The following is a 144179-nucleotide window of genomic DNA, read 5'->3' as shown; positions in this document are numbered from 1 at the left end:
TTTGGAAAATGGGGATGCTTTAAGTACCTAGCACATAGAATTATTGTGAGGATCAATGCCTCACATATTTACATATTGATAAAATTATACTCATAGAACAGTACTGGAAGCAGATATAGTATTAGTTAAAATTTAGTGATTATTTACTGTAAATATTATTACTATTACAAACAACATAGTATAGACATTATTACCACTACTATAGTTATCTTAAAAATCTGAAATAAAAATTTTACATAATAGACTTATGTAATCTCTCCTGCTCTGTCCTGGCTCAGCCCTAGTGCAGGCTCTGCCCCTAGTCCTACCACATCCTGGCCCTGACCCTTCCCTGGTTTTACGACTGCCCTGGCCCTTCCCAACTTCAGGCCTTACCATGGCCCTACCCTGGTCCTGACCCTGGCCCTACCCCAGAGAAAGGGTATGGCAGAGCCAGGGAAGGGCCAGGGCAAATAAGGGACAGGACACATCCAAATCCAGGAAAGGGCCAGGGCCATGACAGAGCCAGGGCAAGTCCTTGGCAGGGCCAGGTTCCAGGTCAGGGCCAGGAAAGGGTCATGGCAGGGTCACTGTATGGCCAAGGTCCAGGCCAAAGCCAAGGCAGGAGCAGGGTAAAGCTTGCATAAGGGCAGGACCAGAGCCAGTGATATGGCAGGGCCAGGGACAGGGCCAGGGCTGTGCCAGGACAGAACAAGAGCAGAGCAGGGCAGGACCAGAGCCAGGCCATAGAGAGAGTAGGGCAAATGCCAAGGCAAGGCCAGGGTAATGCCAGGGCTGAGGCAAGGTCAGGGAAGGTCCAGGGCTGAGTCAAGGCTGCAACAAAGATGGGGCAAAGGCCAAGGCAGATCTAGGGCACAAGCAAGGCAGGCTAGGGCAGGGCAATGGCAAGATCAGGCCATGGCAGGGCCAGCCCAGGATAGAACAGGGCACAGGCAGGGCAGGGCCAAGGCCACAGTTGGGGCAGGACAAGGACCAGGACTGGGGTCCAGGCCAGGGCAAGGATATGGCCAGGGCAGAGGTAGGGCCAGAACCAGGGTCTGGGCAGGACCAAGGAGAATCCATTGCAGGGCCAGAGTTCAGATTGGGCCAGAGCAGGGCTGGGACAGGGCCAGGGCCAGGACCAGGAAAGGGCAATGTCAGGATAAGAGCCATGGCAGGACCAGCAATGGGGCTAGGGCCAGGACAGGGACAGGGACAGAGTCAGGGCTAGGGCCAGAATAGCATGCCAGGGTAGAGCCAGGCCACATTACGGCCAGGACAGGGTCAGGACAGGGCCATGGTGGGGCCAGGTTAAATCAGGGACAAGACACCTGCAAATCCACTTCAGGGCCAGGGTCAGGGCAGGGCCAGTTCAGGGCCAGGACCAAGACAGGGCCAGGGTCAGGGCTCCCAGGGTCATTGGCAGGGCAGGGCCATGGCAGGACCAGGGTCAGGAGCAGGGGTCAATGCCAGGCCAATGCCACAGATAGGACCAGGTCTGGGCTAGTGCCAGTGTGAGGGCCAAGGTGGGGTCAGGGCAGGGCCAAAGGGAGGGCAGGGAAAGGGCAGGGTGGAGCAGGCCCTGGGTAGCACAGGGTTAAGGTAGGGCATGACCAACAAGGGCAGGCCTATGGTTGGGGCCAGGGCAGGGCAAGGGCCAGAGCAGGGCCCGAGCCACAGCAGGGCAAAGACAGTGGCAGCTCCAGGGCAGAGCCAGGGTTAGGACCACAGACATGTCCAAGGCCAGTGCCAGGGCAAGGACAAGGGCAGGGCCAGGGCCAGGGTCATCTAAGAACCAGGGACAAAGCCAGGCCCAGAGCAGGGCCAGGACAGTTACCTGGCAGGGCTAGGGTCTGGGACAGGGCCATGGCTGGGCCAGGGCCACAACCAGGTCTGTGCTATGGCCAGGTCCAACACAGTGCCCAGGTAAGGCTAGGGAGAAGGCTAAGGCAGGGCCAGGGCAGGGTCAAAGACAGGCTAGGGCCAAGGCAGGACAAGGGCCGGCAAGGCAGGGCCAGGAAAGCATAGGGCCAAGGCAGGGAAGGGCCAGGCCAGTGCCAAGACCTGGGCAGGGCCAGGGAAGAGCCAGGGCCAGGGCCAGGGCCTGGGCAGGACCAGGTTTGGGGCTGGAGCAAAACAAGGGCAAGGACAGTGCAGGATCTTGGCACAGCCAGGCTCCTGGACAGTGTCAGGGCAGGGCCAAGGCAGGGTCATGGCCATGGTAAGACCAGCAACAGGGCGGGGGCTAGACCAGTGAGAGGACCAGAGTCAGGGCAAGGGCCAGAGCAGTGCAAGGCCAGGGTAGGGCCAGGTATTTCAGGGCCAGGGCCAGGAGAGAACCAGGGCAAGGTCTCAAGCAGGGAAGGGCCAGGGCCAGGACAGGTCCAGGGCAGGGCCATGACAGGGCCAGGGGCTGCGTTAGGGCAAGGGCAGGGCCAGAGCAAGGTAAGGGTGAGGGCCAAGGCCAGGGTAGGGACAGGGCAAGAAATATGGCATGACCAGGGGCAATGCTAAGGCCAAGGCTGGGCCAGGGATGAGCCAGGGCTGAGTCAGGGCAGAGCAGGGCAGGGCATGGTATGGCCAGTGCAGGACAGAACAAGAGCCAGTCCACAGAGAGATCAGGGCTGATGACAAGAAAGAGCCAAGCTAGTAACAAGGCTGAGGCAGTGTCAGAGAATGTCCGGGGAAGTGTCGGGGCCAGGGCCAGAACCGAGCCAGGGCACAGCCAAGGCAGGGTAGGGCAGGGAAATAGCATGGCCGGGTCAGTACTGGGACAGGGCAGAGCAGGGCAAGGCAATGGTAGAGGCAGGGCAGGGACAGGCCAATGCAGAGCCATGTTACGCCAGGGCCAGGACACCTCCAAGTCCACTTCAGGGCCAGGGCTATGGCAGTTCAAAGTCCAGGGCCATGGTCAGGGCCAGGTCTGTGCTAGGGCCAGCTCCAGAGCAGGGCCTAGTGAAGACTAGGGTGAGGGCCAAGGTAAGGCCAGGGCAGGGTCAAAGGCAGAGTAGAGACAGGGCAGGGTGATGACGCATCCAGAGCACAGCAGGGCAGGGTGATGGCAAGACCAGGGGCAGACCACTGCCAGCTCAGGGCCAGGGAAAGGCCAGTGCAGAGCCAGGAAAGGGTCATGGCCAGGAACAAGGCAGAGCAGGGCCAGGGCCATAGCAGAGTCAGGGCAGGTCCTTGACAGGACCAGGTTCCAGGCCAGGGCCAGGGCAGCAGCAGGGGCAGGGCCTGGATAAGGGCAGGGTGAGGGATATGGCAGGACCAGGGCTAAGGCCAGGGCCAGGCCATAGTGAGGGCAGGGCAAAAGTCGAGGCAGGGTCTGGGAAGGTCCAGGGAGTGGCTGGCACCAAGCAGGGCCAAGGCACAACCAGCTCAGGGTAAGGCAGGGCAATGGCACCACTGGGACATGACAGGGCAAGATCAGTGCCAGGAGAGAACAGAACAGGCAGGCCCATGGTGGGGCCAGGGCAGGGATGGGCCAAAGCAGGACCAGGACATGTCCAAGGCCAGGTCAGGGCCAGAACAGGAGTAGGACCATGACCACTGGCAGGGCCAGTGCCATGACATGACCAGGGTCAGGACAAGGGGCAAGGCCAGAGCCAAGGTCAGGCCAGTGCAGGTTCAGGGCAGGGACAGTGCCAGGGCAAGAACAGGGCAGGGACAGGGTAACACAGGGCCAAGACAGTGTCAGGATGGGACCAGAGCAGGACAGGGCCGAGACAGTCCAGGTAAGAGTAGGGAAAGTACAGGGCAAGGCAGGGCAAAGCCAGGCCCATTGCCAATGCATCAGCCCTCCCTACAAGGCTCCTACCACCTGGCCACTGCTGCAGCCCGTCCATCGCTGTAAGCCTGATCCCCAACCCTGGCTGCAGCCACCTGCCCTCCTAGCCCAGCCGCTCTCCTACCGCTCTGGCACACTGCAGTCTCCGTCGCTGCCACCCACCCGCAGCGAGGCGAGTCATGGTGTTGCAGGCACTAGGTGTCTCCTCCTCCTCCTGGCATGGAGTAGCTGGGCAGGCAAAGCCAGAAAAGCCTAGAGGAAGATGTGAGCGATGGAAGGGTTAGAGCCTCAACTTATCATGCCAGCCACTGGGTGGCAGGAGCCAGTTGCAGCAAAGGCACTCACACCCACCCTCCAAAGTCCAGCCTCTCCTTTTGGCCCAAGCTGGCCGGGAACTGGGGTCTGGGGTGGGTGCTGGAGACACCACAGCACCCAGCTCCCCACTCCACAGGAACCACTGGGCCCACCATGGCTGCACTCCTTGGGGAGCAGGAGAGGCAGAAAAATTCAGACCCAGCCAGCCCTCCGCACCCAAGTACCAATTCCTGTTCCGGACGCCTCCACACACAGGGCCCCATCCCCCGTGGAGTCCCCAGGGGTGCCTAGCAGCCTCTGAGGCACAGACCCAGAGTGCATAGGCCCGGGAACCACGGTGGGTGTGGGGGCTCTGCCATGCTTAGGATTCCCACGCAAACGCTGCGTGCCTGCCGCACTCCAGTATGACCAAGAGTGGGTCGCCCTCTGGAGTGTGGAGCCAGGGAGAGGAGAACCACTCCTTCCTTAGATGCCAACTCTGCTGACTGCCACCAGAAGTGCAGCCCCTGATAGCACTGAACTCGCCTGCCCTCCACTGCTAGTCCTGCCCTCAATAGCGCCCCCCACCTCCGTCCCCGAAGGCCGCCAGTAGTGTATACCCGATAGTGCCCTAACCTGTCCTCCTCCATGGGCATTGCAGCCCCAGAAAGTGCCCATAACCCACCCTCCCTGCCGTGGGCAGTGCAGCCCTGTACAGTGCTACCAACCAGTACCCATAATGAAGGCAATGACACCCCGGATAGCGCCCCAAACCCACCACACACTGAGAAAGGTACAGCCCTGGATAGCCCCTGTCCTACCACTCTGGTCATGCTGCAGTCTCTGTCACCGCCACCACCAACCACAGTGAGGCAAGCCAGTGGGCCACAGGCTCTAGCACCCAGCAGCCATGCATGGAGCAGCTCTCGCCAATGGCCGGCTCCTACCACTCTGACCACGCTGCTGTCTCCGTGGCCATCTTCTTTGACTACAAAGGAATAAAACTAGGTATCAATAAGAAGAGTAATTTTGGAACAATACAATCACATGGAAGTTAAACACTACCCTCCTGAATAAATGACTAGTAGGTCAATGAAGATACTAAGACAGAAATTCAAAAATTTCATGAATCAAAGTGTAATGAAAACACAGTATACCAAAACTTGTTACGCAGAAAGCAGTACAAAGGCAGAGATTTACAGCTATAAGTGCCTACCATCCAAACAAAAGAAAAACTTCAAAAAAACAATACATCTTAAAGAACTAGTAAAGTAAGAACAAACTAAACTGAAAATAAGCAAATAAATAAGATTGTAGTGGAAATAAAATTGAAAGAAAAAACACACAAGATTAAACGAAAAGTTGGTTTTCTGGAAAGCAAAACAAAATTGACAAACTTTTAACCAGGCTAAGAAAAAAGAGACAAGATTCAAATAAATAAAATCAACAGATAAAAAAAGGAGACATTACAACTAATACTTCAGAAATTCAAAGGATCATAACTGGCTATTATATGCCAATAAATTTGAAAGCCTAGTAGAAATTGGCAAATTCCTAGATGCATACAACCTACTTAGGTTGAACAATGAAAACATCCAAGACCAGAACAGATCCGTAGCAAGTAATGAGATTGAAGCCATCAGAAAAAGACTCCCAGTAAAGAAAAACCCAGGAACTGATGTCTTCACTGCTGATGGCTTCACACCAAACAATTTAAAGACCTAGTACAAATCCTCCTCAAACTATTTTGAAAAACAGGAGGGAATACTTCCAAACTTATTTTATGAGACCATTATTACTGTGATACCAAAGACAAAGGCATCAAAGAAGGAAACTACAGGCTAGTATCTCTAATATTGATGCAAAAATCCTCAACAAAATGCCAGTGAATCAAATTCAGTAATACATTCAAAAGATAATTCATCATGATCAAGTGTATCCCTGGGATGCAAGGGTCACTTAACATACAATGTGATACATCATATCAACCAAATAAATGACAAAAACAGTATGATCATGTCAACTGAAACTGAAAAAGCATTTGATGAAATTCAGCATCGCTTCATGCTATAAATCCTCAAAGAAACGGGTACAGAAGAAACATATCGCAACATAATAAAAACTACAGGAAAGACACCCACAGCTAGAATCATATGGAGTGAGTTCCAGACTGCAGTGAGCTGTGATCCCACCACTGCACTCCAGCCTGGGCAACAGGTGAAACCCTGTTTAAAAAAAAATACGTTAAAAGAGGTATGAGCCTCTTTTATAGGTGCAGTGACTCACATCTGTAATCCCAACACTTTCTGGGAGGCTGAGGTGAGAGGATCTCTTGAGGCCAGGAGTTCAAGATCAGCCTGGGCAACATAGCGAGACCCTTTATCTATAAAAAATTTTTAAATATTTGCCAGGTGTGGTGGCATGTGCCTGTAGTCTTAAACAATTATCATATGACCCAGATAGAGTATTCCTTAGGGATATACCCAAGGGAAATGAAAATATACATCCACAGTAAAATTTGTACACAAATGTTCACAGCAGCATTGTTCATAATAGCCAAAAATTGGAAAAAAAGCTCAAGTGCCTATCAACAGTGGAACTGATAAAATATAGTATATCTATTCAAAAGATTACTCTGCATTAAAAAAGAATTAAGTGCTGATATACACTACAGAATGTATAAACCTTGAAAACACTGTGCCAAGTGAAATAAGTCAATCACAAAAGACCATATGTAGTGAGATTTCATTCTGTGAAACCTCCAGAAGAGCTAAACTCAGAGACAGAAAGTAGGCTAGTTATTGCCAGGGACTAAGGGAAAAGGGAATAAGGATGACTGCTAATGGGTATGGGATTTCTTGTGGACTGATGAAAATGGTCTGAAAGTATCTAGATGCCTATCTTGTTTGTGCGATTCTGTGAACATATTATAAACCACAAAATTCTGCACTCCAGGGGTTGATTTCATGGTAGGTGAATTTGTCTAATTTATCTTTATCTCAATAACGCTTTTTAAAGACACTTTAAAAAGACATACCTGTATAAGCTACAAAAATAACACACTGAGAGACTAAAATGCTTAATTTTTCCATTTTTCTTCTTCAGCGCAATCTCAAGTCCAAAAGTCTTTCCTTCCTATATATGCATATTTTGTCCAGTGAAAAAAGAATCTCTATTAACTTTTTTATTAGAAATAAAAAAAAGCCAGGTGTGCTGGCTCACAACTGTGCTTCCAGCTACTCAGAAGGCTGAAGCAGAAGGATCACTTGAGGCCAAGACTGGGAGTTCAAGACCAGCTGAGGCAACATAGCTAGATCCTGTCTTTAAAAATATTTTTTAGGCCAGGTATGGTGGCTCACACCTGTAATCCCAGCACTTTGGGAGGCCAAGGAGGGCAGATCATTTGAGATCAGGAGTTCAAAACCAGCCTGGACAACAGGGTGAAACCACATCTCTACTAAAAATATAAAAATTAGCCAGGTGTGGTGGTGGGCACCTGTAGTTCCAGCTACTTGGGAGGCTAAGGCACGAGAATTGCTTGAACCGGCAGGGTGGAGGCTGCAGTAAGGCCAAGATCATGCCATTGTACTCCAGCCTGGGTGACAGAGCAAGAATCCGTCTCGGAAAAAAAAAAAAAAATTATATATATATATTTAAGTTAAAACCCTACTGAAATGAAATGAATAAAATATAATTCAACTTAATTAAAAAGTAGTTCCTGAAATACTAATTTTCAAACAATTCTATTTTAGCTTTGACTCTGAACAAAATATAAACCTCAATTTCAAAATATCACAAAGATTGGCTGGGGGCAGTGGCTCATGCCTGTAATTCCAGCACTTTGGGAGGACAAGGCAGGTGGATCACTAGAGGCCAGGATTTCCAGAGCAGCCTGGCCAACATAGGGAAACCCAGTCTTTACTAAAAAAAATACAACAAAAATTAGTCGGGTCTAGTAACCCCAGCTACTCAGGAGGCTGAGGCATTAGAATCGCTGGAATCTGGGCGGTGGAGGCTGCAGTGAGTGGAGATCATGCCACAGCACTCCAACCTGGGTGACAGATTGATACCCTGTCTCAAAAATATAAAAATAAGGCCAGGTGCCATGGCTCACGCCTGTAATCCCAGCACTTTGGGAGGCCAAGGTGGACAGATCACTTGAGGTCAAGGAGTTTGGGACCAGCCTGGGCAACACAGTGAAACCTCCTTTCTACTAAAAATACATAAATTAACTGGGTGTGGTGGCACACACTTGTAATGCCAGCTTCACCAGAGGCTGAGGCAGGGGAATTGCTTGAATTTGGGAGATGGAGGTTGTAGTGACCTGAGATTGTGCTACTGCACTCCAGCCTGGATGAGAGAGTGAGACTCCATCTCAAAAAAAAGAAAAAAAGGAAAACTTATATTTAAAGTTTAAAAAAATCACAAAGACTACAAATACTCAGGTTTAAGAAAATTCCCACCTTTCTTGAATTAATAGTAATTCATATTTGCTTTGTCAAAAATGTAGATATTTACCTGCCCCAACGGAATGAAATCCTAAAAGCATAGTGTTCTCAAATGATGAAGAGAAAGAAACATGCATATTTTAATTTCGAATTTTGATTCAGAAATAATTTAACCTAGCTGGAGTATACATAATCATTTATGTATTTATTTACTTATTTAAGAGACTGGGTTTCACTGTGTTATCCAGGCTGGAATGCAGTGGCACAACCTTGGCTCACTGCAACTTGTACTTCCTGAGCTCAAGCGATCCTCCCACCTCAGTCTCCAGAGTAGCTGGGACTGCAAATGCACGCTACCACACTCAGCTAATTTTTGCAGAGACGAGCCTCGCTATGTTTCCCACACTGGCCTCTAACTCCTTGGCTCACTACAGCCTCAAGCCCCTGGGCTCAAGCAATCTGCCTCCCAAAGTGCTGAGATTACAGGAGTGAGCCACCGCAACCGGCCTAGTGGAGAGTGTACACTAAGCGACATATACCCTGCTTTTGCCTAGAACATACTGAAAACGTGGCATTAAAAACAATCACAAAATTTGGGAGCTGAGAAAAATCATATACAGTAAAACAAATCTGACAGATATTAATTTCAAGAAGCTCCTGAAAATGTCTCAAGAACTCCTATGTTGCACTATCCCTAATAATTTAGACTTTCTACAGATATTTTCTGATCATCTACCGTGTGCCAGGCACCATGCCAGGTACCAAGATGCCATGGTAAGGTATACACAAAACCGGCTCCTGCTTGCAGGCAGCCTAGTCTCTAAAGCAGTGCTTGCCAAGCTTGACTGATCACAACTTGGGAGTTTAAGTTCCAAATCGGCTTCCCTGCTTTGGTGAGCCACAATCCGTGGCATTTTTATCAGGTGCTCCCAATGATTCCTACACTGTAACGGGTTTGGGAGGTAAGGGTGGGGGTAAGCTAGAGAGCCCAGAGCCATCCCGTCCAGCGGGAGCCCCACCTCTAAAGTCCATGTCTCTCAGCATCCTTCACCCTGACTAGTGGGCCAAACACAGCACGAAGCTGAGGTGGGTGCAATGCTTTGCAAAACAGTGCTCTGTGATGAGCCACTGACAGTCTTGCTCACCTCCGGGGACGAACAGCTCACTCCTCACAAACCCCACCCGGGAAAGGTAGCACCTGAGCCTCCCGGGCTGCACCAACACCTGTCTCCCCGCGGGTGCCGCCTACTGCTCCGGTGGACTCCAGTCCCCAGGTTCCGCCGCATGGGGACTGGGGGGAGAGGGGAGGTGCTGCGTGCATTAGGCGCCGACTGTATACCGAGCCCCCCTTCGGTGTGCGCAGGCCAACACCCATACACACCCTCACACACCCACACACACCCACACACACACCCACACACACTCCCATGGAAACTGAGGCAGGCAGGCAGCGGACCAGGTCCTGCCGCCTGACAGCTCGCAGCTGGGATAGAACCCGGACTGGGAGATGCCTTCCGCCTCACAGGTGCTCCTCAGCCGCTGAGGCCTGGCCCGGCTCCCACCACCGGAGTTTCACAAAGAAAGTCTCCCGGCCGGAGCCCCTCACGCACTCACCGGCGCTGACGCCGGTGGCGACTTGGGCTCCCTCCGCCTTCAGCTCCTTGCGGGGGTCAGCCCTTGGGTTGGCTCCGGCGCCGGCGGCGGCGACTACTCCATATCCACAGAGTCTGGGCCGCGTCCGCCTCGAGCTAACGGTCCCGCCAGCTAGGCGCACGCGCCAGTTCCGCCCGCCATGTTCCCGCCGTGCTGCGCGCCGCCGCGGCGACCCTCACTGCCCCACAACGGCGAGCGCCCTCCCATTCCCGCCCGCCCTGCCGCGCGCCCTCTGGAGCTGGCCGCTGTTCCCAGTGTCTCGCCCAACCCCGCCGGGCCTGTCGGACTTGGCGGGTGAGCGCGTGGTTCCCGGCTCTGCACCGCTGCCTGCCCCTCTGCAGACCACCCCGGACCCAACCCCTTGGCCACTTCCCCACACTGCCCCTTTCGCTTCCCCAGCGACGCGGGGCCTAGGACGAGGGTCTGGGCCAAGAGGAACTTCCCCGCAAGAAGTGCCGAGCTAAGGCCGCTACTAAGGGTGTGGGATCGCCACCGTGGAGGTGTGCAAGCACGTGCCTGCGCCCCAGAGACAGCCAGACTCAACAGGAAAAGCTGAGTTCAAGTCCCACATCTCCACTAATCCTTGCGTGTTAGGGTCAGGGCTCCGGGACTTGTTTCTCCTAAATCTTTTTTTTTTTTTTTTTTTGAGACAGTCTCGCTCTGTCACCCAAGCTGGAGTGCTGTGGCACAATCTCGGCTCACTGCAAGCTCCGCCTTCCGGGATCATGCCATTCTGCTGCCTCAGCCTCCTGAGCAGCTGAGACTACAGGCGCCCACCACCGCCTGCTAATTTTTGTATTTTTGGTAGAGGTGGGGTTTCACCGTGTTAGCCAGGATGGTCTCCATCTCCTGACCTCGTGATCTTCCTGCCTCAGCCTCCTAAAGTGCTGAGATTACAGGTGTGAGCCAGCGCGCTCAGCCTGTTTCTCCTAAATCTAAAGACTCAATACGATAATCAAGAGAATGCTTCAGCACCACACCTAGCACTTAGTAGGTAGTGATCAAGAGAGAGGACCTCTTAAGTGGTTTTAATGGTTAAGGACTACAGGTTCTCAAGGAAGGGAAATCTCAATTCAAGTCCCGCCTCCATCTCTCGGAAACTGAGAAACCTTGAACAAGTCACTCAGAGGAGCCAAATATCCTTGAATTCTGTGCAAAAGAGGAGTGTGGCAGTAGCACTGCACAGGGTTGACTGAGCTTTCAGTGAGATGATGACTATACGATCATGCCTCTCTTAATCACAGGATGGTTCTGAGAAATGCCTCTTTAGGTGATTGCAGCATTGTGCAAACAGCAAAGTGCATTTACACAAACCTGGTATAGCCTTGTATAGCCTACTAAACACCTAGGCTGTATGTCATAGCCTATTGCTCCTAGGCTACACACCTGTACAGCCTGATACTTTACTGAATATACCATAAGCAGTTGTAACACAATGTAAGTACTTGTGTACCTGAACATAGAGAAGGTACAGTAAGAATAGAGTATAAGAGATTTTAAAATGGTACTCCTGTATAGGGCACTTACCATGAAAGGAGCTTGCAGGACTGGAAGATGCTGTGGTGAGTCAGTGAGTGTGAAGGCATAGGACCTTACTGTACACTACTGTAGACTTTATAAACACCATATGCTTAGGCTACACCCAATTATTTTAAAGCTTTTCTTCAATAAATTAACTTTAGCTTACTGAAATGTATCTTAAAAAATTTTGCCAGTCGTGGTGTCTCACACCTGTAATCCCAGCATTTTGGGAGGCCGAGGCAGGCAGATCATTTGAGGTCAGGAGTTCGAGATCATCCTGGCCAAGGTGGTGAAACCCTCGTCTCTACTAAAAACACAAAACTTAGCCAGGCATGGTGGTGTGCACCTGTAATCCCAGCTACTCAGGAGACTGACGGAGGAGAATCTCTTGAACCCAGGAGGCAGAGGTTGCAGTGAGCCGAGACTGTGCCACTGCACTCCAGCCTGGGCAATTACATGCATGGAGCTGTCATCTCCTGTGATAACAATGCATTCTTCTTCCAGAACACTTCCCGAAGGACCTGCCTGAGGCTGCTTTATAGTTAACTATTTTTTAATGTAAGTAGAAGACATATATTCTAAAATTATTAAAAACACTAAATACACCAGGGCTGGGCACAGTGTCTCATGTGGATAATCCCAGCACTTCGGGAGGCTGAGGAGGGCAGATCATTTGAGGTCAGGAGTTTGAGACCAGCCTGGGCACTGTGGTGAAACCCCATCTCTGCTAAAAATACAAAGATTAGCTGGCTGTGGTGGTGGGTGCCAGTATTCCCTGTTACTCAGGAGGCTGAGGCAGAAGAATCTCTTCAACCTGTGAGACAGAAGTTGCAGTGAGCCAAGATTGTGCCACTGCACTCCAGCCTGTGCGACAGAGCAAGACTCTGTCTCAAAAAAATAAACCAGTAACATAGATGTTCATTATCAAGTATCGTGTATTGTATGTAATTGTACATGCTAGGCTTTTATAGAACTGGCAGCACAGATTTGTTTACACCAGCATCACCAGAAACACAGAAATGCATTACCCTAACATTACAATGGCTATGTCACTAAGCAATAGGAATTTTTCAGCTCCATAATCGTCTTATGGTCCACTGACTTACATGTGGTTTGTCATTGACTAAAATGTCATAATACAACACATGACTGCATATCCCAGGGCCCAATGCCTGGCACACACAAAGCTGAGTTTCACTGGTGTAATTCCCACCCTATCCATCCAAGACTCCTAAAAGTTTAATGAAAGGGGCTCTGCTCCCAAAACCCTGTGGTATAAGTAGCTGGGAGGAGTTCACCCAACTTGGGGCTGCAAGAACTCTTTCTTCTCACATCTTTGTTTTCCTTTCTCTCCACCAAACTTCTCTGAAAACCCTAAAGTTGGCAGAAAAATAGAGAATGTTTTCCCTACTAACAAAAATAATCTTCAAGAGTGTCTTGGAATTTGTAAATGGGTGCATTTACTAGTCAGTTTTTTATGGTTTTTTAATCTAATTTAATTTAATTTTTTTATTATTATTATACTTTAAGTTTTAGGGTAAATGTGCACATTGCGCAGGTTAGTTACATATGTATACATGCGCCATGCTGGTGCACTGCACCCACTAACTCGTCATGTAGCATTAGGTATATCTCCCAGTGCTATCCCTCCCCACTCCCCCCACCACACCACATTCCCTAGAGTGTGATGTTCCCCTTCCTGTGTCCATGTGATCTCATTGTTCGATTCCCACCTATGAGTGAGAATATGCAGTGTTAGGTTTTTTGTTCTTGCGATAGTTTACTGAGAATGATGATTTCCAATTTCATCCATGTCCCTACATAGCACGTGAACTCATCATTTTTTATGGCTGCATAGTATTCCATTTTCTCAATCCAGTCTATCATTGTTGGACATCTGGGTTGGTTCCAAGTCTTTGCTATTGTGAATAATGCTGCAATAAACATACATGTGCATGTGTTTTTATAGCAGCATAACTTACAGTCCTTTGGGTATATACCCAGTAATGGGATGGCTGGGTCAAATGGTATTTCTAGTTCTAGATCCCTGAGGAATCGCCACACTGTCTTCCACAATGGTTGAACTAGTTTACAGTCCCACCAACAGTGTAAAACTGTTCCTATTTCTCCACATCCTCTCCAGCACCTGTTGTTTCCTGACTTTTTCATGATTGCCATTCTAACTGGTGTGAGATGGTATCTCATTGTGGTTTTGATTTGCATTTCTCTGATGGCCAGTGATGATGAGCATTTTTTCATGTGTTTTTTGGCTGCATAAATGTCTTCTTTTGAGAAGTGTCTGTTCATGTCCTTCACCCACTTTTTGATGGGGCTGTTTGTTTTTTTCTTGTAAATTTGTTGGAGTTCATTGTAGATTCTGGATATTAGCCATTTGTCAGATGAGTAGGTTGCGAAAATTTTCTCCCATTTTGTAGGTTGCCTGTTCACTCTGATGGTAGTTTCTTTTGCTGTGCAGAAGCTCTTTAGTTTAATTAGATCCCATTTGTCAATTTTGTTTTTTGTTGCCATTGTTTTTGGTGTTTTAGACATGAAGTCCTTGCCCATGCCTATGTGCTGAATGGTAATGCCTAGGTTTTCTTCTAGGGTTTTTATGGTTTTAGGTCTAACATTTAAGTCTTTAATGCATCTTGAATTGATTTTTGTATAAGGTGTAAGGAAGGGATCCAGTTTCAGCTTTCTATATATGGCCAGTCAGTTTTCCCAGCACCATTTATTAAATAGGGAATCCTTTCCCCATTGCTTGTTTTTCTCAGGTTTGCCAAAGATCAGATAGTTGTAGATATGCGGTGTTATTTCTGAGGGCTCTGTTCTGTTCCATTGATCTATCTCTCTGCTTTGGTACCAGTGCCATGCTGTTTTGTTTACTGTAACCTTGTAATACAGTGTGAAGTCAGGTAGTGTGATGCCTCCAGCTTTGTTCTTTTGGCTTAGGATTGACTTGGCGATGCGGGCTCTTTTTTGGTTCCATATGAACTTTAAAGTAGCTTTTTTCCAGTTCTGTGAAGAAAGTCATTGGTAGCTTGATGGGGATGGCACTGAATCTATAAATTACCTTGGGCAGTATGGCCATTTTCACGATATTGATTCTTCCTACCCATGAGCATGGAATGTTCTTCCATTTGTTTGTATCCTCTTTTATTTCCTTGAGCAGTGGATTGTAGTTCTCCTTGAAGAGGTCCTTCACGTCCCTTGTAAGTTGGATTCCTAGGTATTTTATTCTCTTTGAAACCATTGTGAATGAGAATTCACTCATGATTTGGTTCTCTGTTTCTCTGTTGTTGGTGTATAAGAATGCTTGTGATTTTTGTACATTGATTTTGTATCCTGAGACTTTGCTGAAGTTGCTTATCAGTTTAAGGAGATTTTGGGCTGAGATGATGGGGTTTTCTGGATATATAATCATGTCGTTGGCAAACAGGGACAATTTGACTTCCTCTTTTCCTAATTGAATACCCTTTATTTCCTTCTCCTGCCTCATTGCCCTGGCCAGAACTTCCAACACTATGTAGAATAGGAGTGGTGAGAGAGGGCATCCCTGTCTTGTGCCAGTTTTCAAAGGGAATGCTTCCAGTTTTTGCCCATTCAGTATGATATTGGCTGTGGATTTGTCATAGATAGCTCTTATTATTTTGAAATACATCCCATCAATACCTAATTTATTGAGAGTTTTTAGCCTGAAGGCTTGTTGAATTCTGTCAAAGGCCTTTTCTGCATCTATTGAGATAATCATGTGGTTTTTGTCTTTGGTTCTGTTTATATGCTGGATTACATTTATTGATTTGCATATATTGAACCAGCCTTGCATCCCAGGGATGAAGTTCACTTAATCATGGTGCATAAGCTTTTTGATATGCTGCTGGATTTGGTTTGCGAGTATTTTATTGAGGATTTTTCATCAATGTTCATCAAGGATATGGTCTAAAATTCTCTGTTTTGGTTGTGTCTCTGTGCGGCTTTGGTATCAGAATGATGCTGGCCTAATAAAATGAGTTAGGGAGGTTTCCCTCTTTTTCTATTGATTGGAGTAGTTTCAGAAGGAATGGTACCAGTTCCTCCTTGTACCTCTGGTAGAATTTGCCTGTGAATCCATCTGGTCCTGGACTCTTTTTGGTTGGTAAACTATTGATTATTGCCACAATTTCAGATCCTGTTATTGGTGTATTCAGAGATTCAACTTCTTCCTGGTTTAGTCTTGGGAGAGTGTATGTGCTGAGGAATTTATCCATTTCTTCTAGATTTTCTAGTTTATTTGCGTAGAGGTCTTTGTAGTATTCTCTGATGGTAGTTTGTATTTCTGTGGGATCAGTGGTGATATCCCCTTTATCATTTTTTATTGCATCTATTTGACTCTTCTCTCTTTTTTTCTTCATTAGTCTTGCTAGCTCTCTATCTACTTTGTTGATCCTTTCAAAAAAACCAGCTCCTGGATTCATTAATTTTTTGAAGTTTTTTTGTGTCTCTATTTCCTTCAGTTCTACTCTGATTTTAGTTATTTCTTGCCTTCTGCTAGCTTTTGAATGTGTTTGCTCTTGCTTTTCTAGTTCTTTTAATTGTGATGTTAGGGTGTCAATTTTGGAAGTTTTTGTTTTTGTTTTTTTTGAGATGGAGTGTTGCTCTGTCACCTAGGCTGGAATGCAGTGGCACGATCTCGGCACACTACAACCTCCACCTCCCAGATGCGAACGATTCTCCTGTCTCAGCCTCCTGAGTAGCTGGGATTAAAGGTGCACACCACCACGCCCGGCTATTTTTTTTGTACTTTTTAGTAGAGACGGGATTTCACCATGTTGGTCAGGCTGATCTCAAACTCCTGATCTCGTGATCCACCTGCCTTGGCCTCCCAAATTACTGGGATTACAGACATGAGCCACTACACCCAGCCTTCTAGTTTGGTATTTTTCTTATTCAGGTAACAAGGAAAAAATAATAACTCCACCAAGAGTAAAACAGAAAAAAGGAACAAAACTGATAGCATGACTGAAAAGGCCTGGGGTGGTACCTCATTTCAGGCATAGCTGGATACAGGCACTTATAAAAGATAAGTCTCTCTAATATCTCAGTGCTTGCTTCCCTTTGATTACTTCATTCTCACGCGGTTCTTTTCACATAGTGGCCTGAGCAGCTCCTAACTCACATCTGCCCAAGAAAGCAGAGGCTGTTCCCCAATAGTTCCAGCCAAAGTCCCAGTTCTGATTTTCTCTGGACCCATTTGGGCCACATGCCCCTTCCTGAGCCAATCACCACATCCAGCCTGGCCAGACCTGGCTTTCATGAGGCCCCTTCAGGAAGCGGTTGGGGTCATTCCCTCCAGAAAGACATGGGGAAAACCAGAAAGTGGCAGGAGGGATGCTTCCTTCTGAAAAATAGGGATGCAATTACCTCAGGAGGTATCAGGTACAGGCCTGGCACAAACAAGAGCTATCCACGGCACCATCATGTAGGCATGCAGTAGGTCCACCGTGAAGCAACCTGGCTGCTCCGCAAAACGGAGTCACAGTTAATTCAGTAAATGAGAAATATCCCTCTACTTGGGTTCCCACCATTCACCGAGGCCTGGCACATCCCAAATTTGCTTGGTCAAAGGCAAGCAAATTACCTGCTTTTTATACTGCACAAAAAGCTGAAAAGATTATCTTACTTCTCTGGCTCAAGAACTTTCTATGACTCTCTCTGGCTACTTATGTGGCTCCCCCACCCTTAATGATAGAAGCCAACATTCATGAATCCCTTACCACATGCCAGTTACCTTATGGACCTGACTCCTCCAAACAGCATAGAAGAGGTTGGTACTCTTACCGCACCCATTTTATAAATATGGAAACAAAGGCTCAGCAATTTGAGGTAATTTACCCAGAGCCAAAGTTAGGAAGTGCAGAGTTCAGATTAGCACAATATTGTTCCCGCCATTGCCATCCCAGCTCCATTTGTTCATGTTTCAAAGTCCTACACCCACCTCTAGCTAGGGGTCAGTGGGAACAACTCCATGGCAGAAGATGCCTCTAGGAACCCCTTCAGCTTCTGCAGTGGTGGCACTGGGGAGTAGGTGCAAAAGATACTTAGCTTTACCATCCTCTCCCATATATATATATATATATATATATATTTTTTTTTTTTTTTGAGATGGATTCTCACTCTGTCACCCAGGCTGGAATGCAGTGGTGCGATCTCAGCTCATTGCAACCTCTGCCTCCTGGGTTCAAGCAATTCTCATGCCACAGCCTCTGGAGTAGCTGGGATTACAGGTACCCACCACCACACCTGACTAATTTTTGTATTTTAATAAAGATGGGGTTTCACTATGTTGGCCAGGCTAGTCTCAAACTCCAGACCTCAAGTGATCCACCCGCCTCAGCTTCCCAATCTGCTGGGATTGCTAAGCCACCATGCCTGGCCCCATCTCCCACAACTTAATGGGATAGGGAAAAGAATTCCTCCAAGATAAAATTAAAGTGACTTTAGGAAAGGAAGTAGGTGTTTGGTAGCCTTCAACCAGCAACTGATTTCTCCCATTGGTGAGTCAATTAGTTTTCTTTGGCTGCTGTAACAAATTACCACGAACTGATTGGCTTACATCAACACAGACTTAATATCTCATTGTTCTATATGTCAGAAGCCTCAAATAAGTTTCACTTGACTAAAGTCAAGTTGTAAAGGACTGATTGCTTCAGGAGCTTCTGAAGGGAAAACCCGTTTTCTTGCCTTTTTCTGCTTTTAGTGGTTACCTATATACCCTGAATTGTGGCCCTTTCCTCCATTTTTAAAGCACATCACTCCAATCTCTGCACAGTGCTATGGTTTGAATGTGTCCCCCAAAGTTCATGTGTTGGAAATTTAATCTCCAATGCAACAGTGTTGAGAGGTGGGACCTTTAAGAGATTAGGTCATGAAAGATCTGCCCTCATTAATAGAGTAATGATGTTATCTCAGCAGAGGGTTAATTATCATGGGGATGGGTTGTTAATAAAAGGATTGAGTTCAGCCCCCTTTCTCTCTTGATGTGATACCTTCCATCATGGGATGACACAGCAAGAAGACCCTCACCAGAAGCAGGCCCCTTGATCTTGACATTCCCAGCCTCCAGAACTGTAAGAAATAAACCTGTTCTTTATAAATTACCCAGTCTCAGATATTGCATAACAATACAAAAAAGACTAAGACACTCAGTCATCATCGCATTGCCATCTCCCCTGACTGATGAGTCCCTCTTAAAAGAGCACAGTAGGCTGGATGTGGTGGCTCACGCTTGTAATCCCATCACTTTGGGAAGTCAAGGTGGGCAGATCATGCGGTCAGGAGTTCAAGACTAGCCTGGCCAACATGGTGAAACCCCATCTCTACTGGAAAAAGAAAAATTAGTTGGGCATGTTGGTGAGCCCCTGTAATCCAGCTACTTGGAAGGCTGAGGCAAGAGAATCACTTGAACCTTGGGAGGTGGAGTTGCAGCGAGTCGAGATTGTGCCATTACACTCCAGCCTGGGCACCAAGAGCAAAAAACTCCATCTCAAAAAAAAAAAAAAAAAAAAGCACTGTGATGGGACACTGGGCCCACAGGCAACATAGGATAAGTTCCCATCTCAAGATGCTTAATCACATCTGCAAAGTCCCTTTTTTCATAGAACATAGTCACAGATTCCGGGGATTAAGTTGAGGACACTTTGGAGGGGCCATTATTCAGCCTGCCATGGAAGATATCATGAGAAGGAGTTAATACAAAATGCTCTGGGAACAGAGAAGGGTGGCCAGGCATGGTAGCTCATGCCTCTAATCCCAGTACCTTGGGAGGAAGGCGGTGGGATTGTCTGAGGTCAGGGGTTCAAGACCAATGTGACCAGCATGGTGAAACCCCATCTCTACTAAAAATATAAAAATGAGCTGGGCATGGTGGCAGGTGCCTGTAATCCTAGCTACTCAGGAGGCTGAGTCAGGAGACTTGCTTGAACCCAGGAGGCAGAGGTTGCAGTGAGCTGAGATTGCACCATTACACTGCAGCCTGGGTGACAAGCATGAGACTTCATCTCGATTAAAAAAAAAAAAAAAAGAAAAAGGAAAAAGAAACAGAGAAAATCTGGCTAACTCTCCACAGTGGGAAAAATGTCCCAGGAAACCACAGCCTCCACATTAAATATTCCAATGAGCTAAAACCTATCTGATTGGCAATCTCAGCCTTATTCATTTAAACATGCAAACCACATAAATTCCCAACAAACCGGCTACACCAGGCAAGCCAAGTCTCAGAATGCTTATATACCCTTTAATAGAAATTTCCAACCACCATCCCCATTTCCTAAGGAAATGGCTGTGTGCCCTTGAGCCTGCCTTGACTGAGTCGCCAGTGGCCTTTGAACCACGGCACTCAATTCATGGCATGGCCAGCGAGCTACAGAGTGTCCTAGCATCAACCAAGCAAAGTTATAAAAGCAGATTCAGTGGACAATAATGAACATTAGTTTTAGAGTCAAAAAGACCTGGGTTGGGTTCCAGCTCTGCCATTTACCAGCTGCACGACATCAGAAAAGTTACCTTCATCCTCCAACTTTGGTTTCCTCACCTGTGACATGACAGTGGCTAGAGGACCTCATTCATAGAATCACTGTGAGGACAAGAGCAGCCAAGGGTAAGTCTTTGCACAGGGCCTCCCCAGTCATTATTGGGTCAACAAGACATAGCCATGTCTTATATCCACTTCCAAAACCAAACAGCTCTCAAAGATGAGTCATTGTAGCTCATTTGGAAGAAAAGACTGATATGAATCAATATCCAAATACCTATAATATTTTTCTATCCCTCTTACTGTGAATATTTGCTGTGGAAATATTAACATGTTTGGTCTCCACTGGGGCAGGACTCCACATGTGTAGGACTCCACTGGGGTGCTACACATACACATAGTAGATATGCCTTACCACCTTCCTAAAATTGGGTAATTAAATTTCACAACTTATCTAGCCCAAAGGTTTCAGAGACTGTAGACCTGTATCTTTATGAGGGCAAGGATGAGAATATAACCTGGCCTGTTATTATGCACCAAGGGTCCTGCTGTTCTCATGAAGATGTCAGCAGCCAGTCAGCCAGTCTCTACAAACTCCACCCCCAACCTCGCTATGCTCCTTTCCCTGGAACTTTCCAAGGAGCCCTTAGAATTTGTATTCAGCTCTCACAGGCTGAGACCAGGGTGACATCCTGGGAAACCTGCCTGGTGATAACCAAGGTGTAGCTCCAGATGAAAGGCACACAACAACTTTAAATATAAAAAAGTCATTCAGGCTAGGCACAGTGGCTCACACGTGTAATCCCAGCACTTTAAGAGACCGAGGCAGGCAGATCACCTGAGGTCAGAAGTTCAAGACGAGGCTGGCCAACATGGCAAAACCCTGTCTGTACAAAAAAATATAAAAATTAGCTTGGCATGGTGGTGGATACCTGTAATCCCAGCTACTCGGGAGGCTGAGGCATGAGAATTGCTTGAATCTGGGAAGCAGAGTTTGCAGTGAGACAAGCTTGCACCACTACACTTCAGGCTGGGCAACAGGGTGAGATTCCATCTCAAATAAATAAATAATAAAGCCATTCAACCAAAGAACTGATTATCAAGCAGAAGAACAAAGCCCAGGTTCCATCAGGTTTTTAATTGTACATCAGTGACTGTGAAAAAGCAATTATTCCCATAATTAAAATACAAACTATAAAAAATTGACTCAAAGAAAAGAAAGATGACAGAGTGAAAGAAGGTACATTTCTTTCATTTTCAAACCACGGAGTTCACAACAGAGCAGCACACACAACCGGGCGCTTTGTGTTCTCAGCACCCTCGGCTTCCCCTTCACGAGGCTGCTTTTGAATAGTAGAAGGCTGAAAATAAAGGAAAATGGAGAAATGTTCAAAAGAAAATCACTGGCTTCTTTAAGACTGTCAAAGTTCCTCAATGTACTTCTGGTAAAGTGGAGGTATTTGATGTGAAATTCTAGTACCAAAAATTACTGGTTGTCATCATTGACAACTGAGTCTTCACCACAGCCCTCAACTCAGACATGCTTATCTAACAGATATTTCTCTCCCTATGGCCTCTGACCCCTGAATGATGTTTACTGAAAGCAAGTAGCATAACCAACATCCTCTTGATCATCCTCTTCTAAATATCAAGTTTAAAAGGACTACAATACCTCTCAGTTGAAGCCCTAAGACTTGGTCTTCTGCGGGAAGACAATCTTTGTGCCTTAGTTGTTTTCCCATATACAAAATTGGGAGGAAGGCTGGGTGTGGTGACTCACACCTGTAATACCAGCACTTTGGGAAGCCGAGGTGGGCAGGGCGCTTCAGGTCAAAAGTTCGAGCAAGCCTGACCAACATGGCAAAACCCCATCTCACCTAAAAATACAAAAATTAGCTGGGCACAGTGGCAGACACCTGTAGTCCCAGATACTCGGGAGACTGAGGCAGGAGAACTGCTTCAACCCAGGAGGCAGAGGTTGCAGTGAGCTGAGATTGCACCACTGCACTCTGGCCTGAGTGACAGACTAAGACTCTGTCTCAAGAAAAAGAAAAAAATCGGGGGTGGGGGGGGAGGAAACAGTGGGAAAAAGGACAGCTACCATTCAACAACAACAGCAACAAAAAAGCAGGACTGGAATTAACTTATACTCAAAAAGAACTTTAAAGAATAAAATTGTAATCAAGGAATCAACTACTGACCCAAATTCTAATTTTTCCAACAAACTTATATTTGAGCCTCTAATAGAGTATTTTGAAATTGCCTTGCATGTGACCTTTTGGATGACAATCCCTAGCTGTGCTTATCTGTCTATTATGTGTTAGACATTAAACATATCCTGCATTTTAAAATCTAAGGGTGCTGGAGTGAATCAAATTCAAACAGAGTTTCTACTATATTATAACTGAAATGATGTTAAGCAATTGCTACTCAGGAAAATCTTGAATTTCATCATCTTTGCTTATCAGCTCCTTAAGCCCAGACTCCATTTAGTGATCATCAGGAATACGAATACCTGGGCTAGAACCTGAGATAGAGCTGTGGATTCATTTTCCTCAGACAGAAGATCTTGAAACTTTCTCTTCATGTCTTCATCCTGTGAGGGAATTAAAAACTTAAGTAGCTGTGTCTGAAGTATAATAAAGTCCTGGAACGACAGGGGTAGCATGCCCCTGTGGAAAGAGGGAGGAAAAGATGTCTGTCCATGAATCATCCCCTTGATGAAGCTCCCACAGCGAAGGCATTATGTGTTGACCCCCTCTACCTTCCCAGAGGAGTCCAATTAGCAGTCAATGCTCCATCAATCCTGGCTGACTCACATCCACATGCCTAAAAGCTCTCAGTTGGTCAATCACAGCCTCCAGCAGTCAAGAGTTTCTGAATTTGCATCCCAGATCCTGAGAAAGGTGACAATCAGGGGGCCAGGGGCTCGGCTTGACTCCATGCAGATCCTAAAATCCTTCCAGGACCACTCTCCACCTGCTGCCCTTGCCATGAATGAAGCCAGTCACCCAGGCTGTCCTAACAACCAGCCCAGCACCCCAGGAAAATTCACCCAGCAGATGCCATAAAATTTTCAGAAGTACTTAAGCCCCCAATATCCCAGAGCTCAGGTCTAATGAGAAAGGGAGACAATAAACAGAACAAAGCATTACAGGTGTTTCATGCTGCAGGAGCGGGAGAAGAGGAGGGCACAGACAGTGTGTATACCAGTAGCTCCCACCTCTCTGGATGCTTACTTCTGCAGGGTTCAAGGATTTGCATTAGAAAACCCAGAGAGGTGGTCTGGTGCAGCTCTCCCCATCTTCAGCAAGGTGAAAGGAACATCTATAACTAGGAATGTGGCCTTTGAGTGTTGGCCAGAAGGCCAGCTCAGCCACTCACAGGTGGCATGTGCAGAATACAGACCCAGAGTTATCTGATTCCAATGCCTCATGTACTTTCCCACCCAACTCCAGCCCCTCCTCCAACTGAGCCAAGAATACCACTGTGGGGAAAGGGAGAGGATAGAGCAAAGTCCTCCACCATTTGGCAATTTGGTGGATATGGAAATTTTACAACACTAGGTTGGGCATGGTGGCTCATGCCTATAATCTCAACACTTTGGGAGGCCAAGGTGGGAGAATTGCTTGAGGCCAGGAATTTGAGACCAGCCTGGGCAATATAGTGGCACTTTGTCACTACAAAAAAATTTAAACATTAGGCCAGGCACGGAGGCTCACGCCGGTAATCCCAGCACTTTGGGAGGCCAAGGCAGGCAAATCACCTGATGTCAGAATTTTGAGATCAGCCTGGCTAACATGGTGAAACCCCTTCTCTACTAAAAATACAAAATTAGCCAGGTGTGGTAGTGCATGCCTGTAATCCCAGCTACTCAGGAGGCTGAGGAAGGAGAATCGCTTGAACTCAAGAGGTGGAGGTTGCAGTAAGCCAGGATCACACCACTGCACTCCAGCCTGGGCAAAAGAGTATGACTCTGTCTCCAAAAAAAAAAAAAATTAAATTACCCAGACATGGTTGCATGCACCTGTAGTCTCAGCTACTTGGGAGGCTGGGGCAGGAGGATCACTTGAGCCTGAAAGTCATGGTGCAGTGATCATGCCACTGCACTCCAGGCTAGGTGAGCGAGCAAGACCCTGAGGAAGGAAGGAAGGAAAGAAACAAGGAAGGAAAAAGGGAGGGGGGATGAAAGAGGGGAGAGGAAGAAATGGAGGAGAGGGGAGGGGGAGGGAAGGAGGAAGAAAGAAAGAAGGAAAGGAGGATCAGGCACAGTGGTTCACGCCTGTAATTCCAGCACTTTGGGAGGCGAAGGCAGGGCACATCACTTGAGGTCACTCTGTTTTGGGTTTCTCAGTGTAGCTCCCCATTGCCATTTGACAGCAGCAAGCTCATCTGGATTCCTCTCCACACCCTCTCACGGCCTTACTTAGGATCTCAATTATCTTGCAGTGTCACTCTCAAAAGTTCATCTCTTGGCAGCCCTTCAGTGAAGCCAAACAGAGTGGTCACAAGCCTAATCAGGCCTATATTTAAAACAAGTAATCAGGTCAGGCACAGTGGTTCATGCCTGGAATCCCAGCACTTTGGGAGGCCAAGGTGGGTGGATCACCTGATGTCAGGAGTTTGAGACTAGTCTGACCAACACAGAGAAACCCCATCTCTACTAAAAATACAAAAATGAGCTGGGCATGGTGGCAGGCACCTGTAATCCCAGCCACTTGGGAGGCTGATGCAGTAGAATCACTTGAACCCAGAGGTGGAGGTTGCAGTGAGTTGAGATCACACCATTGCACTCCATCCTGGTAGACAAAAGCGAGACTCCATCTCAAAGAAGGAAATAAATAAATAAACATTGATTTTCTTCATGATGTCTACAATTATTCCAAAATATTAAATTAGCCAGGAACAGTGGCTCGTGACTATTATCCAAGCACTTTGTGAGGCTGAGGCGGGAGGATCCCTTAAGGCCAGGAGGTCGAGGCTGCAGTGAGCTATAATTGCACCAGTGCACTCCAGTTTAGGCAATAGAAGAAGACCTTGTCTCGAACAATAAATAAAATAAAAATTAAATTATAATATCCCTTGAAAGCAAACAGAAGAAATCGTCTATTTCAGGCAGTAAATATGAGGCAGACAGTAGATGTAAGGGATGCTTCCAAAACTGGGCACTATGTTAATGACAAAACAGAGACAAGAATCCACATTCCCAACACTCAGCCCAGCACCAGACCCACAAAACCATTTGTTTTTTGCAAAAACACTGAATTTTCCCAAAATAAAACCCAAACTATCACTAACAGATGTTTTAGATGGTCAGTCTTCATCCTTGTCTTCATTCAATGCTCATTCCTCCTTTTACTGCAAAAACAAAAGGTGGCTAAAAGAGTATTCCAGGGAGATCCTGCAACAGAGTTGAACTTCACCTTCTCCTTGGTTGTTAATAAGTTTTCTTTGAGACGAAGTACAAGAAAAATGGGCTACCCTTGCTCATAAATTTCAGGCAGATGCAAAACCTGTTCTCAGGCTCAACAGGCCAGCTCTGTTTTTTTGCAAGAGATGAACACAGCTCCTGTACCTCTACATTTAGACCCGAGAGTTTCCCTATTAGCACACATGAAAAGAGCCAAAAGACATGTTTCTCTTTTTCATCAAAATTAAAATCCCCACATGCAAAGGCACTCTTTGTTTCCAAAGCCCTTTCCTCCAGGGTCCCGCTGTTTCAAATCTGTGTGGTCTATTAAATGCTAAATCATCTGACAGATTTCTTCTGGGGAGTCTGTAGTTTCCAGGGCAACATCCAAAACACATATATCTGTCTTTTTTTTTTTTTTAAGTTTTTGTTGTTCTCAACCTGAGCTGGCCTGAGCAAAACTGTTAGGTGTAAAGTATTAGAAAAGAGAATGGGGACAGTCTTCCTAGAGTCCCAGAAGTAGGGGGCTGAGGCTGGATTGTCCAAGGAGTTCCTGGACCAGTAATCCCCAGAGAAACAGCATTTAGCTCAAGTAACAGCCTCTAGTTCAAGCTACCAGTTCTGTCCCCCATCTCCACAGAAAACAGATTGATGCAGTGTGGCTTTATGTCCCTACCCAAATCTCATCTCAAATTGTAATCCCCAGGTGTTGAGAAAGGAACCTGTTGAGAGGTGATTGGCTCATGGGGGCAGTTTCCCCCAGGCTACTCTCGTGATAGTGAGTTCTCACGAGATCTGACAGTTTCATAAAAGGCTCTTCGCCCTTCACTTCCTTCACAAGCTCTCTCACCTGCTGCCATTAAGACATGCCTTCTTCCCCTTCCACCATGATTGTAAGTTTCCTGAGGCCTCCCCAGCCATGTGGAGCTGTGAGTCAATTAAACCTCCTTTCTTTATAAATTACCCAGTCTTGGGCAGTTCTTTATAGCAGTGTGAGAATAGACTGATACACAGACCAAAAGAAAATTAATAGAAAGGGACATGGCTGTGTTGAATGGAACTGCTCGTTACAGAAGACCAGACATCTGTCAGAAAACCTGTCCAATGGGGTAGCTAATTCCAAAACTAAAGATTAATCCAGCAAAGCCAAAACGTACTTCCAACTCTTGACAATTCCAAATGAGGTCAGCATTTAATAATGGCAGTCCCAACCCCTAGCAGGAGCACAGCAGTAACACAGATGAAAGGTGCAGGTGACGGCTTTCACTAAGGACACATTTACTCACCTGAATGAGCAAGCACTGGGATGCTTTATACCCAGTCACTTGGGCTTGAGAAATAGCTGGATTCTCCCCAGGGAGGCTACCCTCCTCCCCCTCCCCCACTTCCCTGATTTAAGGTTGAAGATGGCTGGAATGCACCCCACCTATGAAGAGCAGTGGACATGGCTGGGGGTAGAGCCAGAACAAGCCCTCAAAAGAACACAGGCCAGACTGGAGACTTGGGGCAGCCAAGTGGAACCAGAACAGGACATAAAGTGAGCTTGTACATCAAACAGCCATGAGTAACATCAAAAAGATTGTAGCCTGGCCAACATGGCAAAACCCCATCTCTACAAAAAATACAAAAAGTAGTTGGGCTTGGTAGCATGCACCTTTAATCCCAGCTACTTGGGAGGCTGAGGCAGGAGAATCACTTGAACCCAGGGGGCAGAGGTTGCAGTGAGCTGAGATCGTGCCACTGCACTCCAGCCAGGGTGAGAGAATGAGAACCTGTCTCAAAAAAGAAAAAAAAATACGGGTTGTAACCCATCCTCCAAGATACCCCCCATACATCTAAAACAATTAGATTAAACAGACTAAACATGTTTCTGTCCTCTGTTTCATGTCTTTCAGGCATCAGGGCTTCCCATGTATTTTATGCTTGCAGGCACTGTCCCACACCCACCTGAAGACACGGTGTCTTAAGGCTTCTTCTGTCATAAAACGTGCCTTTGGATCCACTACCAACAACTTCTTGACAAGGTCCAGTGCTAAAGCAACAATTGGGCAAATCACAGTGAAAAGGATAAATATATTACCAGTAATAGTATGCTAGAATTAACAGGTCACCATCCACAAAGAGCAGAGAGGGTCTGAGATCATCAGGGAGTCAGCAGACACGGCCCCCTAATCTTCATCACTCTCTGTATTCAGAGTACTGTGAGAAGAACAGGAATGATAATGACACTCCCTGTCTCCTGCTGCTGGGACATCATTCACAACCTCTTCGCTGCCTGTTCCCTCTCCTGTTGCTAGACTCAAGGTCAAACTAATTAAAGCTAAACTTCTACCCAATTCTAAGATACTTGGGATGAACAGCAAACTCTGCCTGACAGATGGATGTTTGAGAGTTACTCAGCCAGGGAGAGGCTCCCTGGAACTGAAGACTTGTCAGAAATAAAACTTGACTACTCCAGCTAGCAACAAATGCACGCTGGCCTGTATATTACAACATAATTATTCCTTAAATATTCTGACATTTAACACAATCACCTATGTTATGTTATTTGACATTCAAGACTTAGAATATTATATAGGCTAGTGAATATTATCCTTCATCTCTGGAGTATGAAAAGGAGCGTAACTGGTGAAATTGCTGGATTTTGTTATCTGACTAAGTGTATTAACCAAAACCAGTGAACGTTTCTGTCAGCATCGTATTCAAGATCTTTGCAGCTTTTGACGCCAATGATCACTCTCTTATTGAAACACTTGTCTTTTTTTTCTAATTCTGAGGCACCACTTACTGGTTTTCTTCTTCCCTCACTGCTTCTTCCTTTTTTGTCTTCCATATTCCATTCTTCTTTTCCTTACTTCTAAATATGAAATATCACTCAGGACTTAGACCTGGGCCTTTTCCTCTTTTCCTTTTATATAATTTGTCTATGTGGTCTCATCAATGTCCAAGATATCATATTTATGCATGCAACCTTCTAATTTAAACATTATCTGGCCAGGCACAGTAGTTCACACCAGTAATCCCAGCACTTTGGGGGCTGAGGCGGGCAGATCACCTGAGGTTGGGTGCTCAAACCAGCCTGGCCAACATGGTGAAACCTCATCTCTACTAAAAAATACAAAATTAACCAGACATCATGGCATGCACCTGTAGTCCCAGCTACTGAAGAGGCTGAGGCAGGAGAATCGCTTGAACCCAGGAGGCAGAGGTTGCAGTGAGCCAAGATTGTGCCACTGCACTCCAGCCTCAAAAAAAAAAAAAAATATATATATATATATACACACACACACATATATAAAATCATTATAGATATAGATGAAGCTTCCTGTGTACTATTTTCCAACCTCATTCCTCTCCTTTTCCTGGAGCAACCAGCTATGCAGATAAAAGCAGAAATTAATGTCAGTAGCAGCGTATTCATCATGTGTCTATGCCTTCATGACAAAGGAAGCTTAAAAACTTGTGTTCCTGGCTTCTGCATTGAGAAAGTAATATTAATAATGTTAGAAATTCTCCAAATATGGGGTGACTTATTAAAACCTGCTCAGGCCAGGTGGCATGATTGATGCCTGTAATCCCAACACTTCGGGGCACCAAGGTGGAAGAATCATTTGAAGCCAAGAGTTTGAGGCTAGCTTGGGAAACATAGTGAGACTTCATCTCTACAAAATAAAAATTTTTTAAATTAGCGAGGCATTGTGGTGTGTGCCTGCAGTCCCAGCTACTCAGGAGGCTAAGGCAGAGGGTCCCTAGAACCCAGGAGTTCAACGATGCTGTGAGATATATGATCATGCCTCTATTCCAACCCAGGCAACAGGGCAAGACCCTGTCTCTTTAAAAATAATAAAATAAAATAAAAGCTGCTTGGGCAAATTGTTAAACGTTTGCTTCTGTTCCTGAGATACCCAACTGTTCCAGAATTTTTTAAAGAATACATTACTAGATTTACTATTATTTTATTTTAGATGTTTGTATCTAAGCTTAGTTTGGCCTGCAATTTTCTTGGATTATAATGATCTTAAATATTTATATTGCATTTATGTTAGCCTCATAAAATGAATTGAAGGTGTTCCCTTTTTTTCCATTCTCTGAAATTCTTTTGATATGATAGTGCTTATTTATATGTTCTTTGAATGTTTGGTAGAACTTTCATATTAAAGTATCTCATACTAGTGGGTGTTTTCTATGAGAAAGTATTTACTGATTGAATTTTTAAAAATAGATACATGAATATTCAGGTGTCCTATTTCTTCTTGACTAAGTGTTTATAAGATGTAGTAGCCAACGAAGTTGTTCATTTCATTTATGTTTTTAGACTGTTGTCATATAGTCATTTATAGTATTCACTTTATTATTTTTTCACTCACATTTTATGTTACACTTCATTTTTTATTCCTAATATTGCTTATTTATACCTTCTCTTTTTAATTAATCAATGTTACCAGAAGAGTGCCTATTTCATTATTCTTTTCAAAGAATCAGCATTTGGTTTTCTGAATCTTGCCTATTGTTTCTTTGTTTTATAGTTTATTAATGTCTATTTCTACTTTTAGCCTTATTGCGTTTAATTTATTTTATTTAGGTTTACTCCAATTTTTTTTTTTTTTTGACAGAGTCTTGCTTTGTTGCCCAGGCTGCAATGCAGTGGCCCAATCTAGGCTCACTGCAACATCTGGCTCCCTGGCTTAAGCAATTCTTCTGCCTCAGCCTCCCGAGTAGCTGGGATTATAGGCACCCACTACCACACCCAGCTAATTTTTGTATTTTCAGTAGAGACACGAATTTCACCATATTGGCCAAGCTGGTCTTGAACTCCCAACCTCAGGTAATCTGCCCTCCTTGACCTCCCAAAGTGCTGGGATTACAGGCCTGAGCCACCATGCCCAATCTCTTTTTCTCTTTCTAAACTTCCTAAGGTGGACACTTAACTAATTTTCAACCTATTTTTCAATATAAACATTTAAAGATATAAATTACCCTTTCAGTACTGCCTCAGCTCTATCTCACAAGTTTTGTTATGTAGTATTTCACTTCCAAATACCTTCTGATTTTTGTTTTCATGTCTTCTTTGACTGAAAAATTATTTAAGTTACGCCTATAATTTGAGGATGAAAGAAATGTACATTTTTTCTCTTATAAATTGCATTTTGGTTAGAGAGTATAAGCCGCATATTATAATATTTGTTTATTTGTTGTGATTTCATTCATAGGCTAGCATAGGTTCGGTTCTCCTAAGACTTTATCAGGCTTCAAAGTATATATATTCTCTAATTTGAGCATACAGAAGTCTATATATTTCCTTTAAATTAAGCTTTTTTAATACAGTGGTTAAAATCTGAGATAATCTTACTACATTTTGATTATCATTGACTCAGAGGTTTAAGTTTCTTCAAGGTTGAGGATTTAGCCATTTTTCTTTGTAATTCTGCAATTTGTGCTTCATATATTTTATGATTGAATTCTTACATGCATACATGTCTTTACATAATGACTTTTATTCCTCAGAATGTTTTTGTCTTAAATTATAGTTTTTGATATGAAAATAGCTATATCAGCCATATATTGGTTAGTATTTGTTTTATTTATCATTTACTCATCTCATACCTTCAGAATTTTGTGTCTTCATGTTTTTAACTATTACGGGTTATACCTGGATTTTCACGTTTTTATCCAGTCTTCAAGTGTCTGTCTTTAACTAATTTAGATCATTTAAGTTTATTGTGGTTATGGATAAATTTATATTTACCTCTGCATTCATATTTTGTGCTTTCTGTTAACCATATTATTTCTCCAATTCTTTTCCCCAATGCATTCTATTAGATTGATCAAGATTTTTCCCCTCTATTTGTTTAAAAGTTGTATGTTCTAGTTCTATTCTATTCACGATTACCCTTGAAATGTAATATGTGTACTTGAATTAACAAGTAATTTAAAAAACTAATTGTAAAATTAAAATCACTAGTTTCATCTTGAAGGATGCATTAATTTTGATCACCCTCATTCATCCCCAACTTACTGTTTTCCAGTACTTTTCTTCCAATTTATATTTTATCAGCTTTTTTGAGGTATAATATACAGAGCACAAAATTTATTTATTTTAAATGCACATTTCAATGAGTTTTGACAAATTTATAGAGTTGTGCAACAATTACAAAAATTCAGTTTTTGAATACTTACATAATCTCAAAAAGTTTCCTCATGGTTATTTTCATTAAATCCTCACTCCCACCTACCCAAGTCCCAAGTAACAAATGATCTGCTTTCTTTATAGATTTGTCTTCCATGAAAAGTTACATAGATTGGCTGGGCACAGTGGCTCACGCCTGTAATCCTAGCATTTTAGGAGGCCAAGGCGAGCAGATCACCTAAGCCCAGGAGTTCAAGACTAACCTAGGCAACATGGTGAAACCCCATCTCTACTAAAAACACAAAAATTAGCTGGGCATGGTGGTGCACCTGATAGCTACTCGAAGGCTGAAGTGTGACGGATTACATTTATTGATTTGCGTATATTGAACCAGGCTTGTATTCCAGGGATGAAGCTGACTTGACAGTGGTGGATAAGCTTTGTGATGTGCTGCTGGATTCGGTTTTCCAGTATTTTATTGAGGATTTTTGCATTGATATTGATATTGGTCATCAGGGATATTGGTCTAAAATTCTTTTTTTGTTGTGTCTCTGCCAGGTTTTGATATCAGGATGATGCTGGCCACATAAAATGTGTTAGGGAAGATTCCCTCTTTTTCTATTCATTGGAATAGTTTCAGAAGGAATGGTACCAGCTCCTCTTTGTACCCCTGGTAGAATTCGGCTGTGAATCCATTTGGGCCTGGACTTTTTTTGGTTGGTAGGCTAATTAAATATTGCCTCAATTTCAGAGCCTGTTATTGGTCTATTCAGGGATTCAACTTCTTCCTGGTTTAGTCCTTGGATGGTGCATTTGTCCAGGAATTTATCAATTTCTTCTAGATTTTCTAGTTTATTTGTGGAGAGGGGTTTGTAGTATTCTCTGATGGTAGTTTGTATTTCCATGGGATCAGTGGTGAAATCCCCTTTATCACTTTTTATTGCATCTATTTGATTCTTCTCTCTTTTCTTCTTTATTAGTCTTGCTAGTGGTTTATCAATTTTGTTGATCTCTTCAAAAAACCAGTTTCTGGGTCCATTGATTCTTTGAAGGGTTTTTTGTTTCTCTATCTCCTTCCGTTTTGCTCTGATCTTAGTTATTTCTTGCCTTCTGCTAGATTTTGAATTTATGTGCTCTTGCTTCTCTAGTTCTTTTAATTGTGATGTTAGAGTGTTGTTTTTAGATCTTTTCTGTTTTCTCTTGTGGTTATTTAGTGCTATAAATTTCCCTCTACACACTGCTTTAAATGTGTCCCAGAGATTCTGATATGTTGTGTCTTTGTTCTCGTCGGTTTCAAAGAACATCTTTATTTCTGCCTTCATTTCGTTATTTACCCAATAGTCATTCAGGAGCAGGTTGTTCAGTTTCCGTGTATTTGTGTGGTTTTGAGTGAGTTTCTTAATCCTGAGTTCCAATTTGATGGCACTGTGGTCTGGGAGACAGTTTATTGTGATTTCTGTTCTTTTACATTTGCTGAGGAGTGCTTTACTTCTAACTATGTGGTCAATTTTGGAATAAGTGAGATGTGGTGCTGAGAAGAATGTACATTCTGTTGATTTGGGGTGGAGGCTTCTGTAGATGTCTATTAGGTCTGCTTGTTGCAGAGCTGAGTTCAAGTCCTGGAAATCCTTGTTAACCTTCTGTCTCATTGATCTGTCTAATATTGACAGTGGGGTGTTAAAGTCTCTCATTATTACTGTGTGGATGTCTAATTCTCTTTGTAGGTCTCTAAGGACTTGCTTTAAGAATCTGGGTTCTCCTGTATTGGGTGCATGTATAGTTAGGATAGTTAGATCTTCTTGTTGCATTGATCCCTTTACCATTATATAAAGGCCATCTTTGTCTCTTTGATCTTTGTTGGTTTAAAGTCTGTTTTATCAGAGACTAGGATTGCAACCCCTGCTATTTTTTGTTTTCCATTTTCTTGGTAGATCTTCTTCCATCCCTTTATTTTGAGCCTATGTGTGTCTCTGCAAGTTAGATGGGTATCCTGAATACAGCATACTGATGGGTCTTGACTCTTTATCTATTTTGCCAGACTGTGTCTTTTAATTGGGGCATTTAGCCCATTTACATTTAAGGTTAATATTGTTATGTGTGAATTTGATCCTGTCATTGTGATGTTAGCTGGTTATTTTGCTCATTAGTTGATTCAGTTTCTTCCTAGAATCGATGGTCTTTACAATTAGGCATGTTTTTGTGTGGCTGCTATTGGTTATTCCTTTCCAGGTTTAGTGCTTCCTTCAGGAGCTCTTGTAAGGCAGGTCTGGTGGTGACAAAATCTCTCAGCATTTGCTTGTCTATAAAGGAGTTTATTTCTCCTTCACATATGAAGCTTAGTTTGGCTGGATATGAAATTCTGAGTTGAAAATTCTTTCCTTTAAAATGTTGAATATTGGCCCCAACTCTCTTCTGGTTTGTAGGGTTTCTGCCAAGAGATCTGCTGTTAGTCTGATGTGCTTCCCTTTGTGGCTAACCCGACTTTTCTCTCTGGCTGCCCTTAACATTTTTCCTTTCATTTCAACCTTGGTGAGTCTGACAATTATGTGTCTTGGTGTTGCTCTTCTCGAGGAGTATCTTTGTGGTGTTTTCTGACCCTAACATCGCAATTAAAAGAACTAGAAAATCAAGAGCAAACACATTCAAAAGCTAGCAGAAGGCAAGAAATAACTAAGATCAGAGCAGAACTGAAGGAAATAGAGACACAAAAAACCCTTCAAAAAATCAATGAATCTAGGAGCTGGTTTTTTGAAAAGATCACAAAATTGATAAACTGCTAGCAAGACTAATAAAGAAGAAAAGAGAGAAGAATAAAATAGACGCAATAAAAAATGATAAAGGGGATATCACCACTGATGCCACAGAAATACAATCTACCATCAGAGAATACTACAAACACCTCTACACAAATAAACTAGAAAATCTACAAGAAATGGATAAATTCTTCGACACATACACCCTCCCAAGACTAAACCAGGAAGAAGTTGAATCTCTGAATACACCAATATCAGGCTCTGAAATTGTGGCAATAATCAAGAGTTTATCAACCAAAAACAGTCCAGTACCAGATGGATTCACAGCCGAATTCTACCAGAGGTACAAGGAGGAACTGGTACTATTCCTTCTGAAACTATTGCAATCAATAGAAAAAGAGGGAATCCTCCCTAACTCATCTTATGAGGCCAACATCATCCTGATAACAAAGCCTGGTGGAGACAGAAGCAAAAAAGAGAATTTTAGACCAATATCCTTGATGAACATTGATGCAAAAATCCTCAATAAAATACTGGCAAACTGAATCCAGCAGCACATCAAAAAGCTTATGCACCATGATCAAGTAGGCTTCATCCCTAGGATGCAAGGCTTGTTCAACATATGCAAATCAATAAATGTAATCCAGCATATAAACAGAACCAAAGACAAAAATCACATGATTATCTCAATAGATGCAGAAAAGCCCTTTGTCAAAATTCAACAACCCTTCATGATAAAAACTCTCGATAAATTAGGCATTGATGGGACATATCTCAAAATAGTAAGAGCTATCTATGACAAACCCACAGCCAATATCATACTGAATGGGCAAAAACTGGAAGCATTCCCTTTGAAAACTGGCACAAGAAAGGGATGCCCTCTCTCATCACTCCTATTCAACATAGTGTTGAAAGTTCTGGCCAGAGCAATTAGGCAGGAGAAGGAAATAAGGGTATTCGATTAGGAAAAGAGGAAGTCAAATTGTCCCTGTTTGCAGATGACATGATTGTATATCTAGAACACCCCATTGTCTCAGCCCAAAATCTCCTTAAGCTGATAAGCAACTTCAGCAAAGTCTCAGGATACAAAATCAATGTACAAAAATCACAAGCATTCTTGTACACCAATAACAGACCAACAGAGAGGCAAATCATGGGTGAACCCCTATTCACAATTGCTTCAAAGAGAATACAATACCTAGGAATCCAACTTACAAGGGATGTGAAAGACCTCTTCAAGGAGAGGTCACAAACCACTGCTCAATGAAATAAAAGAGGATACAAACAAATGGAAGAACAATCCATGCTCATGGGTTGGAAGAATAAATATTGGAAAAAAACTACTTTAAAGTTTCTATGGAACCAAAAAAGTTCCCTCATCGCCAAGTCAATCCTAAGCCAAAAGAACAAAGCTGGCAGCATCAGGCTACCAGACTTCAAACTATACTACAAGGCTACAGTAACCAAAACAGCATGGTACTGGTACAAAAAGAGAGATATAGATCAATGGAACAGAGCAGAGCCCTCAGAAATAGTGCTGCATATTTACAACTTTCTGATCTTTGACAAACCTTGTAAAAACAAGCAATGGGGAAAGGATTCCCTATTTAATAAATGGTGCTGGGAAAACTGGCTAGCCATATGTAGAAAGCTGAAACTGGATCCTGTCCTTACACCTTATACAAAAATTAACTCTAGATGGATTAAAGACTTACATGTTAGACCTAAAATCATAAAAACCCTAGAAGAAAACCTAGGCAATACCATTCAGGACATAGGCATGGGCAAGGATTTCATGTCAAAACCATTCTCCCCATCACTTTCAAGTACACCAATCAAACTTAGATTTGGTCTTTTCACATAGTCCCATATTTCTTGGAGGCTTTGTTCATTTCCTTTTACTCTTTTTCTCTAAACTTCACTTCTCACTTCATTTCATTCATTTGATCTTCCATCACTGATACCCTTTCTTCCACTTGATTGAATAGGCTACAGAAACTTGTGCATGTATCATGTAGTTCTCGTGCCATGGTTTTCAGCTCTGTCAGGTCATTTAAGGTCTTCTCTATGCTGTTTATTCTAGTTAGCCATTTATCTAATCTTTGTTCAAGGTTTTTAGCTTCCTTGCAATGGGTTCGAACATCCTCCTTTAGCTCAGAGAAGTTTGTTATTACTGACCTTCTAAAGTCTACTTCTGTCAACTCATCAAAGTCATTCTCCATCCAGCTTTGTTCCATTGCTGGTAAGGAGCTGCAATCCTTTGGAGGAGAAGCGGCGCTCTGGTTTTTTGAATTTTCAGCTTGTCTGCTTTGGTTTCCCCCCATCTTTGTGGTTTTATCTACCTTTGGTCTTTAATGATGGTGACCTGCAGATGTGGTTTTGGTGTGGATGTCCTTTTTGTTGATGCTGTTCCTTTCTGTTTGCTAGTTTTCCTTCTAACAATAAGGACCCTCAGCTGCAGGTCTGTTGGAGTTTGTTGGAGGTCCACTCCAGACCCTGTTTGCCTAAGTGTCACCAGTGGAGGCTGCAGAACAGTAAATATTGCTGCCTGATCCTTCTTCTGGAAGCTTCATCTCAGAGGGACACCTGGCTGTATGAGGTGTCAGTAAACCCCTACTGGCAGCTCTGTCCATTCTCAGAGTTCAAACTCCATGCTGGAGAACCACTGCTCTCTTCAGAGCTGTCGGACAGGGATGTTTAAGTCTGCAGAAGTTTCTGCTTCCTTTTATTGAGCTATACCCTGCCCCCAGAGGTAGAGTCTACAGAGGCTGCCAGGCCTCATTGAGCTGCAGTAAGCTCCACCCAGTTCAGGTTTCCCAGCTGCTTTGTTTACCTACTCAAGCCTCAGCAACGGTGGACGCCCCTCCCCCAGCCCAGGCTGCCACCTTGCAGTTCAATCTCGGACTGCTGCACTAGCAGTAAGCAAGGCTGTGTGGGCATGGGACCCACCGAGCCATGCATGGGATATAATCTCCTGGTGTGCCGTTTGCTAAGACCATTGGAAAAGCACAGTATTAGGGTTGGACTGTCCGGATTTTCCAGGTACCATCTGTCACGGCTTCCCTTGGCTAGGAAAGGGAAATCCCCCGACCACTTGTGCTGCTTCCCAGATCAGGCGACGCCCTGCCCTGCTTCAGCTCACCCTCTGTGGGCTGCACCCACTGTCTGACCCGTCTCAGTGCGATGAACCTGGTACCTTAGTTGGAAATACAGAAATCACCTGTCTTCTACCTCAATTATGCTGAGAGCTGCAGACAGGAGCTGTTCCTATTAGGCCATCTTGGAACGATCCTCTCTTTTCATTTATTTAAGAAATATTTGAAAAGCAAAGATTTCATCATTTTGGTGAAGTCCAATTTATCTGTTTTTCTTTTATGGAACACGTTTTTTATATTATATCTAAGAAAACTTTTCTTAGTCCAAGGTCATAAATATTTTCTCCTATATTTTTTTCATAGAAATTTTACAGTTTTAGCTCATACAATTAGGTCTATGATCGATTTCAGTTAATTTTCGTATATGACCTAAGGATCTAGGTTTAGTTTTTGTAAATGAATAACCAGTTCTTATAGAATCATTTGTTGAAAGAACGTCTTTTTCCTATTGAATTGTCTTTCCATCTTTGATGAAAATTAATTGACTATTTATGTGGTTGGATTCTGAACTCCACTTAGTTCCATTGATCTATCTATCTCTCTTAATGTGGAATCTACACTGTCTTGACTACTGTTGCTTTACACTGAATTTTAAAATAAGGCAGTATTAAGTACTCTAACTTCATTCTTACTTAGCAAGATTGTTTTGGCTATTCTAGGTATTTTTCTATTTCTGTATAATTTTAGAATCAGCTTGTCAATTTTTCCAATAATCTTTCTAGACTTTTGGCAGGAATTGCAGTTAATTTGTAGAACAATTGACATCTAACAATATTGAGTCATCTAATCCATTAATATGATATATCTCTCTATTTATTTAGGCATTTATCTGAGTGATTTTTTTTAGTTTTCAGTGCAAAGGTTTCACACTTATTTTGTTAAATTTATTCCTAATTATTATTGCTATAGTTTGAGTGTCTCTACCAAAACTCATGTTGGAATGCTTAAGAGGTGGGGCCTAATGGGAAGTGTTTGTGTCTTGGGAGCTCTTCCTTTGTGGACAGCTTGGTACTATTCTTACACTGGTGAGTGAGTTCTCACTCTCGTGAGATTAGTTCTCTCAGGAATGGATTAGTTACCATGAGAATGAGTTGCTATACCGTGAGGTCACACTTCATGCTTGGCCTCCTGGTACATGCCTACTCCCCTTTGACCTTCTTCTACCATGTTGTGACACAACACTAAAGCTTTCACCAGAGCCCAAGCAGATGCCAGTATCATTCTTTCCAGCCTGCAGAACTGCAAGCCAAATATATCTCTATATAAATTACTCAGTCTCCGGTATTCTGTTATAGAACACAAAACAGACTAAGACAGAAAATTGGTACTGAGAGTGGGATGTTGCTATTTAGATCATCAAAAATGCAGAAGCATCATTGGAAGTGGGTAATGGGCAGAAGTTGGAAAAGTTTGAAGGAGCAGACTAGAAAAAGACTGTATTGCCATAAACAGAGCATTAAGGATAATTTCAGTGAGGGCTCAAAAGACAACAAAAAGATTAGAGAAAGTTTAGAATTTCTTAGAGATTGGTTAAGTAGTCATTACCACAATGCTGATAAAAATATAGACAGCAAAGGCCATTCTAATGAGATCTCAAATAGAAATGAGGAACAAGGTATTAGGAACTGGAGACCAAGTCATCCTTGTTAGACCATAGCAAAAATTTGACTGTGTTGTTCCTAAGGCTTTGTGCCCTAAGGTTTTCTGGAAGGCCAAACTTAAGAGTGATGAAATTAAGAGTGAATTCTTCTACCTGGCAGAAGAAATTTCTAAGCAAAATATAGAGCAGCTATGTAGTTACTCCTTCTACATTCAGTGAAATGCAAAATGACAAGGGAAGCAAACACAAAAATTTGAAAATTAATAGCCTGGCCATGTGGAAGAGAATGAAAGAGCATTTTCAGGTGAGGAATCCAAGGGTGCAGCAGAACAACAAATACTAAAGAGATTAGCACTGAGAGAAGAAAGTCAGTTGACAATTATTGAGACAATTTTTTAAAGGCCCTGAAGACATTTCAGAAATTTTTGAGGTTGCCTCTCCAGAGGTCTAGGAGGACAGAATGGTTTTAAGAGACAGAACCCATGCATCACTGCCCTGTGCTGTTTTGAGATCCTGCTCCCCAAATTCTGGCACAGCCCTCAGCAGCCACCCCAGCCATGGCACAATCAAACTCAGGTGTGGCTCAGGCTGCCATTCCACAAGATACAAACCATAAACCTTGGTGGCACGCAGCCATGGATCAAGCAGCCTCAGATACAGCTCATGACAGCACTCTGGAGGGTGCAAGCGGTAAGCCTTGATGGCTTTTACAACCATGTTGTTCTTGTTTTGCAGATGCACAGAATACAAGAGAAGTGGAGGCATGGTGGCTGCCACCTAGATTTTAAGGAATGTACTGAAAAGACTGGGAGCTCAGGTGGAGACTTTTTGCAGGGCCAGAGCCACTGCAGTGTACCTCCCCTAGGGCAATGCTGAGCAGAAATGTAGGGTTGGAGCTGCCACAAAGAGTCTGTACCAGGGCAATGCCTAGTGAATCCATGAAGTGGACCACCACTGGGACTCCAGAACTATAGAGTGATTGCCACCATGCAACCTCAGCCTGGAAAGGCCACAGGTATCCAACTCCAACCAGTGAGAGTAGCCATGTGGCTATGCCCAACAAAGCAATGGAGGTGGGGCTGCCCAAGGCTTAAGGGATAAAAACTCCCCACTGTGCCCAGGAGGTAGCACATGGAGTGGAGAATTATTCTGGAGCTTTAAGATTTAGTGTCTGCCCTGCTGAGTTTTGAACTTGCTTGAGGTCTGTCACCTCTTTCTTCTTTTGGCCTATTTCTCCCTTTTGGAATGGAACTGTCTGCCATATGACTATTCCACCATTGTATCTTGGAAGTAAATAACTTGTTTTTCTTTTTTTTATTTTACAGGCTCATAGCTAGAAGGAACTTGCCTTGAGTCTTATATGAGACTTTGGATTGTTACTGGAATACATTAAGACTTTGGACTTTAACCTTTGAATTGTTACTGGAATACATTAAGACTTTGGGGACCATTGAGATTGAATAATTACATTTTGTAGTGTAAGAGGGACATGAGTTTGGGGTTCCAAGTGTGGAATGCCATGGTTTCCGTGTTTCTGTCAAAAATCATGTTGGAACCTTTAAGAGGTAGGACCTAATGGGAGATGCCTGGGTCATGGGGGCTCTGGCATTTTGAGCAGCTTGGTGCAGTCCTCATATAGTGAGTGAGTTCTTGCTCTCATGAAACTGGATTGCTTCCTGTGGGAATAGATTAGTTGCCCTGAGAATGGATTGTTATAAAGCAACCCATTGTACAAGGTTGTACCTTGTGTTTGGCCTCTTGACACATTCCCACTTCCTCTTTGGTCTTCTGCCATGTTGTGATGCACTGCTAAAGCCCTCACCAGAAGCTAAGCAGATACTGGTTCCATGCTTCTTTAACTTCCCGGTCTGGAGAAACATGAGCTAAATAAAACTCTTTATACAGTCTCAGGTGTTCTATTATAACAACATAAAACAAACTAAGACATTTGTTTTTGATGCTATTGTGATTGGAATTGTTTTCTTTATTTCATCTTTGTTTTGTTTGTTGCTACTATATATATAACCGATTTTTGTATATTGATCATATACTCTACAAACTTACTAAGCCCCCCTCTTAGTTCTAGTAAGTCTGGGAGGGGGTGTGGTATGTGGGTGTGTGTGTGGGTGTGTTCCTTAGGATTTTCTGCATAAAGGCTAACAATAAAAGGAGTTGTCTTTTTTTCCATACCTTTTTTCCTTGACTATTGCACAAATGAAGATCTATGGTGCATTGTTAAATAGAAGTGGTAAACACAGATGTCTTTGCATGTTTCCTAATCTAGAGGGAAGCACATTCTTACCATTAAGTATGTTGGCTATAGGTTTCTGGTAGATGTCTTGATCATTTGAAGAAGTTCCCTTCTATTCATAAGTTGATGAGATTTTTTAAAATATATGCCTGTTGAATTCTGTCAAATGCTTTTCTGCATCTATTGAGGTGATCATATGATTTTGTCCTTTATGCTGTTAATACAGTTTATTACATTGATTTTTGGATGTTAGGTCAACCTCACATTCTTGAGATAAACTTCATTTGATTGTGGTATAAAATCCTTTTCATATGTTGCTCAATTACATTTGCTAATATTTGGTTAAGAATTTTTATGTCTAGGTTCACAAGGGATATTTGTATATAGCTGTGTTTTCTTGTAATGTCTTTGTCTTGTTTTGATATCAGGGTAATGTTGATATCAAATGAAATAAAGTTAGTCGGGAAGTTTCCTTCATCCTCTATTTGCTGAATAAAGTTTTTGTAACATTGGTAATATTTCCTCCCTTAATAGTTTGATAGAATTCACCAGTGAAGTATATTTTTTTCTCTATGGGAAGATTTGAAATTACTGACGCAACTTCTTTACTTGATATTGGTATTTTTTTTTCTTTTGCCTTGAGTCAGTTTTGGTAATTTGTGTCTTTCTAGGAATTGTTCTATTTTATCTAAGTTGTCAATTTTTTTGCCTTAAAGTTATTATGCTATTTTCTTTACATCCTTTTAAGGGTAGGGTCTGTGGTGATATTTCTCTTTGTTTCTTGATTTGGGGAATTAGTGCCTTCTTTCTTTTTTCTTGGTAAATTTAACTAAATATTATTTATCTTCTTGACTTTCTGAAATAAGCCATTTTGGGTTTCTTTGGTTGTTTTTAATGTTATCCTGTTCTGTATTTATCGTTTTCCACTGTGAAATTTTTATTTCATGCATCCTACTTACTTTCAGCTTGGTTTACTCCTCTTTTTCTAGAGTCTTAAGATGGAAGTTTTAATTATCAATTTTAGATTATTTTTTCTTTCTGTTTTTAAAGCTATACATTTTCCTCTATACACTGCTGTAATTGTATCCTGTAAATATTGCTATGTTATTGTTTTTTTGTATTTTAAGTTTATAATATTTTATTTATAAAAATAGGCTGGGGGAAAATGATTTATACCACTGCATTCTTTCCTGGGGGAGAACTATTTTGGGCCATCTTTGAAATTTTTTTTCATCTTCACAATTTTCAGAGTCACATTTGAATTCTTTCAGAATGATATTTGTCAACAAAAAAGTTCAACTGAAAAGGAGGAGGGAAACTGCGGAAGCATGAAGAAAGGGAGTGAAAGAAGGAGGAGTGGGCATACAACAGTCAACACATAAAGAAATGTCTTTTACTGAAATGACTCTGCCCTGTGCCTCATGCACTAGGTGATGCAAGCATGCTGCTCAGACATCAACACCAAATGTCATTTAGATATGGTAGTCTTCTCTGGGTTCTGAAGGACACTTGTTCCCCAACATGACACTATTAAATGATGCTTTCAAGGCAGACACTAAGACATTACTCCAAAGAGAAGGCTCTGGTGGCAGATGCTGGGGCCATATTCTTTATAGTCCTTCTTGGTGTGACAGACCTGAAATAACCCCAGAGTTGAGGCTAGCATTAAGCTTCCAAACCACAAGGCATAGTGCTGCATGTGATGGATTACCACCCGAACCTCTGTAAGCTTAGGTTTGATTCTCCTGCCACTGAGCTCCTTACTGAGTTTTAATCTGGCATGTACCACTCTTCAAATCTCTCTGTAGTTGAGATTCAAATCCCTGAATATGGTTAAACCCCTTGAAAGAACAACATTCTTATACAGTGGACAACGCACATCAATGGGACAGTTTTGCATTCATCAACAACATTCAAGATGGATTCCATAAAGTCTGGGTTGGCAAACTGGGTAAAAAAATATTTCAGGTTGTAGGAATCTTTTGTAACCAACATCTATTATGAACTTCTCCTGGTTGATCACATTGATACCTGTTTACTGTTTGATCCACTTCCAGGGATCCACATCATACTTAGCAAATTCCTTGACTATATCAGGGCAAATGTAACAGTATTTCTCCTTAATGGCTTTTGTGGTCTCCAGTGACTGCTCAAGAGGGATTCCTACCTCCCTCTCCCTTAGCAGTTGTTTAATGAAATACATAGTATCACCTACAATCAGGATGTGATTGATGCAGCTAACAATTATATGACCTTCTTCAACTGGGAGAATAAGGGTGACTTCATCTCCTTTGTCAATGACTATACTCATTAACATATATTCACCCACTTGTTGAGATGTCCAAGATAATTCCAAGGCTAGTACCTACTGAACTGCAATGTAGAATCCTGGTATATTCAATAATTCAAACATAATTTCTGAAAAAATATTCTGTATTTTCTAGTGTATTCAGTGGAAGTTCTGTCATTAAAAAATAATGGTCCTCAGATTCTGCTCAAAGATATTAAAAAACTACTTGCTCTATGAATCTTTCCATAATATCCCAGTCTTCAGTGATTCCATGTCATATTGACCACTTTGTAGCATACATAGATTTATCAATGGCTTCATCCTGCATGAAAAAGTCAAGCTCATCAACTCCCCTCAACATTCTCCCTTGGGCTTTGTCAACTGCCTTTGCTGACTCTCTGATAGAAATGCATGAAAGAATAGTAAACTGTGGCTCAGTGTTGCCTGCATAGCCAAGCTTGGAATATCTACTGAGGTGATCACAGAGCTGAGACCAAGAGCAGTGGGTGCAGCTCAATCTCCAGGTGTGGGCTGGATGTCAGGGGCTGAGAGCAAGGCAATGGAGGAGCCAGGGTGGGCACTGAGTTGCTCTTACCTGATGCCACAATCTGCCACACAGGAAGGCAGGAACCCCGCCATGCTTGGAATACACAACACTTAGCCCCACTGGCCACCCTGGAGCACACAGCCACCATCCACTTGGCAACCCACTCACCCCATATATCCTGTCTCCTGTGTGTTTCCACTTTTATTCATTTTAAGATATATTGTAGATGGGTGCAGCAAACCACATGGCACGTGTATACTTATGTAACAAACCTGCACGTTCTGCACATGTATCCCAGAACTTAAAGTACAATAAATTTTAAAAAGGAATATTTTAAAGGATCAACCTACCATTTGACAGTCATGGAAATAGTGAATGGGAATTAAAGGGAAAAAAATAAGTAAGCAAAGGAAGGGAGGAGGAAAGGGAAAAAGAAAGGAAAGAAAAGGAAAAGGGAAATACAAGAAAAGGAGACAAATAAATAAACAAATAAGTGACTGAAAGTCTGAGAGTTGGCAAATACTATTCAGACAACACTGACAAAATAGGCCTCTTCCTAAAAATAGCAGAATGCACAAAGTACAGGAGCAGCCTGTCTGTCCTTAGAGGCTGGGGAGGTTTAGGAAAAGAGGCTGGGGAGATTTGAGACAGGTCTGACGTATGTTGTCAGTTTTTGCTTGGTGGAAAAAGTAATCATGGGTGATTCCGAAAAAGGAAGCTACTTACATAATAATTGTTTTGTACCTTTTTTTAGTCTTCTATTACTTTCATAAAATTATCTTTGCATCATAAGTTATTAACACTTTCAGGACTCCTTGTATGCAAAATTCTTTGAATTGCATTTCTTAATTTGTGATCGCACTGGTAATTTATCTAGCACAATGAACTGAATGTGTGTCTTTATGTTTAAAGGGAAAAATAAAATTCAAAATAGAATATTTGATATAATTTATGATTAGATAATAGAGAAATATCAATTTTAATATATTTTTTAGAAAGTAAATCTTAGGCCAGTCACCATGGCTCATGCCTGTAATCCCAGCACTTTGGGAGGCTGAGGCGGGTGGATCACCTGAGGTCAGGAGTTCAAGACTAGCCTGACCAACATGGAGAAACCCTGTCTCTACCAAAAATACCAAATTAGCCAGCACTAACAATTCATGAGAAATGTGCCCCCATGATCCATTCACCTCCCAGCAGGACCTATCTCCAACTTTGGGGATTACAATTCAACAAGAGATTTGAGCAGGGACACATATCCAAACTATATCAATAGAGTTTCATTGTGTTGCTCGGGCTAGTCTCAAACTCCTAGCCTCAAGCAATACTTCTATCTCAGCCTGCCAAGTACCTTTGTGGATTATAATAATCAATCTTCTTCACTTTTTACAATCTACTTTCGTTTAATAATATTTACTTAATTTCAGTGTTATACAGCAACTTTGATCCAATGTATCTCTTATATGCTATGAACTCAGCAGTATTGTTATAATTATTGCCTATAATAATCAGATGCTTTTTTAAAAAAAGAGATGAAATCAGAATACACACACACACACACACACACACACACACACACACATACAATCTTTTATACTTACAAATTTATTTACCATTTCCCGTGCCGTTTATTCCTTATAGGTTCTAGTTGCCATCTGGTGTCATATCCTTTTATCTTAAAAGCATTTTCTTTAGTGTTTCTTTAGCAAGGATAACTTCTTTTATTTTTATTTATATGGAAATGTCTTTATTTCAGCTTCATTTTTGAAGGATCATTAACTGGATACAGAATTCTTAATTGACAGTTATTTTTCCCTCCAATTTTGAAATGTCGCTTCATAAGGCCTCCATTTTTTTCAGATAAAAATGCCAGTATTGATAACATTATTGTTCCCCTGTATGTGATAAGTCGTCTCTTGCTACTTTCATGATTTTCTTATTATCCTTGGTTTTCACCAATTTGACAAGGAAGGCTCTAGGTGTGAATCTCTTTGTGTTTATCCTACTTGAGATTTGTTGGACTTCTTATATGTGAAGATTAATGTTTTTCGTAGCATTTTTGAAGTTTTCAGACATTATGTTTTCAAATATTTTTCTGCCCTCTTATCTCTCTCTTCTTCTGGAATTCCCTTTATGCGTATGTTAGTGCTCCTGATGGTATCCCATAATTTTCTGAGGATCTGTTTATTATTCTTCATTATTTTTTCTTTTTGTTCTTCAGATTGATTAACCTCTATTGGTCTACCTTCAATTTCACTGATACTTTCTTTCACAAGGTCAAATATGCTATTGAACCTCGCTGGTGATTTTTTCACTTTAACTGTTGTACTTTTAAATTCTAGATTCTATTTTGAAAGGTATTCTGTCTCCTTATTCATATTCTCTATTAGACAGCACATTATCATATTTTTAATTTGAACATATTTATAATATATACTTTGAAAACTTTCTTTCTAAATCCAGTATCTGAATTGAGACAGTTTCTATTCACTGCTTTTTTTCCAGAGTATGAGCCATATTTTCCTGTTTCCTTACATGTCTGATAATTTTTAATTTAAAACTAAACACTTTATTTACACATTATAGCAAATCTGGATTTGGTTTTTATTTGTTATTGTCTTTGTTGTTGTTCTGTTTTGGTAATTGGACTATACTTGTGCTGTGTAATCCTTCTGCCCAGTGGTTTTCAGCATTGATGTCTTTTATATTGTGTTATTGTTTTTATTGTTGTTTTAGCCTGTCTTTCTAGGGATTTCCTTTGTGTCTGTTGCATAGCTTGATTTTGGAGAGACATTATATTAAAGCTAGTAAGGCTTCCACTCTCTGCCAAATAATCTGTGGGTGGGTGGGTGAATACATTGAAAGTTGCAATTAATACTCAAGTCTTACTTCATTTTTACTTTTTGTCATACTCTCTTGAGTCTTTCCTGCACTTCCATACTTTTCCAATTGGCCATATGTGTGGAGAACTTTTCTCAAACTTTCTATGATTCTCTCCTTTCCAGGATTTCTCTCTCTCTCTCTTTTTTTTTTTTTTTTTTAGTAATACTCAGGTTTTTAATTTATTATAGTGAATGGATAGAAAGCAAAATTAGCAAAGGGAAAAAGTTGTATGTGGTAAAGTCTGGAGGATACCAGGCACAAGCTTCCTGGAATCATCTCCTGTGGGGTTACAAGGGTGTGTTTCTCTTTCCCAGCATGAAATTTTGACAGCGCATGTGCAATGTCATCTACCAGGACCAGAGTCTCATTAGAGACTCAGTACTCAGGATTTTATGGAGGTTATTCTCCTTCACATGTACCAGAATTCCAGACTCCCAGAGGAAAAGCAGCTGTTCAGAGTAAACCACGTTGTTTGTATAAACAGTTTAGGCACAGTGAGCCACTCTTCTCAATGAGAGAATTGGAACTTGGAACTGGAAAACTCTAGCCTTGCATGTGGGTCTTTCTTTTCTTTTCTTTCTTTCTTTCTTTCTTTCTTTCTTTCTTTCTTTCTTTCTTTCTTTCTTTCCTTCCTTCTTTCTTTCTTTCTTTCTTCTTTCTCTCTTTCTCTCTCTCTCTTTATTTCTTTCTTTCTCTTTCTTTCTTTATTTATTTCTCTCTGTCTTTCCTTCTCTTTCTTTCTTTCTTTTTTAATTTTACTTTGACTTCCAGGATACATGTGCAGAACATTCAGGCTTGTTACACAGGTATACATGTGCCATGGTGGTTTGCTGCACCTATTGACCCTCAGGATCTCTCATTTAAATTTTTATCTTGTCTTCCACTTCCCCAATTGAAACTGCAACCTCAGACTAGCAAATCTGCAATTCTCTCTGTTCATTCCCAAACCACTCTGCTATATTTAACTGGCAAAACCATTGATTTCTTCCCTCTACTCCATACCAAATACACTCCTGTCCCCAGCCCTAACAGGAAAGCTGCTGGGTTTTACATTCAGCTTCAAACTTGTAAAACTACAGTTTTTCCCAACTGAGCTTGGGGGTGAGAAGATAGATGGGAGTGTATTAGTCCGTTTTCATTCTGCTGATAAAGACATACCCAAGACTGGGAAGAAAAACAGGTTTAATTGGACTTATAGTTCCAGGTGGCTGAGAAGACCTCAGAATCATGGTGGGAGGTGAAAGGCACTTCTTACATGGTGGCGGCAAGAGAAAATGAGGAAGATGCAAAAGCGGAAACCCCTGATAAAGCCATCAGATCTTGTGAGACTTATCCACTACCACGAGAACAGTATGGGGGGAAGCCACCCCCATAATTCAATTATCTCCCACCAGGCTCCTCCCACAACACATAGGAATTATGGGAGTGCAATTCAAGATGAGATTTGGATGGGGACACAAAGCCAAACCATATCAGGGAGCAACCCCAGTCAGGAAGGGCTCAGATTTTACCAATCCTACCCAAAACCCTAACACTTTTTTCAAGAATAAATGCTTCTTAAATTTGATAACTGCCTTTGATGAGTTTTTGGGGTCCTGAAATGATTGTTTTTGGTATTTCTGCAATTTCTGGGGGAAGTTTTGGTGGGGAAATAAATTGCCAACCCTTTCATGTCACCTCCCAACCTTATTTTTATATCCTCTGATTAACAAATTTCATTAGTAATGTGTTACACAACAAATACTTGTTTAGACTAAACTACATTTTACCAATTTCTTTGCACATTGTTCCAACTTTTTTGGTTCTATGTCATGCTTCTAAAGCATATCTTTCAGTAGATTTTTCCCTGGTAAAAAATGGCATATGTTCTTAACTGTGTTTGTTTGACAATATCTTTCATTTGTCTTTTGTTCGAGTGACAGGTAACTGGCTACAGAATTCAACATTGAATGTTTTACTTACTTTGAAGACTTTATTTAACTATCTTCCATCTTCTATGGTTGCTGATAAGAATTGAGAATCTGCTCTATTGTTTATTCAATTATGATTAATCTCTCTTTCTCTGTCTAGATTATTTAAGATTTTATTTTTGCCTTTGGTAGTCTATAGTTTCTCAATATTTTATCTAAGTATCTATTTTTACTTAATCCTGATTAGAACTCATTTGACTTCCTGTGTCCAAATCAAGGAAAACCCTAATCAATTCTGTAAAATTTGAAGCCAGTTTTCTTCTCAAATATTATATCTTCTTAATTCTTTCAATTATGTTTCTGAAACTACCATTAGTTGTGTTTTAGATCTTTTCCATAATCTAAATCTCTCATTTTCCACCTCGTTTTTTTGTGTGTGCTATGCTCTTAAATAATTTCCTCATATCTACTACTTTGCTGTGTTCTCTCTTCAGCTTTGTCTAGATTGCTATTTGGGTACTTGGTGGGTTTTTTTTTCAGTTGAGTACATTTTAAAGTTTTTTCTAGTTGTTCTATTTAATTATTTTACAATAGTTTCAAGTAATTTCTTCTTCTCATGTCTCCAATTTTTAAAAATTGTCTCTAGTCCCTTTGAAAATACATATTTTATAGTGTCTATCTAGTGGTTCTATTAGCAAAGGTTTTTAGACATCTATTCCCATTCTTTGTTGTATCTGTTAACTTTTGCTCATGGGATATTTCTTCTTATTTTAAGTTCAGATTCACTTGGCTTTACCTTTTAGTCTTTATGCAGTCTGGGATCAGGAGTGTCTATTAGAGATTTTTTGAATTAGCCTCTACTAAGTGTTCTAGGGATACTTCTATGCAGGGACAATTTTATGGTAGGTTTAGAACTTTGGGAGCCCTAACCTGTGCATGTAATGTAATTTGAGCCCTACACATAAGTTGGATGAGGCTAGTTTTACATATAAATTCTCAAGAAAGACTGCCACACAGAGACCAGCTAAGACAAACTGCATTGTCTTCTCAATTTGTCAGTAGGATGACATTTTCTGGTCCGTGTTTTTTATTATTTTTTTGTTTTTTGTTTTGTTTTGTTTTGTTTTCTTGAGATGGAGTTTTGCTTTTGTTACCCAGGCTGGAGTGAAGTGGTGCCATCTCAGCTCACTGCAATGTCTGCCCCTGGGTTCAAGCAATTCTCCTACCTCAGCCTCCCAAGTAGCTGGGATTACAGGCATGCACCATGAGACCAGGCTAATTGTCTGTATTTTTAATAGAGATGGCGTTTCACCGTGTTGGTCAGGCTCATCTTGAACTCCTGACCTCAGGTGATCCACCCACCTCGGCCTCCCAAAGTGCTGGGATTACAGGCGCGAGCCACCATGCCCAGCCTGGTCCATTATTTTAGTGAGAGTTTAGCTCTCCAAGGCTTCCAGTTTTGCAACATGACAATAATCAGAGGGGAGGAGGAAAGAAACTTTGTTCTAACTTTCTGCCTGGAGTGAGTCAAAATCCTCCTTTTCTACCCTGGCAAATTCTATACAGTCAGAAAGGGGTCATAGCTAAAAAATTCATGTAAGCTGTTTTAAGAATATTAAAAGCATTAGCAATTATGATTCATAGAAAATAAAGGTAGCCATTTAATTAGCAAATGGAAATTTACCATGTTATTTTCTCTCCTTTACAGAAACCTATGGATTCCTCAGTGAGTAGCACCTAGTTGCCAGAAACAAGATGTCTAGTAACTTATACCTACTCATCTTAATCTCCCTCTACCTCCTACGCATAATCTAAGATACTTTATATTTATTCCCACAAAATCTAGGTTCATTTCTTCCAGCCAATACGTCCTATAATACATTTATGCCAAATATCAGTTGAATTATCCTTTCAATAAAAATATTTAGCAGGTTCCTGTTAAAAGATTTGGCACCTTGACACTGTGATCTTCAATAAGGTTGTGAATTCTTATCACAGCCAATCATCCTCTTATTTTCCATCCTGATAAAAAAGCTATTTTAAAATATAAAATGAAGTAAATCTCATCATATTGCCATGATGTTTTTAACTATCATATATTATAAGTTAGCATTTTCAAGAGTTCACATATAGGTTTTATTTATTTATTTATTTATTTATTTATTTATTATTGAGAGTGAGTCTCACTCTGTCACCCAGGCTGGAGTGCAGTGGCACAATCTTGGCTCACTGCAACCTCCACCTCCTGGGTTCAAGCAATTCTCCTGACTCAGCCTCCCATGTAGCTGGGATTACAGACACGCACCACCACGCCTGGCTAATTTTTGCGTTTTTAGTAGAGATGGGATTTCACTGTGTTGGTCAGGCTGGTCTCAAACTCCTGACCTCATGTGATCCAGCCCGCCTCAGCCTCCCAAAGTGCTGGGATTAAGGCGTGAGCCACTGCACCTGGCCCACATATAGTTTTTAAATATTTTTAAAGTGAAAACACTTTGTTTAAAACCTACTTCATAAATTGACAGGTTATTTGGAGTATATGTTAAGCAGGTATCTCTTTCACCAAACTAGTAAGCAATGTTGATCTATACCCTGTATCATTTTATAGAACTGGCTATTAGTATATATGATGAAAGAGAATTGATCGTTTGTTTGTATACATCTATGTGTATGTAGATATATAGCTGTACACTTTTTTGTATTTCAGGAGTTGCACTGTTTGTGATATGGTGTATGACCTTAGCAATCTTAGGCTCTGAAGCTCTCCCTGGTGGAAATTTATTTGGATTGTTAATTATTTTTTATAGTGCCATTATTGGGGGAAAAATTTTACAACTCATTAGAATACCTTTAGTGCCTCCACTTCCACATCTTCTTGGTAAGTATATAATTAGCTCTCTTTTCTTTATTATTGACTATATGCAAATTTTGAACATTTTCTTGTTGAATTAGTTATAATTCAGAAATATTTCAATATAGTATGTTTTATATAGTTTCTTCATATGTGTATTTACTGTATGTGTGTGTGTATGTGTACAGCTCCTTTATAGGGGCATTTATTTCTCTCTCTGTCTACATATATACACACACAAGTTTTATCCAAAATTTATTTTAAAAATAAATTTAATATCCTTAGTACATTATTCCTGTTGCTTTATTGTTTAATAGAATCTTTAAAAAGTTTAGATTCACGGAGTACATGTGCAGGTTTGGTACATGTATATATTGCATAATGGTGAGATTTCGGCTCTAATGAACCCATCACCAAACAGTGAATACTATACCCAATAGGTAATTTTTCAACCTTAACCCTCCAACCCTCTCTCCTTTTGGACTCCCCATTGTCTATTATTTCCATCTTTATGTCCATATGTACGCATTGTTTAGCTCCCACATATAAGTGAGAACATGTGGTATTTGAGTTTTCTGTTTCTGAGTTATTTCACTTAGGATAATGGTGTTCAGCTCTATCCATGTTGCTACAAAGAACATGATGCCATTCTTTTTTATGACTGCATAGTATTCCATGGTGTATATGTACCACATTTTCTTTATTTAGTCATTTAAGTTGATTCCATGTCTTTTTATTGTGAATAGTGCTGCAATGAACATATGTGTGTGTATGTCTTTATGGAAGAATGATTCACATGTTGAACCATCCTTGTATTTCTGGAGTAAAACCCACTTAACTATATTATCTATTTGATGTACTATAGAATTCATTTTGCTAGTTGAGAATTTTTGCATCTATATTCATCAGGGATATTGACCAGTAGTGTGTGTGTGTGTGTGTGTGTGTGTGTGTGTGTGTGTATGGCTTTGCCTGATTTGGGTATAATAGTAATACTAGATTCATAGAATGTGTTAGGGAGGGAGTCCCTCCTTGATTTTTTTGGATTAAGTTTCAGTCCCCTTTGACCCTGAACTAGTATTCTAGTGGATTGTACAATGACCCTGAACTTGTGGATTGTACAATGAATAAATGAATTAATATAAATTATTGTAAAATAAAATTTTATTAAGTATAAGATAACCATACAAATGCAAGACAATAAACAATGTGATATGAAAACTCTCAGCCAGCCTACCATATTTGTGTTTGTTTTTGAACTGCATAGTGGGAGGAGGTGCTACTTACAATTTTCACTTTGTAAACATTTATTCTTTGATTTTAACCATCACTGTTATAACCACCATCACTCGTGGATTCACCAAAACATAAGCAAATAATTATCTTATTTGTTTTTATAAAACTTTGTAAAATGTATGTAGAGCTCACATTTATTTCATTGTTTAATACTAGAAGTGTTTTGGATCTTTATTTAGAAGTTTGATGATGTTTTGTGACCAGAAATATGCTGTAGGAAATTGACTCTTGTTTATATCATTTAGCCTATGCTAAAATTGGTTTTGTTATATACCAATTCACTCTAAGTTGCCATTTCCAATCACCTATCGACGATGTTAAGTGAGACCTTACTGTATTCAAATATATCTAAATATTCAGTACAGTGGGCCAGGCCTTGTGGCTCATGCCCATAATCCCAGCACTTTGGGAAGCCAAGGCAGGAGGATCACCTGACCCCAGGAGTTCAAAACCAGCCTGGGCAACATAGCAGACCTTGTCTTTACAAAATATTAAAAATTTTTAGGGTCTCAGCTACTCAGGAGGCTAAGGCAAGAGGATCACTTGAGCTCAGGAGATTAAGCCTACAGTGAGCCATGTTTGCATTACTGCACTCACCTTGAGCAACAGAATGAGACCCTGTCCCCAAAAATAAATATATATTCAGTACAATGTCATTACAGATAATCTCTACATCTTATCTCTGCTGTCCCGTCTGTATCAACAGTTTTCTTGCAGCGCCTTCTAAGTATTTATTGAATCATTTTCCTCCTCTCCAAACTTTCTCTTTTGCTCTAGCTTAGGATATTTGTTTCCAACTTTTGCGTGGACTGTGGCAGAGCCTTCAATTTGGTCTCTGTCTCCAGTTTTATCCCTAACTAATTCACCAAGACCCTCATATAAAAATCACAAGACTCATTATGTTACTTCCTGCCTAAAACCTTCCCATGGTGCCTTACTTTGCCAAAGTGGGGGGAGACCTTTCTATGATCTGGCCCACCAAGCTCATTCTCCTCCCTCCTTTCCTTGCCCTGTATGTTCCAGCAACACTAAATTACTTGTTGAACCCCATTTTGGTGTATTGTTTCTTATCACCATTCCTTTATTCATGCTGCCTTCTCTACTTGCTTGTAACGTGCCCTTTACCAAAATAATGAGAGACATAGTGCATTAGAAAATAAAGTAAACATTTCTGTTTTCTTTCTCAGAAAAATGAACTGTCATGTATGTTTATTTTCTTTCTTTTAAGGGATGTTAGTGGCTGGTTTTACAATTAGGAATGTTCCATTTATCAGTGAACATGTCCATGTTCCTAACGCATGGTCTTCAATTTTAAGAAGCATTGCCCTTAACATTATTCTAATACGAGCTGGGCTTGGAATCGATCCACAGGTAGATTTACAATTACAAATCGAGTAAGGTTATTTCAAATATTAGAGGATGGTGAGAAAGAAAAAGAAGCAAAAATTTTATTTACCTGTTCCAAGTGGAGTCTGTAAACAAACCTAAGATAAAGAAAAAACGGCCGGGCATAATGTCTCCTGCCTGTAATCTACAAAAATTAGCTGGGCATGGTGGCATTTACCTGGTAATCCCAGCTACTCGGGAGGCTGAGGCAAGAGAATCACTTGAACCTGAGTGACAGAGGTTGCAGTGAGCTGAGATAGTGCCACTGCAGTCCAGCCTGGGGGACAGAGTGAGACTCCATCTCAAAAAACAAAACAAAACAAACAAACAAAGGTTTTATAAGAAAAACCTTATACAATTATTTTTCTTTTTTTAGGGTGATTAAGGATTTCAGTAATGTTTTATGACGTTTTCTCTACAGGATTATGTTGCTGATTATCTTTGCATTATTGTAAAATCTAATCTTTTAAAGCATTTCTTAAAATATTACATTCTAGGGATCATAAATCCCATCTATAAGAAGATGACTATTCATGAATATGACAGCCACTCAAATAAATGTGGCAAATGTGGTTGAATAGAAATAGCTCAAGAGCATAAATAATTATAGCCAATGAGATTATATTCTCCAGTAGCAAGTATGAACCAAGGAGAAAATTGAAAAGTTCTCCCTTTTAAAGTGAATTATGCAGTTTTTAAGTTATTTTCTTTGGCATGTTAGTATTGCATTTATACTTATTAAGTTAATCAAAAAGTTCATATCAAAAAGTTAATGGGAAAACACTAATAGGACACTATTATTATACTATGTATTAGGAAAGTTCAGGAAGGTAGCATTAGCTATTTAATCACAGTAAAATTGATCTTTTAATAATTAAAATACAATAATATTTTATAAAAGATGAAATTGTTTATAATACAACCTATGATGACATATAAAATATAATAGAGTTCAAAGTCCAGTGGGACAATCTGTTGAAATGAGATTTTGTTTAGTGAAAGTTTCTGATGAAAAAAGACTTTATATTCCAACATTTGTTAAAATAATTTTCTTTTTGGCCATTGTAAATGTATCAAATGTGACTGTTTTCTGTTTCAGGCTTTGAGGCATTTGAAGGTGGTTTGTTTCAGAATGGCATTAGGTCCATGCATTGTGGAGGCAAGTGCAGCTGCTGTTTTTTCCCACTTCATTATGAAATTTCCCTGGCAATGGGCAATTCTAATAGGATAATTTCTATCTCATTTTTTCTTACGGAAATATTCAATTAAGGATGCTTGGTTAAAACTGTTAAAATATTCAGAATATTGTATAGAAAAGTTCTACTAAAATTCATTTCACAGTGTTAAAATCCTTGGAAAGCAGTTGATTAAAAGCAGAGCATGTCCCAAATTGCACGAAATTGTTTTAACAAACATTCATAGCCCCTAAATGTTTATCATCAAGAAAATTCAAGTGATCAATTTATTCCTTTTCATCTGTATTATAACATATCTGAATGTTTTAATCTATCTAATGGCCTCTTCCTCATAGCTATATGTAAATACAGTTGCACATTTCATATATATGTATGTGTATTTATATATATATTTGAGAAACATTTTATATAGACATAGGTGTATAAATATAAACTCTCTCATTTTGAAGAAAGCAAGCAAACAAAAACTCTTGCCGTATATCCAATGCCCCATCCATCTTTATCTACCATCCATTTGTCTTATGTTTGAATTCCTCAAAATAAGTCTATAACTACTGTCTCTAGATCCTAACTCCTTTTCATTTCTTAATTCATCAACTTTTGTCTCTGCTTATCCATTCCAATGACACTCATAGCAAAGTTCATCCATTACACAGTTACTACAAAATCCAGTGAATTTTTAAATTAATATTTGTGATAAAATACTCAAATGCACTTCTATTTTAAAAATTAAAACTTTATAAATAAAGAAGGAATGACCTTAAACTATGCCTTCAAATCGTAATGCCCATAACTCTACCCAAAGTGACAACTCTTAGGAGTTTTTTTCTTCTCCAATTTTTATTTTGGCTCAAGGGGTACATGAGCAGGCTTGTTATATGGATAAATTGCATGTCACAGGGGTTTGGTAAGGAGATTATTTTGTCACCCAGGTTGTAAGTATAATACCCAATAGGTAGTTTTTCTATTCTCCCCCTCCTTCCACCCTCCACTCTCAAATTCACCTAGTGATGATTGTTCCCTTCTTTCTGTCCATGTGCACTCAGTGTTTAGCTCCCACTTATAAGTGAGAATATGGGATATTTGGTTTCCTGTTCCTGCGTTAATTCACTTTGTGTATTATTCTGTGGTGTATATGTGCCACATTTTCTTTATCCAGTTCACCATTGATGGGCGTTTAGGTTGATGTCATGTCTTTTATATTTTTTTCATTAGTTTTTAAGGAACAGATGGTGTTTGTTTACATGGAAAATATTTTTAGTGGTAATTTCTGAGATTTTGGTGCACCCGTCACCAGAGCAGTGTACAGTGCACCCAAGGTGTACTCTTTTATCCCTCACCCTCCTCCTACTCTTCCCCCTAAGTCCCCAAAGTCCATTGTATCATTCTTATGCTTTTGCATCCTCATAGCATAACTCCCACTTATAAGTCAGAACATAGAATGTTTGATTTTCTCATTCCTGAATTACTTCACTTAGAATAATGGTGTCCGACTCTTTCCAGGCTGCTCTGAATGCCATTATTTCATTCCTTTTTATAGCTGAGTAGTATTCCCTCTATGGTCTGTGTGTGTATATATATACACACATACACATATATATATACATATATACACATAGATGTGTGTATGTACACACACACACACACATATATATATATATATATCGTATTTTCTCTATGCGTTCATTGATTGATGGGCATTTGAGCTAGTTCCATATCTTTCACAATTGCAAATTGTGCTGCAGTAAACGTGTGTGCAAGTGTTTTTTTCATATAATGACTTCTTTTCCTCTGGGTAAATACCCAGTAGTGGGATTGCTAGATCAAATGGTAGATCTACTTTTAATTATTTAAGAAATCTTCATACTCTTTTCCATAGTGGTTGTACTAGTTTACATTCCCCCCAGCAGTGTAAAAGTGTTCCCTTTTTACCACACCCATGGCAACATTTATTTTTTTAATTTTTTGATGATGGCTATACTTGGAGGAGTGAGATGGTATCACATTGTGGTTTCTTTGCATTTCCCTGATAATTAGTGATATTGAGGATTTTTTCATGTTTCTTGGCCATTTATATCTTCTTTTGGGAAGTGTCTATTCATGTCCTTAGCACACTTTTTGATAGGATAATTTGGTTTTTTCTTGCTGATTTGTTTGCGTTCCTTATGGATTCTGGATATTATTACTTTGTTGGATGCATAGTTTGTAAAGATTTTCTCCCACTCTATAGGTTGTCTTTTTACTCTGCTGATTATTTCTTTTTCTGTGTAGAAGCTTCTTAGTTGAATTAAGTCCCATCTATTTATCTTTGTTTTTGTTGCCTTTGCTTTTGGGTTCTTGGTCATGAAGTCTTTGCCTAAGCAAATGTCTAGAAGGGTATTTCCAATGTTACCTTCTAGAATTTTTATGGTTTTAGGTGTTAGATTTAAGTCTTTGATCCATCTTGAGTTGATTTTTGTATAAGGTGAGAGATGAGGATGCAGTTTCATTCTTCTACATATGGCTTGCCAATTATCCTAGCACCATTTGTTGAATATGGTGTCCTTTCCCAACTTTATGTTTTTGTTTCCTTTGTTAAAGATCAGTTGGCTTAAGTATTTGGCTTTATTTCTCGTTTCTCTATTCGGTTCCATTAGTCTATGTGCCCATTTTTATACCAGTATTATGCTGCTTTGATGACTATAGACTTATAGTATAGCTTGAAGTCAAGCAATGTGATGCATCCACATTTGTTCTTTTTGCTTAGTCTTGCTTTCGTTATGCGGGCTATTTTTGGGTTCCACATTAATTTTAGGATTGCTTTTTCTAGTTCGGGGAAGAATGATGATGTAGATTGCTTTTGGCAGTATGGTCATTTTCACAATATTGATTCTACCTATCCATGAGCATGTAATGTGTTTCTACTTGTTTGTGTCATCTATGATTTCTTTCTGCAGTGTTTTGTAGTTTTCACTGTAGAGATCTTTCACCTCCTTCGTTAGGTATATTCCTAAGTTGGTTTGCTTGGGGTTTTTTCTTTGGTATTGTTTGTTTGTTTGGTTTGGTTTTTTTGTAGCTGTTGTAAAAGGGGTTGAGATCTTGATTTAATTCTCAGCTCAGTCACCCTCGGTGTATACCAGTGCTACTGATTTGTGTACATTTATGTTGTATCTTGAAACGTTACTGAATTCATTTATCAGATCTAGGAGCTTTTTGGATGAGTCTTTAGGGTTTTCTCATTATATGATCATATCATCAGGAACAGCAACAGTTTGACTTCCTCTTTACTGATTTAAATGCCCTTTATTTCTTTCTCTTGTCTGATTGCTCTGGCTAGGACTTCCAGTACTATGTTGAATAGAAGTGGTGAAAGTGGGCATCCTTGTCTTGTTCCAGTTCTCGGGGGAATGCTTTCAACTTTTCCCCATTCAGTATAATGTTGGCTGTGGGTTTTACTTTCTTTCTCTTTCCGTATTTTTTTTTTTTGAGATGGAGTCTTGCTCTGTTGCCCAGTCTAGAGTGCAATTGCCCAATCTCAGCTCACTGCAACCTCTGCCTCCCAGGTTCAAGCAATTCTCATGCCTCAGCCTTCCAAAGACCTGGGAGTATCTCCCCAAGCTCTCCAGCATCTATTACTTTTTGACTTTTTAATAATAGCCATTCTGCCTCCTGTGAGGTTGTATCTCACTGCACTTTTGTTTTGCATTTCTCTAATGATTAGTGATGTTGAATATTTTTCCATGTACTTGTTGACTACGTGTTTGTCTTCTTTTGAGAAGTGTCTTTTCCTGTCCTTTGCCCATTTAATGGGGTTGTTAGATTTTTGCTTGTTGATTTTTCTAATTTCTTTTTGCATTCTGGATATTAGACATTTGTCTAATGCATGGTTTGCAAATATTTTCTCCCATTCCATAGGTTGTTTGTTGATTATTTCTTTTGCTGTGCAGAAGCCCTTTAGTTTAATTAGGTCGCATTTGTGAATTTTCGTTTTTGTTGCAATTGCTTTTGACATCTTTGTCATAAAGTGTTTTCCAGAATTGAAGTTTCCTAGGATATGTCCAGAATGGCCTGTATGCAGAATGGTATTTCTTAGGCTATCTTCCAGGGTTTTTATAGTTTTGGGTTTTACATTTAAGTCTTTAATCTACCTTGAGTTGATTTTTGCTTGTTTTTGTCAAGTTTGTTGAAGAGTAGATGGCTATAGGTGAGCAGCTTTATTTCTGCATTCTGTAACCTGTTCCACTGGTCTATGTCTGTTTTTGAGTTCCTTATAGATTCTGGATATTAGTACTTTGCTGGATGCATAGTTTGTAAAGATTTTCTCCCACTTCAAGTAAAAAGTTGTCTTTTTACTCTGCTGATTACTTCTTTTGCTGAGCATAACCATGCTGTTTTGCTTACTGTAGCATTGTAGTACAGTTTGAAGTCAGGTAGTGTGACGCTTTCGACTTTGTTCTTTTTGCTTAGGATTGCTTTGGTAATTTGGGCTTTTTTTTTTCTTTTTTTTTTTTTGGCTCCAAATGAATTTTAGAATACTTTTTTTTAATCCTGTGAAAAATGTCATTGGTGGTATGATAGGAATAGCATTGACTCTGTAAATAGCCTTAGACAGTATGGCCATTTTAACAATATTGCTTCTTCCTATCTGTGATCATGGAATGTTTTCCTTTTGTTTCTGTTGTCTCTGATTCTTTGAGCACTTGTTTGTAATTTTCATTTTAGAGATTTTTCACCTCCCTGCTTAGCTGTATTCCAAGGTATTTTGTAGTTTTTTTGTGGCTACTGGGAATGGGATTGCATTCTTTATTTGGCTGTCAGCTTGGATGATGTTAATGCATAGAAATGCTACAGATTTTTGTACATTGATTTTTGTATCCTGAAGCTTTGTTGAAGTCATTTGTCAGATCTGGGAGCTCTCGAGAGGCTACTATGGGGTTTTCTTGGTATAAAAGTGTTTCACCTATGAAGAGGCATAGTCTGACTTCCATTCTTCCTATTTGGATGTCTGTGTTTATTTCTCTTGCCTAATTGCACTGGCTAGGACATCCAGCACTATGTTGAATAGGAGTAGTGAGAGTGGGCATCCTTGTCTTGTTCCAGTTCTCAAAGGGAATATTCCAGCTTTTCCCATTCAGTATGAAGTTGGCTGTGGGTTTGTCATAAATGGCTCCAATTATTTTGAGGTATGCTCCTTCAGTAACTCATTTGTTGAGGGTTTATATCATGAAAGGATGTTTTTATTTTTAGTTCTATTTTATGATGAATCACATTTATTGGTTTGTATATCTTGAACCAAACTTGCATCCCAGGGATAAAGCTTACTTGATCATAGTGGACTAGCTTTTTGATATGCTGCTGGATTCAGTTGGCTTGTATTTTGTTGAGGATATTTGCATCTATGATCATCAGTGATGACTGTCCTGAAATTTTCTTTTTTGTTGTGTCTCTACCAGGTTTTCATATCTGAATGATGCTGACCTCATAAAATGAGTTAGGGAGGGATCCTTCCTCCTCCTTTTTTTGGAATAATTTCAGTAGCATTTGGTACCAGCTCTTCTTTATACTTCCAGTAGAATTTGTCTGTGAATCTGTTGGGTCCTGGGCTTGCTTTTTTTTTTTTTTTTTTTGGCTCAGAGACTTTTTATTACTCATTCAGTTTCAAAACTCATTTTTGGTTTGTTCAGGATTTCAATTTCTTCCTAGTTCAATCTTGGGAGGTTGTATGTTTCTAGAAATTTACCCATTTGTTGTAGGTGTTCTACATTGTTTGCATAAACATGTTCATCATAGTCTCTGACAGTTTTTTGTATTTCTGTGTGGTTGGCGGTAATGTCCACTTTACCATTTCTGATTGTGTTTTTTGTATCTTCTCTTTTTTTTTCCTTATTTGTCTAGCTAGTGACCTATCAAATTTCTTTATTCTTTCGAAGAACCAGCTTTTAGTTCATTTATCTTTTGTATGGCTTTTCATGACTCAATTTCATTCCATTCTGCTCTGATTTTGGTTATTTATTTTCTTCTGCTAGCTTTGGGTTGGATTCCTCTTGTTTTTCTATTTCCTTTAGGTATGATATTAGGTTGTTAATTTAAGATCCTTCTAATTTTTCAATATGGGCATTTAGCACGATAAACTTTTCCCTTAACACTGCTTTGCCTGTGTCTTAGAGAGCCTTGAATGTTATATCTTTGTTTTAGTTTCAAAGAATTTATTGGTTTCTGCCTTAATTTCATTGTTTACCCAAAAGTCATTCAGGCACAGTTTGTTTAATTTCCATGCAATTGTATGGTTTTGAGAGTTCTTCTTAGCATTGACTTCTATTTTTGTTACACTGAGCGGTCCAAGAGTGTGGTTGGCATGATTTCAGGGGTTTCTTTTAATTTATTGGAAATAATTTTAGACTGATAGTGTGATCAATTTTACAATATATGCCATGTACAGATGAGAGGAAGATATATTCTGTTGTTGTTGGGTGGAGTATTCTGTAGAAGGCTGTTAGGTCCATTTAGCCAAGTGTTGACTTCTAGTCCTGAATATCTTTGTTCATTTTCTGTCTCTATGATCTGTCAAGTACTGTCAGTGAGATGTTGAAGTCTCCCACTATTATTCTGTGGTTATCTAAGTCTCTCTATAGGTCTCTATGAACTTGTTTTACAAATGTGAATGTTCCAGTTTTGAGCACATTTATCTTTCAGACTGTTAAGTCTTCTTGTTGAATTGAACCCTTTATCATTACGTAGTGCCCTTCTTTGTCTTTTTGATTGTTGTTGGTTTAAAGTCTATTTTGTCTGAATTAGAATAACAATGCTTACCCTTTTTTGTTTTGCATTTGCTTGGTAGATTTTTTTCCATCATTTTACTTCAAGCCAATGGGTATTGTTGCATATGAGCTGGGTCTCTTGACAACAGATACTGTTGGGCTTTGCTTCTTTATCCAGCTTGCCATTCTGTGAGTTTTAAGCGTGGCATTTATACTGTTTACATTCACAGTTAATATTGGTATTTATAGCTTTGATCCTGCCATTATGTTGTTAGCTGGTTATTATGCAGATTTGATTGTGTAGTTACTTTACAACGTCAATGGTCTATGTACTTAAATGTATTTTTGTGGTGGCCATTAACAGTCTTTCACTTCCACGCTTAACACTCCCTTAAGGACCTCTTGTAAGGCATGTCTGGTGGTAACAGATTCCGTTAGCATTTGTTTGTGTGAAAAGGATCTTACTTCTCCTTCACATATGAAGTTTAGTTTGGCTGGATATTAAGTTCTTGGTTGAATTTTTATTTTATTTATTTATTTATTTATTTTTTTTTTTTTGCGACAGAGTCTTTCTCTGACCCCAGGCTGGAGTGCAGTGGTGCTATCTCGGCTCACTGCAACCTCCACCTCCTGGGTTAAGTGATTCTCTTGTCTCAGCCTCCTGAGCAGCTGGGACTACAGACACGCACCACCATGCCCAGCTAACTTTTGTATTTTTATTAGAGATGAGGTTTCACCATGTTGGCCAGGATGGTCTTGATCTCTTGAACTTGTGTTCCGCCCCCCTCAGCTTCCCAAAGTGCTGGGATTACAGGCATGAGCCACCACACCCAGCCAAGTATTTTTTTTTTATTTTAAGAATGCTGAAGGCCGGGCATGGTGGCTCACACCTGTAATCCCAGCACTTTGAGAGGCCGAGGTGGTCAGATCATGAGGTCAGTAATTTGAGACCCTGGTCAATATGGTGAAATCCTTTCTCTACTAAAATTACAAAAAATTGCCGGGTGTTGTGGTGCGCACTTGTAGTCCCAGCTACTTGGGAGGCTGAGGGAGAAGAATTGCCGGAACCCGGGAAATGGAGGTTACAGTGAGCCGAGATAGCAACAGTGCACTCCAGCCTGGGCAACAGAGTGAGATTCTGTCTCAAAAAAAAAAAAAAAAAAAAAGAATGCTGAATATAGGTCCCCAATTTCTTTTGGATTGTAGAGTATCTTATAGTTCCACTGTTAGCCTGATGGGATTCCATTTGTATGTGACCTGCCCCTTCACTTTAGCTGCCTTTCATATTTTTTGATTTCATGTTGATCTTGGAGAATCTGATGACTGTCTGTCTTGGGGATGGTCATCTTGTATAGTATCTCACAGGATTCTCTGCATTTCCTGGATTTAAATGGTGACTTCTTTAGCAAGATTTGGGAAATTTTTGTGGGCAGTATACTCAAATATGTTTTCCAACTTGCTTGTTCTTTCTCCCTTTCTTTGAGTGATGCTTTGAGTCATATGTTTGGTCTCTTTATATAATCTCAGATTTCTCAGAGGTTTTGTTCATTCTTTCTAGTTCTTTATCTTCATCTGACAGAGTTGATTCAAAGAAGTGGTCTTTGAGATCTGAGATTCTTTCCTCAGCTTGGTCCGTTCTGCTGTTATTATTTGTTATTGTATTATGAAATTCTTGAGGTGCATTTTTCAGCTCTATCAGTTTAGTTTGGTTCTTTCTTAAAATGCCTATTTCATCTTTCAGCTCTTATGTCATCTTATTGGATTTCTTAGATCATTTGGATTGGATTTTGACTTTCTTCTGAATCTCAATGATCTTTGTTTGTATCCAGATTCTGAAATCTATGTCTGTCATTTAATCCTGGTTAACAACCATTGTTGGAGAGTTAGTATGATTGCTTGAAGACAGGAAGACATTCTGGCTTTTTATATTGCCAGAGTTCTTGCACTTGTTCTTTCACATCTCTGTGGGCTAAGGTTCCTTTAATGTTTTGAATCGCTGTCCTTTGGATGGAGTTTTTTCCTTTTTTATATTCTTTAATGCCCTTGAGGATTTGACTGTGACATAAGGTAGTTTCAGTCAAATGGCTTCATTTCTGGAAGATTTCAGGGGGCAAAGGCTCAGCCCAGCACTCCTGAACTGCATGCTCTAACTTTGCAAGGCTGGTAACACACCCACAGATTTGTTGTCTGGCCCTTCAATGTTAAGCACTGAGGTGTTCCCAGTCCACTGGCAACAACACTCTGATGGGGTGTGCCAGCCAAAGTGCTTCATTGTAGTGATTGTAGCAAGGTCCCCACTCACAGATATGTGCCAGGAGCAGCAGCACACAGCAGGTATGCATGTGTTGGCAGGGGTGCAGTGCTGGCAGGAGTGGGATGGGGGTGTTCTGCATACTTGCACGTTCCAGCTGGGGCAATGATGTTGTGGGGTGCACTCATGTGCCGCTGGAGACAGAGTGGCAGCATCTTCATGAGTTTTATGTTATCATTCTAGATCTTTAAAAATAATGTTCTGGACTTCTAACAAATGTATTTGTGAACCCAGAGTAAAAAAGAGTATTATTTTGTGCATTTTTACTTAATCATACCCCAGAAAATTTTACTTTACAATTTTTTCTTTTCACTCAACAATAGTCTTGAGGTTTATCCATCTCAAGATGGATACACATGTAGTTTATTCCTTTTAATTGTATAAGATTATATTGTATGTCAACAGCGGATTTTATTTACAATGTTATAACAAAAATAGCATTTTATTTGTCTCATTTTACATAAATACAAGTTTGTTTAGAATAGTTACCTGGGTTACATGCATTTTTAGTTTGATGTATACTGCCAAAATCCTTTCGGTATGGCCACTTTGATTTGCCCTAATAACAATAGCTTAGGAGCATACCTGTTGTTCTTGAAAATCCTTGCAAATCCTTGATATTATTAAATTTTATAATGTTTTCCAGTCTGATAATTGAAAAAATGGCATATTTTTGTTATTTTAATTTGCATTTCTGTGGTTATTCACAAGCTTGAATATCTTTTATATATGTGTTGTCCTTCAGCTTTTCCTTATCTGTAACTAGCCTGTTCATATCCTTTGTCCATTTTTTTTGTTGAGTTGGTCTTCTTTATTAATTATATCTGTTATAGGCATTTGTAAATTATATGTATTGCAAATATCAGTAGATATTTAATTTTGTTTGTGATGATTTTTTTTCACTCTAAAAAGTGTATTTTGTTATTTTCAACAGAGAGAATTGCCAATACACAACACTGTTCACTTGACTTTGAAAATGAAAAAGAGAAAAAAAGGGGAGAAAGAGCAGAATTGCTTTTGAAGTAGTACTTTATTATAGTACTTTTGAAGTTGCTTTTGAAGTACTACTTTAATATAATTGAATGTATCACAATCTCTTTTTATGTCTAATGCCTTTGTATGTATCATTCAAAAGGTCATTTTTACCTCATGATCACAAATATATTATTCTACATCTTTTTTTGTTGTTGTTCAGAGTCTTGCTCTCACCCAGGCTGTAGTGCAGTGGCATGATCTCATCTCACTGCAACTTCCACCTCCCAGGTTCAAGTGATTCTCCTGACTCAAACTCCCAAGTATGTGGGACTACAGGCATGCATCACTGCACCCAGCCTTTGGTTTCACCATGTTGGCCAGGCTGTTCTCAGATTCCTGATCTGTCCACTTCAGCCTCCCAAAGTGCTGGGATTACAGGTGTGAGCCATCACACCTTGCCCCCTACATTTTCTTATTACTACTTTTCCTTTTGAGCTTTTAACATTTATTATGTGTAAGGATCTATCTATATTCCTTTACACATAAATAGTTATCTCAACACCATTTTTGAAAGATTTCTTTCTTTCTCCGACTGATTTAAAGTACCAATTGTATGATGTAACAAATCCCATAGATTTGTTTCCACCCTTTGTATTCTCTTTTCTTCCAATTAATTTTGTCTTTTTATATGTCACTATTATTGAGTTTTAATTATTTTACCTTTACAAAAACAGCATCTTGTTTTCTTAAGTTTACTTGATCTTTCATTCTAAGATCTTATTCTTCCAAATGAATTTTATAATCAGCTTGTCATGCTCAGTAAAAATCCCACCAAAGATTTTGATTGGTGTATCTCTGATTAATTCATTTGAGGGAGAGATTACATCTATATATTATTGAGGCTTTGGCCGGGCGTGGTGGCTCACACCTATAATCCCAGCACTTTGGGAGGCCAAGGCAGGCATATCACTTGAGGTCAGGAGTTCAAGACCAGCCTGGCCAAAATGATGAAACACCGTATCTACTAAAAACACAAAAACTAGCCAGGCGTGGTGTTGGGCAATAGTAAAATTGGGGCTTTTTAGTTCACACTTGTGAAATGTCTCTCTAAGTATTCAGGTATTACCTTAATTATTATATTATATTCACAATTTTTATAAAATTATAGACTGTCTTCACAGTTTTGTTCTTAGATACTTTTTTTTTTTTTTTTTTTTTGAGACGGAGTCTCGCTCTGTCGCCCAGGCTGGAGTGCAGTGGCGCGATCTCGGCTCACTGCAAGCTCCGCCTCCCGGGTTCACGCCATTCTCCTGCCTCAGCCTCCCGAGTAGCTGGGACTACAGGCGCCCGCTACCACGCCCGGCTAATTTTTTGTATTTTTAGTAGAGACGGGGTTTCACCGTGTTAGCCAGGATGGTCTCGATCTCCTGACCTCGTGATCCGCCCGCCTCGGCCTCCCAAAGTGCTGGGATTACAGGCGTGAGCCACCGTGCCCGGCCTGTTCTTAGATACTTTGTGTTTTTAATTGATGTAGTGGATTAAATTATCTTTGATCACTTATTCTTGGGGAAGCCAGCTGTCATGTTCTGAGGCAGCCCTGTGGAGAAAACGCCATTGGAAAAAACTGAAGCCTGCAATGGCTACATGAATAAACTTGGAAGCAGATCTTCTCCACCCCACCCTACCTCATGGGAAATCTTAAGTCAAGGCATACAACTAAGCCATGCCCAGATTCCTGACCCAAAGAAGTCATAAGACAATAAATATTTGTTGTTTTAAGCTGCTATGTTTGGGGATGACTTGTTAAGCCAAATGAGAAAAATAATACAACAGGTGATTACAATGTGCAGCAGAGTTCAGGAACCACTGAACTAGACAAGTATGTGGTCTTAGAGAAGTCTAGTCTCTTCTTGAGCCCACAGAGAAATCTGTAGCATAAACTGAGCCATAGAGTTGTACAGCCAGAAGCAAATCTCACATCAGTCCGTCATTGGCAGATGCTGTCTGGAGGGAAAGTAGAGGGGTGCACAACCTCCCTAGTATTCCCAGGTAGGTGCTTGTCAGCAGGACAAGGGTTCTAGAAACCTGCAGAAACCTTCTTGTTGTTAGCAGCCAACAAGAAGCACTGGGAGATGTGTTCATTGACCTGGTAAATGGATTCTGGCAGGAGCACCAAAAGCATTTCTACACAGGATATACTTCACACTTTATAAAGTAAATGTAGAAGAAATGAGGTGAAATTCAGGATAAGATATGCCAATAGAAGGTATTCTGAGCAGGAACCTCGCCCTTCCTCATGGGTGTCATCAACCACTCCAGAAATGTTCTCATTTGCCTTTGTAACTTAGATGGCCACACTTGTTTTTATGGGCAGACAACTCTGTTCCTTCCTTACTTACTTACTTATTTACTCAAGAGGTAGGAAATGTGTGGAAGGTAGATTTGTCTGACCATTCTTACAGTGGTACTCCAAATAATCAACTATTTGGTTTCCCCAGAGGTCTCTCCTGCTCCCAGCATCTGTCATTTCAGGGCTTGGACCACTTTTAGAAGCACATGTATCTTTTGAGGCAATCTTATTTACACACATTTTGGTTTATGGTTTCCTTTATTCAATCCTAAATTGTCTCTTATCTTTCTCGCATATACTTAGTTTCTTGTCCATTGATGATTCACCTTTTGCTTTCTAATTAGGTTATGAATTTTTCTATTACCTTTACATCTTCACTTCAAAGGACTTAGGAATAGAGGGAGAGGCTGTAACCTGTGCTAAGCCCAACATTTGAAACCACGTCTGTATAAAATTTTAGCCAGCACTAAAAAATGCATGAAAAGTTTTATCACCATTAAATTGCATTCACTCAAATTTGAAATTCTTCTAAACAATGTTTGTTATAAATTTATTATAAACTACTTGTACTTATAAAACACTACTTGGTTAAAAAGCTGCTTTTAAATTAATTTTCATTCTTTCTTTCAGTTTTGTTCTAGGTGCTGTCTCTCCTGCTGTTGTTTTCCTTTACACGATGGTGTTGCAAGACAATGGATATGGTGTTGAGGAAGACATTCCAACCTTACTAATGGCTGCTAGCATTATGGATGACATTCTGGCTATCACTGGATTCAATACATGCTTGAGCATAGTCTTCTCCTCGGGTAAACAAGAAAATATAACAACTGCCAGATCATTCATGACCTTTTTTATTAGTTCTTTAAACAGGGTTTCTGGCTTTGCTTCTTCATTTATTAACCAAGACTGTTCAATTTAACATCATTTTAATCTCCATAGAAAGCTCATTCCAGACCAAGGAAGATATTTCAGTGGCTTAAGATACCACTACTTAACACACATGATCTCACTTTAATAACCATGTGACAATTAATTTGATAAACCATATTATTACTATTTATCTGCTTATGTTGCTTTTGAATTTTATCAGTTCTCATTAGAAAAAATTAAGCAGCAGTATTATTTGTACTACTAATATTTTAATAGGCATTTTTGAAATGCGCCTTTTTGGCCATCCTAATAAACAACTGGTTGCTCTATTATAAGAAAACATAAACATACAGAGCTGGGACAGCCATATGCCTTTTTGGTAGTGTTAGGACAAGATCCTGCACCGGTTCTGATTCCCAAGGTGATATCTGGTCTTGAATATCACTACAGAAATTGTGAAACTAAACATTTCCACAATTAGTAATGCTTTAATTATCTGCATGTTTGAGACTTCGGTATTATTGAAGCGCTAAACTATTTTTAAGTTGAAAAGTAATATATATAGTTTTATAGTTTCTCTTAAAATAAGAAAATATAAATAAATAAGAAAAAGAGGAAAAGTTAAAAATAAAATCTGCGATAGTCACATCCAGAAGAAAATAATCATTTCCTTCTGAACCTTTTGATATAAATCCACCCATATTCCCTTCCCTTCCCTTCTTCCCTTCTTCCTTTCCCTTCCCTTCCCCTCTCCTCCCCCTTCCCTTCCCTTACCCCTCTCTCTCTGTCAAATATTCTTTAAAAATCAGTGAATATTGACCAACATGCCCTTTTATTTATTTATTTTTTTTGAGGCAGAGTCTTGCTCTGTCACCCAGGTTGGAGTGCAGTGGAACAATCTCAGCTCACTGCATGCTCTGCCTCCCGGGTTTATGCCATTCTCCTGCCTCAATCTCTTAAGTAGTTGGGTCTACAGGCGCCCGCCACCACGCCCGGCTAATTTTTTTATTATTATTATTTTTAGTAGAGTCAGTGTTTCACCGTGTTAGCCAGGATGGTCTTGATCTCCTGACCTCGTGATCCACCTGCCTCGGCTTACCAAAGTGCTGGGATTACAGGCGTGAGCCATCGCACCCGTCCTAATATGTTCTTATAACCTGAATTGTTTTAAACTTAACTGTATATCACAAACATGTTTCTTTTCAGTAAATGTATTTGTATATCATTTTTAATAGTTGTTTAGCTTAATGAAAGAGTATTCAATGTGCTGCATCATGATTAGTTATCCTGTTCAAAATTAAAGTTAACTCCCATATTTACTATTAAAACAATAACTCGTTGTGCTGCTATAAAAATATTTTTTTAAATTAAAAAATTGGCCGGGCATGGTGGCTCACACCTATAATCCCAGCACTTTGGGAGGCCAAGAAGTGTGGATCACTTGAGGTCAGGAGTTCAAGACCAACCTTGCCAACCAACATGGTGAAACCCCGTCTCCACTAAAAATACAAAACTTAGCCGGGCATGGTGGTGGGCATCTGTAATCCCAGCTACTCAGGAGGATGAAGCTGAATAATCACTTGAACCCAGGAGGCGGAGGCTGTAGTGAGCTATCCAGCCTGTGCAACAGAGCGAGACTCTGTCTCAAAAATTTTTTTTAATTAAAAAATAATACTTAGTTGAACATATAGAGAAATATTTGTACCTAATCTTCATATTTTCTTAAGCTTAAAAGTGTAATTGTTGATCTAAAAGGTATATACATTTATGAGTGTTCTGAAACATATTGCCACAATATCATGTCCTACCAGGGTACATAAACTTGTCATTTCCTCTCACCTCTCCTCAAAACTTGGTATTACTAGCCTTTTTCATCTTCGCTAATTTGATAGGTGAAGGAGGGATCTCTATAAATGAAGTACTTTGAATACTAGTGATGTTAAATATCCATGTTTATTAGTCATTGCCATTTTGTAAATTGCTTTTCTTGAAAGTTTTTGCCTATTTCTTTTAGGTGGGTTCACCTTTTATTCTTTTTGATTTGTCAAGATTCTGCATTAAATTGAGAATGAAAACCTTTGTTTTATATACGTTATTGTTTTCAATTTGTAATTTGGCTCTTAATTTTCTCACTCTTTTTACCATTCAGAAGTTAAAGTTTTTTATTGTCAATTGTGAAAATCTTTTCCTTCATGATTGGTATCTGTCATTCTTTCAAAAATTATTGTTACCAGTCATGTTTCAAAAAAATATTTCCAGGCTGGGCCCAATGGCTCACACCTATAATCCCAACACTTTGGGAGGCCAAAGCGAGGGGATCACTTGAGGACTTGAGTTCAAGACCAGCCTGGCCATCTCTACTAAAAATACAAAAAGTTACTTGGGTGTGGTGGCACAGGCCTGTAATCCCAGCTATTCAGGGGGCTGAGGCAGAAGAATCGCTTGAACCCAAAAGGCAGAGGTTGCAGTGAGCCAAGATCACACCACTGCACTCCAGCCTGGGTGACAGAGGGAGACTGTCTGAAAAAAAGAAAAAAAAATAATCTTCCTTTTGCCGTCTACTATGCTAAACACTGAGAATAAACGGTAGGCAACAACATTAGCTTTTATTGAATACTTGCTTGGCCCTTGTTCTAAGTTCCATATGTGTCACCATTCATTTACAGGTAAGGAAACTGAGAAAGATGTTAAGTAATTTTCTCAAGGACAGAAATCCAATAAGTAGGGGAGCCAAGATGCAAATCTGACAGTCTCACTCCACACCCACACATTTAACTCTTCTCCACTGCCTCCCAACACAACAGAGAGACAAGATCAAATGGTGCATGTTCTCAAGGAGTTTGTATATTAAAGAAAAATTACAAATGGGGTGAATATTACATTGTGAAGTTTAATATTAAGTAAGTGTCAACTTGATTGGATTGAAGGATCCAAAGTATTGTTCCCAGCTGTGTCTGTGAGGGTGTTACCAAAGGAGATTAATATTTATTTAGTGGACTGGGAAAGGCAGATCCACCCTCAATGTGGGTGGGCACCATACAATCAGCTGCCAGCATGGCTAGAATAAAGCAGGCAGAAGAAGGTTAGGAGAAGCTGACTTGCTGAGCCTTCTGGCCCTTATCTTTCTCCCATGCTGGATGCTTCCTGCACTCAAATATCAGACTCCAGGTTCTTTGGCTTTTGGACTCTTGGACTTACTCCAGTTGTTTTCCAGTGGCTCTCAGGCCTTCATCCAGAGACTCAAAGCTGGCCTGTCGGTTTCCCTACTTTTGAGGTGTTGGGACTCGGACTGAGCCAATACTAGATTCCTTGCTCCTCAACTTGCAGACGGCCTGTTGTAGGACTTCACTTTGTGATGGTGTGATTCAATTCTCCTTAATAAACTCCCTTTCACATACATACATATATATATATATATGTGTGTGTATATATATATATATCCTATTAGTTCTATCCCTCTAGAGAACCATGACTAATACCGATTTTGATAATGAGGTAATGGAGTATTGTTATAAGATACCTGAGAATGTGGAAGTGACTTTGGAACTGTGTAATGTGCAGAGTTTGGAACAGTTGGGAGGACTCAGAAGAAGATCAGAAGATGTGGGAAAGTTTGGAACTGCCTAGAGACTTGTTGAATGGCTTTGACCAAACTGCTGATAGTGACTTGGACAGTGAAGTCCAGGCTGAGGAGGTCCGAGATGGAGATGAACAACTTGTTGGGAACTGAAGTAAAGGTCACTCCTGCTATGCTTTAGCAAAGAGACTGGTGGCATTTTGCCCCGCCCTATAGATTTATGGAACTTTGAAATTGAGAGAGATGACGGAGGACATCTGATAGAAGAAAGGTTTGTTGTTGTTGTTGTTGTTGTTATACCTTAAGTTCTAGGGTACATGTGCACAACGCGCAGGTTTGATACATAGGTATACATGTGCCAAGTTGATTTGCTGCACCCATCAACTCATCATTTACATTAGGTATTTCTCCTAATGCTCTCCCTCCCCCAGCCCTGCAACCCCCAACAGGCCCCAATGCATGATGTTCCCAGCCTTGTGTCCAAGTGATCTCATTGTTCAATTCCCATCTATGAGTGAGACCATGCGGTGTTTGGTTTTCTGTCCTTGTGATAGTTTTGCTGACAATGATGGTTTCCAGCTTCATCTATCTCCCTGCAAAGGACATGAGCTTATCCTTTTTTATGGCTTCTGAGTATTCCATGGTGTATATGTGTCCCATGTCTTAATCCAGTCCATCATTAATTGACATTTGGGTTGGTTCCAAGTCTTTGCTATTGTTAATAGTGCCCCAATAAACATACATGTGCATGTGTCTTTATAGTAGCATGATTTATAATCCTTTGGGCATATACCCAGTAATGGGATTGCTGGGTCAAATGGTAATTCTAGTTCTAGATCCTCGAGGAATCGCCACAATGTCTTTCACAATGGTTGAACTAGTTTACACTCCCACCAACAGTATAAAAGCTTTCCTATTTCTCCATATCCTCTCCAGCATCTGTTGTTTCCTGACTTTTTAATGATTGCCATTCTAACTGGGGTGAGATGGTATCTCATTGTGGTTTTGATTTGCATTTCTCTGATGACGAGTGATGGTGAGCTTTTTTTCTTGTGTCTGTTAGCTGCATAGATGTCTTCTTTGGAGAAGTGTCTATTCATATCTTTGCCCACTATTTGATGGGGTTGTTTTTTTCTTGTAAATTTGTTTGAATTCTTTCTTTGTCAAATGGGTAGATTGCAATTTATCTCCCATTCTTTATATTGCTTGGTTCACTCTGATGACAGTTTCTTTCACTGTGCAGAAGCTCTTTAGTTTAATTAGATCCCATTTGTCAATATTGGCTTTTGTTGCCATTGCTTTTGGTGTTTTAGTCATGAAGTCCTTGCCCATGCCTATGGCCTGAATGGTATTGCCTAGGTTTTCTTCTAGGGTTTTTATGGTTTTAGGTCTAACATTTAAGTCTTTAATCCATCTTGAATTAATTTTTGTATAAGATGTAAGAAAGGGATCCAGTTTCAGCTTTGTACATATTGCTAGCTAGTTTTCCCAGCATCATTTATTAAACAGGCAACCCTTTCCCCATTTCTTGTTTTTGTCAGGTTTGCCAAAGATCAGATGGCTGTAGATGTGTGGTCTTATTTCTGAGGCCTCTGTTCTGTTCCATTGGTCTATATATCTGTTTTGGCACCAGTACCATGCTGTTTTGGTTACTGTAGCCTTGTAGTATAGTTTGAAGTCAGGTAGTGTGATGCCTCCAGCTTTGTTCTTTTTGCTTAGGATTGTCTTGGCAATGCAGGTTCTTTTTTGGTTCCATATGAACTTTAAAGTAGTTTTTTTTCCAATTCTGTGAAGAAAGTTATTAGTAGCTTGATGGGGACGGTATTGAATCTATAAATTACTTTGTGCAGTATGGCCATTTTCATGATATTGATTCTTCCTATCCATGAGCGTGGAATATTCTTCCATTTGTTTGTGTCCTCTTTTAATTCGTTGAGCAGTGGTTTGTAGTTCTCCTTGAATAGGTCGTTCACATCCCTTGTAAGTTGGATTCCTAGGCATTTTATTCTCTTTGTAGCAATTGTGAATGGGATTTCACTCAGGATTTGGCTCTCTGTTTGTCTATTAATGGTGTATAGGAATGCTTGTGATTTTTGCACATTGACTTTCTATCCTGAGACTTTGCTGAAGTTGCTTATCAGCTTAAGGAGATTTTGGGCTGAGACGTTGGGGTTTTCTAAATATACAAACATGTCATCTCCAAACAGGGACAATTTGACTTCATTTTTTCCTAACTGAATACCATTTATTTCTTCCTCCTGCCTGATTCCACTGGTCAGAACTTCCAAACCATATTGAATGAGAGTGGTGAGAGAGGGCATCCTTGTCTTGTGCTGGTTTTCAAAAGGAATGCTTCCAGTTTTTGCCCATTCAGTATGATATTGGCTGTGGGTTTGTCATAAATAGCTCTTATTATTTTGAGATACGTCCCATCAATACCTAGTTTATTGAGAGTTTTTAGCATGAAGGAGTGTTGAATTTTGTCAAAGGCCTTTTCTGCATCTATTGAGATAATCATGTGGTTTTTGTCTTTGGTTCTGTTTATGTAATGGATTACGTTTATTGATTTACATATGTTGAAGCAGTCTTGCATCCCAGGGTTGAAGCCCACTTGATCGTGGTGGATAAGCTTTTTGAAGTGCTGCTTGATTCGTTTTGCCAGTATTTTATTGAGGATTTTCGCATCGATGTTCATCAAGGATATTGGTCTAAAATTCTCTTTTTTTGTTGTGTCTCTGCCAGGCTTTGGTACCAGGATGATGCTGGCCTCATAAAATGAGTTAGGGAGGATTCCTATTGTTCTTTTTTTGTTTTTTGGATGAAAAAAGAACTGTTTAATTGTTTTGATGTTTTCAATGTTGATATTTTTTCCAAGAATTAGAGAAATATCTCTGGATGGTTGTCTAAAATTTATAATTTTTGTACAGATATGGTATGTAGGAGAGTGTCATAGTTTTTCTATTATTATACTTTAAGTTCTAGGGTACATGTGCACAATGTGCCGGTTTGTTACATATGTATAGATGTGTCATGTTGGTGTGCTGAACCCATTAACTCGTCATTTACATTAGCTATATCTCCTAATGCTATCCCCCCTCCCCCCACTCCATGACAGGCCCCAGTGTGTGATGTTCCCCACCCTGTGTCCAAGTGTTCTCATTTTTCAATTCCCACCTATGAGTGAGAACATGTGGTGTTTAGTTTTCTGTCCTTGTGATAGTTTTCTCAGAATGATCATTTCTAGCTTCATCCATGTCCTTAGAAAGGACATGATCTCATCCTTTTTATGGCTGCATAGTATTCCATGGTGTATATGTGCCATATTTTCTTAATCCAGACTATCATTGATGGACATTCAGGTTGACTCCAAGTCTTTGCTATTGTGAATAGTGCTGCAATAAACATACATGTGCATGTGTCTTTATAGCAGCATGATTCACAATCCTTTGGGTGTATGTCCTGTAATTGGATGGCTGGGTGAAATGGTATTTCTAGTTCTATGTCCTTGAGGAATTGCCACACTGTCTTCTACAATGATTGAACCAGTTTACACTCCCACCAACAGTGTAAAAGTGTTCCTATTTCTCCATATCCTCTCCAGCATCTGTTGTTTCCTGACTTTTTAATGATCGCCATTGTAATTGGTGTGAGCTGGTATGTCATTGCGGTTTTGATCTGCATTTCTCTAATGGCCAGTGATGATGAGCATTTTTTCATGTGTCTGTTGGCTTCATAGATGTCTTCTTTTGAGAAGTGTCTGTTCGTACCCTGTGCCCACTTTTCGATGGGGTAGTTTGATTTTTTCATATAAATTTGTTTAAGTTTTTTGTAGATTCTGGATATTAGCCCTTTGTCAGATGGGTAGATTGTAAAAATTTTCTCCCATTCTGTAGGTTGTCTGTTCACTCTGATGGTAGTTTCTTTTGCTGTGCAGAATCTCTTGAATTTAATTACATCTCATTTGTCAATTTTGGCTTTTGTTGCCATTGTTATTGGTGTTTTAGTTATTAATTCCTTGCCCATGCCTATGTCCTGAATGGTATTGCCTAGGTATTCTTCTAGGGTTTTTATGGTTTTAGGTCTGACATTTAAGTCTTTAACCCATCTTGAATTAATTTTTATATAAGGTGTAAGGAAAGGATCCAGTTTCAGATTTCCACATATGGCTAGTCAGTTTTCCCAGCACCATTTATTAAATAGGGAATCCTTTCCCCATTTCTTGTTTATGTCAGGTTTGTCACCGATCAGATGGCTGTAGATGTGTGGTATTATTTCTGAGAGCTCTATTCTTTTCATTAGTCTGTATCTCTGTTTTGGCACCAGTACCTAGCTGTTTTGGTTACTGTAGCCTTGTAGTGTAGTTTGAAGTCAGGTAGTTTGATGCCTCCAGCTTTGTTCTTTTTGCTTAGGATTGTCTTGGTAATGCAGGTTCTTTTTTGGTTCCATATGAACTTTAAAGTTGTTTTTTCCAGTTCTGTGAAGAAAGTCATTAGTAGCTTGATGGGGACATCATTGAATCTATAAATTACCTTTGACTGTATGGTCATTTTCACGATATTGATTCTTCCTATCCATAAGCATGGAATGTTCTTCCATTTGTTTGTGTCCTCTGTTATTTTGTTGAGCAGAGGTTTGTAGTTCTCCTTGAAGAGGGCCTTCACGTCCCTTGTAAGTTGGATTCCTAGGTATTTTATTCTCTTTGAAGCAATTGTGAATGGGAGTTCACTCATGATTTGGCTCTGTGTTTGTCTGTTATTTGTGTATAGGAATGCTTGTGATTTTTGCACATTGATTTTGTATCCTGAGACTTTGCTCAAGTTGCTTATCAGCTTAAGGAGATTTTGGGCTGAGATGATGAGGTTTTGTAAATATACAATCATGTCATCTGCAGACAGTGACAGGTTGACTTCCTCTTTTCCTAATTGAATACCCTTTATTTCATTCTCTTGCCTGATTGCCCTGGCCAGAACTTCCAAGACTATGTTGAATAGGAGTGGTGAGAGAGGGAATACTTGTCTTGTGCCAGGTTTCAAAGGGGATGCTTCCAGTTATTGTCCATTCAGTATGATATTGGCTGTGGGTTTGTCATAAATAGCTCTTATTATTTTGAGATACGTCCCATCAATACCTAGTTTATTGAGAGTTCTTAGCATGAAGGGGTGTTGAATTTTGTCAAAGGCTTTTTCTGCATATATTAAGATAATCATGTGGTTTTTGTCTTTGATTCTGTTTATATGATGGATTACGTTTATTGATTTGCGTATGTTGAACCAGTCTTGCATCCTAGGGATGCCAACTTGATCATGGTGGATAATTTTTTTGATGTGCTGCTGGATTCGGTTTGTTAGTATCTTATTGAGGATATTTGCATCGATGTTCATCAGGGATTTTGGTCTAAAATTCTCTTTTTTTGTTGTTGTGTCTCTGTCAGGCGTTGGTATCAGGATGATGTTGACCTCATAAAATGAATTAGGGAGGATTCTGTCTTTTTCTATTGATTGGAAAAGTTTCAGAAAGAATGGTACCAGCTCCTCTTTGTACCTCTGGTAGAGCTCAGCTGTGAATCCATCTGGTCCTGGACTTTTTTTTTGTTGGTAGGCTATTAATTATTGCCTCAATTTCAGAGCCTGTTATTGGTCTATTCAAAGATTCAACTTCTTCCTGGTTTAGTCTTGCAAGGGTGTATGTGTCCCAGAATTTATCCATTTCTTCTAGATGTTCAAGTTTATTTGTGTAGAGGTGTTTATAGTATTCTCTGATGGTAGTTTTTATTTCCCTGGGCTCAGTGGTGATATCCCCTTTATCATTTTTATTGCATCTATTTGATTCCTCTCTCTTTTCTTCTTTATTAGTCTTGCTAGCAGTCTATCAATTTTGTTGATCTTTTCAGAAAACCAGCTCCTGGGTTCATTGCTTTTTTGAAGGGTTTTTTGTGTCTCTGTCTCCTTCAGCTCTGCTCTGATCTTATTTTTTGCCTTCTGCTAGCTTTTGAATGTGTTTGCTCTTGCTTCTGTAGTTATTTTAATTGTGATGTTAGGGGGTCAATTTTAGATCTTTCCTGCTTTCTCTTCTGGGCACTTAGTGCTATAAACTTCCCCCCACACACTGCTTTAAATGTGTCCCAGAGATTCTGGTACATTGTGTCTTTGTTCTCATTGGTTTCAAAGAACATCTTTATTTCTGCCTTCATTTTGTTATTTACCCAGTAGTCATTCAGGAGCAAATTGTTCAGTTTCCATGTAGTTGTTCAGTTTTTAGTGAGCTTCTTAATCCTAAGTTCGAATTTCATTGCACTGTGGTCCGAGAGACAGCTTGTTGTGATTTCTGTTCTTTTACATTTGGTGAGGAGTGCTTTACTTCTAATTATGCGGTCAAATTTAGAATAAGTCAGATGTGGTGCTGAGAAGAATGTATACTCTGTTGATTTGGGGTGGAGAGTTCTGTGGATGTCTATTTGGTCTGTTTGTTGCAGAGCTGAGTTCAGGTCCTGGATATCTTTGTTAACTTTCTATCTTGTTGATCTTTCTAATATTGACAGTTGGGTGTTAAAGTTTCCCATTATTATTGTGTGGGAGTCTAAGTCTCTTTGTAGGTCTCTAAGGACTTGCTTTATGAATCTGGGTGCTCTTCTATTGGGTGCATATATATTTAGGATAGTTAGCTCTTCTTGTTGCATTGATCCCTTTACCATTATGTAATGGCCTTCTTTGTCTCTTGATCTTTGTTGGTTTAAAGTCTGTTTTATCAGAGACAAGGATTGCAACCCCTGCCTTTTTTGTTTTCCATTTTCTTGGTAGATCTTCCTCCATCCCTTTATTTTGAGCCTATGTGTGAATTTGTGCATGAGATGGGTCTCCTGAATACAGCACACTGATGGGTCTTGACTCTTTCTCCAATTTGCCAGTCTGTGTCCTTTAATTGGAGCATTTAGCCCATTTACATTTACAGTTAATATTGTTATGTGGGAATTTGATCCTGCTATTATGATATTCGCTGGTTATTTGCCCGTTAATTGATGCAGTTTCTTCCTAGCATTGATGGTCTTTACAACTTGGCATGTTTTTGCACTGGCTGTTACCGGGTATTTCTTTCCATGTTTAGTGCTTCCTTCAGGAGCTCTTGTAAGGCAGGCCTGGTGGTGACAAAATCTCTCAGCATTTGCTTATCAGTAAAGAATTTTATTTTCTCCTTCACTTATGAAGCTTATTTTGGCTGGATATGAAACTCTGGATTGAAAATTATTTTCTTTAAGAATGTTGAATATTGACCCCCACTCTCTTCTGGATTGTAGGGTTTCTGCCAAGAGATCAGCTGTTAGTCTGACGGGCTTCCCTTTGTGGATAACCTGACCTTTCTCTCTGGCTGCCCTTAACACTTTTTCCTACACTTCAACCTTGGTGAATCTGACAATTATGTGTCTTTGAATCGCTCTTCTCAAAGAGTATCTTTGTGTTGTTCTCTGTATTTCCTGAAGTTGAATGTTGGCCTGCCATGCTAGGTTGGGGAAGTTCTCCTGGATAATATCCTGAAGAGTGTTTTACAACTTGGTTCCATTCTCCTCATCACTTTCTGGTGCACCAACCAAATATAGATTTGGTCTTTTCACATGGTCCCATATTTCTTGGAGGCTTTCTTCATTTCTTTTTACTCTTGTTTCTCTAACCTTGTCTTCCCACTTTATTTCATTTATTTGATCTTCAATCACTGATACTCTTTCTTCCACTTGATTGAATCAGCTATTGAAGCTTGTGCATGCATCACAAATTTCTCATGCCATGGTTTTCAGCTCCATTGGGTCACTTAAGGTCTTCTCTACACTGTTTATTCTTGTAAGCCATTCGTCTAATCTTTTTTCAAGGTTTTTAGTTTCCTTGCAATGGGTTCCAACATCCTCCTTTGGCTCGGAGAAGTTTGTTATTACCAACCTTCTGAAGCCTACTTCTGTCAGTTCGTCAAAGTCATTCTCCATCCAGCTTTGTTCCTTTGCTGACAAGGAGCTGTGATCCTTTGGAGGAGAAGAGGTGCTCTGAGTTTTAGAATTTTCAGCTTTTCTGCTCTGGTTTATCCCCATCCTTCTGGTTTTATCTACCTTTGGTCTTTGATATTGTTGACCTACAGATGGGGTTTTGGTGTAGATGATCTTCTGTTAATGTTGACACTATTCCTTTCTGTTTTTTAGTTTCCCTTCTAACAGTCAGGACCCTCAGCTGCAGATGTGTTGGAGTTTGCTGGAGTTCCACTCCAGACATTGTTTGCCTGGGTATTACCAGTGGAGGCTGCTGAACAGCAAATATTGCAGAACAACAAATATTGCTGCCTGATACTTCCTCTGGAAGCTTCGTCCAAGAGAGGCAGCCGCCTATATGAGGTGTCTGTCAGCCCCTACTGGGAGGTGTGTCCCAGTTAGGCTACACAGGGGTCAGGAACCTACTTGAGGAGGCAGTCTGTCCATTCTCAGAACACAAACGCCATGCTGAGAAAACCACTGCTCTCTTCAGAGCTGTCAGACAGGGACGTATAAGTCTGCCTAAGTTGCTGCCTTTTGTTCAGCTATCCCCACCCACAGACATGGAGTCTAGAGGCAATGGGCCCTGTTGAATTGCGGTGGACTCCACCCAGTTCAAGCTTCTCTGGCCGCTTTGTTTACCTACTTAGGCCTCAGCAATGTTGGACGCCCCCTCGTTAGCCAGGCTGCCACCTCGCAGATGGATTTCAGACTGTTGTGCTAGCAGTGAGCAAGGCTCTATGGGTGTGGGACCCACTGAGCCAGGCACAGGAGAGAATCACCTTGTCTGCTAGTTGCTAATACCTTGGGAAAAGTGCAGTATTTGGGTGGGAGTGCCCTGTTTTTCCAGGTAGTCTGTCACAGCTTCCCTTGGCTAGGAAAGGGAAATCCCCCAACCCCTTGTGTTTCCCAGGTGAGGCGACGCCCCACCCTGCTTCAGCTCACCCTCTTTGGGCCTGCACCCACTGTCCAACCAGTCCCAATGAGATGAACCAGGTACCTCAGTTGGAAGTGCAGAAATCACCTGTCTTCTGTGTCGATCATGCTGGGAGCTGCAGACTGGAACTGTTCTTATTTGGCCATCTTGGAAACCATCCAGGACATCTGGTAGAAGAAATTTGTAAGCAGCAAAGTGTTCAATTTATGACCTGAGTGCTCTTAAAAGTGTTCAGTTTTATGCATTCACAAAAATATGTTTTGGAATCAGAACTTATGTTTAAAAGGGAGCAGAGCATGAAAGTTTGGAAGATTTGCAGCCTGATGATGTGATAGAAAAGAAAACCCATTTTCTGGGGAGAAATTCAAGCTGACTGCAGACATTTGCAGAAGTAACAAGGAGCCAAATGTTAATTGACAAGATAATGGGGAAATTGTCTCCAGGACATGTCAGAGTTCTTCACAACAGCCTCTCCCATCACGGAGTTGGAGGCCTAGGAGGGAAAAAATGGTTTTGTGTGCCAGGCCCAGAACTTTGCCGCTCTGTGCAGTCTTGGGACTTGGTGCCCTGTGTCCTAGCCATGGCTAAAAGGAGCCAATGTACAGCTCAGGCTGTTGCTTCAGAGTTCAATCCCCAAGCTTTGGCAGCTTCCACGTAGTGTTGGGTTGATATGCTAGTTGGCCATTTGTATTTTTTTTGGAAAAAAAAATGTCTATTCAAGTCTATCTTAGTCCATTCCTGCTGCTGTAACAAAATACCTTAGGCTGGTAATTTATAAACAGCAGAAATTTATTTCTTGCTTTCTGGGGTGTGAGAAGTCCAAGATTTATGCTACAACAGACTCAGTGACTGGTGAGGTCACTATATTCACTATACATAGCACCTTCTCTGTGTCCTCACATGTTCAAAAGGGAAAACAAACTCCCTTAAGCCTCTTTTATAAAGGCACTAGTCCCATTTCTGAGGACGATGACTTCATGAACTAATCATCTCCAAAATGCCCCACCTCTTAATATTATCACATTGAATATTAGGCTCTAGCATATGAATATTGGGAGAACATTTGGACCATAGCAAAGTCAACTGACCATTTCTCATTTAGGTTCTTTTGTTATTGAGTTGTTATTCTGTATATATTTTAGATATTAACCCCTTATCAGGTATTTGGTTTGCTAGGAGGTTTTTGATTCCTGATTCAGTTACTAGTTATAGGTTTATTAAGATTTTTTATTTTGTGACTTAGTCTTGGTAACTTGCATGTTACTAGGAATCTGTTCATTTCTCTTAAGTTATCCAACTTGTCAGTATATAATCTTTCATAGTAGACTCTTAGAATCCTTTTTATTTCTGTAATATCTGTTGCAGTTTCTTCTCTTTTGTTCCCAAAAGAAGTTGAGTCTTCTTTATTTTTTTCTTAAATATTCTAGCTAATGATTTGTCAATTTTGTTGAACTTTGAAACAACTACTAGTTTCATTGGTTTTTTTCTATTCTCTAGCATTTTTTTTTTTGGGGGGGGGATGGAGTTTCGCTCTTATTGCCCAGGCTGTAGTGCAATGGCGTGATCTCTGCTTGCTGCAAACTCCGCCTCCCAGTTCAAGTGACTCTCCTGCCTCAGCCTCCAGAGTAGCTGGGATTACAGGCATGCACCACCTTGCCCGGCTAATTTTGTATTTTTTATTAGAGACAGGTTTCTCCATGTTTCTGAGGCTGGTCTCAAACTCCCGACCTCAGGTGATCCACCTGCCTTGGCCTCCCAAAGTGCTGGGATTACAGTTGTGAGCCACTGCACCCGGCCTTCTGCTCTAGACTTTATCATTTCCTTCCTTTTGCTAACATTGGGTTGAGTTCTTCTTTTTCCAGTTTCTTGAGGTGTAAATCTAAGTTGCTGATTTTAGATCTTTCTTCTTTTTTAAGGTAGGTAGTTAGATATATAAACTGTCCTCTTCATATTCATTTTGCTGCATCCCACAAGCTTTGGAATGTTGTGTTTCCATTTTTATTTGTCTCAAGACATTTTCTAATTTTCCTTGTGACTTATTCTTTGACCGTGTATTAATCAGAGTTCTCCAGAGGGTCAGATCCAATAGGAAATATAGATATAGATATAAATATAGATATAGATATATAGATATAGATATAGATACATATACATGCATCTATGAGAATATATTTACATATATATGAAATATAATTTATTAAGGAGAATTGGCTCACATAATTACAAAAGCAAAGTCCCACAATAGGCCATCTATAAGCTGGGAAATGAGAGAAGCCTACAGCATGGCCCCCAAGGAAGCCAGTGACATGGCTCAGTCCAAATCTGAAAGTCTCAAAACCAGGGAAGCTGACAGTGAAGCCGCTAGTCTGAGGCCTAAGGCCTGAGAGCTCCCAAAAGGCTGCTGATGCAAGTCCCAGGGTCCAAAGACCAAAGAACCTGGAGTTTGATGTGCAAGGGCAAGAGGAGAAAAAGGCATACTGCTCTGGAAGAGACAGAAAGTGCATAAAAAAGAAATCCAAGCAAGCTGAATGTTCCCATTCTTCTGCCTTTTTGTTCTAGTCACAATTGCAACCAATTGCATGATGCCTACCCACAGTGAGGATGGGTTTTTCTCTCTCAGTCCATTAACTCATCCATCATTCCCCTGTGGCAGCACCCTCACAGATATACCCACACATAGTGCTTCATCAGGCATCTAAGCATCCCTCAATCAAATTGACAATTAATGTTAACCACACAGGCCAATTGGTTAAGAGTGTATATTTTTGTAATTTCCACATATTTATTACTTTTCCTTTTTCCTTCTGCTATGAATTTGTAATTTCATTTAATGTGGTCAGAAAAGATACTTGGTATGAGTTCAGTTTTCTTAAATTTTTAATAACTTGTTTGTGAAGTAGCATGCCATCTATCCTGGAAAAGTCTTGGTATGTACTTGAGAAAAAAGCATATTTTGCTATTATTGGGTGAAGTATTCTGTATATGTCAGACAGGTCCAATTGGTCTACAATGTTGTTCAAGTTCTGTGTTTTCCAGTTGATCTTCTGTCTGGTTATTGTATCCATAATTGAAAGTGGAATATTGAAGTTTTCTGTTATTATGATGTTGTTATCTATGTTACCCCTCAATTCTGTCTATGTTAGCTTCATATATTTAGATGCTGTACTGTTAGTTGCATATACATTTATAATTGCTATATCTTCTTGGTCAATTGGCCCTTTTATTATTATGTAATATCCTTGTCTCTTGTGCTATTATTTGACTTAACTCTATTTTGTCTAAGTATGGCCATCCTTGTTCTCTTTTGGTTACCAAATGCATTGAATATCTTTTTCCATCCTTTCACTTTCAACTTTTGTGTGTGTTTAGATCTAACGTAAGTCTCTTGCATATACTATATATTTACATTTTTTTAATCCATTCGGCAAATTCTCTGCCTTTTGATTGGAAAATTAGCCTATTTGCATTTAAATTAGTTACTGATACGGAGGGGCTTACTATTGTCATTTTGTTCATTGTTTTATACATGTCTTGCAGGTATTATTTTCCACTTTGCCTCTCTTTCTGCCTCCGTTTGTTTCACTGATTTCTTTTTTTGGTAGGGACATGCTTTGGTTCCTTTCTCATTTTTATTTGTGTATCTTCTGTAGGTCTTTTCTTTGTGGTTACTGTAGAATTACATAAAAACATCTTATAGTTATAATAATCTATTTTAAATTGACAACAACTTAACTTTAATCACATACAAAAACTCTACTTTTTTACACCTCCTTCTCACTTTGTTATCAATGTCACACTATATATTTTATATTGTTTATTCACATAATTTAATACAGTAATATTATGCTTTTACCTTTTAAATTCGATGCTTCAATTAAAAGTGAATTACAGGCTGGGTGTGGTGTCTCACACCTGTAGTCCCAGCATTTTGAGATGCCAAAATGGGAGGATCGCTTGAGCCTAGGAGTTTGAGACCAGCAAGGCCTTATCTCTGCTAAAAATTTAAAAATATTATCTGAGTGTAGTGGTGCATGTCTGTAGTCCCAGCCACTCGGGAGGCTGAGGTGGGAGGATTGCTTTAGCCCAGGACTGCAAGGCTGCAGTGAGCCGTGATCAAACCACTGCACTCCAGTCTGGGCAACAGAGCAAGACTTTGTCTCAAAAAAAAAGTAAAGGAATAAAAGTGTTTTGCTTACCACCATTAGAGTATTAAAGGATTCTATGTTCACTCATGTATTTACCTTTACCAAAGAAGTTTATATTTTGTATGCTTTTGCATTTCTATCCAATGCCTTTTCATTTCCACTTGGAGGACTCCCTTTAACATTTTTTGTAAGGTAGGTCTAGTGGTGATCAACTCCCTCACCCTTTACTTCTCTGGGGAACTCTCTGTTTGTCCTTCATTTTTGAAGTAGAGTTTTACTGGCTATACAGTTCTTGGTTGACAGTTTTTTTTTTCTTTCAGCCCTTTTAATATATCATCCCATTCTCTTCTGGCCTGTAGAGTTTTTGCTGAGAATTCCGTTGATAACCATATGGCATCTCCCTTGTATGTGACAAGTTGTTTTCATCCTGTTCCTTTCAAAATTCTCTCTTTGTCTTTGATTTTTGACAGTTTGATTGTAATGTGTCTCATTGTAGGTCTTTTGCAAATTAGCCAACTTGGAGTTCTTTGAGCCTCTTGGATTTGTATGTCCATTTCCTTCCTTAAGTTTGAGAAGTTTTTGATCATTATTTTTTTAACTGGCTCTCTGCCCCTTTATTTTTCTCTTCTCCTTCTGGTACTTTCATAATGCATACATTGGTCTGCTTGATGGCATCCTGTAAGTCTCTTAGGCTGTCTTCACTCTTCACTCCTTTTCCCTTTTGCTCCTCTGACTCCATAACTTCAAATGACTAGTCTTCCATTTCACTGATTCTTTCTTCTGCTTGATGTTATTGAAACTGCCTTTGCAAAAATTATAACTGAATAAATTATGACAGCGAAAGACATCAGACTTAATCAACTCCATCTTGCCTCTAGCATTTAAACTGTCCTTGTTCATTCTTGGCAGTAGAATGAACTAATTTTGGGAAGGTATTCAGTTCTTGGTTTGACTCTGAAACAAAGTTGATAATAGCCATTTCCCAAAAAGTTCCCCTTCTTGCCTGGAACCAGTCTGCCTTTGCAGGATAAACAAATTAGCTGTAACATTATAAATTACAGTTGAGGGATTATGCAGCCTCTGGTTCTGAGTCTGATCCTCTCCAAATTGCTCCTGGGTATAGCATCACTATTGTAAAACCTAAAATCAGTGCTTGAGATATTTTGCAGACCCTGCACTGGATGAATCAGCTGACACCACCCAGACTGGTAATATGGCTCAACTAGTTCTGCCACCCTACTCACAAACAGAAGATGGCAAGAAAACACCACTTCAACCCCGTATGATTTCATCTCCAACCTGATGAATAAGCAGTCCCCGCTTCCCAAGACCCTACCTGCCAAATTATCTTTAAAAGTTCTGATCCCCGAATGCTCAGGGAGTCTGATTTGAGGAAAACTAAAACTCTGATCTCCCGCACAGCTGGCTCTGCCTGAATTACTCTTTCTCCACTGCAATTCCCCTGTCTTGATAAATCAGCTCTGTCTAAGCAGGGCACGAGGTGAACCCATTGGACAGTTACACAGTCTATTGGTGATTTCCGATAGTGAATTTTTCAATTGAGCTATTGTATTCCTTAGCTCCAGAGTTTCTGTATGGTTCCTCTTTTTTTTCAGTTTCTATATCTGTTAATATTTTCATTTTGTTCATGAATTATTTCCTGCTTTCACTTAGTTGTTTATTTCTGTTGTCACTGGGCTTCATTAAGATAGTTAATTTGGATTCTTTGTCAGGTAACTCATTTACGTATTTCTGTAGGGTTGGTTTCTGGAGATTTATTTTGCTCCTTTAATTTAGTCATCAGGTTTCTCTGTTTCTTCTTATGTCTTGTTATTTTTTATTTTTCATTTATTTTTGCCAAGATTTGGGCATTTGAAAAAACTGCCACTTCTCCCAGTTTTTATCAGCTGGCTTCATACGGAAGACCTTCATACCTGAATCAGCATGGCTATAGGTTCCAGCAGCTTCTCAAACTTTTTCTGAGAATGCATCTTCTTTGGGTTTATACATTGCAACATCCCAAGTAGAGGTTTGCCAGTTTCTTTTTCTGGAGCTGTTGCTCCCTCTGGTATCTGTCTGTGGTACTGCAGGTTCCCTGGTGCTGCATCATCTCTGACGTCTCCTTTATTCTCAGTGGCTCCCATGCATCCAAAGTATGCCCGTTGGGCGTCAAGTTAGAGAGACAGAGAGTTTCAGGTAACCTCATGAAACTATTCCGTTCCAGTCTTCTCTTTCCCTGCTAACGGAGAAGATGCAAGTTGAGTGCTTCCCAGCCAAACCAACCTGTTCGAGCTTGGGGAAGGGGTATCATGAGTATAATGCAACAGCTTTTCTTATTTGTTCAATTCCACTATTCTTGGCTTAGCACTTGTCTGTGCTACTACAACTTTTTAATGGTTTATGGAGCTCCGTAAAGGCTTTTAGACCATACATTGTTTTTCAGTTTTTATCTTTATGGAGAATCAAGGTTTGGAGCTTCCCATTCCACCATCTGGCTGACATCACTCTGTTTATATTATTTTTATTTTTATTATATTTTATTTTCTTGAGACAGGATCTTGCTCTGTCAGCCAGGCTAGAGTGCAGCCTCTAACTCCTGAGCTCAAGGGACCTCCTCCCTCAGGCTACTGAGTACTTGGACTATAGGCACACACCACATACCAGGCTAATTTCTTATTTTCTTGTGAAGATGGGGTTTCACTCTGTTGCCCAAGTTGGTCTCAACTCTTGGGCTCAAGCAATCCTTCTGCCTTGGCCTCCCAAAGTGCTAGGATTAAAGGTGTGAGCCCACTATGCGCTGCCTGTTATATTTAGTAGAAAATATATCTAAAAATATACTTACGTACTATATTGAATCCACTACCCAGAGCTTAACTGAACTATTTTTGTGACTCATTCTGTTTTTTTTATTTTTTGTTTTTTACTTATCACAATGAACTACAAGTATGGATATATTTACATTAATTAATATAAAATATACGGGAGTCTTTTGTATTTTTTTTTCCTTTTTTCTTCACCAAAAGTAGAAACTTAAATATACTGAAATCTTAAATGACCCTTGAATGTTTCTAGGACTGACCCTGGAACAAAATTTTTTATGTGGTTATTACATTGTTCTTTTCATGTTAAAATCATTTGTTTCTTTTTCATGTAGTACATCAAAGAAGAATTGTTAATATAGCCCTTACCAGCCATATGCTAAGTGCCACAAGTGTTTCGGTCTCTCTCCATTCTTGTACCCCAGTTGGTCTTTTTTTTTTTTCTTTTGGAGGTGTAGCCTCCATCTTTCACCCAGGCTGGAGTGTGGTGGCACGATCTCAGCTCACTGCAACCTCTGCCTCCCGAGTTCAAGTGATTCTCCTCCCTCAGCCTCCTGAGTACCTGGGATCACATTTGTGTGCCACCCTGCCCACCTAATTTTTGTATTTTTAGTAGAGATGGGGTTTAATTATGTTGGCAAGGCTGGTCTTGAACTCCTGACCTCAAGTAATCCACCCTCCTCAGCCTCCCAAAGCGCTAGGATTACAGACATGAGCCACTGCGCCCAGACTACCTCACTCTGTCTTTTAAATTGGCTATACAAGGGGAGAATCTTGTGCTTGTTAAGTCTTTGTTTTCTGGCCTATTTATATAATGGACATTTCTGGGTTGTGTGTATATATTAAATTATTTGAGCATATATATTTAATGTACTAAATAGATCTACGTGTTTTCATACATGTCACTAAAAAAAAGACCATTTGCATATATTTGTTCTATAAAATGCTTACTTTTCTTCATGAACCACCTAGATTTGCTTTTCTGATGTGTAGTGTGTGTGAAAATATTTCTTTGTGAATTTTTTTTTATTGTGTGCCCCTACAGGTGGTATGATTAATAACGCCATAGCCTCTGTAAGGAACGTGTATATTAGTCTGCTGGCAGGAATTGTTTTGGGATTTTTTGTTCGATATTTTCCAAGTGAAGACCAGGTAAATACAAAATCTATTTTATAGAAGTATAGTATTAGACATTTTTTCCAAAATATTAAACTTTGGTAAGATCCATGAAATTTAATACTTAACTCTATTTTTCAAAACTAGCCTCCAATGCCTACTCTGTATTTAAAACTGAGCAAAGCAGTGATTGATACAGGACAATGGCTTTGATTAAAGTCTTTGCTTCCTGATTTGGCAAATAAAGAATGTCAAAAAATAAACTTAATGCAGAGTATCTCTCTGAGTTATACTTTCCCTTTCTCTACTAAATTGCCTATTGATGTTTGATAATTTCCCCCAAATTTTCCCTTAAACATTTTAGGGGGAGATAGGTTCCCATTTATTTCTGCATATTTTCTGACTGAAATTCACTCCAGCTATCCTTTGACAAAGGCAGCTCTCAAACTTAGCCATTTCCTGCCTTAAAGGAAAACATGCCATTACTTTCATATTTCTGTAATTTCCATCCAAATTTAGCTGCAACATACTGACCAAAGAGATATTCAAATATTTTTTAAGAATTCATTGGATATGTTATATGAAACTGGAGATTTTATGGGTCTCTTTTCTTCTTCACTTAAAATAATACTTTAACCATTTTACTGATACTAGTATCAGAGATGTGGCAGAAGATGAAACGTTATTAATTGGAAATTTTGTTACTTGGTAGTAAGTCCGCTAAAATGTATGGTGAGAAAGAAAATCAAAATTTTAGACATTTAATATAACATTTAAAGACATAATGTCAAAGGGTCAAACATATATAATAGATAATGTCAAATCTTGTATTATATATTTAATATAAACTAATTTCTAAATATCTATCTAATTCTAGAAAAAACTTACATTGAAGAGAGGATTCCTTGTTTTGATTATGTGTGTTTCTGCTGTCTTAGGCAACCAACCTATTGGTTTACATGGATCTGGAGGATTATGCACACTAGTGTTGCGTTTCATTGCAGGGACAAAATGGTCCCAAGAAAAGGTGAATATTTTTAATATGCTATATTTTTAAAGCTAAGACAACTGAATTTTTTGCATATATTTAGGAAATCCCCTCATTCTCATTGGAAAATATTCCAAAAGGTTTGCTACCCTCAAGAAAGTGTATGAATCAATCGAGGAAATAAAATATTTAGGAAAAGCAGCTGGAAGTATACTAATATGGAATCAGAAGTTTAGTTAATCACATCAGGCTTCTCTTTTTCCCAAGTTTTATATGATATTATATTACTTATATCAATCTAATTATTTTATTCATTGAAATTTTAATTATACAATTAATCCATGAAGAATGTTTGTAAAAGGCCAGGCATGGTGGCTCATGCCTGTAATCCCAGAACTTTGGGAGGTCGAGGTAGACAGATCACCTTGGGTCAGGATTTTGAGACCTGCCTGGCCAACATGTTGAAACCCTATCTCTACTAAAAATACAAAAATTAGCTGGGCATGGTGGCGTGGTGGTGGGAACCTGTAATTCCAGCTACTCAGGAGGCTGAGGCAGAAGCATTGCTTGAACCCAGGAGGTGGAGGCTGCAGTGAGCCGAGATCATGCCATTGCCCTCCAGCCTGGGCAACAAGTGCAAAACTCCATCACACACACACAAAAATAATAAACAAACAAATAAATAATAAAAATACAAATGCTTGTAAAAGAATAAAACATATAGAATAAAATGTGAAAGATTTCTTTATTCCCCACCACTGTCAAATATCTAACCCCCTTACATTTTTTTAAGTAACCAGTATTCTATTTATAGACATTTAGATCATTTCCACTTCTTGTTATTTACAAACAGTGCTGTCATAAACAGTGTTGTTCATGTCCTTTTTTTTTTTTTTTTTTTTTGAGACACCGTTTCACTCTTGTCACCCAGGCTGGAGTGCAGTAGCATAATCTTGGCTCACTGTAACCTCTACCACCTGGATTCAAGTGATTCTTCTATTTCAGCCTCCCTTGTAGCTGAGATTACAGGCGCACACCACCAGGCCCAGCAAATTTTGTATTTTTAGGAGAGACAGGGTTTCACAATGTTGGCCAGGCAGGTCTTGAACTCCTGACCTCAGGTGATACTGCTGCCTTGGCCTCCCAAAGTGTTGGGATTACAGGTACATCTGTAGGAATAGAGTCCCAGAAATCATTTCTTTTTTTTTTTTTGAGACAGAGTCTCTGTCTATGTTGCCCAGGCTGGTCTCAAAATCCTGAGCCCAAGGGATCCTCCCAACTTGACATTGCAAAGTGCTAGGATTATAAGCATGAGCTACCACACCTGGCTGGAAATGATCTGTGTTTTATTTTGATGGACACTGCTAAATTACCCCTTCAAAAATTTTGGTTATTTACACTCTGCCAACAGTGCACAAAAATATCTAATACTTTAACTCATCAACAGCACTTGGTATTATCACTAGTTCTATTCTTTTCACTATTAAATGACCTCACCATCCAATTCTTATAGTTTCTTACAATTATGTGATGTTGTTATTCTTTATTTACATTTCTCTGATTAGTAGTATAGTAAGCTTCTCTTCATATATTCTTTTTAAAATACCTATGATCTTTTTTGACCATTTTTATTGGGTTATTTATTTTTTTGTTTCTAATTTATAGTTTCTCTTAGTGTTAGTGCCACTGATCCTTTGTTATGTATATATTGCATATAATTTTTGCTTATCTTCAACTTTGTTTATGGTGTCTGGTGTATGAAAGTAAAATTTCCTATGACCAAACCTATTGGGTTTTCCTTTTTTTGTTTTGGATTCCGAATCTCATTTAAGAAGGATTTTCTCACTGAAGATTATAACATATAAACATTACAAAGATATACTATTTTATGTATTATCATTTAATATTTTGGTGGTTTTTGTTTGTTTAATTTGATTTTTCATTTAGTCTTTTAATCTATTTGGAATTTATCTTTGTGAATGCTGTGAGGTAAGGTTATACATATATACATATGTGTATCTTACAAACTATATTTATATATACACACACAGATACATTTTGTGAGGTAAAGTTACACATATATACATATGTGTATCTTACAAACTATATATATACACACACACGCATACATTTTGTAAGTTAACTGAACAGAGATAGAACTACATCATGCCTGATGTGTGTGTGTGTATATATATATATATATATACACACACATAAATATATATACATATTCAGACACACATATATACTTGCATGTGATGAATATGTACAAACAGATATATGCACATAAACTAGACAGTCATTTTTTGCCAAATTGTTTATTTATTGACCAATTCATTAATAATTCAATTTTTTAACATGAATTAAATTCTCCCATATATATTAATTCTGAAGTCTATTTAATCCTACTTCTCTATTTCTATGCCAACACTACTGTTTTACATCACTGCAGTTTTATGTGTCAAAATCTAATATAGATTATACTTCTTTTTAAAGTATTTTTTGGCTGTTCCTACAGACATTCTTTCTTAGATAAATTTTAGAATCAGCTTGAGAAGTTCCCTAATCAAAAATCATAGTGGCATTTTGCTTAGTATTCTTATATAATCTTAATTATAAAAGAAATGAAATGAATGAAATGCAAATCAATAAATAAAATTAAAACTGGTAGAACTTTTTTAAATGGTAAAAGAAACAGAACTAAAACAAGTTTTAAAGATTAAAAGTAACAAATAGGATAATTATGCTGTAAAGGTTAGTAACATCGTTTTTCTTTGTTTTTCTTTTTTTTTAAACTGTAATAAGTGGGGATCAGAAAACACAGTCATAAGGGAAATAGTTATGAAGATAGTTTATGCCTCAAGGAAGAGGCATCAAAGTTCTTATGTATCTTCCGTTTAAAAAAATATTAAACCCAGACTGAGACTGAAATCTCTTCATTCAAATTCCTGGAGAAGAGCCAGAGTAATGTAGGCCAATAGGGGCCTTTCCTGTAACCTTTTAATTGGGAAAGTGGCACTGGGAGGCATTCGTTTCCAGAAAGGGAAGCTGGGTAGACAGCTAAATGAGAATCTAATATATGTTTTGGTTTTATTTTAAGGAAAAAGTGACTTTAAAGTACTCAACATGGGTTCTTTGGAAGCAGGCCTAGCAGACTTCCAAATTGTTTTTCTTAGTAGTATATGCTATATATATCAGGATTCACTTTAATGGGATTGAGTTCCAGGATGGTTGTTAGTGGAAGGCTTCCCAACCCCCTTCTGAGAACCCAAATGTTTGCATGAACTGGGTATGTTCTCATCAGGCATGATGTAGTTCTATCTCTGTTCAGTTAACTTAGAGACAAAATCTGGAACTCATACAAAACATGGCTAGAACCATAAGGACATCACTTATTCTGTGACAAAATGGCCAAATAGTATTATTTTATTGCTTTGTGCATTTCTTTTAATCAAATTCTACCTAAGTGTTTGAGTAAAACTATTGAAGTGCTCAGTTTTTATTAATTAAGTTTAACATTTTTATTAAAATAAAGTGTCTCAAATTTATTAAAGGTTAAGTGACTTTAGGCCAGGCATGGTGGTTCATGTCCATAATGCCAGTGCTTTGGGAGGCCACAGCCAGAGACCACTTGAAGATAGGAGTTCTAGACCATCCTGGGCAATATAGTGAGACCCCATCTCGATAAACAATTTAAAAATTAGCCCAGCATGGTGGTACACACCTGTAGTTCTACTTGGGAGACGGTGAGAGGATAACTTGAGCCCAGGAGTTCAAGGCTACAGTGAGCTATGATTATGACACTACACTCCAGCCTGGGCAACAGAGCAAGACCCCATCTTTAAAATACTTAAAAAGTGAAAAAAAAAAAAGGTGAGGGAGACTTTAACTTTCAGAAATATATTTATGTGCCAAAATAATTATAAATGTATTTCTCTTTTCTATAGATGAAAGTCCAAAAGATTATTACAAATGTATGGGATATTTTTCAACCACTTCTTTTTGGTTTAGTTGGAGCAGAAGTATCTGTTTCATTGCTTGAATCAAATATTGTTGGTAAGAATAATTAGAGCACAAAAAATATGAAATTCAAAAATATTTAAGAAAATTATAAATATATTTATTTTTATTTACAATATATTTTTGAATGGCTACAAGGACCTTCTTCAGAAACACATGTTGATACAGTGTCATATTTTCATATTGCTCTTCCTTTACACTGTGTGCTCTTTTTTTTTAAACCAAGGACAGCCCTGAATATCTTCCCTGAGTTATCTAAGGAAATAAATATAAGATTTCTTTCCTGAGGGAACATATTTGATACGATCAGCACTTTTTGAGTACTTTCATTTAAAACTGTTGGCTGGGTGTGGTGGCTCATGCCTGTAATCTTAGCAATTTGGGAGGCCGAAGCTGGCAGATTTCTTGAAGATATGAATTCAAGACCTGCCTGGCTAACATGGGGAACCCCATCTCTCCTAGAAATACAAAAATTAGCCAGGTGTGGTAGTGCACGCCTGTAATCCCAGCTACTCAGGAGGCTGAGGCAGGAGAATCACGTGAACCCGGGAGTCAGAAGTTGCAGTGAGCTGAGATTGTACCACTGCACTCCAGCCTGGGCGACAGAGCAAGAATCCTTCTCAAAAAGTAAATTATTATTATTAATAATAAAAGTATTCAAAAAAAGTCTATTAGTTCAGAATTGTATAAATGTCATCTGTCTTATTTTTCATGGTACCTCCACCATCAGATACTGTCTTGCACTTTACGGAGAATCCTCCATACAATTCATTTTTTATTATCATTGTTTTACGTAAAAATTAAACACATGAAGAGACAAAAGCCTTAAAATGCTTTCAAAAGTTTTAGAAATCATATTCCTGGGCATAAAGAACACTTCTTCACAAATATTTTGTTATTTATGTTTGTTTTCATCTGTTGTAGGCATATCTGTTGCCACTCTGAGTTTGGCATTATGTGTTCGAATTTTAAATATATATATATTGATGTGCTTTGCTGGTTTTAGTTTTAAGGAGAAAATATTTATTGCTTTAGCATGGATGCCCAAAGCTACAGTACAAGTAAGAACATATTAAGCCTATTGCTTAATGCTTTCATTTTGATGCTTTTAAAATTTAAAATGAAAAATGTTACTCCAATCACAAAATATGGGCTATTATCCTTATTTTTAAATGTTTGGTTGATCATAACTATTCATTAAAATTAACGTAACCAGACCCAGTTACTTAGGAGGCTGAGATGGGAGAATCGCTTGAACCCAAGAGGCGGAGGTTGCAGTAAGCTGAGATGACACCACTGTACTCCAATCTGGGTGACAGAGCAAGACTCAATCTCAAATAAATAAATAAATAAATAAACAGAAACAAACAAAGAAACTCAATGTAACCTTTTTCTATTTTTATTTTTATTTTCATTTTGAGACCAGGTCTCACTCTGTCACCCAAACTGGAGTGCAGTGGCATGATCACGGCTCACTGCAGCCTCAACCTCCTGGGCTCAAACAATCCTCTCACATCTGCCTCCTGAGTAGCTAGGATCACAGTCACCTGCCACCACACCCAACTGCTTTTTTTCAGATTTTCTTTTTTTTTTTTTTTTTGAGACAATCTTACTCTGTTGCCCAGGCTGGAGTGCAGTGGCATGACCCCAGCTGAATGCAACCTCCACCTCCCAGGTTCGAGCGATTCTCCTGCCTCAGCCTTCTCAGTAGCTGGGATTACAGGTGCACAGCACCACACCCAGCTAATTTTTGTATTTTTAGTAGACATGGGGTCTCACCATGTTGGTCTGTCTAGTCTCAAACTCCTGACCTCAAGTGATCCGCCTGCCTCAGCCTCCCAAAATGCTGGGATTACAGGCATGAGCCACTGTGCCTGGCCTTTTCTTTCTGATTTTTTTTTAAAGAGGAGGTCTTGCTACGTTGCCCAGGCTGATCTTGAACTCCTAGGTTCAAGTGATCTTCCTGCCTCAGCCTCCTAAAGTTCTGGGATTACAAGCATAACCCACTGGGCCTAGCCAATGTAACCTTTTGAAATCTCAGTTTTAAAAGCAATTATTTTGAAATCAAAAAGTATTCTTTCAATAAGTACTTCCTAAGTTTATGAAAATGTTTATTATTTTCCTAAAATATATAATAAGAATATATCTGAAAATTAGAGTTTTTATATGTTGCTGAAGATAATATAGCTAAATGTTATGATTTTAAAAAGTAGAGACACAGGCCAGGCATGGTGGCTCATGCCTGTAATCCTAGCACTTCGGGAGGCTGAGGCAGGCAGATCGCTTGAGCTCAGGAGTTCAAGACCAGCCTGGGCAACATGGTAAAACCCCCGTCTCTACAAAAAATACAAAAAAATTAGTCAGGTGTGGTGGCACGCACCTGTAGTCACAGCTACTTGGGGGCCGAGGCAGGAGGATTGCTTGACCTCAGGAGGTTGAGGCTGCAGTGAGCTGAGGTCATGCCACTTCACTCCATCTTGGGTGACAAAGTGAGACCCTGTCGCAAAAAAAAAGTAAAGTAAAATAGAGACACATTGATTTTTAAAAAAATACTTTTCCTACCTTGCCACTCACTCCATCACACAAATGCACGTGTATTTTTTTAATTACACATTTATTTGTATACTATTTGGTTAATGGCTAAATCCCTGCCCCCGTCCCCTTGATAGACTACTTAAGGACAGAGACAGTGTCTGATTGTTGCAGTTGTTTTTCATTATTTCTCCCTGGCACTTAACACACTGCCTGACATGCAGGAGGCAAATACGTATTGCATGCCTGCAAGTATGAATGAACGGAAAGGGAAACCTTGTAATTTTGCCCTGTTATTCAAGGATATTCTCCTCCTACTAAAATATATGGCTACTTCTTGTTAGACTGTTTAACTTGGCAGCATAATATACCTTAATTTCCTGTGACTCTTTTCTTAGTTGCTATTCCAAAACAGAAGCTCCTAAATTTTCATGCAAAAAAACCTCTATTATCATGTTAGAAAAGCAGGTTCATAGAGCCAGACTACCTGTTTTGAATACCATGTTCCTTGCCTATAATCTCAGTAAAATTATTTTCTAGTCTCTCAGTGTTCTCAACTTACAATGAAGTCTACGACTGTATCTGTTTCTTAGCAGTGTTGTCAGGATTCAATGAGATAATCCACGTAAAGTGCTTAGCACTCTCTCTGGCATATGGTGGTGCTCAGTTAGCAAACAATGTTGTTATTTTATCTTCCCTCCAAGTAATAAAAATAATAACTTTTTATTTTTAATGTCTACTGTAGGGAATAATAAATCTACAAAAGGAGTATCTGTTCTCTCTCCTTCCAACAATACTCTTGCAATTTTGTTTCATTATTTCATAATTTTCATAAAGCAGGGAAAAAAGAAAAGCAGGTATGAGGAAAGAGACCACTCACTCGAGTCCTGCAGTATTATTCTGCTTCTGCTTATTCCTGTCTGCTGGTTCCAGGCTAGCTTCTACACAAAGAATATCAACCTGGTCCCAGAAACTGGCAAGACATAAAAAGTTAATTATTTATACAAGTAGAATCACAACAGCAATAATAGATAACAATAATGTCACAAGTAAATACAATCAACAAATATTTAAAATTCAATTTTAAATTATTTTCACCTTTATCCTCTTCTGCCGTTCTCTGCTGCCAAAATAAAATTGGCTAAGATTCAGCTTTCTCTTGTTCCTTAGTTTCGAGTTATTGATAAAAATTGGACTGGAAAAATAGAAGCTATTAGGAGAGTAAATAAATAATTTAGTTTACAAATGTAAGATCAGCTTGGCAATTGGATTTTTTTGAAGAAATAATATTAAATCTCAGTCACTAGGAGGAAATCATTTATCATCTAATAAAAGTCCTCACATAATAAGGTTGTCATAAGAATTAAATGAATTGATAAATGGAAAGCTTTAAGAATGATACCTGACATATGATGAATGCCATATAACTATAAAAATATTATTTCTAGTTTCACCATTATAATCATCATCTCTTAAAAGTCAATGGGTTTGGTTTTTGTTTTTGTTTTTTTCTGTTGGCAGTTCTTTTATGTTCAAATCCTCTTCTAAACTGTAAGATTCTTTCAAGGTGGTTTTCTGCATGATTATTTTTTTCTCCCTAGCATCCTCCGGCACATTGGATCATGTTCAGTACATTAAAAGTTATGATATAAAAATAATACCGTTCTAAATTATTGATTTAGGATATAGAAATTGATCTTAAATTGAGGGGTTCTTTTGCCATAATGTTCCATATCAGAGGTAATGTTTCTACCATTATGTTGTTACTTTCCAACTCCATAGAAAATATGTTATATATTGGTATTTAATTCCCCCAAATTTTGAGGCAATTTCATTCCTACTTATTAAACACAAGGAAAGAGAGTTATCAAGAAATTTGCTTTATGTTATTAAAAATAATATGGTAGAAGGTAACTAGGGAAAAAAAACTTGTGACCCAGTAGAGTCATTCTAAAACAAAAACTTCAAAGGAACTCATTCTCTGACCTGGCAGGGGATGAGGAGTGAAGGAGAAAGAAACTTACCACTATCTGAATACCTACTCTGTGCCAGGTATTCTTCACATTCTCATATTTAATTTTCACAACCGTCCAGTAAGATAAATATTTTGTTCTTCATTTTACATGTAAGTAAGTACGTGTACAAGTAAGAGTGTGAGTCATTTGTACAAGGTCACTAGCCTGGTTGCAGCAAAAATAGAATTCAAACCCAGTTTGCTAGATTCAAAGCCTGCTGTCAGTTCTGCTATAACCCAGTGCCCCCTGAATAAGGAGAACAATGAAAAGAAGGGCAACAAATCCTAGAGAACCATAAGAAAACTTAATATTTTATTTTGTCTTCTTGTAGTCAAAAACCACTGGTACACAATAAAGGCAACTAAGCAAAACCGGTTTCGTTAGAACTCCTGGTGTTATGAGGGCAACACTCAAAAGAGATATTTCAATAGAGGAACACTGAGAGGACAAGAGTGCAAAATCAGCCCAAAAATGTTTGCATGCTGATTTGTCACTATTGTACTCTTCCTCCACATATATTTCCTAGGAAGAACATGCAACTGATGAGTAACTTATGAAAATTACTGAGTACTTTTTTTTCTAATAGTCTAGTACTAGATTTTGTTTATTTTAACAGAGCCAGTTACATTATATATTAACTCAGTTTAATATTTTTCTTTATGCCCCATTTTTACCCCTAAATGTAGGCTGTGTTAGGTTCTCTGGCTCTAGAAACAGCAAGAGTCTCCACACCCCACTTGGAACCATATGTGAAGGATGTGATGACAGTAGCATTTTTAGCCATCTTGATCACAGCTCCAAATGGAGCTCTACTTATGGGCATTCTGGGGCCTAAAATGCTTACACGCCATTATGATCCAAGCAAAATAAAACTGCAATTGTCAACATTAGAACATCATTAAAAAGTTTACCTGTCAACATCTGCCTGCTTCTTTTAATGAATTATTTCACATGACAGAAGAATTTTAAAGTAGAAATATGGAGGGACTGTACAGAAAATCCAGGATTTAGTAAATATGTGATTTCAGTACAGGGCTTTTCTTGCACTTTTTACTCCAAAGTTAATTTAATAAAAATAATATTAAAAAGAATGCTCTCTTAGTATTTACATACTGTAAGAACAAATTAAATCTGTAAATACCCTAGGAAAGTTTAAAGTAATCCCTCAGGCTGAATTTGATATCATAATACAAACAGAGCTTAATATAAAATTAAACTAACTTAATGGCAAAAAGAAAAACTTTGAATATTGAACTTGGTAAGATAGCCTAAGTTTCCAAATAGGAGGAGTATAACTCCTCATGTTGTCCAGTAATTCAGTTAAAAAGATCACTACAAAAAGAAAAATAAAAGGAGTAAAACACATCAACTTTAAATGGGTTAACTGAATAGATTTTAAATTCTGGTTTTGGTGACAACCTGAATAAATAATATGTTAATTAATAGAACCAAGTTAGTCTTTCCTTATTTCTGCCATGCCCTTAAAATGAAAGTCTGATTTAGCAGTTTTTAGATGAAACACTATCTATATTTTTATTTATAGAATTAAAATTAAATCACAAATGGAAGTAAACTATATTTTTTTCAATTAGTATTTTAAAATCTAGGCATAAAAGGCGGCCTCCAAAAATGAAAGATTTGGAGACTACTGTCATGTGGCAGTTTCTTCTCTTTAGTAATGTAGAATTACCTTTTAATTCTGGCTGATTAAATCTGCCATGTTAATGTAGAACCCATCACAAGCAAAGTGAGTTTTAATTAACTTCAATACTCCTTATTTTAAAGTTATAAGAGTCATATAAACACTTATAAAATGGTCTTATTGAATGGCATTTTAGAAATTGTTTAGACTTCTTTGGCAAAAGCTCAATGCAAGGACTGAATATTACTTTCATTCATCTATTTCCTCTTCTCCACAAGCAAGATATTAAAATACCACAGAATATGAAATTTGCACATAAATTTGCCAAGTGAAGCAATTAAAATTTAAGGCAATCAAAACTATGTGTTATTCCTATTAAGACTAAGGGCTTTTACAGAATATATCACCGAAACTGCCAAAAGTTCTAAAACCGTCTGGGAAATAACTTAGAAAATACACTCTGGGAGAATAACTCTGGGAAAAGATAAAATAGCTATTGTTTTAGTGACATTTTCTCTTTATAGTTTTACAACAAAGTACAGACTCCATTTTCAAATATTGTAATTCTATCACTCAAATTCTAAAAATTTAAACTGCGCCAGGGTTTTGACTACTATTTAAAACATGAGGACATCTCATTGTCACTTATAAAAAAATAAAAATATAGGCAGGGTGTTGTGTCTCATGTCTGTAATCCCAGCACTTAGGGAGGCCAATGTGGGCAGATCACAAGGTCAGGAGTTCAAGACCAACCTGACCAACATAGTGAAACCCCGTCTCTACTATAAATACAAAAATTTGTCAGGTGTGGTGGCACGCACCTGTAATCCCAGCTACTCAGAAGGCTGAGGCAGGAGAATCGCTTGAACCCAGGAGGCAGAGGTTGCAGTGCGCTGAGATCGCACCATTGCATTCCAGCCTGGGAGACAGAGCAAGACTCTGTCTCAAAAAAAATAATAAAATATATGTATATATATATATTTACAAGATAGTATTTTACATTCACAAGAGGATTAGATTTCAAAGTAGAAAGTTTATTTTAATAAAAGAGAGATAAGAAATAATTTTCAAAATGAGGAATTGTGTTTTTGATTAGGAGGAAAATTGTTGTACATATTCTTTTTATTCTTTATTTATTGAACTTTCTCTAAGTGTCTGTGATATATGTTTATTATACTGAAATAGTCGCCGTTTTAAGGTAGTGTGGTAGATGTTGTTATTTATTTGAAATTTTATGTGTTTTGTTTATAAAACTTTTTATAAAAATTTATTAATATAATTTAAAAATTACAACCAGTTAACCATGTGTATGATATTAGTGTTTATAGTATTTAAACAAATAAGGCTGGGCACAGTGGCTCACACCATCCCAGCACTTTGAGAGGCCAAGGCGGGTGGATCAGGAGGTCAGGAGAAGGAGACCATCCTGGCTAACATGGTGAAAACGTGTCTCTACTAAAAATACAAAAAACTAGCCAGGCATGGTGGAAGGTGCCTGTAGTCCCGTCTACTCAGGAGGCTGAGGCAGGAGAATCACTTGAACCTGGGAGGTAGAGGTTGAAGTGAGCCAAGATCACACCACTGCACTCCAGCCTGGGTGACAGAGCAAGACTCCATCTCAAAAAAATAAAATAAAATAAAATAACAAATAAATACAAGATTGTTGTTTCTAATAAACTTTTTTGTATCTTTGCCTATTTTTTTCACTGTTTAAGGAATTTTTATTAAAGCAAAATTTTATAATTCAAATTAACTTTCCTTGCTAGGTTATCAATTCTGTTACTTAAAACAGAAGTGACATTCTTAGCTATTCCACACTAACGAATTACAAAATTAAAGGAATGCTTTAAATTTTTATACTTTGCTGAAAATTATTTATCACAGAGTCTGAAAAGCATTACAGTGTTTTTATATTTTATTATTTTGGGAGGATTTTTTCTTTTCAAATCAATAAGTAATCTAGGACTATCATTGCATTTGTTAGATCTGACATTTGTTTGGTATGTAAAGTTCAAAGTTTCCTTTTTAAATTTATTTTATACTTTACAATTTTTTTCCATAGTATTTAAGGTTTTTGATATTGAGATATTTTTCTTCAGTGATGCTCAAGTTTCTTTCTGTGGTCCCTGATCAGTTTTAAACAATTGGAACACCAGTGGCACCATTAACTGCTTTCTGGGCAGCCTCTTTAGCTTGGTGGTCTTGTAGTACAGCTATACCTTTGTCAACCTTAGTATAGAGAGGCTCTGGAGATTCAAGTATATGAAGGAGTTCTAAATTACCAATCTCCAAAAACATGCCAATGATTTTAGCAGCACGACTAGGGCATGGCTTGAAGAAGAGGAAACAGCCATTCATTCGTTTCCTTTTGCTTTTGAGGAGGAGCAGATGCCATCATGGAAGTCAAAGGTTCTTGACCTTCTTCATGAACAGCAGGCTGCTTCATGGTAACCTGGGGCTGTTCATGAAAATGCCATTGAGGATTGTGAGCTTCCATAGCATATTTATACTGTTAAATAGTACAAACAGCAGGAGTGTCTGTAGTAGCAGTAGCGGCAACTGCAGGATGTGCTCCTATTGTCTGTGTAGATGTGTTACAACAGCTGTGTTGACATGACTCGTGGAAGCTGTGAAGAAGCTGGTCTCTTACTACTAAATGTAGTGAGCTAGGAGTGGCTTGGGCATATTTTTCAATGGATGAGGTCTGGCACCCTGAGCAATTTAGGGAGGATTTGATCTTAGTTGAGCAGTTTGGCTAGGAGAATACTTTGCAGCATGGCTCTCAGTCTGTGGGATAACTGCCATGAAGTCAACTGAGGAAGGTGCTGGCTGATAGGGACTGATTCCCAGGTTGAGCATAGTTTTTACACTTGCCATTCTTTGCACATACTATACTGGTTAATGAGCTGAGCCTGGTGCTCTTCATTGCTTTTCTTCCCATGGAGTTAACACTATATACAATGGCTCAGTGCCCACAATTCTACCATTCATTTCTGAAAGTGCTTTAGTTGCTTCCTCTGGAGAGGAGAAACATACACAAAACAAACCCTTTGTTGTGAAAACCACCCTTCATTACTTTTACATTGGTGATTGTACCAAGTGGATAAAGTTCTTTCCAGAGACATTCATCAATACCATCAAGATTTTTTGCATAAATGTTAACACTTTGTTATCTCGTGATCCTATATTACTTGATCTTTTCAAATTTGCACACAAGTTCCATGTGCCATTCTACTTCTTTCTGAGCGGGACTAACATCAATTTGTTTCCCATTAAGCTTCTTTCTGTTCATCTCATCTGCGCATCTTTATGCCTTTCAAAGCTGACAAATCCAAAACCTTTGGGTTTTCCACTTTCATTAACCACTACTATCACACTTAAGACACATCCCAACTTGCCAAAGAGATCTTTAAGGCACCTACCATCCATGTCTTCTCCAAAAATCTTCCTGTAAACATTGATGAGCTTTTTAACTCTGAGTTCTGCTTCTCATTGTTTACAAGACTTAATCCAACAAAGAATTTGCTATCATTTAGAAGCATCCATTTCATTTTTGAATAGATCTTTCAGCTGCTTCTGTGTCTCAAAATGTACAATGCCATCACCCCTGAAACCGTTTTCACCACAAAGCACCAAATGTGAAAGTGATAGAGACAGGAGGCAGCCAAGGGTCCCCTGGTAAAACTCCACCTTCAAGACTAAAACAGCCTGAACGCTGATAAACTGGACTGAAGGTCCTGGTTGAAGCCGCCCTTTCCTCACTGATTCTGAATAATGCCCACCTGTGCACTGGGATTACAGGGTGGAGCCTCGGGAAGTTTGTGCAGTGTGCAGTGGAGAGGAGTCTGGCCTGTTCCCATGTAGTGACCTAGGATTTAATCTATGAGGCGGGAAACCCTCTAGCAGGACTCTCTCTCTCTGCGCTGAGAGTTATTTTTCCTTTTTCCTTTCCACCCAATAAACTCCATTCCCCCTCACCCTTCAAGAGTTTGCGTGCCTTTTCATGATGGTATGAAAAGAACCTGTTTTTTTCTACAACAAAAAGATGTTACCAAAAGCAGATGTATCATGCAATGCTTTATAATCAATAGATTTGTCCAATTTTTTTATGAACATGTTGCCCACTCCATTTTTGCGAAGTGATGGATCACGCCGAGACCACTTAGTGTGTATTGGCTAGTCTTTAAAACATCAAAATTCATGGGGTCTTAAGCACATTCCACATCCTGCGTTTCCCAAGGAGCGCCGGTGATCTGGTTCCTGTAGCCCGGGATAGAGAGGACCGGCCAGCAGGCCTGGTTACGTGTGGTGCGAGGACGGGATGGCTGGGACCCTGAGCTCACCTCTGCACCTGTCTGCCGGTACGGCCACAGGCTGCGACATTTCCGTGAAAGGAGAGTAAGGGCTGGGGCGGAAGCCTGGGCCAGCGCAGAGAGACAAAATCACCTGGAATCCAAAACTACTCCACGGCCGAGGAACTGAGGCCCGCAGCGGTCTGGGACGAGGGTGGCATCGTAAGGTCCAGCGTCCAGGCCTCGGTATCCTGTTCCTTCTTGAAGCTGCTTCGGAGCTGCGAGGGGGCTGGTGGGTCACTCTCGGCTGCCTCACCGGGTAATCTTATACAAGAAGAAAAGGAAAATGTCTCTGGCAGTGAAGACAAGGATTTTTTTGTAAAGTGTTTTGCAGGGGTGACGGTTGTTGAAACAGAAACCTTTTTTTTCTTTTAAGTTTTTTTCATGGGATTTTTTTCGGGGGAATGGATTTTTCAAGATAATAAATATGTGCTGATCCTGGAGAACACACTCCACACTCTCAGCACTAACCGCTTGGGAGAAGGAACCTATTAATGTTTAATTGTACCTTCTCTTGTGGCCCCGTTTTTTCCCTTTTAATTATGAAACACTGGAGCCTACAGAAAGGTAGAAAAAAAGGACACCCACATAACCACCACCTAAATACAATTAATTGTTAATATTTTCTCAAGTTTTCTTTATGTAATATTTCAATTTGAAATAAAAGTCAATTATAGGCATCATGCTAATTTGCCTGTGTATACTTAAGCCTGCATGTTCAAAAACTAAAGCCATTTTCTTGCATAACCAACATTCCCTTATCCTTTCACACCAAGTTATCAGTAATTCCTTAAAATTATTCAACTCCCAAATATTTTCAAATATAAACAGTCAAGCCCAATGTAACACATTTCAGTCAACTAGTCGACCATCTACACTGTGGTGGTCTCATAAGATTAAACTGGAACATAAATAGAAACTTGATAAACAGTATATGGCCCTTGATATTGGCATTGCAGCTCAAGTAGAGGAAATCACTGATGCTCAGTAGTGGTTCTGGAACATTTGATTTTCCTTATAAAAAATAAATAAGTGAAAATATTGTGATATATCACTGCACTGATCACCCAAATGATGAAAATCTTCTCTAGGCTCCGCAGGGAGGGGGCATTGTGACATATTTCTGAACCGATCATCCAGGAGATATAAGTATTCTCCAGGCTTTGACGAAAGAGCTTCGGAAGGTGTTGGGAGAGCCTCAGCCGGAATTTCACGGACGGACAAGGGCACAGAGAGGCCAGCTGTCTCCGTTGCACGTCAGCCGGGGAGCGCAATGAGCGCAGGTCTAGCCAGGAGGCCGGCAAAGAGAGCTAGAGGTGTGCGTTCCACTGCCAGGCACTCCATGGTGGCAGCTGGGAGGCTGCAGGGACACAGGCGGGCCGGGGACGGTGGCACGGAGTCGCAGAGGAGGCGAGCGGCCAGAAGGGTGTCAGGCCTGGACGCTGCACGGGCCCAGTGTTTCATGGGACGGGGGTCTCCACCCAGCCCAGGGGAGGACGCATTTTCCGGGGGTGGTGGGTGGCGGTGGGGGTGGGTGGTCAGGCGGGTGTGTGGTGTTGGAAAGGCATGAGAGCTCTGCCCGGGCTGCTCCCAAAGCCCAGGCGGCTGCCCGCAAACCCGCGGGTGCGCAGTAGGCGGCCCACCTGCTGGTACCTGGGCCGGCTCTGGGATCCCCAGGATGCCCAGGAAAGAATGGTAGTTCTCCGCTGTGTGGAGCCTCTCATCTGGCCTAGACCTAGAAGGCAGGAATCCCAGGAAGGTCAGCCCGGTGGAGGGGGCGGGGAGAAGACACGCCCCTCCATAGCCAGCCAGTTGTTCCCCGCGAAAGAGAGGCCACCGCCCTGCCCCGACCCGACCCTGTCCCAACCCCGCATCCTAAAGCTCCTCCAGCAGAGCCCGGTATTCTTCCTCGCTGAGGGGTGCTTCCAGCGAGGTGGCCTATTCCAAGGCCTCCAGCTCCCCCGGGGCCTCCGTTTCTAGGAAAGGTTGCGCCTGCTGCAGAAACTCTGGGCTCGCCAGGAGCTCATCCAGCAGCAGGCCGGAGGGGAGTGCAGACGAGCGCCCCGGCTCCTGGAGCGCCTGGGAGGGCGCCGGGGTGCCTTGCATCTGCCCCTGCCGAGCAGTGGCCTCCAGGGGCGTGGGCTGGCGAGGTGGAGCTGCCCTGGCTTGGGGTTCCCAGGCCGCCCCGGGGCCCTGGGAACCCCTGCCCCAGCCCCACCACGGACTCCCCTGGGACGCGGGTGGCGCAAGCACACCTTGGCCCTGTGGCCCCGCTTGAGTGGGCCCAGGCTGTCCCACCGCGCAAGCAACCGGCAGATCGTCACGCTGTGGGTCCGGGTCCTCCCGGCTTTTGCCCAGGTGCGGAGGCCGCCGAGGAGCCTGAGGGTGGGAGAGCGCCCCTTCCAGAGGAGCCGGGGCGGTATAGGCAAAATCCTGGCGTAAAGGGACAGGTTGGGAGATCCCCTCCGCCGGCACAGCCTGGCTGGGCTAGAGCACGGGGACGGCCCTCGCTTCCTGGCTCAAAAAAGCCCCTTGTGGGAGAGCCCCAGGCATGCAGGGCACGTGGGGTGTGGGAAGGCCCGTTCCCAACGCGCCGGTGTGGGCGAAGGCGACCCACGAGGGAGCAGGGTGACACCCGCCTGGGGCCGCTTTGCACAGGTCGCCTGACTGCGCAGGGGCCCTGCCAGCCTGTCCCGGCTGCCTGGCCCTTCAATTCTGAAATCAGATCTGAATCCTGGACTCTGGGAGGCCCGTCTCTCTCGCCAGCTCTTCCCTGGCGGCGATGCCTGGAAAGCGATCCTTCTCAAAGGCTCGGAGGAGTAGGGCGGTCTGGGATCCGGTGACCGGGGCCCGCTTTCGCCTGCCTTCTTGCAGGCCACGTCTTCCGGGCCAGGGTCGAGATTCCTGCCGGTGCTGCCTCAGCTGGCGTGACCTCTCATTCTGAAACCAAATCTGGACCCTGGGTTCCGGAATGCCGATGGCCTGGGCCAGCCGTTCTCTGGTGGCGATGCCCGGGTACGGGTTCCGCTCAAAGCAGGCTCGCAGGGCCTGGCTTTGGCTCGGGGTTCAAACGAGTCTCCTTCACCGTCCCCGTCCCCGGGCTTCCGCGGGGAGGGTGCTGTCCGAAGTTGTCGGGAAGGCCATCGCAGGGAGCCCCAGCCGGAATTTCATGGACGGACATGGGCAGAGAGAGGCCGGCGGGCTCCCGTGCACCTCAGCCAACCTGTACACTGCGGCAGGTGCAGCCAGAAGGCCTGCCCAGACAGCCAGCCAGCGGCTCTTATAAAGGCCCACAGGCAGGCAGGCTCCACCCCTTCATGAATGGCGGTGAGCCCTGGGACAGCCAGCCCCACCCCGGAAGGGTCCCAGGGCGTTGAGGCCTGTGGCCCGGGGGTTGTGGGGTGGGGAGGGAGGGCATGGTGATGCTGGTGTTGGGGCCGGAGAGACAAAGAGGAAGGGGGCGAGGGGGAAGGGGTGAGGGGTCGCGTTTCGGGGGCTGGCTCTCCGGACCTCTCCAGGAATCCCGCGGGAACTGGAAGCCGCTCTCTGGGCTCCCAGGCATCTTCAGCGGGAGAAACTGGCCTGGGTGGGTGGAGGGGAGTGTGGAACTGAACCTCCGTGGGATTCTTAAGTGTTCTCGGCCCTCTCTCCATGAAGAAGGCAGTGCCTGTGGGTGTCGCCATTACCGGGACAGTCTGAAACACGCAGGCGTGTGGCTCTCATTCATTTCCAAGTAGGAGACCAGAGCGAGACCCTAGAGAGAAGATGCCTCCCCGGCGTGATGGCCTGACGATGGATTCCGGAGTGCGGCAACATGGGGAGTCTGCAGTGTGGCCGGTTTGGAAACTGGCAAGGAGAGCGAAGGCACCATACCGGTCTTCCATCCTTACCTGCGTGTTTCCGAGTGCCCGCAGAGCTGCGGGAGCAAACAGTCAGCGTGACACATCTGTGAACTGATCAACAAAGTGATGTAACAGTTGCCTAGGCTCTGCCTACAGGGGCTTTGTGACATATCTCTGCACTGATCATCTAGGTGATGGGACTTTGTCTAGGCTCTGCCTATGGGGACATTGTTACATATCTCTACACTGATCACCGAGGTAATGTAACTCTTGAGTTGGATCTGCCTATGGGGGCATTGTGACATATTTCTGCACTGATCACCCAGGTGATGGGACACTTGTCTAGGCTCTGTGTGTGGGGGCTTTGTGACATATCTCCGCACTGATCACACAGGTGATGTAACGCTTGACTAGGCTCTGCCTACGGGGCATAGTGACATATCACTGCATTGATGACCGAGGTGATGTAACTCTTGTTCAGGCTTTGCCTATAGGGGACCTTGGGGTATATCTCTGCACTGATCAACCAGGTGATGTAACTCTTGCTTACGCTCTGCCTGCAGGGGCATTGTGAAATATCTCTGCACCGATCACCCACGTGATGGGACTCTTCTCTAGGCTCTGCCTACTGGAGGCATTGTCACATATTTCTGCACTGATCACCCAGGTGACGGACTCTTGTCTTGGATTTGCCTATGGGGGCATTGTGACAGATCTCTGCACTGATCACCCAGGTGATGTAACTATTGTCTAGGCTCTGCTTACATGGGGTATTGTGACATATCTCTTCACTAATCACCTAAGTGATGTAACACTTGTGTAGGCTCTGCCTACAGGGGCATTTTGACATATCTCTGCACTGTTAACCGAGGTGATGAACTCATGTCTAGGCTGTGCCCACAGGGGGATTGAGACATATCTCTGCACTGATCCCGAGGTGATCCAACTCTTCCCTGGTCTCTGCCTACTGGGGACATTGTGACATACCACTGCACTGATCTCCCAGGTGCTGTAACTTTAGTCTAGGGTCTGGCTACACGGCAATGTGACATATCATTGCACTGATCACCCAGGTGATATAACTCTTGTCTAGGCTCTGCCTACATGGGGCTTGTGACATATCTCTGCACTGACCACCCAGGTGATATAACTCTTCTCTAGGATCTGTCTATAGGGTGCTTTGTGACATATCCCTGCAATGGTCACCCAGGTGATATACCACTAGTCAAGGTTCCGCCGACAGGGGCATTGCGATGTATCTCTGCAATGATCACCTAGGTGACGTAACTCTTGTGTAGGCTCTGCCTACAGGGGCATTGTGACATATCTCTGCATTGATCATCCAGGTGATGTAACTCTTTTGTAGGATCTCCCTACAGGGTGCTTTGTGACATAGCCCTGCAATGATCACCCAGGTGATGTACCACTTGTCAAGGCTCTGCCTACAGGGACATTGCGATGTATCTCTGCACTGATCACCTAGGTCACGTAACTCTTGTCTAGGCTCTGCCTACTGTGGCATTGTGACATATCTCTGCACTGATCACCCAAGTGATGGAACTCTTGTCTAGTATCTGCCTAAGGGGACTTTGTGACATAAATCTGCTCTGATCATCCAGCTGATGGGGCTGTTGTATAGGCTCTGCCTAAGGGGGCATTGTGACCTATTTCTGCACTGATCACCCAGGTGATGGACTCTTGTCTTGGATCTGCATATGGGGGCATTGTGACATATCTCTGCACTGATCACCCAGGTGATGTAACTGTTGTATAAGCTCTGCCTACAGGGGAATTGTGAGAGATCTCGCCACTGATCACCAAAGTGATGTAACCATAGTCTAGTCTTTGCCTTCAGGGGGCTTTGTGACATACCTTTGCCCTGATCACCCAGGTGATGTAACTCATCTAAGTTCTGCCTTCAGGAGCTTTGTGACATATCTCTGCACCGATCACTTAGGTGATGTAACACTTTTATAAGCACTACCTACAGGGAATTTTGACAAATCACTGCACTGATCACCTAGGTGATGTAACTCTTGTCTACCCTCTGCCCAAAGAGGGCACTGGAAATACCTCTGCACAATATCACCCAGGTGATTCAACTCTTGTCTAGGATATGCCTACAGGGGTTATTGTGAAATATCTGCACTGATCAACTAGGTGGTGTAACACTTGTCTAGGCTCTGCCTACAGGGGCGTTTTCACATATCCCTGAACTGATGACAAAGGTGATGTAACTGTTGCCTAGGCATTGTCTACAGGGGACATTGTGACATACATCTGCACTGATCACCCAGGTGATGCAACTCTTGCCTAGGTTTTGCCTACAGGGGACATTGTGACATATCTCTGCACTGATCACCCAGGTGATGTAACTCTTCTCTATGCTCTGCCTACAGTAGACGTTGGCACATATCTCTGCGCTGATCACCCAGGTGATGCAACTCTTCTCTACGCTCTGCCTACAGAGGCATTGTGACATATCTCTGCACTGATCACACAGGTGATGTAACCATTTTCTAGTCTGTGGCTACAGAGGGCGTTGTGACATCACTCTGCACGGATCACCCAGGAGATGTGACTCTTGTCTAAGCTCTGCCTAGAGGGACATTGGGACATACCCCTGCACTTTTCGCTGAGGTGATGTAAAACTTGTCTAGGCTTTGACTACAGTGGAATTTATGACATATCTCTGCACTGATCACCCAGGTGATGTAACTCTTGTCTAGGCTCTGCTTACAGGGGTTATTGTGACATATCTCTGCACTGATCACCTAAGTGATGTAACATTTGTGTAGGCTCTGCCTACAGGGGCATTTTGACATATCTCTGCACTGTTAAATGAGGTGATGTAACTCATGTCTAGGCTGTGCCCACAGGGGGATTGAGACATATCTGTGCACTGATCCTGAGATGATCCAACTCTTACCTGGTCTCTGCCTACTGGGCACTTTGTGACATATCTCTGCACTGATCTCCCAGGTGCTGTAACTTTAGTCTAGGCTCTGGCTACACAGCATTGTGACATATCACTGCACTGATCACCCAGGTGATATAACCCTTGTCTAGGCTCTGCCTACAGGGGCTTGTGACATATCTCTGCACTGGCCACCCAGGTGATATAACTCTACTCTAGGACCTCCCTATAGCGTGCTTTGTGACATATCAATGCAATGGTCACCCAGGTGATATACCACTAGTCAAGGCTCTGCCTACAGGGACATTGCGATGTATCTCTGCAATGATCACCTAGGTCATGTAACTCTTGTCTAGGCTCAGCCTACAGGGACATTGTGACATATCTCTGCACTGATCACCCAGGTGATGTAACTCTTTTCTAGGATCTGCCTACAGGGTGTTTTGTGACAAAGCCCTGCAATGATCACCCAGGTGATATACCACTTGTCAAGGCTCTGCCTACAGGGACATTGCGATATATCTCTGCACTGATCACCTAGGTCATGTAACCCTTGTCCAGGCTCAGCCTACTGTGGCATTGTGACATATCTCTGCACTGATCACCCAGGTGATGGAACTCTTGTCTAGTATCTGCCTAAGGGGACTTTGTGACATAAATCTGCACTGATCATCCAGCTGATGGGGCTGTTGTATAGGCTCTGCCTAAGGGGGCATTGTGACCTATTTCTGCACTGATCACCCAGGTGACAGACTCTTGTCTTGGATCTGCATATGGGGGCATTGTGACATATCTCTGCACTGATCACCCAGGTGATATAACTGTTGTATAAGCTCTGCCTACAGGGGAATTGTGAGAGATCTCGCCACTGATCACCAAAGTGATGTAACTATTGTCTAGGCTTTGCCTACAGGGGGCTTTGTGACATACCTTTGCACTGATCACCCAGGTGATGTAACTCATCTAAGTTCTGCCTTCAGGAGCTTTGTGACATATCTCTCCACCAATCACTTAGGTGATGTAACACTTTTATAAGCACTGCCTACAGGGAATTTTGACAAATCCCTGCACTGATCACCTAGGTGATGTAACTCTTGTCTACGCTCTGCCCAAAGGGGGCACTGTGAAATATCTCTGCACAAAATCACCCAGGTGATTCAACTCTTGTCTAGGATATGCCTACAGGGGTTATTGTGAAATATCTCTGCACTGATCAACTAGATGGTGTAACACTTGTCTAGGCTCTGCCTACAGGGGCATTTTCACATATCCCTGAACTGATGACAAAGGTGATGTAACTGTTGCCTAGGCATTGTCTACAGGGGACATTGTGACATACATCTGCACTGATCACCCAGGTGATGCAACTCTTGCCTAGGCTTTGTCTACTGGGGACATTGTGACATATCTCCGCACTGATCACCCAGGTGATGCAACTCTTCTCTATGCTCTGCCTACACGCGAGGTTGGCACATAACTCTGCACTGATCACCCAGGTGATGCAACTCTTCTCTACGCTCTGCCTACAGGGGCATTGTGACATATCTCTGCACTGACCTCACAGGTGATATAACTCTTCTCTAGGATCTGCCTATAGGGTGCTTTTAGACATAGCCCTGCAATGGTCACTCAGGTGATATACCACTTGTCAAGGCTCTGCCTACAGGCGCATTGCGATGTATCTCTGCACTGATCACCTAAGTCATATGACTCTTATCTACGCTCTGCCTACAAGGCCATTGTGACATAACTCTGCACTGATCACCCAGGTGATGTAACTCTTGTCTAGTATCTGCCTAAGGGGACTTTGTGATATAAATCTGCACTGATCATCCAGCTGATGGGGCTGTTGTATAGGCTCTGCCTAAGGGGGAATTGTGACCTATTTTTGCACTGATCACCCAGGTGACGGACTCTTGTCTTGGATCTGCCTATGGGGGCATTGTGACATATCTCTGCACTGATCGCCCAAGTGATGTAACTGTTGTATAAGCTCTGCCTACAGGGGAATTGTGAGAGGTCTCGCCACTGATCACCAAAGGGATGTAACTATCGTCTAGGCTTTGCCTACAAGGGGCTTTGTAACATTCCTTTGCACTTGTCACCTTGGTGATGTAACTCATCTAAGTTCTGCCTACAGGAGCTTTTTGATATATCTCTGCACTGATCACTTAGGTGATGTAACAGTTTTCTAACCACTGCCGACAGGGAACTTTGACAAATCTCTTCACTGATCACCTAGGTGATGGAAGTCTTTTCTACCCTCTGCCCAAAGGGGGTATTGTGAAATATCTCTGCACTGATCACTCAGGTGATTCAACTCTTGTCTTGGATCTGCCTACAGGGGTATTGTGAAATATCTCTGCACTGATCACCCAGGTGATGCAACTCTTCTCTATGCTCTGCTACAGGGGACATTGTGACATATCTCTGCTCTGATCACCCAGGTGATGTAACTCTTTTCTAGGCTCTGCTTAAAGAGGGTGTTGTGACATCACTCTGCAAGGATCACCCGGCTTATGTAACTCTTGTCTAGGTTCTGCCTATGGGGGCATTATGACTTATCGCTGCACTGATCACCCAGGAGATGAGACTATTGTATAAGCTCTGCCTAGAGGAACATTGGGACATATCTCTGCACTGATTGCTGATGTGATGTAAAACTTGTCTAGGCTTTGCCTACAGTGGGATGTATGACATATCTCTGCATTGATCACCCAGGTGATGTAACTCTTGTCTAGGCTCTGCTTACAGGGGGTATTGTGAGATATCTCTGCACTGATCACCCAGGTGATGTAACTCTTGCTTAGGCTCTGCCTACAGGGGCATTTTCACATATCACTGCACTGATCACCGAGATGATGTAACTCATATTTAGGCTTCGCTGACAGGGGGCATTGAGACATATCTCTGCACTGATCACCCAGGTGATGCAACTCTTGTCTGGGGTCTACTTTCAGGGGGCATTGTGACATATCTCTGCCCTGATCACCCAGGTAATGTAACTCTTGTCTAGGTTCTGCCTACTGGGGACATTGTGACATATCTCCGCACTGATCACCCAGGTGATGTCACTTTTGTCAGGAATATGGCTACAGGGACATTGTGACAAGTCACTGCACTGATCACACAGCTGATGTAACTCTTGTCTAGGCTCTGGACACAGGGGGCCTGTGACACATCTCTGCATTGATCACCCAGGTGATGTAACCCTTGTCTAGGCTCTGCCAAAAGGGGGCATTTTGACATAACTCTGCACTGATCACCCAGGTGATGTAACTCTTGTCTAGTATCTGCCTAAGGGGACTTTGTGATATAAATCTGCACTGATCATCCAGCTGATGGGGCTGTTGTATAGGCTCTGCCTAAGGGGACATTGTGGCATATTTCTGCACTGATCACACAGGAGATGGACACTTGTCTTGGATCTGCCTATGGGGGCATAGTGACATATGTCTGCACTGATCACTTATGTGATGTAACGCTTGTCTAAGCTGCGCCTAAAGGGGAATTGTGACAGATATCTCCACTGATCACCCAAGTGATGTAACAATTTTCTTGGATTTGTCTACAGGAGGCTTTGTGACATAACTTTGCACTGATCACCCAGGAGATGCAACTCTTGTGTAGGCTCCACCTACAGGGGGTATTGTGACGTACCTCCGCACCGATCACCCATGTGATGTTACTCTTGTCTAGTCTCCACCTACAGAGTGTATTGTGACGTATCTCTGCTCTGATCAGCCAGGTGATGTAACATTTATCTAGGCTCTGCCTACAGGGGCGTTTTGACATAGCTCTGCACAGATCACCTAGGTTATGTAACTCTTGTCCACTCTCTGCCTACAGGGAGCATTGTGAAATATCTCTGCACTGATCACCCAGGTGTTAGGACTCTTCTCTATACTCTGCCTACAGGGGGATTTGTGACATATCTCTGCACTGATTGCCCAGGTGATGTAATTCTTGTCTAGGCTCTGTCTATGGGGGCATTGTGTCAAATATCTGCACTGATCACCCAGGTGATGTAACTCTTTGCTAGGCTCTGTCCACAGATATTTTTGTGACTTATCACTGCACTGATCACCTAGGTGATGTAAGCCTTGTATGGGCTTTACCTACAGAAGGCTTTGTGACATATCTATGCACTGTTCTCTGAGGTGATGCAACTCTTGTCTAGGCATTGCCTACAGGAGACATTGGTACATATCTCTGCACTGAACACCCAGGTGATGGACTCTTGTCTTAGATCTGCTTACATGAACATTATGACACATTTCTGAACTGATCAACCAAGTGATGAAACTCTTCTCTAGGCTCTGCCTACAGAGGCTTTGTGACACATCTCTGCACTGTTCACCCTGGGGAGGGAACTCTTGTCTACGCTCTGCCTACAGGAGGCTTTATGACTTATACCTGCACTGATGACCTATGTTATGTAACACTTCTCTAGGCTCTGTCTACACGGGAATTCTCACATATCTCTGCACTGATCACCCAGGTTACTGACTCTTGTCTTGGATCTGCTTATGGGGGCATTGTGACAGATCTCTGCACTGATCACCCAGGTGATGTAACTGTTGTATAAGCTCTGCCTACAGGGGAATTGTGAGAGATCTCGCCACTGATCACCCAAGTGATGTAACTATAGTCTAGGCTTTGCCTTCAGGGGGCTTTTTGACATACATTTGCACTGATAACCCAGGTGATGTAGCTCTTCTAAGCTCTGCCTACAGGAGCTTTGTGGCATATCTGTGCACTGATCACTTAGGTGATGTAACACTATTATAAGCACTGCCTACAGGGAATTTTGACAAACCTCTGAACTGATCACCTAGGTGATGTAACTCTTGTTTACCCTCTGCCATAAGTGGGCATTGTGAAATATTTCTGCACTGATCACCCAGGTGATTCAAATCTTGTCTACGATCTGCCTACAGGGGCGTTTTCACATATCCCTGAACTGATGACAAAGGTGATGTAACTCTTGCCTAGGCTTTGCCTACAGGGGACATTGAGACCTATCTCTGCACTGATCACCCAGGTGATGCAACTCTTCTCTATACTCTGCCTACATGGGGCATTGTGACATATTTCTGCACTGATCACCCAGGTGATGTAACTATTTTCTAGTCTCTGCCTACAGAGAGCTTTGTGAAATAACTCCGCACGGATCACCCGGGTTATGTAACTCTTGTCTATGCTCTGCCTATGCGGACATTGTGACTTATCTCTGCACTGATCACCCAGGAGATGTGACTCTTTTCTAAGCTCTGCCTATAGGGACATTGGGACCTATCACTGCACTGATCACTGAGGTGATGTAAAACTTGTCTAGGCTTTGCTTGCAGGGGAGTTTATGATATATCTCTGCACTGATCACCCAGGTGATGTAACTCTTTTCTAGGCTCTGCTTACAGGGTGTATTGTGAGATATCTCTGCACGAATCACCCAGGTGATGTAACACTTGTGTAGGCTCTGCCTACAGGGGAAATTCAACAAATAACTGCACTGATCACCGAGATGATTTAACTCTTGTATAGGCTTCACCGAGAGGGGGCATTGAGACATATCTCTGCACTGATCACCGAGGTGATGCAACTCTTGTCTGGAATCTGCTTACCGGGGGCATTGTGACATATCACTGCCCTCATTACCCAGGTGATGTAACTCTTGTCTAGGCTCTGCCTACTGGAGACATTGTGACATATCTCCACAATGGTCACCCTGGTGAAGTCACTTTTGTCAAGGATATGGCTATAGGGACATTGTGACATGTCACTGCACTGATCACACAGCTGATGTAACTCTTGTCTAGACTCTGGCTACAGGGGCTTGTGAGACATCTCTGCACTGATCACCCAGGTGATGTAACCCTTGTCTATCCTCTGCCAAAAGGGGGCATTGTGACATAACTCTGCACTGATCACCCAGGTGATGGGACTCTTGTCTAGGCTCTGCCTACATGGGTATTGTGACATATCTCTGCAGTGATCACGCAGGTGATGTAACTCTTGTCTATATCTGCCTACCGGTGGCATTGTGGCATATTTCTGCACTGATCACTCATGTGATGTAACGCTTGTCTAAGTTGCGGCAAAAGAGGAATTGTGACAGATATCTCCACTGATCACCCAGGTGATGTAACAATTTTCTGGGATTTGTCTACAGGGGCTTTGTGACATATCTTTGCACTGATCACCCTGGAGATGTAACATTTGTCGAGGATCGGCCTACAGGGCCTTTGTGGCAGATTTCTGCACTGATCGCCCAGGTGATGTAACCCTTGTTTAGGCTCTGCCTACAGGGCCTTTGTGACATATCTCTGCACTGATCACCCAGGTGATGGAACACTTCTCTAGGCTCCACCTACAGGGGGTATTGTGACGTATCTCTGCACTGATCACCCAGGTGATGTAACATTTATGTAGGCTCTGCCTACAGGGGCATTTAGACATAGCTCTGCACAGATGACCTAGGTTATGTAACTCTTCTCCACTCTCTGCCTACAGGACGCATTGTGAAATATCTCTGCACTGATCACCACGTGATGGGACTCTTCTCTATACTCTGCCTAGAGGGGGATTTGTGACATACCTCTGCACTGATCACCCAGGTGATGGAAGTCTTGTCTAGGCTCTGTCTATGGGGCATTGTGTCAAATATCTGCACTGATCACCCAGGTGATGTAACTCTTGTCTAGGCTCTGTCTACAGAGATTTTTGTGACGTATCACTGCACTGATCACCTAGGTGATGTAAACCTTTTATGGGCTTTGCCTACAGAAGGCTTTGTGACATATCTATGCACTGATTTCTGAGGTGATGCAACTCGTCTCTAGGCACTGCCTACAGGAAACATTGGTACATATCTCTGCACTGATCACTCAGGTGATGGACTCTTGACTTAGATCTGCCTACATAGACATTGTGACACATCTCTGAACTGATCAACGAATTGATGAAACACTTGTCTAGGCTCTGCCTACAGAGGCTTTGTGACACATCTCTGCACTGATCACCCTGGGGAGGGAACTCTTTTCTACGCTCTGCCTACAGGTTTTGATGTACATTTCCACTGATCAAACAGGTGATGTAACCCTTGTCAAGGTTCTGCTTACAGGGCTTTGTGACATATCTCTGCACTGATCACCCCAGGGAGGAAACGGTTGTCTACACTCTGCCTAGAGGAGGCTTTACGACTTACCCCTGCACTGGTCACTAGGTGATGTAACACTTGTCTACTCTGTGTCTACACGGGAATTTTCAAATAGCTCTACACTGATTACCTAAGTGATGTAACCCTTGTCTATGTTTAGCCTACTGGGGATTTCTGACATACCTATGCACTGATCACCGAGGTGATGTAAATCATTTCCAGGCTTTTTGTACAAGGGACATTGTGATATATCTCTGCACTGATAACCCAAATGATGCAAATCTTCTCTAGGCTCCACAGGAAGGGGGCATTTTGATATGTTCCTGAACCGATCATCCAGGAGATATAACTATTCTCCAGGCTCTGACTACAGAGCGTTGGAAGGTGTTGGCAGAGCCTCAGTCAGAATTTCACAGACGGACAAGGGCACAGAGAGGCCAGCGGGCTCCCTTGCACGATAGCCGTGGTGTGCAATGAGCGCAGGTCTAGCCAGGAGGCCGGCAAAGATAACTAGAAGTCTGCGTTCCACTGCCAGGCACTCCATGGTGGGAGCTGGGAGGCTCCAGGGGCACGGTCGGGCCTGCAACGGTGGCGCAGAGGCACAGAGGAAGCGAGCAGCTGGAGGGGTGTCAGGCCTGGAAGCTGCGCAGGCCCAGTGTTTCACAGGACGGTGGTCTCCACCCAGCCCATGGGAGGACACATTTTCCGGGTGTGGTGGGTGGGGTTGGTGAGGGGGTGGTCAGGCGGGTGTGTGGTGTTGGAAAGGCATGAGAGCTCTGCCTAGGCTGCTCCCACAGCCCAGGCGGCTGCCCGGAAACCTGCACATGTGCAGTAGGCGGCCCAGCTGCTGGTACCTGGGAGGGCTCTGGGATCCCCGGGATGCCCAGGAAAGAATGGCAGTTCTCCGCTGTGTGGAGTCTCTCACCAGGCCTAGACCTAGAAGGCAGGAATCCCAGGCCAGTCAGTCTGGTGGAGGGGGTGGGGGGAAGACACGCACCTCCATAGCCAGCAAGGTGTTCCTCACGAAAGAGAGGCCACCGCATTGCCCCGACCCAACTCCGTCCCAACAATGCGTCCTAAAGCTCCTCCAGCAGAACCTGGTATTCTTCCTCGCTGAGGGGTGCTTCCAGCTACGCGGCCCATTCCAAGGCCTCCAGCTCCCCCGGGTCCTCCGTTTCTAGGAAAGGTTGCACCTGCTGCAGAAACTCCGGGCTCGCCAGGAGCTCATCCTGCAGCAGGCCGGAGGGGAGTGCAGATGAGCGCCCTGGCTCCTGGAGCACCTGGGAGGGCGCCCGGATGCCTTGCATCTGCCCCTGCCACGTGGAGGCCTCCAGGGACACGGGCTGGCGAGGTGGAGCTGCCCCGGCTTGGGGATCCCACGCCACCCTGGCGACCTGGGGACCCCGGCCCCAGCCCCACTGTGGACTCCCCTGGGACGCAGGTGATGCAAGCTCACCTTGGCCTTGTGGCCCCGCTTGAGTGGGCCCAGGCTGTCCCACTGCCCAAGGGCCCGGCAGGCCGTCGCGCTGCTGGTCCCAGTCCTCTCGGCTTTTGCCCAGGTGCGGAGGCCACCGAGGAGCCTGAGGCTGGGAAAGCGCCCCTTACGGAGGACCTGGGGCGGCATAGGCAAAATCCCTGCAAGCCAGGGCAGGTTGGGAGATCCCCTATGCCGGTGCGGCCAGGCTGGGCTGGAGCACGGGGACATCCCTTGCTCCGTGGCTCACGAAAGCCCCCTGTTGGAGATCCACAGGCGCGCAGGGCACGTTGGGTGTGGGAAGCCCCATTCCAAACGCGCCAGTGTGGGTGAAGGGGACTCACGAGGGAGCAGGGTGACACACGCCGGGGACTGCGTTGCACAGCCCACCTGCCTGCACGGGCGCCCTACCTGCCTGTCCCAAGTACCTGTCCCTTTGATTCTGAAACCAGATCTGAATCCTGGACTCTGGGAGGCCTGTCTCTCTGGCCAGCTCTTCCCTGGAGGCGATGCCTGGAAAGCGATCTTTCTCAAAGACTCGGAGGAGCAGGGCGTTTTGGGGTCTGGTGACGGCGGTCCGCTTTCGCCTGCCTTCTTGTGGGCCCCATCTCCCAGGCCAGGGCCAAGATTCCCGCCGGTGCTGCCTCAGCTGGCGTGACCTCTCATTGTGAAACCAAATCGGGACCCTGGACTCTGGAATGCTGATGGCCTTGGCCAGCCGTTCACTGGTGGCGATGCCAGGGTACAGGTTCCGCTCAAAGCAGCCTCGCAGGGCCTCGCTTTGGCTCGGGGTCCAAACGAGTCTCCTTCACCGTCCCAGTCCCTGGGCTTCCGCGGGGAGGGTGCTGTCCGAAGTTGTCAGGAGGGCCATCGCGGGGAATCCCAGCCGGAATTTCACAGACGGACACGGGCAGACAGAGGCCGGCGGGCTCCCATGCACCTCAGCCGGCGAGTGCACTGCAGCAGGTGCAGCCAGGAGGACTGCCCAGACAGCCAGCCAGCGGCTCTTATAAAGGCCCACAGGCAAGCAGGTTCCACCACTTCATGAATGGCGGTGAGCCCAGGGACAGCCTGACACACACCGGAAGGGTCTCAGGGCATCGCGGCCTGCGGCCGGGGGATGGTGGGGGGGGGGAGGGCATGGTGATGGTGGTGGTGGGGCCAGAGACAAGAAGAGGAAGTGGGCGAGGGGTAAGTGCTGAGGGGGGCGCGTTTCGGGGCTGGCTCTCCAGACCTCTACAGGAATCCCGCAGGAACTGGAAGCCACTCTCTGGGCTCCCATGAGTCTTCAGCAGGGAGAAACCGCCCTGAGTGGGTGGAGGGGAGTGTGAAACTGAACTTCTGTGGGAGTCCTGAGTGTTCCAGACCCTCTCTCCGTGAAGGAGGCAGTGCCTGTGGCTGTCGCCGTTGCCGGGACAGTCTCACACAAGCAGGCTTGTGGCTCTCCTTCATTTCCATGTAGGAGACCAGAGGGAGACCCCAGAGAGAAGATGCCTCCCCGGAGTGATGGCCTGACGATGGATTCCCGTGTGCGGCAACATGGGGAGTCCGCAGTGTGGCCGGTGTTGAAACTGGCAAGGAGAGAGAAGGCACCAAGCCGGTCTTCAACCCTTCCCTGCATGTTTCCGGGTGCTCACAGAGCTCCGGGAGAAAACAGTCAGCATGACACATCTCTGAACTGATCAAAAAAGTGATGTAACAGTTGTCTAGGCTCTGCTTACAGGGCTTGGTGACATATCTCTGCACTGATCATCCAGCTGATGGGACTTTATTCTAGGCTCTGCCTATGGGGGCATTGTGACATATCTCTACACCTATCATTCAGGTGATGTAACTCTTGTGTTGGATCTGCCCATGGGGACATTGTGACATATTTCTGCACTGATCACCCAGGTGATGGGACCCTTGTCTAGGCTCTATTTATGGGGGCTTTGTGATATATCTCTGCACTGATCACCCAGGTGATGTAACGCTTGAATAGGCTCTGCCTACGGGGCATAGTGACATATCACTACATTGATCTCCGAGGTGATTTCACTGTTGTACATGCTCTGCCTATAGGGGGCCTTTTGACATTTCTCTGCACTGATCAGCTAGGTGATGTAACTCTTGCTTACGCTCTGCCTGCAGGGGCATTGTGAAATATCTCCGCACTGATAACCCAGGTTATGGGATTCTTCTATAGGCTCTGCTTCTGGGGGTATTGTTACATATTTCTGTACTGATTACCCAGGTGACGGACACTTGTCTTGCCTTTGTCTCTGGGGGCATTGTGACATATCTCTGCACTGATCACCCAGGTGATGTAACTGTTGCATAAGCTCTGCCTAAAGGGGCATTGCGACAGATCTCCGCACTAATCACTCAGGTGATGTAACTATTGTCTAGGCCCTGCTTAAAGGGGCCTTGTCACATATCTCTGCACTGATCACCCAGGTGATGTAACTCTTCTCTAAGCTCTGCTTACACGGGGTATTGTGACATATCTCTGCAATGATCACCTGAGTGATGTAACACATGTGTAGGCTCTGCCTACATGGACTTCTTGACATATCCTAGCACTGTTAACCGAGGTGATGTAACTATTGTTTAGGCAGTGCCCACAGGGGTATTGAGACATATCACTGCACTGATCACTGAGGTGATGCTGCTCTTGTCTGCGATTTGCTTACAGGGGCATTGTGACATATCTCTGCTCTGATCACACAGATGATGTCACTTTTGTCAAGGATATGGCTACAGGGATATTGTGACATGTCACTGCACTGATCACACAGCTGATGTAACTCTTGTCTAGGCTCTGGCTACAGGGGGCTTGTGACACATCTCTGCACTGATCACCCAGGTGATGCAACCCTTGTCTAGGCTCTGCCAAAAGGGGGCATTGTGACATAACTCTGCACTGATAACCCAGGTGATGGGACTCTTGTCTAGGCTCTGCCTACAGGGGCACTGTGACGTATCTCTGCAGAGATCACGCAGGTCATGTAACTCTTGTCTATATCTGCCTACCGGCGGCATTGTGGCATATTTCTGCACTGATCACCCAGGTGATGCACTCTTCTATTGGATCTACCTATGGGGGCACAGTGACATATCTCTACACTAATAACTCATGTGATGTAACAATTGTCTAAGCTGTGGCAAAAGAGGAATTGTGACAGATATCTCCACTGATCACCCAGGTAATGTCACAAATTTCTGGGATTGGTTTACAGGGGGCTTTGTGACACACGTTTGCACTGATCACCCAGGCGATGTAACTCTTGTCTAGGCTCGGCCTGCAGGGGCTTTGAGATATATTTCTGCATTGATCACCCAGGTGACGGAACACTTCTCTAGGCTCCACCTACAGGGGGTATTGTGACGTATCTCTGCACTGATCACCCAGGTAATGTAACATTTATCTAGGCTCTGTGTACAGGGCCGTTTGGACATAGCACTACACAGATCTCCTAGGTTATGTAACTCTTCTCCACTCTCTGACTACAGGGTGCATTGTGAAATATCTGTGCACTGATCACCATGCGATAGGACTTTTCTTTATACTCAGCCTAGAGGGGGATTAGTGACATATCTACGCACTGAATACCCAGGTGATGGAAATCTTGTCTAGCCTCTGCCCATGGGGGCATTGTGTCAAATATCCGCACTAATCACCCAGATGACGTAACTGTTGTCTAGGCTCTGCCTACTGGAGACATTGTGGCATAACTCCGCACTGATCACCCAGGTGATGTCACTTTTAACAAGGATATGGCTCAGGGACATTGTGACATGTCACTGCACTGATAACACAGCTGATGTAACTCTTGTTTAGGCTCTGGCTACAGGGGGCTTGTGACACATCTCTGCACTGATCACCCAGGTGTTGCAACCCTTGTCTAGGCTCTGCCAAAAGGGGGCATTGTGATGTAACTCTGCACTGATCACCCAGGTGATGGGACTCTTTTCTAGGCTCAGCCTACAGGGGCATTGTGAAATATCTCTGCAGTGATCATACAGGTTATGTAACTCTGTTCTATATCTGCCTACCGGCGGCATTGTGGCATAATTCTGCACTGATCACCCAGGTGATGGACTCTTCTATTGGATCTGCCTATGGGGGCATAGTGACATATCTCTACACTAATAAGTCATGTGATGTAACACTTGTCTAAGCTGCGGTAAAAGAGGAATTGTGACAGATATCTCCACTGACCACCCAGGTGATGTCACAATTTTCTGGGATATTTCTACAGGGGGCTTTGTGACATACGTTTGCACTAATCACCCAGGCGATATAACTCTTGTTTAGGCTCGGCCTGTAGGGGCTTTGTGATATATTTCTGCATTGATCTCCCAGGTGATGGAAAAATTCTCTAAGCTCCAACGACAGGGGGTATTGTGACATATCTCTGCACTGATCACCCAGGTGATGTAACATTTATCTAGGCTCTGCCTACAGGGGCGTTTAGATATAGCTCTGTACAGATCACCTAGGTTATGTAATTCTTCTCCACTCTCTGCCCACAGGGCGCATTGTGAAATATCTCTGCACTGATCACCATGTGAAGGGACTCTTCTCTATACTCGGCCTAGAGGGGGATTTGCGACATATCTCCGCACTGATCACCCAGTTGATGGAAATCTTGTCTTTGCTCTGTCTATGGGGCCATTGTGTCAAATATCTGCACTAATCACCCAGGTGATGTAACTCTTTTCTAGGCTCTGCCTCCTGGAGGCATTGTGGCACATCTCCGCAGTGACCACCCAGGTGATGTCGCTTTTGTCAAGGATATGGCTACAGGGACATTGTGACATGTCACTGCACTGATCACACAGCTGATGTAACACTTGTCTAGGCCCTGGATACCGGGGGCTTGTGACACACCTCTGCACTGATCACCCAGGTGATACAACCCTTTTCTAGGCTCTGTAAAAAGGGGCAATTGTAACGCACCTCTGCACTGATCACCCAGGTGATGGGACTATTGTTTAGGCTCTGCCTACAGGCACATTTTGACATATCTCTGCAGTGATCACGCAGGTGTGGTAACTCTTGTCTATATCTGCCTACCGGTAGCATTGTGGAATATTTCTGCACTGATTACCCATGTGATGGACTCTTCTATTGGATCTGCCTATGGGGGCATAGTGACATATCTCTACACTAATGACTCAGGTGATGTAACACCTTTCGAAGCTGAGGCAAAAGAGGAATTGTGACAAATATCTCCACTGATCACCCAGGTGATGTCACAATTTTCTGAGATTTGTCTACAGGAGGCTTTGTGACATATGTTTGCCCTGATGACCCAGGCGATGTAGCTCCTCTCGAGGCTCTATATAGCTCCTGTCTATGGGCTTTGTGATATATTTCTGCATCGATCACCCAGGCGATTGAACACTTCTCTAGGCTCCACCTAAATGGGGTATTGTGAGGTATCTCTGCACTGATTTCCGAGGTGATGTAACATTTATGTAGGCTCTGCCTACAGGGGCGTTTAGACATAGCTCTTCACAGATCACCTAGGTCATTTAACTCTTCTCCACTCTCTGCGTACAGGGCGCATTGTGAAATATCTTGGCACTGATTACCATGCGATGGGACTCTCCTCTATACTCTGCCTTGAGGGGGATTTGTGACATATCTCCGCACTCATCACCCAGGTGATGGAAGTATTGTCTAGTCTCTGTCTATGGGAGCATTGTGTCAAATATCTGCACGAATTACCCAGGTAATGTAACTCTTTTCTAGGCTCTGCCTACTGGAGACATTGTGACATACCTCTGCACTGATCACCCAGGTGATGTCACTTTTGTCAAGGATATGGCTACAGGGATATTGTGACATGTCACTGCACTGACCACACAGCTGATGTAACTCTTGTCTAGGCTCTGGCTACAGGGGCTTGTGACACATCTCTGCACTGATCACCCAGGTGATGCAACCCTTTTCTAGGCTATGCCAAAAGGGGACATTGTGACGTAATTCTGCACTGATCACCGAGGTGATGGGACTCTTGTCTAGGCTCTGCCTACAGGGGCATTGTGACATATCTCTGCAGTGATCACACAGGTGATGTAACTCTGGTCTATATCTGCCTACAGGCGCCATTGTGGCATATTTCTGCACTGATCACACAGGTGATGGACTCTTCTATTGGATCTGCCTAAGGGGGCATAGTGACATATCTCTACACTAATAACTCAGGTGATGTAACACTTTTCGAAGCTGAGGCAAAAGAGGAATTGTGACAGATATCTCCACTGATCACCCAGGTGATGTCACAATTTTCTGGGATTTGTCTACGGGAGGCTTTGTGACATACGTTTGCACTGATCACCCAGGTGATGTAGCTCCTGTCTAGGCTCTATATAGCTCCTGTCTATGGGCTTTGTTATATATTTCTGCATGGATCACCCAGATGACTGAACACTTCTCTAGGCTCCACGTAAAGGGGGTATTGTGAGGTATTTCTGCACTGATCTCCCATTTGATGTAACATTTATCTAGGCTCTGCCTACAGGGACGTTTAGACATAGCTCTTCACAAATTACCTAGGTTATGTAACTCTTCTCCACCCTCTGCTTACAGGGCGCATTGTGAAATATCTCTGCGCTGATCACCATGCGATGGGACTCTCCTCTATACTCTGCTAGAGAAGGATTTGTGACATATCTCCGCACTCATCACCCAGGTGATGGAAGTCTTGTCTAGGTTCTGTCTATGGGGGAATTGTGTCAAATACCTGCACTAATTACCCATGTGATGTAACTCTTGTCTAGGATCTGCCTACTGGAGACCTTGTGATATATCTCTGCACTGATCACCCAGGTGATGTCTCTTTTGTCAAGGATATGGCTACAGGGATATTCTGACATGTCACTGCACTGATCACACAGCTGATGTAACTCTTGCCTAGGTTCTGCCTACAGGGGCTTGTGACACATCTCTGCACTGATCACCCAGGTGATGCAACCCTTGTCTAGGCTCTGACAAAAGGGGGCATTGTGATGTAAATCTGCACTGATCACCCAGGTGATGGGACTCTTGTCTAGGCTCTGCCTACAGGGGCATTGTGAAATATCTCTGCAGTGATAACGCTGTTGATGTAACTCTTGTCTATATCTGCCTACAGGCGGCTTTGTGGCAAACTTCTGCACTGATCACCCAGGTGATGTATTCTTCTATCGGATCTGCCTATGGGAGCAGAGTGACATATCTCTACACTAATGACTCATGTGATGTAACACTTGTCTAAGCTGCAGCAAAAGAACAATTGTGACATATATCTCCACTGATCACCCAGGTGATGTCACAATTTTCTGGGATTTGTCTAGAGGGAGCTTTGTGACATACGTTTGCACTGATCACCCAGGCGATGTAACTCTTGTCAAGGCTCGGCCTGTAGGGGCTTTGTGATATATTTCGGCATTGATCACCCAGGTGAGGGAACACTTCTCTAGGCTCCACCTACAGGTGGTATTTTGACGTATCTCTGCACTGATCACCCAGGTGATGTAACATTTATCTAGGCTCTGTCTACAAGGGCGTTTAGACATTGCTCTGCACAGATCACCTAGGTTATCTAACTCTTCTCCACTCTCAGCCTACAGTGCGCATTGTGAAATATCTCTGCACTGATCACCATGTGATGGGACATTTCTCTATACTCTGCCTATAGGGGGATTTGTGACACGTCTTCGCACTGATCACCCAGGTGGTGGATGTCTTGTCTAGGCTCGGTCTATGGGGGCATTGTGTCAAATATCTGCACTAATCACCCAGGAGATGTAACTCTTGTCTAGCTTCTGGCTACTGGAGACATTGTGACATATCTCCGCACTGATCACCCAGGTGATGTCACTTATGTCAAGGATATGGCTACAGGGACATTGTGACATATCGCTGCACTGATCACACAGCTGATGTATCTCTTGTCTAGGCTCTGCCTACAGGGTCTTCTGACACATCTCTGCACTGATCACCCAGGTGATGCAACCTTTGTATAGGCTCGGCCAAAAGGGGGCATTGTGACATAACTCTGCACTGATCACCCAGGTGATGGAACTCTTGTCTGGGCTCTGGCTACCGGGGGCTTTGTGACATATCTCTGAAGTGATCACGCATGTGATGGACCCTTCTATTGGATCTGCCTATGGGGGCATAGTGACATATTTCTACACTAATAACTCATGTGATGTGACACTTTTCTAAGCTGCGGCAAAAGAGGAATTGTGACAGATATCTCCACTGATCACCCAGGTGATGTCCCAATTTTCTGGGATTTGTCTACAGGGGGCTTTGTGACATACGTTTGCACTGATCAACCAGGTGATGTAACTCTTGCCTAGGCTTGGCCTGTAGAGGCTTTGTGATATATTTCTGCCTTGATCACCCAGGTGATGGAACACTTCTCTATGCTCCACCTACAGGGGGTATTGTGATGTATCTCTGCACTGATCACCCAGGTGATGTAACATTTATCTAGGCTCTGCCTACAGGGGCGTTTAGACATAGCTCTGCACAAATCATCTAGGTTATGTAACTCTTCTCCACTCTCAGCCAACAGGGCGCATTGTGAAATATCCCTGCACTGATCACCATGCCATGGGACTGTTCTTTATACACAGCCTAGAGGGGGATTTGTGACATATCTCCACACTGAATACCCTGGTGATGGAAATCTTGTCTAGGCTCTGTCTATGGGGGCATTGTGTCAAATATCTGCACTAATCACCCAGGTGATGTAACTCTTGTGTAGACTCTGCCTACTGGAGACATTGTGGCATAACTCCGCACTGATCATCCAGGTAATGTCACTTTCATCAAGGATATGGCTACAGGGACATTGTGACATGTCACTGCACTGATCACACAGCTGATGTAACTCTTGTCTAGGTTCTGGCTACCGGGGTTTTGTGACACATCTCTGCACTGTTCATCCAGGTGATGCAACCCTTGTCTAGGCTCTAGCAAAAGGGGGAATTGTGACGTAACTCTGCACTAATCACCCAGGTGATGGGACTCATGTCTGGGCTCTGCCTGCAGGGGCATTGTGACATATTTCTGCAGTGGTCACGCAGGTGATGTGACTCTTGTCTACATCTGCCTACCGGCGGCATTGTGGCATATTTCTGCACTGGTTACCCAGGTGATGTATTCTTCTATTGGATCTGCCTATGGGAGCAGAGTGACATATCTCTACACTAATAACTCATGTGATGTAACACTTGTCTGAGCTGTGACAAAAGAAGAATTGTGACATATATCTCCACTGATCACCCAGGTGATGTCACAATTTTCTGGGATTTGTCTACAGGGAGCTATGTGACATATATTTGCACAGATCACGCAGGCAATGTAACTCTTGTCTAGGCTCGGCCTGTAGGGGCTTTGTGGTATATTTCTGCATTGATCACCCAGGTGATTGAACACTTCTCTAGGCTCCACCTAAAGGCGGTATTGTGAGGTATGTCTGCACTGATCTCCCAGGTGATGTAACATTTCTCTAGTCTCTGCCTACTGGGGAGTTTAGTCATAGCTCTTCACAGATCACATAGGTTATGTAAATTTTCTCCACTCTCTGCGTACAGGGCGCATTGTGACATATCTCTGCACCGATCACCATGCGATGGGACTCTCCTCTATACTCTGCCTAGAGGGGGATTTGTGACATATCTCCGCACGCATCACCCAGGTGATGGAAGTCTTTTCTAGGCTCTGTCTTTGGGGGCATTGTGTAAAATATCCGCACTAATTACCCAGGTGATGTAACTCTTGTCTAGGCTCTGCCTACTCTAGACATTGTGACATATCTCCGCACTGATCACCCAGGTGATGTCACTTTTTTCAAGGATATGGCTACAGGGACATTGTGACATGTGACTGCTCTGATCACACAGCTGATGTAACACTTGTCTAGGCTCTGGCTACCGTGGTCTTGTGACACACCTCCGCACTGATCACCCTGGTGATGGGCCTATTGTCTAGGCTCTGCCTACAGGCACATTGTGACATACCTCTGCAGTGATCACGCAGGTGTGGTAACTCTTGTCTATATCTGCCTACCGGCAGCATTATGGCATATTTCTGCACTGATTACCCAGGTGATGGACTCTTCTATTGGATCTGCCTATGGGGGCATAGTGTCATATCTCTACACTAATAACTCCGGTGATGTAACAATTTTCGAAGCCGCGGCAAAAGAGGAATTGTGACAGATATCTCCAGTAATCACCCAGGTGATGTCACAATTTTCTGGGATTTGTCTACAGGAGGCTTTGTGAAATACGTTTGCACTGATCACCCAGGCGATGTAACTCCAGTGTAGACTCTATATAACTCCTGTCTATGAGCTTTGTGATATATTTCTGCATTGATCTCCAGGTGATGGAACAATTCTCTAAGCTCCAACTACAGGGGACATTGTGACGTATCTCTGCAGTCATCACCCAGGTGATGTAACATTTATCTAGGCTCTGTCTACAAGGGCGTTTAGACATACCTCTGCACAGATCACCTAGGTTATGTAACTCTTCTCCACTCTCTATCTACAGGGCGCATTGTGAAATATCTCTGCACTGATCACGATGTCATGGGACTCTTCTCTATACTCTGCCTGGAGGGGGATTTGTGACATATCTCCGCACACATCACCCAGCTGATGGAAGTCTTGTCTAGGCTCTGTCTACGGGGGCATAGTGTCAAATATCTGCATTATTCACAAAGGTGATGTAACTCTTGTCTAGGCTCTGCCTACTGGAGACATTGTGACATATCTCCGCTCTGATCACCCAGGAGAGGTCACTTTTGTCAAGGATATGGCTACGGGGACATTGTGACCTCTCACTTCACTGATCACACAGCTGATGTAACTCATGTCTAGGCTCTGGCTACAGGGGGCTTGTGACACATCTCTGCACTGATCACCCAAGTAATGCAAATCTTGACTAGGCTCTGCCAAAAGGGGGCATTGTGACATAACTCTGCACTGATCACCCAGGTGATGGGACTCTTTTCTAGGCTCAGCCTACAGGGGCATTGTGATATATCTCTGTGGTGATCACGCAGGAGATGTAACTCTTGTCTATATCTGCGTACCGGCGGCATTGTGGCATATTTCTTTACTGATCACCCAGGTGATGCACTCTTCAATTGGATCTGCCTATGGGGACATAGTGACATATCTCTACACTAATATCTCATGTGATTTAACATTTTTCTAAGCTGGGGGCAAAAGATGAATTGTGACAGATATATTCACTGACCACCCAGGTGATGTCAAAATTTTCTGGGATTTGTCTACAGGGGTCTTTTTGACACACGTTTGCACTGATCACCCTGGTGATGTAACTCTTGTCTACGCTTGGCCTGCAGGGGCTTTGTGATATATTTCTGCATTGATCACCCACGTGATGGAACAGTTCTCTAGGCTCCACCTACAGGGGGTATTGTGGCATATCTCTGCACCGATCACCCAGGTGATATAACATTTATCTCGGCTCTGCCTTCAGGGGCTTTTAGACATAGCTCTGCACAAATGACCTAGGTTATGTAACTCTTCTCCACTCTCTGCCTACAGTGCGCATTGTGAAATATCTCTGCATTGATCACCATGCTATGGGACTCTTCTCTATACTCTGCATATAGGGGGATTTGTGACATATCTCCGCACTGATCACCCAGGTGATGGAAGTCTTGTCTAGGCTCTGTCTATGGGGGCATTGTGTCAAATATCTGCACTAATCACCCTGGTGATGCATCTCTTGTCTAGGCTCTGTCTACTGGAGTCATTGTGACATATCTCCGCACTGATCACCCAGGTGATGTCACTTTAGTCAAGGATATGGCAACAGGGACATTGTGACATGTCGCTGCACTGATCACACAGCTGATGTAACACTTCTCTATGCTCTGGGTACAGGGGGCTTGTGACACATCTCTGCACTGATCACTCAGCTGATGCAACCCTTCTTTAGGCTCTGCCAAAAGGGGGCATTGTGACATAACACTGCACTGATCGCCCAGGTGATGGGACCCTTGTCTAGGCTCTGCCTACAGGGGCATTGTGACATATCTCTGCAGTGATCACGCAGGTGATGTAACTCTTGTCTATATCTGCCTACCGGCGGCATTGTGGCATATATCTTTACGGATCACCGAGTTAACGGACTCTTCTATTGGATATGCATGTGGAGGCATAGTGACATAGCTCTACACTGATATCTCATGTGATGTTAAACTTGTCTAAGCTGCGGCAAAAGAGCAATTATGACAGATATCTCCACTGATCACCCAGGTGATGTCACAATTTTCTGGGATTTGTTTACAGGGGGCTTTGTGACATACGTTTGCACTGATCACCCAGGCGATGTAACTCTTGTCTAGGCTCGGCCTGTAGGGGCTTTGTGATATTTTTCTGCATTGATCACCCAGGTGATGGAACACTTCTCTAGGCTCCACCTACAGGGGGTATTGTGACGTATCTCTGTGCTGATCAACCAGGTGATGTAACATTTATCTAAGCTCGGCCTACAGGGCCGTTTAGACATACCTCTGCACAAGTCACCTAGGTTACGTAACTCTTCTCCACTCTCTGCTTAGAGGGCACATTGTGAAATATCTCTGCACTGATGACCATGCGATGGAACTCTCCTCTATACACTGCCCAGAGGGGGATTTGTGACATATCTCCGCACTCATCACCCAGGGGATGGAAGTCTGGTCTAGGATCTGTCTATGGGGGCATTGTGTCAAATATCTTCACTAATTACCCAGGTGATGTAACTCTTTTATAGGCTCTGCCTACTGGAGACATTGTGACATATCTACGCACTGACCACCCAGGTGATGTCACATTTGTCAAGGATATGGCTACAGGGACATTGTGACATGTCACTGCACTGATCACACAGCTGATGTAACTCTTGTCTAGGCTCTGGCTACAAGGGGATTGTGACACATCTCTGCACTGATCACCCAGGTGATGCAACCTTTGTCTAGGCTCTGCCAAAACGGGGCAATGTGACGTAACTCTGTACTGATCACCCAGGTGATGGGACACTTGTATAGGCTCTGCCTGCAGGGGCATTGTGATATACCTCGGCAGTAATCACGCAGCTGATGCAACTCTTGTCTATGTCTGCCTACCGTCGGCATTGTGGCATATTTCTGCACTGATCACCCAGGTGACGGACTCTTCTATTGGATCTGCCTGTGGGGGCATAGTTACATACCAATACACTAATAACTCATGTGATGTAATTGTTGTCTAAGCTGTGGCCAAAGAGGAATTGTGACAGATATCTCCACTGATCACCCAGGTGATGTCACAATTTTCTGTGATTTGTCTACAGGGGGCTTTGTGACATACGTTTGCACTGATCACACAGGCGGTGTAACCCCTGTCTAGGCTCGGACTGTAGGGGCTTTGTGATATACTTCTGCATTGAAAACCCAGGCGATGGAACACTTCTCTAGGCTCCACCTAGAGGGAGTATTGTGACTTATCTCTGCACTGATAAAACAGGTGATGTAACATTTATCTAGGCTCTGCCTACAGAGGCGTTTAGACATAGCTCTGCACAGATCACGTAGATTATGTAACTCTTCTCCACTCTCTCCTTACAGGGCGCATTGGGAAATATCTCTGCACTGATCACCATGCGACGGGTCTCTCCTCTATACTCTCTCTAGAGGGGGATTTGTGACATATGTCCGCACATATCACACAGGTGATGGAAGTCTAGTCTAGCCTCTGTCTATGGGGTCATTGTGTCAAATGTCTGCACTAATCACCCAGTTGATGTAACTCTTCTATAGGCTCTGCCTACTGGATACATTGTGACATATCTCCGCACTGATCACCAAGGTGATGTCACTTTTGTCAAGCATATGGCTACAGGGACATTGAGACATGTCACTGCACTGATGACACTGCTGATGTAACTCTTGTCTAGGCTCTGGGTACAGGGGGCTTGTGACACATCTCTGCACAGATCACCCAGGTGATGCAACCCTTGTCTAGGCTGTGCCACAAGGGGGCATTGTGACGTAAATCAGCACTGATCACCCAGGTGATGGGACTCTTTTCTAGGCTCTGCCTACAGGGGCATTGTGACATATCTCGGCAGTGATCATGCAGGTGATGTAACTCTTGTCTACATCTGCCTACCGGCGGCATTGTGGCATAATTCTGCACTGATCACCAAGGTGAAGGACTCTTCTATTGGATATGCCTGTGGGGGCATAGTGACCTATCTGTACACTAATAACTCATGTGACGTAACACTTGTCTAAGCTGTGGCAAAAGAGGAATTCTGATAGATATCTCCACTGATCACCCAGGTGATGTCACAATTTTCTGGCATTTGTCTACAGGAGGCTTTGTGACATACGTTTGAACTGATCACCCAGGCGACGTAACTCCTGTTTAGGCACGGCCTGTAGGTGCTTTGTGATATCTTTCTGCATTGATCACCCAGGTGATGGAACACTTCTCTAGGCTCCACCAACAGGGGGTATTGTGACGTATCTCTGCACTGACACCCAGGTGATGTAACATTTATCTAGGCTCTGCCTTCTGGGGCGTTTAGACATAGCTCGGCACAGATCACCTAGGTTATGTAACTCTTCTCCACTCTCTGAGTACAGTGCGCATTGTGAAATATCTCTGCACTGATCACCATGCGATGGGACTCTCCTCTATACTCTGCCTAGAGGGGCATTTGTGACATATCCCTGCACTCATCACCCAGGTTATGGAAGTCTTGTCTTTGTTCTGTCTATGGGGGCATTGTGTCAAAGATCTGCACTAATCACCCAGGTGATGGAACTCTTGTCTAGGCTCTGACTACTGGAGACATTGTGACGTATGACCGCACTGATCACCCACGTGATGCAACCCTTGTCTAGGTTCTGCCAAAAGGGGGATTGTGACATAACTCTGCACTGATCAACCAGGTGATGTAACTCTTGTATAGGCTCTGCCTACTGGATATATTGTGACATATCTCCGCACTGATCACCAAGGTGATGTCACCTTTGTCAAGGATATGGCTACAGGGACATTGTGACATGTCACTGCCCTGATCACACAACTGATGTAACTATTGTCTAGGCTCTGGGTACAGGGGCTTGTGACACATCTCTGCACTGATCACCCAGGCGATGTAACTCTTGTCTAGGCTCGGCCTGTAGGGGCTTTATGATATATTTCTGTGTTGATCACCCAGGTGATGGAACACTTCTGTAGGCTCCACCTACAGGGGGTATTGTGACGTATCTCTGCACTGATCACCCAGGTGAGGTAACATTTATCTAGGCTCTGCCTACAGGGGCGTTTAGACATAGCTCTGCACAGATCACCTAGGTTATGTAACTCTTCTCCTCTCTCTGCGTACAGGGCGACTTGTGAAATATCTCTGCACTGATGACCATGCGATGGGACTCTCCTGTATACGCTGTCTAGAGGGGGATTTGTGACATATCTCCGCACTCATCACCCAGGTGATGGAAGTCTTGTCTAGGTTCTGTCTATGGGGGCATTGTGTCAAATATCTGCACTAATCACCCAGGTGCTGTAACTCTTTTATAGGCTCTGCCTACTGGAGGCATTGTGACATATCTCCACACTGATCACCCGGGTGATGTCACATTTGTCAAGGATATGGCTACAGGGACATTGTGACATGTAACTGCACTGATCACAAAGCAGATATAACTCTTTTCTAGGCTCTGGCTACAGGGGCTTATGACACATCTCTGCACTGATCACCCAGGTGATGCAAACCTTGTCTAGGCTCTGCCAAAAGTAGGCATTGTGATGTAACTCTGCACTGATCACCCAGGTGATGGTACACTTGTCTAGGCTCTGCCTACAGGGGCATTGTGATATATCTCGGCAGTGATCACGCAGGTGATGCAACTCTTGTCTATATCTGCCTACTGGGGGCATTGTGGCATATTTCTGCACTGATCACTCAGGTGACGGACCCTTCTATTGGATCTGCCTGTGGGGGCATAGTGACATATCTCTACAATAATAACTCATGTGATGTAACACTTGTCTAAGCTGCGGCCACAGAGGAATTGTGACAGATATCTCCACTGATCACTCAGGTGATGTCACAATTTTCTGGGATTTGTCTACAGGGGGCTTTGTGACATACGTTTGCACTGATCACCCAGGCGATGTTATTCCTGTCTAGGCTCGGCCTGTAGGGGCTTTGTGACATATTTCTGCATTGATAACCCAGGTGATGGAACACATCTCCAGGCTCCACCTACAAGGGGTATTGTGACGTATCTCTGCACTGACAACCCAGGTGATGTAACATTTATCTAGGCTATCCCTGCAAGGGGGTTTAGACATAGCTCTGCCAGGATCAATTAGGTTATGTAAATCTTCTCCACTATCTGCCTACGGGGCGCATTGTGAAATGTCTGTGCACAGATCACCCTGTGATGGGACTCTTCTCTATACTCTGCCTAGAGGAGGATTTGTGACATATCTCCGCACTCATCACCCAGGTGATGGAAGTCTTGCCTAGGCTCTGTCTATGGGGGCATTGTGTCAAGTATCTGCACTAATCACCCAGGTGATGTAACTCTTGTCTAGACTCTGCCTACTGGAGACATTGTGACATATCTCCGCACTGATCACCCAGGTGATGTCACTTTTGTCAAGGATATGGCTACAAGAACATTGTGACATGTCACTGCACTGATCACACAGCAGATGTAACACTTCTTTAGGCTCTGGCTACATGGGGTTTGTGACACATCTCTGCACTGATCACCTAGGTGATGCAGACCTTGTCTAGGCTCTTCCAAAACGGGACAATGTGACAGAACTCTGCACTGATCACCCAGGTGATGGGACCCCTCTCTAGGCTCTGCCTACAGGGGCATTGTGACGTATCTCTGCAGTGATCACGCAGGTGATGTAACTCTTGTCGATATCTGCCTACTGGTGGTATTGTGGCATATTTCTCCACTGATCACCCAGGTGATGGACTCCTCTATTGGATTTCTCTATGGGGGCAGAGTGACATATCCCTATACTAATAATTCATGTGATGTAACACTTGGCTAAGCTCCGGCAAAAGAGGAATTGTGCCAGATATCTCCACTGATTACCCAGGTGATGTCACAATTTTCTGGGATTTGTCTACAAGGGACTTTGTGACATACGTTTGCACTGATCACCCAGGCGATGTAACTCTTGTCTAGACTCGGCCTGTAGGGTCTTTGTGATATATTTCTGCATTGATCACCCAGTTGATGGAACTCTTCTCTCGGATTCACTTACGGGGGGTATTGTGAAGTATCTCTGCACTGATCACCCAGGTGATGTAACATTTATCTAGGCTCTATATGCAGGGGCGTTTAGACATAGCTCTGCACAAATCACCTAGGTTATGTAACTCTTCTCCCATCTCTGCCGACAGGGCGCATTGTGAAATATCTCTGCGCTGATCACCATGCGATGGGACTCTTCTCTATACTCTGCCTAGAGGGCGATTTCTGACATATCTCCGTACTCATCACACAGGTGATGGAAGTCTTGTCTAGCCTCTGGCTATGGGGGCATTGTGTCAATTATCTGCACTAATCACCCAGGTGATGTAACCCTTGTCTAGGATCTGCCAAAAGGGGGCATTGTGACATAACTCTTCACTGAGCACCCACGTGATGTCACTGTTGACAAGGATATGGCTACAGGCACATTGTGACATGTCACTGCACTGATCACACAGCTGATGTAACTCTTTTGTAGGCTCTGCCTTCAGGGGTTTGTGACACCTGTCTGCACTGATCACCCAGGTGATGCAACCCTTTTCTAGGCTCTGCCAAAAGGGGGCATTGTGACATATCTCTGCAATGATCACCCAGGTGATGAGACTCTTGTCTACGCTCTGCCTGCAGGGACATTTTGAAATATCTCCGCAGTGATCACGCATGTGATGAAACTCCTGTGTATATCTGCCTACCGGTGCCATTGTGGCAAATTTCTGCACTGATCACCCAGGTGATGTACTCTTCTATTGGATCTGCCTATGGAGGCAGAATAACATATGTCTACACTAATAACTCATGTGATGTAACACTTGGCTAAGCTGCGGCAAAAGAGGAATTGTGACAGATATCTCCACTGGTCACCCAGGTGATGTCACAATTTTCTGGGATTTGTCTACAGGGGATTTTAGGACATACGTTTGCACTGATAACCCAGGCGATGTAACTCTTGTCTCGGCTCGGCCAGTAGGGGCTTTGTGATATATTTCTGCATTGATCACCCAGGAGATGAAACACTTCCCTAGGCTCCACCTACAGGGAGTATTGTGACGTATCTCTGCACTGATCACCCAGGTGATGTAACATTTATCTAGGCTCTGCCTACAGGGGCGTTTAGACATAGCTCTGCACAGATCACCTAGATTATGTAACACTTCTCCACTCTCTGCCTACAGGACGCATTGTGAAATATCTCCGCGCTGATCATCATGTGATGGGACTCTTATCTGTACTCTGTCTAGAGGGCGATTTGTGACATATCTCCGCACTCATCACCCAGGTGATGGAAGTCTTGTCTAGGCTCTGTTTATCGGGGCATTGTATCAAATATCTGCAGTAATCACCCAGGTGATCTAACTCTTGTCTAGACTCTGTCTACTGGAGACACTGTGACATATCTCCGCACTGATCACCCAGGTGATGTCACTTTTTTCAAGGATATGGCTACAGGTGCATTGTGACATGTCACTGAACTGATCGCACAGCTGATGTAACTCTTCTCTAGGCTCTGACAACAGGGGGCTTTTGACACATCTATGCACTGATCACCCAGGTGATTCAACCCTTGTCTGGGCTCTGCCAAAAGAGGGCATTGTGACATAAATCTGCACTGATCACCCAGGTGATAGGACCCTTGTCTAGGCTCTGCCTACAGGGGCATTGTGACATATCTCTGCAGTTATCACGCAGGTGGTGTAACTCTTGTCTATATCTGCCTACCGGCGGCATTGTGGCATATTTCGGCACTGAACACCCAGGTGATGGACTCTTCTATTGGATCTGCCTATGGGGGCAGAGTGAAATATCTCTACACTAATAACTCATGTGATGTAACAGTTGTCTAAGCTGCGACAAAAGAGGAATTGTGACAGATATCTCCACTGATTATCCAGGTGATGTCACAATTTTCTGGGATTTGTCTACAGGGGGCTTTGTGACATAGGTTTGCACTGATCACACACTCAATGTAAATATTGTCAAGGCTTGGCCTGTAGGGGCTTTGTGATATATTTCTGCATTGATCACCCAGGTGATGGAACACTCCTCTAGGATCCGCCTACAGGGGGTATTGTGACGTATCTCTGCACTGAACACCCAGGTGATGTAACATTTATCTAGGCTCTGCCTACAAGGGCGTTTAGACATAGCTGTGCCAAGATCACATAGGTTATGTAACTCTTCTCCACTCTCTGCCTACAGGGCGCATTGTGAAATATCTCTGCACTGATCACCATGTGATGGGACTCTTCTCTACACTATGTCTAGTGGGGGATTTGTGACATATCTCCGTACTCATAACCCAGGTGACGGAAGTCTTGTGTAGGCTGTGTCTATGGGGGCATTGTGTCAAATATCTGCACTGATCACCCAGGTGATGTAACTCTTGTCTAGGCTCTGCCAACTGGAGACATTTTGACATATCTCCACACTGATCACCCAGGTGATGAATCTTTTGTCCAGGATATGGCTACAGGGACATTGTGACATGTCACCACACTGATCACACAGCTGATGTAACCCTTGTCTAGCCTCTGGCTACAGGGGTCTTGTGACACATCTCTGCACTGATGACTTAGGTTATGCAACCCTTGTCTAGGCTCTGCCAAAAGGGGGCATTGCAATATAACTCTGCACTGATCACCCAGGTGATGGGACTCTTTTCTAGGCTCTGCCTACAGGGGCATTGTGACATATATCTGCAGTGATCACGCTGGTGATATAACTCTTGTCTATACCTGCCTACCTGCGGCATTGTGGCATATTTCTGCACTGATCACCCAGGTGATGGACTCTTCTATTGGATCTGCCTATGGGGGCAGAGTGACATATCTCTACAATAATAACTCTTGTGATGTAATATTTGTCTAAGCTGCAGCAAAAGAGGAATTGTGACAGATATCTCCACCGATCACCCTGGTGATGTCACAATTTTCTGGGATTTGTCTACAGGGGGCTTTGTGACATACGTTTGCACTGATCACCCAGGCGATGTAACACTTCTCTAGGCTCGGCCTGTAGGGGCTCTTAGATGTATTTCTGCATTGATCACCCAGGTGATGGAACACTTCTCTAGGCTCTTCTACAGGGGGTATTGTGACGTATCTCTGCACTGATCACCTAGGTTCTGTAACATTGATCTAGGCTCTGCCTACAACGGCGTTTAGACATAGCTCTGCCAGGATCACCTAGGTTATGTAAATCTTCTCCACTCTCTGCCTACAGAGCACATTGTGAAATATCTCTGCACTGTTCACCATGCGATGGGACTCTTCTCTATACTCTGCCTAGAGGGCGATTTCTGACATATCTCCGTACTCATCACACAGGTGATGGAAGTCTTGTCTAGCCTCTGGCTATGGGGGCATTGTGTCAATTATCTCCACTAATCACCCAGGTGATGTAGCCCTTGTCTAACCTCTGCCGAAAGGGGGCATTGTGACATAACTCTGCACTGAACACCCAGATGATGTCACTGTTGTCAAGGATATGGCTACAGGGACATTGTGACATGTCACTGCACTGATCACACAGCTGATGTAACTCTTTTGTAGGCTCTGCCTACAGGGGTTTGTGACACATGTCTGCACTGATCACCCAGGTGATGCAACCCTTTTCTAGGCTCTGCCAAAAGGGGGCATTGTGACATATCTCTGCAATGATCACCCAGGTGATGAGACTCTTGTCAAGGCTCTGCCTGCAGAGACATTATGAAATATCTCTGCAGTGATCACGCATGTGATGTAACTTTTGTGTATATCTGCCTACCGGTGGCATTGTGGCATATTTCTCCACTGATCACCCAGGTGATAGACTCTTCTATTGGATCTGCCTATGGGGGCAGAATGACATATTCCTACACAAATAACTCATCTGATGTTACACTTGTCTAAGCTGCGGCAAAAGAGGAATTGTGACAGATATCTCCACTGATCACCCAGGTGATGTCACAATTTTCTGGGATTTGTCTACGGGGGATTTTGGGACATACGTTTGCACTGATCACCCAGGCAATGTAAGTCTTGTCTCGGCTCGGCCTGTAGGGGCTTTGTGATATATTTCTGCATTGATCACCCAGGTGATGAAACACTTCTCTAGGCTCCACCTACAGGGATTATTGTGACGTATCTCTGCACTGATCACCCAGGTGATGTAACATTTATCTAGGCTCTGCCTACAGGGGCGTTTAGACATAGCTCTGCGCAGATCACCTAGGATATATAACTCTTCTCCACTCTCGGCCTACAGGGCGCATTGTGAAATATCTCCGAGCTGATCATCATGTGATGGGACTCTTATCTGTACTCTGCCTAGAGGGCGATTTGTGACATATCTCCGCACTCATCACCCAGGTGATGGAAGTCTTGTCTAGGCTCTGTCTATGGGGTCATTGTGTCAAATGTCTGCACAAATCACCCATGTGATGTAACTCTTGTCTAGGCTCTCCCTACTGGAGACATTGTGACATATCTCCGCACTGATCACCCAAGGTGATGTCACTTTTGTCAAGGATATGGCTACAGGGACATTGAGACATGTCACTGCACTGATCACACAGCTGATGTAACTCTTGTCTAGGCATTGGCTACAGGGGGCTTGGAACGCATCTCTGCACTGATCACTCAGGTGATGCAACCCTTTTCTAGGCTCTGCCAAAAGGGGGCATTGCGACATAACTCTGCACTGATCACCCAGGTGATGGGACTCTTGTCTAGGATCTGCCAACAGAGGCATTGTGACATGTCTCTGCAGTGATCACGCAGGTGATGTAACTCTTATCTATATCTGCCTACCTGCGGCATTGTGGCATATTTCTACACTGATCACCCAGGTGATGGACTCTTCTATTGGATCTGCCTATTGGGGCAAAGTGACATATCTCTACACTAATAACTCATGTGATGTAACAGTTGTCTAAGCTGCGGCAAAAGAGGAATTGTGACAGATGTCTCCACTGATCAAGCAGGTGATGTCACAATTTTCTGGGATTTGTCTACAGCGGACTTTGTGACATACCTTTGCAATGATCACCCAGGCGATGTATCTCTGGTCTAGGCTCGGACTGTAGGGGGTTAGTGATATATTTCTGCATTGATCACCCAGGTGATGGAACACTTCTCTAGGATCCACCTACAGTGGGTATTGTGACGTATCTCTGCACCGATCACCCAGGTGATGTACCATTTATCTATGCTCTGCTTACAGGGGCATTTAGACATAGCCCTGCACAGGTGACCTAGGTTATGTAAGACTTCTCCACTCTCTGCCTACAGGGCGCCTTGTGAAATATCTCTGCACTGATCACCATGTGATAGGACTTTTCTCTATACTCTGCCTAGAGTGGGATTTGTGACATATCTCCGCACTCATCACCCAGGTGATGGAAGTCTTGTCCAGGCTCTGTCTATCGGGGCATTGTGTCAAATATCTGCACTAATCACCCAGGTGATGTAACTCTTGCCTAGGCTCTGCTTACTGGAGACTTTGTGACATATCGCCGCACTGATCACCCAGGTGATGTCACTTTTTTCAAGGATATGGCAACAGGGACATTGTGACATGTCGCTGCACTGATCACACAGCTGATGTAACACTGGTATAGGCTCTGGCTACAGGGGGCTTGTGACACATCTCTGCACTGATCACTCAGGTGATGCAACCCTTCTCTAGGCTCTGACCAAAGGGGGCATTGTGACGTAACTCTGCACTGATCACCCAGGTGATGGGACCCTTGTCTAGGCTCTGCCTACAGGGACACTGTGACATATCTCTGCAGTGATCACGCAGGTGATGTAACTCTTGTCTATATCTGCCTACCAGAGGCATTGTGGCATATTTCTTTATGGATCACCCAGGTGACGGACTCTTCTATTCGATCTGCCTGTGGGGGCATAGTGACGTAGCTCTACACTAATATCTCATGTGATGTAACACTTGTCTAAGCTGCGGCAAAAGAGGGATTGTGACAGATATCTCCACTGATCACTCAGGTGAAGTCACAATTTTCTGGCATTTATTTACAGGGGTCTTTGTGACATACGTTTGCACTGACCACCCAGGCGATGTACCTCTTGTCTAGGCTTGGCCTGTAGGGGCTTTGTGATATATTTCTGCATTGATCACCCAGGTGATGGAACACTTCTCTAGGCTCCACCTACAGGGGGTATTGTGACATATCTCTACACTGATCACCCAGATGATGTAACATTAATCTCGATTCTGCCTACAGGGCCGTTTAGACATAGCTCTGCACAGATCACCTAGGT

General features: G+C 42.4%; 1 protein-coding gene and 3 pseudogenes across 1 annotated transcript; 1 reads left to right on the top strand and 3 right to left on the bottom strand.

The window, feature by feature from the left end:
* Positions 1 to 43045: 43045 nt before the first annotated feature.
* Positions 43046 to 44419, bottom strand: LOC129395587 (actin-related protein 3B-like; annotated as a pseudogene).
* Positions 44420 to 47550: 3131 nt separating this feature from the next.
* LOC117978420 (putative SLC9B1-like protein SLC9B1P1) lies at positions 47551 to 100145 on the top strand. The gene is made up of 10 exons (XM_055107095.1): positions 47551 to 47668; positions 51825 to 51995; positions 54493 to 54635; positions 55750 to 55876; positions 68849 to 69025; positions 89618 to 89724; positions 90566 to 90715; positions 94624 to 94732; positions 95621 to 95757; positions 99930 to 100145. The coding sequence occupies exons 1-10, from the start codon at positions 47551 to 47553 to the stop codon at positions 100143 to 100145; spliced, it is 1455 nt and encodes a 484-aa protein (XP_054963070.1).
* A 6967-nt stretch (positions 100146 to 107112) lies between these two features.
* On the bottom strand, positions 107113 to 108450 carry LOC129395588 (double homeobox protein 4-like protein 4; annotated as a pseudogene).
* An 11781-nt stretch (positions 108451 to 120231) lies between these two features.
* On the bottom strand, positions 120232 to 121500 carry LOC117978743 (double homeobox protein 4-like protein 4; annotated as a pseudogene).
* Positions 121501 to 144179: the final 22679 nt, after the last annotated feature.

Source organism: Pan paniscus, chromosome Y (genome assembly GCF_029289425.2).
Source record: "Pan paniscus chromosome Y, NHGRI_mPanPan1-v2.0_pri, whole genome shotgun sequence".
In the NCBI taxonomy this organism is placed as follows: Eukaryota; Metazoa; Chordata; class Mammalia; order Primates; family Hominidae; genus Pan; species Pan paniscus.
This window is presented reverse-complemented; position numbering and strand designations above follow the sequence as displayed.

What these genes read in the sequence shown, in the direction of transcription:
- LOC117978420 (XM_055107095.1), top strand. Translation starts at nt 47,551, where the DNA reads ATGTCATCTACCAGGACCAGAGTCTCATTAGAGACTCAGTACTCAGGA. An exon ending in GAGCATAGTCTTCTCCTCGG is followed by an intron (nt 69,026 to 89,617) that starts GTAAACAAGAAA and finishes GTGCCCCTACAG; the next exon opens with GTGGTATGATTAATAACGCC. An exon ending in CAAAATGGTCCCAAGAAAAG is followed by an intron (nt 90,716 to 94,623) that starts GTGAATATTTTT and finishes TCTTTTCTATAG; the next exon opens with ATGAAAGTCCAAAAGATTAT.